Here is a 142,014-nt window from a genome sequence, read left to right as displayed (position 1 = left end):
GGAGTAGGGATTCTTCCATGGTGCGAGATAGGTCTTCTCTCCCCGGATAGCTACATTGAGGATGCCTCGCCAACCGTGCCCCGTGAAGGATATGGTGACTCCCTTGACATAAGAGAGGATCCGGTAATCTCGCGTGCCTAGGTTCTCGGTGTGCGGGTTGGCGTAGAAGTGACGAATGAGCTTGGGATAGAATGGCTCGGAAGGTTGAGGAGGTTGGACCACCCCGGTGCTTCAAATCTCGGCCCTACCTTGTAGGCCTTGAGGTCTTCCAGTACCACATCTCTCCCCTCCAAGATACTCTTAAAGCGAAAGTGGTCTTGGTACATCTCCTGTTTCTCTAGGTCTTGAAACCATAGTGCATCCAAAGCAGCTGGGGCAGCTTGTTCGGCCCGTGCACGCCTTGTTCTAGGAGCCATTTAGATTCCCTAACCTGCAACCAAGGAAGGCCAAGAATACAGAAACACATTAAGTCCATGCTTGGATATTAAGGCCTAAGAAGATATACAATGAAAGGAGATAAGGAATTAGGACCTAGACCTCGATTCCTACAACAGATTAACCAAATTACAGTAGAAATTTTCTAGAAAATTTGGTTGTGAATGGTCTAAGGAGTTAGGAAAAAGGGGAGTACATGGCCACTATGTAGATACAATCATAGAGGATAAATGTACATGGCCACATTATGCTTGGAGAAGCATTATATCATACAAGCATTTGGTTCAAACAAAATTGGACTGAATTGATAAATAATATACGAAGAAATCCAAAGAGGAAATTTTCAGAATTTGATTGGAAGTTGAATGACATAGTAAACAATATACATACATGGCCATAGTACACCTAACACATGAAGTTTATACTAAATACCTAGTTTAAGCAATATATGGAGCTAATTTGTAGTAAATCATGCTTGAATTTCTAAAAGGAAATTTCAGATGTGATTCTTGAAGTTCCAATTTGCAAGAAATAAATAAGTAATGGCTTGAGACAACCCCAAATTGTATACACCAAGCCTACCTAGCAAAATCGAACCTGATTTGGGCAAAAAGGAAATAGAATTTCGGTTAGGGTTTTGGGATTTCTCCAAAATCCAACCCAAACTCATGGTGAAGGTGCAAAATTGGGGGAAATACCTCAACTAGGTTGCATATGATGGGAAACGAATGGAGAATGGACAATAATCCATCTATTTAGCTAGGAGAAAACAAAAAAAACCCAAATCTTGTAAACCCGAAATCAATTTTGGGGTTTCTCCATAAGAGAAGTCGAAAGGAGAAAGAGGTAGATCGATAGAGAGGGAAGAGGGCATACCTGAACTCGATCGGATCTGTTGTGTGTGGATTGAGTGCCAAAAATCCACCTAGAAGGGAGAGGAGCAAGGAACGAGTGCGGTTTTGGGTTCTCCAGAGCGTAGGGGGTGTTTGGAAAAAGGAATTTGGGTTTTGAAAGAGAGTTTCGAGTTAGAAATTCTGTTTTTGACCATGCGGTTTTACACTCGGATGCACAATTTTGAAACCGATCGTGAATCCGCGGTTTCCCGAGACCAGACTTTGGTCCTGTGAATGTCGGATTTACACTCGGATGCAGCCTAGTAAAACCGCATGTAAATCCGACCCGGCGAAAAGGGTTTTTGACCTGTTTGCTTAACCAACTTGTTTCTAATGCTTATTACCCTCATTATTGCTTCCCTTACCCCTCGTGTAACCTATGTTTACCTTTGCAAATCGATTTTTGATTGGTTTGCTTAATATTGCTATTGTGCCTATAATCGTGGGTGTTGATCGTAACCGGTGTGAACCATGGTTAATACACGGTCAAATGCCAACCGTTCTCTGCTAGGGAAGAGGCCGGTGAGGCTTGAATACGGTTCTACCGGTAGCACCGCCAATTAATAATAATGCGGATGTCGCCGCGTTGTTGAGCAATGGGTTGCAATCCATGGAACGAGAGCATAGGGAGGCGCAACAAGAGCAGCGCCAATTTATGCAAAACATGACCGCTATGTTCCAAGCCTTTGTTAGGAAAGGCAGCCGCTCCTCCTCCGTGCAAGTCAATCCTCCCCACCCCCCTGTGGGTTCTGCTGTACCTAGTGTTCCTCCGGCTCAAGCCACTGCCGAATTCCTTTGACACAAGAGGTGCCAGCACCTATTCTACCTTCCACTTCGTGGCTCCTTCGGTCCAAGCGGTGGCTCCGGCTTGGGTGGATGCTAGGTTATCGGAAAGATTTCGTAAACATCGTCCTCCAACCTTCTACAAGATGGCCCATGATTCCTTTTTCCGCAACATTTATAAGGGATCTTGAGAGGATCTTTGAAGTGATACAAGGTGCAATGACACGGACAAGATCCGGTGTGCTACCTACCACCCGGGTGATTCGATGCGTGGTGGCTCTCCTCTAAAGACCATTTTTGGGCAACTCACCCGAGAGGCAACTTGGGCTCAATTCAAGGAAGTCTTCTTCAAAAATTTCTTCCCTCAAAACTTCCGTGATAGGAAGGAGTCTCGAGTTTATGAGCTTCTTTCAAGGATCCAAATCGGTCCTTGAGTACCAAGCAAGCTTTTGAGGAGTCTGCTTTACTTCGCCCGGTACACATGAAGGCCGAGAATGTGAAGGCTAGGAAGTTTGAGAAGGGGCTTAGACCTAGCATTAGTACTTCGTGGTGCTACACAAGTACCCTACTTATCTTGAGACGGTCCAGCCGCTAAGGTGATTGAGGACCAGCAGAGAGAGAATTACAGGGCCATTCAGTGGTAAAAGGCCCATGACCTCTCATGAACCTAGGGGATCCACAAAATTCCAAAAGAGAGGATCCTACACTACTACTTTTCCTGGTCCATCCCGGAGGTCGGATGCGGTGCAAGCACCGTGCCTACACCAACTCCTCACTATGGTTCCCGGACTCTCATATGTTACAATTGCAAGGAGTCCGGGCATATGGTTCGAGACTGTCCCTCATCCTCGGATGATAGGTCCTCCAGTGCAGTGCCAGCTACACAAAAGGCACCCCAAGCCAAGGCAGTTGTGCGTTCTCTTCTTCTGCTCCGGCCCATAGATCTCAAGGTCGGTGTATTCGTGACAAATGAAGAGGCCCGTGCCGATCCCGAGTGTTATTACAGGTAATGCACTCTACTCTTAAGATGTGCATATTATAGCTTTTGTTTCTATGATTGGTTGCCTGTTGCTTGTCGTGTCGTTCTTGTTTGCTCTCGCTTTGCTTATGCTTTATTTGATTCGGGGCATCACACTCTTTTGTGTCCCCTAGTTTTGCTAAGAAGATGTCCATTGAACCAAAGCTAATGGCCCGAACCGATAGTCGATACACCAACGGGTAGCAAGGTTGAACTTAACTCGGTTTGTGATCCTTGCTCGGTATGCGTGGGTGGTCACGGACTCAAGCGCTTAGTATCGCTGGATATGAAAGACTTTGATGTGATTTTGGGAATGGATTGGCTATCAACTCACAAAGCCGCCTAATCTGCTGAGAGAGGAAGGTTCTATTCAAACCACCAAGGTGAAGAGTTTGTGTTTATGGGTACTAGGCGGGAGAGACCCAAGAAGGCTATCATCTCCGCCTCCAAGAACAGTTATTGGCGAGAGGGATGTCAGTGTTATCTAGCATCCGTGATAGACACTAAGCCAAAGGCGTGCCTTTGGAAGAGTTGTACGTGGTGAAAGACTTTCCGGATGTCTTTCCCGAGGATCTAACGCGGTTGCCACCAGATCGCGAGACGAGTTCATGATAGATCTCATTCCCGGTGCAGCCCCAGATTCAAGGCACCTTACAGATGGCCCCAACGAGCTAAAGGAGCTACAAGAGCATTGAAGGACCTGTTGAAGAAGGGTTTCATTAGACCCAAGTGTATCTCCTTGGGGAGCACCGTGTTGTTTGTGAAAAAGAAGGACGGTAGTATGCGTCTGCATTGACTACCGTGAGCTCAACAAATTGACAATCAAGAACCGGTATCCTTTGCCTAGGATCGATGACCTATTCGATCAACTACAGGGTGCGAAGGTGTTCTCGAAAATTGATCTCCTGGTCGGGGTACCATCGATTGAAGATCGAAATAGTGATATCGGCAAGACAAAGATTCGGATCTCGCTATGGTCATTATGAGTTCTTGGTCATGTCCTTCGGCTGACCAATGCCCCGGCCGCCTTTATGGAGTTGATGAACCGGTGTTCCACGATGTTCTAGACAAGTATGTCATTGTCTTCATTGATGACATCTTGGTGTATTCCAAGAGCGAGGAGGAGCATGCGGACCATCTCCGCCTAGTATTGCAACGCCTAAGGGAGAAACGTTGTACGCCAAATTCAGAAGTGTGAGTTTTGGCTACAACAGTGGCATTTCAGGGACACCTTGTTTCCGGTAAGGGTATAGAGGTTGACCCTGGCAAGGTGAAGTCGATGTTGATCGGGCGATACCCAAGAATGTGGCGGACATTCGTAGTTTCCTGGGACTAGTCTATACAGGAGATTTATTGAGAACTTCTCAGGCTCTCCGCTCCTATGACACGACCGACCAAAGGGAGTGAAGTTCGAGTGGTCTCGATAGGCCGTGAAAAGAGCTTCCAAGAGCTCAAGCGAGGTGGTTTCCGCTCCAAGATTACCATTCCTAATGGTACTGGAGGGATGGTAGTCTACAATGATGCATCTAAAATGGGCTTGGGTTATGTTCTAATGCAAGATGGGAAGGTAGTGGCCTATGCTTCTCGGCAATTGAAGGACTATGAGAAGAACTACCCGACCCATGATTTGGAGCTTGCCATTGTGGTTTTCGCTCCGAAGATCCGGAGACATTATTTATATGGTGAGAAGAGCGAAATATACAAGGATCACAAGAGCCTCAAATACTTCTTTACACAAAAGGAGCTCAATATGAGGCAGCGACGGTGGTTGGAGTTGTTGAAAGATTATGATTGTACTATCCATTACCACCCGTGCAAGGCAAATGTAGTAGCGGATGCGCCGAGCCGAAATCTCGGTCCTTGTCACTCGGCATCACTAGCAGCCAGTGAGAAACTCATCGAGGAAGCTAGAAGGATGGACCGGAATTACCGGTTGATGGTGTTACCTTATCTCTATCACTTTATCAAGACAATCCACACTCGGTAGGGCGAATTCAATCAGCCCAGGCTTCGATGAGGAGATTCAAAAGGTAATTGAGGCTATCAAGGGGGACACGCATGGAACTGGATTTTACTTTAACAGAGAGTGGTGTTCTCATGTTCGACAACGGCTATGTGTTCCTAGTAACCCTCGATTGAGGAAGGAAGTGTTAGCCGAGGCCCATGACTCTCCCTATTCTATTCATCCGTAGTACGAAGATGTATAGAGATCAAGGAATATTACTTGGAGTGGAATGAAGAGGGATGTGGCTGAGTATGTGGCAAAATGTCTTACTTGTCGGCAGTGAAGGCGACGACAACGACCTCATGGCCTCTTACAATCATTGCCTTCCCGAGTGGAAGTGGGAGCATGTTACTATGGATTTTGTCACCGGGTTGCCCCGCACGCCTAGAGGTGTCGATACCATATGGGTTGTCGTTGATGATTGACAAAGACGGCTCACTTCATCCCCATGAAGATTACCTATTCGATGGACAAGCGGCTCGCTTGTACATTGATAATGTAGTTCGCCTACACGGAGTTCTGTCAACATCATCTCCGATCGGGATCCCGCATTTACATCTAAGTTCGGGGGTTTTCGAAGGCAATGGGTACACTGTTGAGTTTTAGTACAGCCTTCCACCCTCAAACCGACGGACGATCGGAGAGGACTATTCAGACATTGGAAGATATGCTCCGAGCTTGTGCCATTGATATGCAAGGCAGTCGACGAGCATCTCTCACTTATTGAGTTTGCTTACAATAACGCTTACCAGTGCTACTATAGGCATGGCACCGTTTGAGGCTCGAGATGGGAAGAAGTGTCGGACACCGTTATATTGGGACGAAGTAGGTGAACGGCGTATTCTTGGACCCGAGTTGATTCAGCAACATGCGAGAAGGTGGACTTGATTCGTGAGCGGATCAAGGCGGCTCACCCAGCGAAAGGGTTATGCAGACTTGAGACTAAGGACCTTGAGTTCACTATCGCGATAAAGTGTTCCTTAAGGTATCACCCTCCAAAGGGGTGATGCGTTTACAAGAAGGGCAAGCGAGTCCGAGATTTATAGGACCTTTGAGATCCTTGCACGGATTGGACCGGTGGCATATCGGTGTAGCACTCCCTCCCTCTTTAGAAGGTGTGCACGACGCTTCCACGTGTCCATGTTGAGGAAGTATGTCCATGATCCAAGCCATGTATTGACGCATGAACCACCGTAACTTACGGCCGACATGTCCTATAAAGGTCGCTGAAAAGATTTTGGACAAAGAAGGTTGTTCATCTTCGCAACCGCCCATTCATTATGTGAAGATAAAATGGTGCAACCATCCTGAAGAGGAAGCTTCTTGGGAGGCGGAGGTAGAGATGCGGCGAAATACCCTTTTCTTGCCTATCTACAAGGTACATCAAATTTCGAGGATGAAATTTCTTATAAGGTGGGGGGATGTTATACCCGCATCCCGGATATAATTAAATATCATTTCTTCTCGTGACGTGTAGATACCGCCGCCATGTATGCGGTGACCTGTTCTCCATGATGGTCAAACCTAGCTACAAAATCGTTGACCACAAGACGGGTTTGCCCTCGTGGAGGAAAGATTCCTCAACCGCCGCTGGGGAAAGTTCATTGACGGCGACTTCGTCCGATTACCCTCCAAGTACCAGCCCGGGAAGCGAGGAGTTCAGGAGAGAGCATCCCGACCGTCACCTCACTGGATATTTCGCTCGGTGATGAGCTTAGCATTGCCGTGGCGAAAGCTTGTTCGGGGTCATGGGTAATAAACCATGACAGGGGGAAAAGTAAGTTCTAGCCTCAAGACTTAACTAATGGGTTGACCCATTAAGCCTCATGACCCATTTGACTAGAGGTACCCAAATACCCATTTATTATAAATGAGTCCATGAGGGAGAGAGAGAGGACATTACTTCTCCTTCACCATCCTCTTCTACCCTAAATCGTGGAGGAGAGAAAGAGGAGAGAAAGAGGAGAGGAAGAGAAAGAGGAAGGAGAGAGAGGCTTGGAGGAAGGTGGAGACCCCATTTCTTGGGCCATAAATCGTGGAGCTCTCATCTTGGGGGTAGGTAAGCTTCTTCCTTCTTCTATTTTGGATTTTAAAAGGGGTTGGGTAATGGGAGAGATTGACCTAGATCTCTCTTGGAACCTAGGGAGTAGATGGAGCTTTAAAGCCAAGCTATGGTGGAGTTAGTTCACTCCATTATGAGCTCTAATGTGAGGGTTCTCATTGCCATTTGGGAGATTTAAGGTTGGACCCTAATGAGCTTAGGATGGAGTTTTCTAGAAGTCCTTGTGCTTTAAAACCACTTGAAATGGGGTCCTTGGAGGGGAATCCTTCGGATTTTGGACCGAAGGTGTGAGGGTTTACATGTGGTTTCGCACTGCAAGAAACCACTCCTGAAATTACCTTCCCGAGAAGGATTCTGTGGAAGGTCGGATTTACACTCGATTCGCTTTCAAACCACATCCGCATCCGACCTTGACAAAAATTGTCCCGAGCCCTCGTGAAGCTCGGATTTACACTGGATTCAGTTTTCCAAACCACATCTCGCATCCGACCTTGACTAAAACGTGCCCCGAACCCCCTGTTTCCTAGGATTTACATGTGGTTGCAGAATTTGGGCATGAAACCACTCCTCGCAACCACTTCTGCCTCTCGAAACCTTATACTTAAGTGTTTATGGGAGACCTTTGGGATCCGTTCCTTTCGCTCGCTTAACCTTATTCCCTCTTTGTATAGGTTAAAATATTCATTTTTGTGGCTTATTGCTTGATTGAGGCGACAAACCGATAAATCGGTGCTTGGCGATACGTAGTGAGTGGGTTGGTTGTTTGGGCTTGTTATTATTATTGCATTATATATTATGTAATCATTATAATTAATAAGCATGTTTGCGATATTGCATAATTTTATATCCGTTTGTTATAATGTTGATTGGTAATGTTGTACCTTGATGGGTCTCGTGTTAGGTGGGTGCGGTGCAATCCCGAACACTATATACATTTATGAAGAAATTTTGTTGAATGTCATGATGAATCGTATGCGCCGGCCAGGCCGGGTAACCGGCACTAAACCGGATGAAAAGTTGATGCGCCCGATTACCTCTCGGGACGATAGGACTTGCATGTAGTATATTGTGGCTAGGATTTCACACCCTTATGCTACGACCCTTACCAATAGGGGTTTAGGTGTTGGGTAATCGCACACCGGATTCCGTGGAGGTGGGAGAGGCCACCATGGTAGTATTGGTTATCGTGGTCCGCCACCGAGTGGTCTTGAGGCTTCGACGGCGTAGGTCCCACGTGACAATTGAGGTTTCATTGTGGCGATAAGTTAAGTGACCCACAAGTGTCTCCCGAGTTGTCACAAGAGCATATGCCATTGACTTAGTTTGTTTGTTAGGTGGAAAATGGACTTAACATGTGCATGCATCATTGGACTATGTGAATGCGTGTTTGTGCATCCCCATCCCCTCACCGCCTGGAGCTAACCCCTCGTGCGCACACTTTTAGATTATGGTGCGGTGACGGATATCTCGCGGACTTGGAGTTCAGCCCCTGGGATACGATGAGATCGGTGAAGAGGAACCGGGGCCGTGTTTGAGGAACATGGCGACGGTGTCCTTGCGATGATTGTGCCTACGGCCGTGAGGATATTCAGACTCGATCCCTTTTGATTACTTTTGAGGCTAAGGCCTATGGTGAAATACTTATCGTAATACCATTTTTGATAGTTATTAGATGGTCATTAGAAATGTAACTAATTACCGTATTTATCACCTAGCTTTGAACATCTTGTAACTATTCGATTTATACGCTTCCACAATACTACTGATCCTTGGAATGTAATATTCCTCTTTTCTCGCATTCTAATGTTATATTGTGTTAATATTGATATGATCATGCGTTGGGACACCGTGTCGCTGATCCGGCGGTTTAGTAGGAAGACACGCGTCGTCCTAGTCACCCTTTATATGATATCATATTCCTTGTCTGGAATAGGGGCGTGACACACATCCCTATTCATAATGAACAAGGGTGCACATTGTCTATACATCCTGGTTTATGTTGATGATATAGTTATTACCGGCTCTACTTTATCTCTGGTTCAACAGGTGATTCAAGACCTCCATAAGGAGTTTGCTCTACGTGACTTGGGCCAGTTGCATTATTTTTTGGGTGTAGAGGTTATCCCCCACTCACAAGGGATTATTTTGTCCCAACAAAAATACATCATCGATATGTTGGAAAGAACCGGTCTGGAAGGTGTCAAGCCAGTTCAAACACCAATGGCCACTACAGCTAGGCTATCTAAGCATGATGGAAATCCAATGGTTGATTGCACCTTGTATCGCAGCATAGTTGGGGCTCTTCAATATGCTACACTCACAAGGCCAGATATCTCTTTTTCAGTCAACAAAGTATGCCAGTTTCTTCAAACTCCTACAGAGATTCATTGGCAGGCTGTTAAAAGAATCCTACGCTATCTTAAGGCAACTGTGACCCACGGTCTCCTCATTTCTAAAAGTTCCACAACCGGTTTGATGGCCTTCTCTGATGCAGACTGGGCTGGTTGTGTTGATGATCGTAGGTCCACTGGGGGCTATGCAATCTTCATGGGTGCCAATTTAATTTCCTGGTCTGCCAGGAAACAACCAACCATAGCAAGATCCTCCACCGAATCTGAGTATAGAGCCTTAGCAAATGCAACAGCCGAAATCATTTGGATCACATCCTTACTTCAAGAACTGGGTATCTCCAACAATCCAAAACCAGTGCTATGGTGTGACAATTTGGGTGCAACATATTTAACAGCAAATCCATTATTTCATGCACGAACAAAGCATATTGAGGTGGATTTTCATTTTGTGCGCCATCTAGTGGCACAGGGTCACCTTGAGGTACGGTTCATTTCCACAAAGGACCAGCTGGCCGATATTCTCACAAAACCTCTGTCAACGGCTCGATTTGCCTTCCTTCGTGACAAGCTGAAGATTTGCAAACGCTCCTCTTCATCTTGAGGGGGGATGTTAGGATTACGTTGAAGTTTGAATTTGAATCTCCAACAGAATTTTTAAACTTTCAAAATTGTTTGAATTGTTCAAACTACGTGTAACTTCTCATCCCTATATTTTAGCTTGTTCTATTCTATCCCAACTCTACAACGGATAGAATCAAATTGTAACTTGATGTACATCAGTTTTTCAAATATAAAAACACCTCAAACTCATCGTTTGAGATAAGGAGAAATTCCAGAAATTATTCTATCTTCACACGTGGCATATGTGTTGTCAAGCTTAACAACATGTCCCATGTCCAAAATGATATTTGCCACGTGGTAATCCACCTGGCCTCAAATTTAATCCACAAGTAAATCCTACCATTCTCCAATAAAATTTCATCCCATAAAAAGCAGCTCAAAATTGATTAAGAAGTCAAGGATAGTTGCTAGCCCAGCTGGTCAGGGGCTAACTAGTGCGGTTGAGCCTAGCTCGTTAGAAGATCTCGGTTTTGAGACCCCCTATAACGGTATAACCTCATCTAAGTTGTATTTCCTGGATCCGGATCCTCTCCAATGAGGAGATCGTTCAACGAGTGCCCAATGAGGCATCGAACAGTTGGGCTATTTATCACACATCTCGATGTGTGCTCAAACAGTCCAACTGTTGGATGCTTATTGTGCGCTTATTGGGTGATGCCCTCATTGGAAAGGATCTGGATCCTATTCCCTTGCCCCTTGCCCTCCATTCCTTTTTAAACTACCCAAAAAAAAATCAAAAACAATAAAATTATATTATTAGCCTTCAAAGTACACAAAATTAATAGGGGAAAGTTTTCATACACGGCCGTATAAGCATGCACGGCCGTGTCCCTTCTCACAAAGAGTTGGAAAAGTCATAAACCCCCATCCATTAATTAATGCCTTGAAACTCCCACCCTCTCACATACACGGCTTACACAGCCGTGTATGAAAACTTTTTCCAAATTAATATAATACAATTGGGATGTGTCGTTAAGCTGAGTCACAAGTATTTAACATCTCAAAAGGAAAATTTAACAATACAAAAAAACAAGAAACCACCTAAAACTCCTTTAAAATAGGCTTAAAGAGGGAAACAGAGGGCCCTAACAAAAATGGGACAGATCGACCCCGCATCAACAAAAGTACCAAAAACAAGAAAATTACAACCGATAATAAATACAGAAATCAGCATCCAACCCACCACCTTACATGAGCTGTCCTAACTACATCTATACTAGTCTTCATTTAAAAAAACTGATTCAAAAAACTCAAAAAATAAAGCTATGTTTTCATACACGGCCGTGTAAGCATGCTACGGCCATTTGTGAAAATTTTTCTTTTTGAGTCATTCCTCCATGGTAACAGGATCTTTTCAAATGCTTAAGCGCTTGATGCCTTGTTCAACAGCCCTTCCAGATGCTTAATCAAAGCACATCCCATAATGTTGATAACCTCCAATATGCAATATATGAACTAATAGAAGTAATATCCAACATGCTCGTTTTATGGTGAAATTTAACAAGTGATATGGATCCTGATCCTCTACTGCCAAGCTGCCTAGCAGGACCCTACTGCCAAGACAAAATAAGGTCGTAAATTATCACTTTATCCCTGCCCCAAGTGCCTTACCCGAGTGGGGGTAAGGCGGTCATTTATCACCTTGCTGTGTCTTGACAATACGATCGCAGGACCCTACTGCCAAGACACAACAAGGCTGTAAATTACCACTTTATCCCTACCCAAGTGCCTTACCCGAGTGGGGATAAGGCAATCATTTACCGCATTGCTGTGTCTTGACAATAGGATCCTACCGGCAACTCGACAGTAGAGGATCCAAATTACTAATCCAAATATGTGGAATCAATGACATTGATTACAATTCCCTAACCTTGGTGACACTCATCAAGTCCCTTTACCTGGCTACATGTGATTACTTAAAAATATTATTTAAAAAAGGAGAAGGTAAAATTCTGGTGGGGCTTGGGGGCCAGTCTCAGGAAGACGCAGTAGGTCTTACTCTCCCTTGCTTGTGTTTCAAGTACGGCTCAGTTTTTTGACTCCAAACAAGTCTCAAAGTAAGGTGATGAAAAATGGTGGGAGGACGACGGGAGTGGGAGACAAATCTCGGGACAATTTTATTTGGTTTAAAATACGGAAAAGATGCAATACAAGGTGAGCCATAAAATTAAATTTAAGACCCTGAATTTGACATCTGATTAATGCATTGTTGTCCTCTTCAAAGATTTACAACAATGAAAAACCCAAAATATAGAACGTTGTTTTTAGAAATTTCTTGAGAGGTGAAGAAATGAGAACAATTTGGAAAAAATTTTACCGCTACACTTATAGCAGGAATGCTCCTGCTACAAGGCTAGCAGCCAAGGAATGGAATAATTCACTTTCCCTTTGGGTTCATAAATAGTCTCCTAGGTTTTAGTATTTTCTAAAATACCCCTTAAGAGAAATATATTGCAGTTGTTGACTCGTGTGAGACATCTTATTGACTTGGTGTTCTTTGTAAAAAGACAAGGCCAGAAGGGTACTAAGAAGGCATGATTTTGTCTTAAATCTTTGGGGAAGGGAAATTTTAGATTGAATATCATTTTTTTTTTTGGTAGGGAAAAAGGTCTTTGCCTAGGAGTGTCGCCTACACCAGCATTCTCATGAGTCTATCTCTTTTTTCACCATATGAAAAAACACCTCTACTCTCATGGTTTTTTGGCATTTTTGGGCTAGGGGCATTTGTATACTTTTTGGGTTAGGATTTCCTTATTTATTGTTCTTATCTCTTTGAGAGAGTAAAATGAGGTTTTTGTAATATTTCAGAGACATAGTGAAATTCGTTCTATTGCTCAACTGTGGATGTAGCTTCCAGATTAGAGGTGAACCACGTAAAATCTCTGTATTGTGCATTGTGTACTCTTTTCTATTTCGTTTTTCTTCTACAAATCGTCATTCTGGACGTTGTTTTTGTAACAGGGGAGAGATAGACACATGGGAGTGCTGCGTAGGCCACACTCTCCGACAGAAAACTGCTTCTCCTTTTTTTTATATACACACTAATTTAACCCCTTTCGTTTTCCAGAACAAGGATGGGCTACACAAAGAACGGAGATAGAATCAAATAAGATGAAAAGGATGAACATGCACTACCCTATATATAATTTCATGGATCATGCCTTTATAGCCACGAACCTCTACTACTGGTCAAAGGAGCAAACCATTTGAATTATGACTTCAAGATGTTAGTTTACAGAAAGAAAAAAAATTAGTTTGGAAAGCAACTTTCAACCTAAAGAGAACATTTTCCCATTAATTATATCAGCAGTTGTTTTCTGTGCCTTAATGTAGCTTGTGTACAGACACATGAGTCTATCATTTAGGAGGTAAGGTGGTCATTTCACCTACTCCCATGTGTTTGGACACGCCTCCGGCATAGAAAACATTTGACCTAATTATTTTTAAAAGAACCTTTTCTCATATATATTTAGCACAGGACCACACCACGCACCAGCAGACGCACTCTAATCGATCGAAGGCATCTCTCCCTCTCTCTCTCTCTCTTTGCAATGGCTGCTTCGCAAGATCATTCCTCACTTAACTGTGAACTGAGAATCATTGAAGCAAAAAACATTAAATCCATATCAACTGCTACGCTCTTTGTTAGATACTTTTTCTGCGCAGGAAACAATGAGACGATTCGGCTCAACAGTCGGGAGATCCCATGGACGAGTCATCCTTATTGGAACGAGTCCTTCTCGTTGGAGTGTTCCGCAACCAAAGATTGCTTGGAGGAACTCAAGAAACAAAGTGTGGTGTTCGAGCTTAGGTGGAGAGATAAAACACCAATTCTCGGGAAATTTCGAAGATCTAAGCTCTTGGGTATAGCAGAGATACGATGGAAAGAAGTGTTGGAATCGTCCGAGTTGGCAATTGACACATGGATTAACACGGTAGCCACGAGCAGTAATAATAGTCCTGTTCTTAAAGACCTCACCCCACCTTCACTGCATGTACAGATGAAGGTTCGAATCCCTGCAACGATGGAGACGGTGAAACAGAGGAGGTGTGTGTGTGGGTGTGGACAAGAATTCTGTGAATGTGATGATGATGACCTGTTTGCACTGGCTGCGTGGGCTACGTCGTCTGGCGCGTTGGAAGGAGAATAGTTCCCCTCCAACGACGTTAATCAAAAGAGAGTCCATCGATCACACCCCATGGATGGTGCAGCGAGATTGAATCGATGTATAGACCTCATCTCATGAACGGTGTGAGATCGATTTTGATGATTAAACCTCATTGGAGAAGATTTGGACTCCGGTAAAAGTGTACGTAGGCTTCTCTGTTCTTGGCATTGACTATTAATTTGGACTTTAACTAGCTCCATTGTGTTAAATTGATTCATCTCTCTCTCTTTCGCTCTATCTCTCTCGGATCGTGAACCTCTGCTGCTGTTTATCCGTGCAGTCATTTCGCTTTTGCCTATGTGAGACTGCATCCCTGCTACACGGAAAGCGGCAGAGGATCCGAATTGCTCTCTCTCTCTCTCTTTCTCTTAGTTTTCTTGAGAGGAAGAGACAAAAAGCTTAGTATATTGACTCGTCATCTTTGTTCAAATCAATTATTAGATATTGAGGCCTTTCCTCTTATGGGTGACCTTTTTTGAGCTAAATATTGTAGGATTCCTTTGGTATGAACTTGCACTAAAGTTGCTAATTGAATTTGGGTGACTTTATTTTCATTATACGCAGCGTTAAACGCAACGAATTAAGGTAAGCCGTTGATATTTTCTAAATCAATCGTTTTTTTTTAATATAATAAACTTATCCTTAACGTTAATTGGCTGTTACCTCCCATAGCCGGTTACTACCCTGAAGTCCGTCTATGGTCATCTGTGTTATCTCCGGCGAACTCCTCCTCCTCCTCCTCCTCCGATCGTAAACCCAGGTTAGGACAAACTTGCGACACCCCTTGGCCTTTGTTTTTCCCTGGAATCCCAACCACCGTTGCTATTTTTCCCGCAACTCCAAACCCCACCTGCAACACCCCTTGGCCTCTGTGGGTAGTTGAAGAAGAAAGAACATGCAGAGGAAGAACTTGTTCCAGAACCCAAACTACTGAAGTGGGTCTTTGCAGGATGACTCTTCCATTTCTTCTTCTTTCTAGTAGAAATCCGACAATGAGCAGCTTTTGATATCTTCAGGTGCTGCAGAAGCTCTAATGGGTGGGGTTGGGGTTCCAGGGAAAAACAGAGGTCAGGGGGTGTCGCAGGTGGGGTTTGGGGTTGTGGGAAAAATAGCAGCGGTGGCGGGTTGCGGGAAAACAGAGGAGGTGGAGCGGGTTTGCAGTCTGTAGGAGAGGGGGATTGAACACTCGGCGGGGGTAATGGGGAAGGTTGCAGCGGCGTTGGAGAGAGAGACAGAGATAAAAAGACAGGGAAAGAGAAACAGAGAGAGAGAGAGAGAGAGCTCGGATGGGAAGCAGGGTAGTAGTGCTCGGAGAGAGAAGGTTATGGGGTTGGCCGGAAAAGGGTTTCCCCCAACGAAGAAGGCCATTCGCTCTTTCAGAAGTTTTTAAGTTTTTTTTTTGTTTTTTTTTTTAAATTTGCTCCATTAACCGGTTAAGGAAACAGAGAGAGAGAGAGAGAGAGAGAGAGAGAGATGGGAAGCAGGGTAGTAGTGCTCGGAGAGAGAAGGTTATGGGGTTGGCCGGAAAAAGGGTTTCCCCCAACGAAGAAGACCATTCGCTTTTTCAGAAAGTTTTTTTTAAATCTGCTCCATTAACCGGTTAAGGAAACAGAGAGAGAGAGAGAGAGGATGGGAAGCAGGGTAGCAGTGCTCGGAGAGAGAAGGTTATGGAGTTCGCCGGAAAAAGGGTTTCCCCCAACGAAGAAGACCATTCGCTTTTTCATAAGTTTTTTTTTTTTTTTTTAAATCTGCTCCATTAACCGGTTCAGGAAAACTCTTAACCGGTTATGGGGTCAGCATCCTGAACGGTTAGGATCTTATAATACTTAATCAACGGTTCATATTAATCCGTTGCGTATATCGATCTGTTTACCCTCCGTGATGCAATCTTTTTCCCATTGAATTTTGGGAGAATGTTTTCAATGATCACCCTACCCCCTGCATAGGCTGCCCATGTGTCTGGACGTAAGTTGTGTTATGGCACAGAAAACAATGTCCCTTGAATTTTAAATCATTTTTAAAATTTTATATCTCTCCGGGTGAAGAATTTATTTATTTTTTGGAGGATTGGTCAATTTCTAACGATGGCCCAAAAACCATTAGGTTGGCATCCCACGAAGGTGGCTTTGGGGTGGTGAGGTGTGCAGAGGTAGGGGTTGGAATTCAAGATGGGCAATGCCAATTAGCACTGCAAATGCGGTGGGGAGGTCTTGAAAACAAGACCAACGCCCAAAGCCTGCTACGAGACAACCACTAACCAACCAACAGAGCAACTCAATTGTCTGCAGTTACACAGATTCTTTAAACAAAACAAAAAAACTGTCAAAAATAATCTTTCCTTAACTCAAATTTACATTGGCTCGCTTAATCATTCAAGTAACTTTATGAATTGAACCACTTTCATGTTTAAGATCCTTTAGTCAACTTATGACTAAGGTTATTTTTTCTTTCAAACATTAAAAAATAAAGCATCGAAATTAAAAGAAAATGAGTAGAAATAATGTCTTCTCTAGATCCCATCCTATATCGAGAATGGTTGTATAGACGTCATTGACACTCAGTTAGTTGGTGCATTGTCAATAGAATGTAGACTCCTAAGAGGTCATGGGTTCATTTGACTCTCATGTTTTCACCTTATGCAATAAGGCAATCCCTCCCCCCTACCCCTCCCCGATCCCCAACTTTAATTCCCTCTTTCTCTCATGTAATTGTAGTTAAAGTCTCATTAGAAAATTAGATAAGATAAATAAAATAAAATAAAAAAATAATAATCATTTCTATAAACTTTTAAAACCTCACTTTTAAACCCCTTGAAGTTTGTCCGGTTGACTTGTACACCCTTTACTTTTTAAAACCTTACTTTTAGACCTCATTAAAAAAATTATATAATATCAAAAGAGATACCAAAGCCATGATACATAGTTTTCATAAATGACAATATGTATCTTTTTATGTTAGGATTGTCATTGAGAGTTTTAGGTCCTTTTCACTCTCCATATATGAGGGGTTACAGACATTATCAAATAGTATCTTTTAATGAGAGATATGAATAAGATGCTTGGAAAGAATTTACTTTTAAAAAAAAAAAGATTCTTAGGTATTATGGATTCTTTATAGACTTACATCTAGGCTTTAGGGAGTTTGATTGGACCATGTGTAATTAAATTTGCTTGGAAGTATATAGGGATTGTCTAAATGGCACCTCTAGAGGTGTATTTAGAACTTATAATCTTCTTTTAATTGTCCCTAGTTTTATTCTCAAAGTTCTTTAATTCAAGGACAAAAAAGAGTTCTCAAAATAATTTGAAAAGTATTTATCATTATGTAATTATCAAAAGTTATCATAGTCTTGTACATTTGTTTACAAATAACAAAAATTTCGTGTACATTTTTTGAGTATACATGTGAAATAACGTGATTTATCTTCATTGGAAAAGAAAAATGTGTTATACTAAAAGACAAAAAAAATAAGGTTACAAATTATTTGACTTCTTAAGTGATGTCAATAAGAAAATCCCTTTGTTTCATATATGTACTAATGTGGAACTTATAATTTTCTTTTGCATGCCCCTTGTTTATTTAACTTTATATGTAAAATATATATGAAGGGACTGTCTAAAATATATATAAGATGAAACGACAAAAGTTATCCTCATTGAAATTATATATATTATACAAAATAGTAAAGTTACAAATTGTTTGACACCTGAAGAGATGTTGATAAGAAAATCCCTTCAAATAGAAAGAATCTCTATATATTGGATATAAAAAATTTTAAAGAAATATTTAAATAATGCACATACATGGAAGAAATGAAGAGGGATAAAAAAGTAAAAATTATTTGAGTTTCTTATTTAAGATGCTTGTGTGTGTGCTGCCAAGAAAATTTTAAAATAAAAAAAAAAATCCAAAATATAGAGAAAGGAAAAAAAACACCATTTCAAACTAAACAACAAACAAAATACATGAATCAAAATGAGTAAAATCTTTATCCTAATACAAAGGACACTAGATAAATATGTTGTCCGATAGGGATCCCACATGTCTAAATGTACTAATTCAAAACAAGAAGTAGTAATTATGGTTAACGAGAAAGGCAATCGAACTTGTTTAGCCAAAGGACAAATGGTGCATCTATACATATTGGAAAAAACAATATTAAGATTAAAATTTTTAACGGGGTAGCCGAAACAAAAGGTGAAGGTGGGATCGATTCGAGGAAGTAGAGTCCTCCATGTTGGTTACCTGTCGCAATAATGCTCTTCGATTGTTGGGCTAACACAGAAAGCACCAGAAAAAAGTACCGAACAATGGGAAGAGTTTGTAAATTTAGAAATAGAGAGTAAGTTAAAACGAAAGGCAGGAATATGGAGAACATGATTGAGAACAAAACCAAGAAATAAAGAAATACTACCAGTATGTGTAACAGGAACGGTGGAACCGTTAGGCAATGTGATAGGATGAGAATCGAAAACAATATACAAAGTGAAAAATAAGAATTTATCAAAAGAAATGTGATCAATAGCCCCAGAATCCAAGATCCAGGTGCTAACCGAATTGAAACAGAAATGCTTACTAGCAAGATTGATCAAGGGCTGGTTAATAGACGGGATGAGGCTAAGGAGCTGTTGAATCTGCAACGCCGGCATGGTAGATGAAGGAGATGCATTCTCGATACCCATGGAGGAAGAACCAGGATCAATGCTAGAGACCTAGACTGATGATACCATGATAAGAAAATAATACCAAGAGGATAAATGATGAGAAGATGCAATTGCATCGGTGTATCTTGTATTGAATCCTTAATAGATGATATATAGAAGTAGAGTCCTTAATCTATTCCTATATACAAGGAAAGAAATCCTAAGAAATAATTACAAGAATAATTACAAAGATAATGAGATCCTAGAAGATAATTACAAGGATAATATACAGCTTTCTAGATAAGATTTACAAGATACCATAAAGTGTCATGCTAAGGCCAATGACTTAAATAACTTTTAGTAATAAAAAAGGCAGAATGTTCTCTGTGCGGCAGCGCAGGCTGCACCCAGGCACATGGACCTGCCACTCAGAGGGCTGGGTGGTTATTATGTCCACCTCCATGTGCCTGAGGGGCACAGAGAACGATGTCATAATAAAAAAATACAATTAAACAAAAATGTTTTTATTGAGAATTTAAAAAAAAAAAAAATTCAACTTCTCGCTTAACCACCTTAGTGGCAACAAGGCACACCCCGAATAATAGGAAAGTAGAATTTAAAGTGATATAATTGATAGGTGGAGTGATGAGAATCAATTCTTATTTCACCCTTGGAGAGATGTGGGCTTGCAATGGGTTTTTCATGGCAACTGTTAACACTTGCTTCTCTGACAAGTCAACACCAACTCCCTCAACAGCCGTCCATTTGAAATCTCTAATCAAATTTGCAACAAAATATTCCAGATGTAGCATGGCTAACGTAAGTCCAGGGCAAATCCTCCTCCCTGCACCAAACGGCATCATCTTTATCTCCCTACTCCCTGTCATATCAAACACTACCCCTTGATCATGATCATCACCCAATAAAAACCTCTCTGGATTAAACTCCATTGGATCTTTCCAAACCTTTGGGTCCCACCCCATCTGTGCCACCATGAAATTAACCGTGGCATTCTTTGGTATGATATGGCCGTCCAACACAATATCTTCCGTGACAGCATGTGGCAACACGAAGTGTGCTGGTGGGTGTCGCCGTAGCCCTTCCAACACCACCGCCTTTAAGTATGGCATCTTCGCCAAATCCTCTTCTTTGATCTCTTCTTCTTCTTCACCTCTACCCACAAGTACTCCTTTAATTTCAGAATACAGCTTTTCTTGGATTTCTTGATGCTTCACCAGATTAGCCATTATCCATTGCAGAGCAGCAGATGTTGAGTCTGTTCCTGCATTTAGAAACTCTGAACAAAGAGTAACCATTTCTTGCTCGGTGAGCTTCCGTCTTCCCCCTTCATCACCATCATCATCTGGGATTTCAAGATTGAACATTGTATCGACATAGGAGGCGAAGAATTCATCATCTGGGTTCTGATTTTGTTTCTGGATCATCTTCTCCTTTCGTTCTTTTCGGGCTCTGATTAGAGGGATTATAATAGAATCCTCTCTGTGACGCATATCAAGCAGTTGCTCCCAATGTTTTCTAAAGAAAAATTTTCCCAATGTAGGGAAGAACGCAAGTACACTGAAGATGCGCAAAATGCCAATTAGTTTTCTCTCTATATCTTCAATCTCTCTAATGACCTTCTCATCAAGTTTATCCCCAAAGCACATGAAAACCAGTAAACAGAACATGACGTACTGCAAGTTATCCATTACACGCACAGGCTCGCCTGATTTGACATGGGAACTGAGCCTTGCCTTAAGTATCTGCAAAACCCATTTGCGGGCATGAGAAAAGCTTTTAACCCTAGAATGATGGAGGATCTCTGAGGTGAGGTTCCGGCGAAGGACTCGCCAAAGAGGACCATAGGCGGCAGAGTTGATGTTGTGTTGGTTACTAGTGATGATGCGGCCGGAATCGGTGGGTGGTGGGCGGTCGGCAAAGGCGGCACCGTTTTCAATTAGGGCTTGATGGGCGAGAGAGTGAGTTGTGATGAAGATGGCTGGTTGGGAGCTAATGTTGAGAGTGATGATGGGGCCATACTTGAGGTGGAGGTTGTGGATGGTTACTTCAATGTCGGAGAAGAATTTGAAAAGCCAGATTAAGTTACCGATTATAGGTACTTTAGGAGGGCCTGGTGGGAGGGAGAGCTTTGTTTGCTTGGATTTTCCATGGGAGGAGAGATGGAGGAAGTATTTGATTGCTGCGCAGAGACAGAGAGAAAGGAGGAGGATGAACCAGACCTCCATTAGGGCTCTGATCTAGACAAATGAAAAGAAGAGGAAAAAACGTGCGGGAATAGTGTTTGGTATGGAAGAAGACAAATGAGATCAACAACGCTTCAGTGATATAAATTGTTTTGAGATCTTTCACTGAATTAAGTTTTGCTACCCTTTTCATGCCTATAGTCTCCCTGCCCCAAGCCCAAGCATATTCTGATGTTGTGAATCTGGGGGAACGAAATTTTGCTGCTCCCCGGGTTGTAGGAACTTTCTTATTTCCCGGACTTGCACCCAAAGAAAGGGAATCTCAAAAGGTATTTAAAAAAAGGAAGCAGTTTACTGTATAGGAGTGTTGCCTATGCAAGCACTCCCATGTATCTATCTCTCTCCTCCTTAAAACAAGGGGACAGATGTGTCTTTTCATATGGAGAGGAGAAGGATAGACTCATGGGAGTGTTGGCGTAAGCCACACTCTCGGACAGAGATCTTTTTCCCTTAAAAAAAATACTAAAGTCTAGAAGGGTATTTCGTATTTGTGAAAAGGGGAAGTGAATTATTCCATTTCTCTAACTGTGAGCCCTAGGGTAGTAGGAAAGGTCCTCCAACCTGAAAACAGCAAAACATTTTCCAAAATCATCTTGGGGCATAAATAGTTGTTTTTCGAGAAAATGTCTAATGCAGCAATACAAACAAGGGTTTTTTTGAGCCATATGAAACTCGATCAACATGATTTATATTGTTATATGTATATGTACTCATTTAAACACCTATTACACATTTTGAAGTATTGTTATATCTATAATTGATTGGAATGGTCAACACATTAGTTATTTTTAAAATTGACACATAAACAAAATTGTCCTTTCAATAGTACTTTAATTAATGATGCAATGCAAATATAAAATGGCATAAGTAATAGTGGCATTTTTTGTAATAATTTGTGTTAAATGAACATGATGGAATGGTAATTTTGTAATTATTGATTGTAATGGTGAATGTGATAATGAGACTAAGGAACTTTGGTGTTGAAGTCAGATGTCATAATGGCATTAAGAAGGCACTTTGGTGTTAAAGTGAGATGTCATAATGGCATTTTCATAATTAAATTATATTAAAAAGTTTTTTTTTGGTGAAAATATTACAAAGTTGACACATGGGAAAAGGGTATCAATCGGTTCCATTCTCATTCCGATGTTTTGGTTAAGTTGGGAAGGAAATTACATTTTCTTGAAGATTCAGCCCCACAATGTCAAATCTAGTACCTTTCAATCCTTCTCACGCCACTCAACAAAAAAACTTATAGTAGGTAATTTTAAACAATTCAACAAATACACAATGTTGTAGGGTTTAGTATAGTTTATATTCGGTTCATGTCTGATTTATACGAGATACATTTCATTTGGTTTGGTTTAAATCGGTGATTTCAACTCTAAAACTGAAGCGTAATTGAACTGAATGAAATTTCACTTTCCAAAACCAGAATTAAACCAAAGTTTTTGGTTTGAGTTGGTTGATTATTAAAAGTCTAGATTCATTCTGGTTCTAAATTGACACCCTTACGTGGCCAACACTACTAATGTAGTTGTTCCTTTATGATGCAAACCAGAAATGATCATAACCTTTTCATAAATATTGGATGTAATCAGGGGTGTCAACCGGTCAGGCTCGGTCGGGTCTAACCAGGCTCCACCAATCTCAGGCCCGCACTGTGACTGCCCTTTTAGCTATGCGGGCTGGGCCTGGATGGGCTTGGTCGGTCTCGGGCTGTATCGGGCTACTAGAATCGGGCTGTGGGCATGTTTAACTCTAAACGGACCTTTCCCGGGCTCTAAGCGGTGCAGCCATAGATTCATCATAATGCTTTTATTTTTTCATGCGGATTTGTTTGCTTAATAAAGCAAGGAAATAAAACTCTATCGAGGTCCTTTAATCTAAAATATTTTAGAACAGCCTACAGAATCAAGCAACCTTCAACACTCTTAAACAAAACTGTTATAGCACTCCTCTCCACACTCAAAAACTTCGATGAAGCCATAAGCTCAAACCAATGAGATTAGGGGTCATCTTCTAAACAATTAAACCACAAAGTGGCAAACCCATTTGGCATTTGCCAAGGATACACCCTTCTCCCTTCCCACACTGCTAGTAGAGAAGCCCAATCAAATTAATTAATTAGAAGACTCACCCCTCCCTGTTTTGACTTGAAGATTGCATTACTGCTGATATTCAATTTTCATCTCTCATTTTGCAAAAACAAAATGGTTTCAATATTAATGTTTTGTGTACCTCACAGGTAAGGATTAGTTAACTCGGAATCGGTATAGAATTAGTCTCCTTTGATTCCAATTTGAATCTGCCAAGGCAGAAATCAAATGGTAATTAGAGACTATAGAGTGTAAATTCAGAACCACACGTTTAAAGGGTCCTGCTAGGTTGGCCTGTAACCGTACAATTTAGGTCGGGCCTGGAATCGGTTGATCTAGTAGGGCAACCATCAGGCTAAGACCTCACACCAGGACCACCCGATTATTAAACGTGTCATGCTTAAGCCCGACACATTTAATAATTGATCCGAACTGGGCTTTATCCGGGCAGTCTCGATCTGTCCTGCGGGGTGGGCCTGAAAATGACACCCCTAGGTGTAAATGTGTAATGCTAGAGATGATAGTGATATTTTTGCAATTTTGAATGTTCATTGAGATGTCATAATGGTATAATTGTCAGATATATAATAGAAGTGATTCTGATTTTGATCTATTTCTATTCCAGAATCCATTCCCATTTTTTGCCAAATGTCACTCTACTCCCATAGATCACTCACGCAGAGCTGGATCAGGAAAAATTAATCCCACCTCATAATAACTATTGCAAAGCGGAATTGTTACCAAACAAAGCCTAATGAATAAGAAAAATCTGAGAGTTGGAGGAGAGTTAAATATTATGATTTAGGATCCCATTAGACATATGGAGGACTGATATGGAAGCAAGTTCTCTTGAGATTTGTATAATTTTAGGGCGAATTTTCCTAAGGTTCTGAATTGTTAATTTTTCTTCAACCAAAAAAAAAAAAAAAGAATTGTTAATTTTTCATCCCAATTTTCTGGGCTTGGGTTTAGATTTTCAGCCAGTGAGTTGGGCTTTCGCCAAAATGGTCCAAGTGTAGGTACTGAGGTGGGTTCGTAGGCACTTAGGCTTTCAATGCGTTGAATTCAGATCAGGGTTTTAGTAATTGATATCGGATCCGCCGGATCAAATGATTTGTATCGATATTGGTAGAGACCAATACCAATTTCTAGATGATCGCATATCAGTGGATCAGTACTGGTCAAGGACTAAAAATATAAAAAAAAAAAATCAATCTTTGAAGAAAATGGAGGGAAATCTATCTGATTCAGACCGATACGAGCCAATCTGGATCAATCAGATCGATATCGACTGAGACTGATGCGGATTACTAAAACCCTGATTCAGATTGGATCTCAGATTCAAATCATATCAAGAGTCATCACTTCCGAAACTCAAGGAAAAAGTTGGCAATTTGATCCGATCCAATATTTAGATAGATCACTAAATGGGCAATCCGGATTCAAACATTATATGGATTTGGTTATTTTCCACGTATATTACTGGGCTTCAAGGAAATAGAAACAAGATGCAGAAAAGCCCATAAAATATAGAAAATAATCAATAAGGGTAATAATAAATAGGGGAAAGTTTTCATACACGGTCGTGTAAATCGTTTCTGTGAGAGGGTGGGAGTTTCAAGGCATTAATTAATAGGTGGGGAATTACGACTTTTCCAACTATTTGTGAGAGACCCTCTCACATACACGGCTTACACAGCCGTGCATGAAAACTTTTTCCTAATAAATAAAGGGAAGCAGTTTTCTGTACGGGAGTGTGGCCTACCCCAACACTCCCATGTGTCTATCTCTCTCCTCCTTAAAATCAGGGGGCAGAGGTGTCTTTTTACATGGGAAAGAGAGAGATAGACTCATGGGAGTGCTGGCGTAGGCCACACTCCCGGACAGAGAAATTAAGGAGTTTGCTGTTAGTTAGCAAAACCAATACAAATTTGCCGTATCAGACTGGATCAGACTGTTTTTGCAATTCTGTCCCTAAAATTTGTCGTACCCTCTCTTGTTCTGGTACCACCTATACGCATGGTTCTAAGTATCGATATCGTATCGCTCGTATCAAACGATACGCACCGGTTTTGCTAGTCACTGATACCGATACTGTATCAGTAGCACAGTACAGACAAGGGGTAAAATGGCCAGAAAACTCATTTTTTAAAGAAAATTCAGGAGTAATTTTATTCGATACAGCCGATCTGACCGATACCGTCTCGGTATCATATCAGTTTTACATGTTACCGATACCCATTTCGATACCGTACACTAAAACCATGCCTATACGGATTGGATCCGATCCCTATTCGTAAGACTATTTTCTGGATTTATGATAGTTTTGTTTCTACTATCTTTTAGTCGATAGAAAAAAGAAAAAAAAAAAAACAAACAAACAAATCTTTTGAAGAAAAAGGAAAAGAAAAAAAAAATATCTGCTGATTTTAATTGTCGGTTCGATCGGGTTTTAGTCAGGTTGAATCGATTTATGTATTTGGAAAAATTGTAATCTTCAACCGTTTACCCAAAAAAAAATTTGTTGGTTCGGTCGGGTTTTAGTCAGGTTGAATCGATTTTGGTCTAGGAATGATTGACTTCAGTTTTTTGTCGGTTTCAATTTCGGTACAGGTTTAGTTTATTTTGATTTTTCAATATCAATTAAATACCGATTTAGATTGCTTTGATTTTAAGCGTGAACCACAATGAAATCTTACATTCATAACCTGTCGTGAACAAAGATTTGATAAAAATATTTTAAATCACCTTCTCCAGATCAAACAAGTATATAACTAGGTTCAGGAATAGGGAAATTGATTTGATATGTTCATATTGTAGAAAGAACAAAGAGGAATAAAATGTGAGGATAAGAAATCATTTGTCATGGAATAACTACAAAGATCAAACCATCTCAATTCCTGAGTTTGCTTGATTCTTAAATTTATTATAGAAGAGAGATGCCAACTTCATTTTCCAGAGCAGTCATACACATTTCATGACTATAAACTGGGTAGCATACATGCATGCCATTTCTGAATGAACAGAGTAGCATACATACATGCCATTTCTATGAATTTCACAAAACTACTTATCACATAAACTTAACCCTTTTACCAAATTTTCACTATTATTGAACTTCAAAGCATGTAAAGCTTCCACATGTGTACACCATAGCTCTTACAGAGAGAGGGAAGAGAGTTGGATAGGCAGAATTGAGAGAAACAGTTTTGTGGTCATCAAAACCTTTCAAGGGTACGTAAACAAAATTCTATGCTCAAATAATCTCAAATAATGATATCTCAGCTCTCTTTTCATGGCCTTCAAGCCATCTCTTAGGCTAAATAAATAAGATTGCCAAGAGAGGACAAAGAAAAGAAGAAGCAGAAATATTAACCTTCAGGTGGTTATGGCGACTAGATAAGAACTTTTAATTCCTTTGAACGTCTTCAATGCGGGTTATCTGACCCGCCAGGTGAGTTATGTTAGTATCCTCTCTCTCTCTGGATCTGAATTGGCTCACCGATCTCGATTTCTACTGTTACTAATTATTATTGTTTGAATCAAAATCGGATCAACCGAATCAGTTCTGAATGGACCTATCCTTGCTCTTCTTTTTTTTTTTGTAATCTACCTAGAATCAGACCAATTCATGGGCTGATTCCCGAGCCAATTCTATATTCACCATAAAATAATTTAGAACCAATTGGATTGGACTGATTCATGCCGATTGGATTAGATTTGGATCGGAATCAGCTATTAACAATTCCATCTCCGATTACAATTTTTTAAACCCTAGTTCAATTCTATACCAAGTTTGAGATGGTTGCAAATCCTAACTGTCTCCCATTAATTATGGTTATCACATCTTCTCTAAACAGAATCGGAAAAGGCTTGGTTTGGTCATTTCCATGGTTTAGAGAGGAAAGAGGAATGGTTTGGTCATTTCCATGGCTGGCTCAGTGGGGGTAGTGGTCCGGTTGTAACTATACACTGTCGACATATAATGGAATCTTCATTCCCAACCAATAAGGACACATGAGGAGGCATTGGATGTCAAAAAGAGCATAAAGTGACAGGAACAGAGAAAATGTGAGAAGAATGTATATCTCAACAGTGTATAAATCTTTTTTCTCTATACTCAAATATATTGTAATCTGCACGTGGCCCTACACCTAGGTTGGCATGGTTCAAAAATTCGGAATCAGGATCCAGATTTGTCCAAACCTATTCAACCTCGATGAAAATTGGTTAGAATCAACCCCAAATTATTCTAACCCTAATAACACAATGGAATCGACTGATGCATATAGGCTAAAACCAAAATCAGCCTTGATTGAGTCGGATCCTGATGCTGATCTGAACCGACAATCTGACGGATTCAATCCCGATTTTTAGAAGACTAAGGTGGAAAGTATCAATTAGGGAATTATTTGATTAGAACTTAAAACATGAGAAAAGAAAGTGTCAAGAGAAGAGAGAGATAGAAACAAAGCAAGAGCAGCTAACAGATGTAACTTTACATTTTGCCCTTCATTCAGTTGAAACGTTCATTATGAAATTAGGACTTAGGAGCAAATAAAAGAGGTGGAGATGCATTAGACACTTAAAACAGAAAAAAACCCCATTAAATATTTAATCCTTAAATGTGAAAGGAAATAGTTAAAAAAACGATTTGGAATGAATCGTGGGCTTTAAGTTTACACACTGTGACTCACGGTAGTATTCTCTCTCTTCTTTTCTTCTTCTCTGTGCGTTTGTTTTTCTGTACAAGCGTCTCTCTTTCTCTTTCTCGTTTTAATGGCGTCAGCCCGTACAGTATCAAGCCGTATGTCTACGCTACTATGACCTTATAAATGGAAACGCGTCTCCTCTCTTTCTTCATATTTACATGTTTCACCAACTCATCTGAAATCCCACACACAAAATAAGATTAAATGAGGTGAAAATGGAATTGAATTTCCATCATCACTACCACCTCGTGCTAACGATCTTCACCACCTCGAATGCCCAAAAGAACTGGTAATATCTCTTGGTTATAAGGTTCTCAGTCATTTCGGATCGATAACTGATGTGGGTTTTAGGATTTTGAGATTGGTTTATCGATTTTGAGTTTTTGTTGCTTCTCTCTATCTGTCCCTGTTTTTGTTGTTCTGAATGCTGAGTAAGTTCAAGGTAACAGCGCTAAAAAGATAAAGAGAACATGAAGGAAGACGAAGAGCTTGAAATGTTGTTGGATGAGATCGAGTTGAATCTTCATTACCTCCATCAACAACACAGTCATCACGTACATGTACATGGTGACCATGGTCATGGCTCTACTGCTGCCCAGAGAATTCATGGCGTGTGTGGGGATGACCTATCGTTTTACCATAACCATATGTTCGTCTCCCATCCTATTGGAATCTCTCTGCATTCTGAAGGCTCAGCGTCGAGCTCTCTCTCCGGTGGGCTCTCTTCCTCTGACGATGGATTGGCAACTCCGCCTGAAATTACATCCCAGACACCACACGGAGATGTCCATTACTCAAATCGACTATGGTTGGAGTCAAAGTTGCCTGGTTCTACTGCTGGGAGGAACTCTGGTGAAAACTTGATGAATGAACTGGGTTTAGCTGAATATCTCCGAGGAATGGGTATCAGCGGCGCAGACAAGGATTCAGCAATCGAAACGTTCAAGGTAGAGAACCCCCATAGGCTTCATTTCGATGATCATTCGCCCATTAGCACTATACATAGCCGTCTCGGAAAGAATGGTTGCCTTGAAGATTATAGAAAAGAATTTTTAAATTATGGAGGGCTTCAATGCTCTGCTCGTGCAGGACCCACGAGTATCGACGAAGAAACGAGATCTGAATTGTTCAGATTGCAGAGGGAGGTTAAAATGGGAAGTTTATCAAGGTCGAATCTCTCTTCTGGTCGACATGAAGGTCTGTTTTCTGGGCCACTTCACTGTTCGGACCTACTGAATTTTCCATGGCGGCAAGTGGAACAGGATGCAAGCAATGAAACCTCGTGTAATTTTTTGCTAGAAGCTGATTCAGCTCTTGGTATGAATCCATACGACAGGGGTATTCACTTGCTGAACGTAGCCCCTTCTGTGACTAAGGATTTCTCTACTGATGCTTTCCTCTACTCACAAAGAAATGCAGTGAATTCAATCCGAAACAGGGTTGTGTTGAATTCACGAAGTCCTTCTCAGTTGACAGACCCAAAGATGCGTTTAGATGCAGAAAGTTTGTCCTCGTATAGCCTCCCAAATTTTAGGGAAACAGCACCAGCACTCCCAAACAGTTGGGTCACTAAATACCTTCCTTCAGTCAGAAGTAGTCCAAATATTGAGGCTTTTAATTTTGAAGATAGCTTAATTATACAAGGAAAAGGGTTGCGTTACATGATCAACAATGGAGCTGATCGATCAAGGGGACACAAAAACATTTACTGCAATGACATTAGTACTGGACAGCCACGAGAAAAGAGTTCCAACTCGGATAGTCAATCCCATTTTGGGGAGATTCCTGATTTCAAGTGCGAAAATGGTCGTAATTTAAGGATTTGTTGTCCTGTTCTGCCACCAAAATTCAATTCTCTGATGGAAGTCCAAGGATACATTTATTTTATAGCAAAGGATCAGCATGGTTGTCGGTTCTTACAACGGAAATTTGATGAGGGGACAGCTGAAGATGTGGAAATGATATTTAATGAGATCATTGAGCATGTTGTTGAACTGATGATGAACCCATTTGGGAATTACCTTATCCAAAAGTTGTTGGATGTGTGCACTGAAGAACAGAGAACGGATATTCTGTTCATGGTTACACAAGAACCAGGGAAACTTGTCAAAATCTCTTTAAATACTCATGGGTAAGAGTACTTCACATGTCGCTTAATGCTTTTCCCTTTACTCATGTAGCTTTTTTAGTTACTTTTGCATCAACCCTTCAACTGCTAATGTCCCCTAATTGAAATGTTTTTGTATCAGCACCCGGGTGGTTCAGAAGTTGATCGAGACTCTCAAAACAAAACAGCAGATTTTGATGGTTATTTTGGCCCTTGAACCTGGTTTCCTTGATCTCATCAATGATCTGAATGGAAACCATGTCGTCCAGCGTTGCTTGCAATGTCTTAGCAATGAAGATAATAAGGTATTGATTCCTCTTATTCAGTATTGACAAAACTTAGTATGAAGTCCAAAAACTCTTCAATATTCACTTGTTTAGTTCATAACAGGTACTGTATGTGGTTCATTTAGCTCTCACATGGCAAGTGATAGATTGCTTATTAGGTTGGTCTATGATGATGTCTTCATGTGAATAATTATTTCGGATCTTCTCCAAAAGAACTTTTGATAAAGTACTCTTACCTGTCTGCTTAGTTATTTTATGTGTCTCTCAAAGTGTACTTGATATCCTATTCAACTTCTCTACGGAAGCTACATCTATATCAGTTTCTAATTCTTAGCCAATTACTTATAACAACGCTAACAATGCTAGGCAGTTGTTTTAGGCAGATTTGTTGGTAAATATCCTAAATTATTATTTTTTTAACATTTTCCCTTATTCATCATTCTCATGGCCTCTACTTATGTAGTATTTCATTATATTCAAGCCATCTTGTTTTTTTTTTTTTTTACGAAATCATTTATTTAGTTATCATGAGTATTTACACATCCATTTTTCCTGTATGGAGATTTGTTTCTTTGGTGCAATATACTGTACTAAAGTACTGTATTGATATGTCATATTTATTTTCTTATCCTTGCTCCACTAATCTGATTTTGGACCTCATTGAAATTACATGGAACCAACCTTTCAACGTCATACCACTTAAGGTTCTTAAAGTTGGCATGACACATGGCTGTTTTTCAAAGCTGCGGTTGTTGATGTTCTTTTTTTTGGTTATGTTTACTTTCGGAATGGAAGCTTCTTTAGGTTTTCCTGGAATGGTAGTTTTGTCATCCTTGAAGTTATTATACTTCACTTCTTATGGGTATTGAGAATGCTTGAATTTATAACATAAAACATGGTTAGTATGAAATTCTGTTTTCACAGATTAACTATAAACTGTGAAAGCTGAATCAAAAAGGTAACAGACTAGATTAACTGAAATAACAGCTACCAGGGTTACATCAGGGCAGTTATCTTCCCTTTATACTTTTATTTATTGTATCCTGATTTCTGGTGTCTCTATGCCTTAAACTATAGTGAAATTGTGAACTGGGATTTATATGGTTGACCCTAACAGCTACCAGGGTTGCATCAGGGCAGTTATCTTCCCTTTATACTTTTATTTATTGTATTCTGTTTTCTGGTGTCTCTATGCCTTAAACTATAGTGAAATTGTGAACTGGGATTTATATGGTTGACCCCAATAAGTTGCGATAAGGCTTATTTGAGTTCTGTCGAGTATTTCTAATTCTAGGACTTCTTAGGGTGTGATATGATTCACTGCTGTTTTTATAAATACAGTTTATATTGTAGAAAGACTGATTTCTACTCATGATAAAAACTAAAACATTTACTTCTAGCTCTAGTATCTTTGCAATTTGCAAACATCTTGAAAAATAAAGGGACAAATAACATGACCTAACAAATAAAATTCAATAATTATGGCATTTTTCGCTAGGTTATTGGATGATTGTTCCATGACACAAGCGTTAATTTTGCCCATATTTTTTTTTTCTGAATTTCAATATCTTCTCAGCTTATTCAGGAGTTGCAGAAAATTCAGTTTTTTTTCCCTTCAAAGAGAGATTCAGGGAAAATTTCAATCACCTGATGATCTCATTTTACTGGGGAGTTTTCATTAAGCTTTCCTGAGTTGATAAGGCCTGCAGTTCTTTATTACCCAGACAATCTGTTTTGACTCTTCAATTACCACCATTTAATCATTCAAGTGCTTTCATACCCCCTCATTCCTCCTCCCCTCATGCCTCCCCAATAGAAATAAAGAAAAAAAATAATGACTGCATCCATGTACTTGTAAAATAGGAATTTGATGTAGCAGACGGTGCTCCTATAAAGAATATAAAAAAATGGCATGTCCTAGATAATCAACTGCAGCTTCACTTACTACCTTAATTCCAAATGGCATGTCCTAGATAATCATCGTATGACCTTCCTTGGCTACTTGATCTTGTATAGACCTATAACCTAGGTGGTAGCTACTTGCTAGATCCTCAAGTGTATGGGAAGTTGTGTATGGTGACTTAGAGGCATGCTCCTGTCCTGTGTATGTGTAGCAGACGTTGGATGGTTCACTATACCCTTCTTTAACCATTTTGTGCCCCAGAATAAAGAGGGTAGAAATCCTCCTTTGATAGATCTCTACTCCCATAAATACAAATTCTTGCTTCTGTCTCCTGATCTTAGTTTCTTATTTCTTAATGCAAGCTTCTATTTTGATGTAGTCATGATTTGGTTTTCTCTTAGACAGGAATGGATTTCTTCAGTCATGAAAGTGTACATCTAGAGCCACATAATCTCCATCTAAATACATGTTTTTTAAAATTCCAAAGACCCAGTCAACAAATTCAATTGAGAACCAAGATGATTCATAGAAGCCTCTAAAGCAGAGGCTCTATCTACAATATGAGTATCACTAGCTTCCATTTATGATGGCCAAATCAAATAACGGTATGGCCGCATTCTGTGGTATATATCACAAGGATCAAAGTCTACCAAAATGGTTATCAACATACTAAAAACAATTTGTGTGTTAACATAGTAAGGTTTCTTCTAATAATGCACTCTTGTTTCCAATGCAATATGTTGTAATAACATTTTAACATAATTATGACGAATCCTTTGTCAACAATAGTTGTAGGCTCAAAATATCAAAATTGGAGTAAATTGCTTGAAGGCTGTATTCTAGCATGAATTTCTATAAGCTAACACACGAAGTCTGTGGCTTACCTAATAATGCCTACTGACTGTGAGGGAGGTTAAAGCACCACACCTTATACAAACAATGGTGCTTCTCCTCACTTGAGAATTGAAACATCTTCATGCAAGGTATTATTCTCATATATGGGTTAATGTTGGAAAATTTCTGTGGATGCATGTGTAATTGTATATCCTACAGTCCTGCTCCCCATGAACACATGAAAATTTAAGGGAAACAACCCAAATTCATTACTAAAACGCACATAGGTGCACAAAGCAAAGAAGAGAAGTGCTTGTGTATCAGTGTATGTTTGTAGTACCGCGGGGGTATTATTGTCAGACCATGCGGTAGTTTCAATTTTAACTTGTTAGTTGTTTCTAGTCTCGATTATTTGGGCTATTTAGACTTCATCTACCACAAGGACAGAAGAGTCTTCTAGTCCTTGCGGTATTGTAATTTGGTATATATATTAATATATATGTATATATGGGGAGAAGACTGCTGATAATCACATAGACAGTTCTCCTTCTTGCAGCAGTCTCTCCCCCTCGTTCTTTCTCACTTCTTCTTCCTCTTCTCTTTTCCACATTGTTAGGCCTGGTTTCCTTCTTCTGATACTGTTTCATGGTATCAGAGCAGGATTAATCATTGATTGCAATCTTCTTCAATACTGTTCTGAGAGGTTCTATTTTAGATTTCTCTCCTGTGGTGTGCAGCCACCTTTTGCTGAAACTTTCTACAATGAAGACCTAGTTTATATCAATGAAAAACTAGTGTTCTCTTCGGTTATGCTATCTACATGAAGAATATTGGTACATGAAGCTTTTTCATGGAGCTTTTTGTCTATCTACATCAGAGATATTCTTATCCTGGTGGTACCAATTTCATGGTGTTTTTGTTAACTGAGTCGACTCCCCCTGGTTCTTTCAATCTGGCCTCAAATTTATGTGAAGTTGTAGGGATTTATTGGCCCCTGAGGTATGCACGCTCTATCCTAATTTCAGACTGACAGAGTTGGCTATCTATTGAAGAAGCACATCATCCCTACTGTTGGTGGTACCCAGTTTTTAGGGAATTTTTTGCAGAACTGATTTCTGAAATTATTCTGAATCTGACCATCAGATGATCAGATTCAGTTGCTTTTCTAGGACCATATTCCCCTCCCTTGGAAGGTCCTTCGACCTTGTTTTGGAGGTGTTACAACCGCTTATCTCAATAGCTCAAGCTGTTAAGTAAGGGCCACAACAATGTACATCAACACATTACAATAACCCCCTAACACGTGCAGGCCCACACACACACACACAGCTTTGCACGTGACACCATCACATGGCATCAGGGGGGGCACAACAACATATAACACAAACCCCTCGCACTTTCCAGGGATCAAAGACCCAACCTCCTATCTCTGATACCATGTTGCAATCGCTTATCCCAAAAGCTCGAACTGTTAAGTGCCACAACAATGTACATCAACACATTACAACAAGAGGCAATCCATCTCTTGGATTGGCTGTAAGTTTTAATTACCCAAAATCTGAGTGTTTCAAGTTCCAATATGAATTTTTTGCTTGTTAATTGCTGGAATCCTATTATATTGTTGTCATATTTTCGGTTTTCATCCCCAATTGCTTTACCATATATCTCCAGGCTTGGGCATCAATACAACAATGTCTACATTAAGTTTTAGTGCCCTACTACTTGCTGGCCAGAGTTATGTCTTGCTTATTTTATCGATTCTACATTGTGCTATTGCCGCTGTGCATGATGACTGATCTTAAAGTTTCCATGGACAATGTTAATGTTCAGATTATTACTATCAAACTCCATGGAGTTTCTAATTACCTGTTATGAGCTCAGTCAATTAAGGTTTATATTGATGCTAAAGGGAAGATTGAGTATCTCAGATCCAAACCGCCCTCTTCTGATCCCGTCCGCACCACCCTCTTCTGATCCCGAAGACTATGAGTGGATGCATGAGAATGATATATGGTTGTGGAATAGTATGGACCCCTCTCTTGCAGCAAATGTCATGTTCCACAGCACTGCCAAAGAGGGTTGGGATGACTTCAAGAAAAACTTCTCCCAGGAGAAGAACATGTCCCATATTTATGATTTGTATGATAAAATTTTTTAACTTCAAGTAGGGGGACAACTCTTTGAATGAGTACTTCAGTGTTTTAAGGAAATGTGGGAGGAGCTCAATATTCATCAACCCTTACTACTGATCTGAAACAGTTGAAGATTCAGTGAGCTGAATTTCAAGATGCAAAGTTTATGGCAGGATTAAATTTTGATTATCAGTCTGTTAAGAGCCAGTTGCTTGTTGGGGATAATGGGCCTTCCCTGAATGAGACCTTCTCTCATCTTCAGCGTATTGTTACTCCTTCCAAATCCAACATCTCACCCTCTCCTAAGGAAGGTTTGGCATTTGTTGTTGGTCATGGCCGAGGTTCTACCTTTCCTGGGAGAGGTCGTGGTCGTGGCTCTTTTGGTCAGGATTCCATGATTACTTATTTTATAATTTTTTTTTTTTCCGTATCCCTTATATAACTTTGATTTCTTATTATCTACCCACTCCATTCCTAAAACTCATCATGAGGTTTTATCTCATCCTAGGTGGAAAGTGACTATGGAAACAGAGATTGATACCTCGATTTCTTGCCAGATATTGACCCTGGTGGGTTTACCTCTAGGTAAGGATCTTGTGTTGTGTCCCTGGGTGTACACCATTAAGTACAATCCAGATGGCTCAGTTGAATGACAGGCCCATTTAGTTGTAAAGAAGTATACTCAGACCTATGGTGTGGATTATTTTGAGATTTTCTCTTGTTGCTCGTCTTAATTCGGTTTGTATACTTTTTTCCTTAGTTGTGAATTTAGACAGACCTCTCTATCAGTTGGATATGAAAAATGCATTCTTGTATAGTGATCTACATGACAAGGTGTATATAGAGCAACCTCCAAGGTATGTCGCTCAAGGGGGAATGCTCACAGAGTTTGTAAGTTACATAAGGTAATTTATAGTTTAAAATAATCACCTACAGCCTGGTTCGACAAATTCAGTTTGATTGTCACTCTGTACGGATTCTCACAATGTTATTTTGATCACTCTAGGAAAGGGGCTTATTTACTAACCTCATCATCATATTGATTTGGTCGGATATTCTAATGCAGATTGGGCTGGTGCTAATAGTGATAAGATCTACCATAGGTTATTGTACATTCATTGGTAGTAATCTTGTCACATGGAGGAGCAAGAAGCAAATTTGTGGCTAGAGTATAGGGTTGTGGCTCATACTGCAGCCGAGTTGATGTGGCTGAAATTATTACTTCAAAAGTTTGGGTTTCTAGTTACTAAACCAATGAAAATGTCTTGTGATAATCAAGCTGCTATCTATATTTCTAGTAACCTGGTGTTTCATGAAAGGACCAAACACGTTGAAGTTAGTTGTCACTTTGTGAGGAATGCAGTGATGAAGAAGTTGATTGATACTCCTTTTGTTTCTTTTGCAAATCAGTCGGGTGATATGTTTACCAAGCCTTTATTTAGTCCTGCTTCCAAAAGGAATGTTCCAAGCTGGGCATGGGTGATTTATATGCTCAAGCTTGAGGGGGAGTGTTAAGATATGTGTATGTTTGTAGTACCACAGGGGTATTATTGTCAGACCCTTCGGTAGTCAGTTTCAGTTTTAATTTGTTAATTGTTTCCAGTCTCAGTTGTTGAGATTATTTAGACTTCTACTACCGCAAGGACAAAAGAGTTTTCTAGTCCTTCTGGTATTGTAATTTGGTGATATATTATTATTATATTGTTAGAGTGTACCATGAGGGGGGAGTGAGAGTCCTTGTTATGTTATGTCTATTGAGTTAGTTAGAGTTGGTTTATGTTTAGTCTAATTAAGTCATGGTTGGTCTTTGTTATTTACTTTGGTTGTAATTTGACTCTAAGTAGGATTTTTAGCTTAATATAAGTAGTGCACCTAGGCCATGATGGGGGAATTCTGAATCCTATCATAGCTCTAGGATTCTCACCCTTTTCTCCTATTGTGATCACTTTGTCTCTCTTTGTGCTCTTTTTGTTCCTTCTTCTTCTTCTTCTCAGGTTCTGGTTGTTGAGATCAGGTTTCGTCACAATAATGGGGTAAAAACTGCCAATAGTCATATAGACTGTTCTCCTTCTTGCAATAGTCTCTCCCCCTCTTTCTTTCTCACATCTTCCTCTTCTCTTTTCCACATTTTTAGCCCTGGTTTCCTTCTTCTGATATTGTTTATGGTAATTTCATGTTTAAATGCTTGAGGATTTTTCAAACTAGAAGTATAAGAAGCTACAACAGACAAAGGCATGTAAAAAGGAACATTCCATAAAGACGTAATAAACTGGCTAAGGAAGAACTAGCAAATCTTAGTGGTTATGGAAGGAGTACAACTAAATAAATTCTTTAATGAAGTATCAAAAGCTATTCCGAGAATTTGTCTAGATCCTTGACTTGATAATGAACTGGACATATGCAAGGAGATTAGAGATGCTCACCAGCAAAGCATTAGATATTATTAGATATTAGTGGATATCTCTGGGATGATGTTCATTTTGTACGGTGATATTTCTTTTTTCCTCTCTCTGGGATGACGTTCATTTTGTATGGTGATATTTCTTTTTCTTCGTTTTTTTTTTCCTTTCTCTCGGGATGACATTCATTTTGTATGGTGATATTTCTTTTTCATTCTCCTTTTTCCTTCTTATGTCCTTGTTCACCCACTTGAGGAGAGGAGGGGAAGTGTTAGAATAACATGTAAGAGTATTCTGGGAATGCTTATGTAATGTGTATAGAATGGTAATTAGTATTATGTATGAGGTATAACTGTACTTTCTAGTCTTTTATATGAGTAATATAAAAGGGGGTGAGGCAGTCGTGGACTGACCTAATCTTCTCCTCTTCTTCTTCTTCCACATCACTGCTATTGCTCACCTTCCCAAAGCAAATGAAGTCAATGTGTTATTGCCAAACAGTTGAGCTATCACTAGCAATTTAGTTTGATCCTTCTTTTGCAATTTGTACTGTTAGAAAAAACTAAATTTCTAGTGATTGCAAAACTGCTAGTGAAGTCACTGTGTTATTTCCCTCAATTGCCTAAATTGCTGGGCTATATAACACATTGACTTCATTTGCCCAGCTATGAAAATTGTATAGAAGGGGGCAAGGCAGTCGTGGCCCGACCATTTGCCTTAAGTTGCTAGCTCAACTGCTAGTGTAATTGCCAAGAACTTGACAGCTCAACTGCTAGTGAAGTCAATGTGTTATTGCCAGCAATTTAGTTCAATCAAGTTCTGGGCAAAGGTTCAACTCATGGTAATTAAGTGGGGATGAAGACCCTGAAACTTTACTAATGTCAAATGGGATAATTTATATGCTGTGTATTGTCATCCGGGGGGTGCTAGGGGACAGGTGTTGGGCATGCCACAGATCTGATGAAGTGCAATGGAGAAAAGGTGAAAGAAAATCTTCCTTTTAGCCTCTTGGATTATTTGTCACTATACTGTTTATGTAATTAATTCTTAAATTGTATAGCAATCTAGTTGATATGGGAGAGTTACTTTAAAAAGGAAGGAATTTGTAATGAAATAGAAGGGAAGTAGTTTGAAAAGAATCTCATTTTAGAATAAAAATGTCTGTGCCTCATTCTTAATTTTTAGAATATAATTTTCTTTTTAGGAAAAAAATATATAATGTACTTTTTTAATTGTTTATTTTTGGCAGTTCATTTTCAAATCTGCTGCAAAATATTCTGTCAATATAGCAACCCATCGGCATGGATGTTGTGTTTTACAACGATGCATTGCTCATTCGACTGGAGAACATCGAGAAAAATTGGTTGCAGAAATTTCCACCAATGGATTTCTTCTCGCCCAAGATGCTTTTGGGTAATCCTATGAAAGAAATCATTGTGGATTCTTAACGATTGTTGTTTAATGATCAATATAACCTGGTAGTCTCCATTATGCATTTTTTTAGGCATAAATACTGTTATTTTAGATTAATAAAAAAAAATGATGCAGTATTCTAACCAGAATTTTTTTTCTGTATATTCTGATTCCAAATTCATTATTACAATGGGGAATGAAATGTAAGACCAAAATTTTTTCTGTATATTCTTAAATATTTTCTTTTTCTGTGTATGATTTATGTTTCATATAAATGATGAAAATACAGCTAAGGAATAGTTTCAAGGAAAATAAAATTAATGGGATCCTTTTTTATTAATTCTCTGATATGTTTAATAAAGATACATTGAACGGCCGAAGGCTGTCGGTTTGGGAGTAGACTTTTAGAGTTTTCTATGTGGATAATATTTATACAACAAGAAGCAAGCTTATAGGTTGATTTTTGGTACCTCAAACATCATTAAGCATTAGGAAGAGCCGATGAACAGGCATGAAGGACCAATAAGTCACATGGCCTTCCCCTTTGGAAGCCCATAGAATGGCATTAAACTCCCCCCTCCCCTCTCATCTAGTCCACTTTCTAAAGATATAAGGACCTTGAAGTACCGTCACCGTCCATAAGAAGCTGCTAGTGGAGCATAAAATGCTTTGCTCCTCTCTCCTTGTCATTCTAGAACAAGTATAATCCTTTATAAGCAGGGTTGCATGGACTTCTTCTAATGGAAGGAGTGTTTACATCAAACATGTTGAGGTGTGGACGTGTGGTTACTGATGAATGTGTAATATTTCCCTTGGCAGTGTGGCAATTCATTCTGTGCTTGTTATTTATGTTTGTGGTGAATGAATTACTCACATTTTCTTATCTTTACCTTATTGAAACCCAAAATGGTCTTTACCAAATTATTTGAGTATCTTAGCACCATGTGATGTGAGAAAAGAACCCTTCGAATCTTTTATTTTCAAAGGGTTCAGATTCATTTCAAGCCAAGGCTTAAGGAGAACGCCTAAAGCCTCATGCAAGTGTGAAGCTTATGAGGCATATAAATTGAACAATGAAAGTCTGGGACAAATGTGTTTTATACATTAATTGAATGTTATAATCATGACATTGAGACTAAGTAAACTATTTCTTTTATTTTTAATTGAATTTGTTTGAGATAGCACTTCAGTTGTCATTTATTTCCTTCTGAAATTATCTATTTAGATCTTTGATTTATATTTACTTCATTATTTGTCTTCTTTTAGCTTGATTTCATGTTTATACCTTTTATGAATACATCATATATTGTCGATATTATTTATTTTCAGTACACGCTTGTGAGGCTTATACTCCTTGTGTTGAGCCTTATGCCTAGAACTTTTGCTACATCAAACTCCTATTGCCATGAACTTTTGAAAATGATAATACCTTAGCTACCATCACCACCACATGCTATTATTTCTTCACAACTGTTGGAGGTGTAGGTGGATTGTCTTGTTATATCACACACATAGGATGGATCAGGTAGCATCCACGTACGGGCGTTCTACATGTTCACCACCTGACTCTCTTTATGTGTGGCAAGTTTAAACATTGTAGCAGTGTATCACCTCATCACATGGCTCCAAGAGACTTCTCAACCCCCCCCCCTCCAAAAAAATTTTTTTTTTTTTGAAAAGGTCTGATGGTTGTTTTGATAGGGAAAATGCTTAATAAAATATAAAATTACAGGTCAACAGAGATGGTTATTTCTTGAAAAAGGATTTCAACTGGATGTATTGACTTTGGAATATGATGAGGCTGTAAAGGGTTTTTAAACAACTAGGGAAAGATGAGTACATCTTTAATCACGTATATACTATTATTTGTGAAGGGGTTGTCCGAGCACATGTGAAGGAGGTCCTGTTTGTATCAAACAAAAAGAGGTCCCATGAGGTATGGTGTTTGCTGATGGTGTAGTTTTGACTGGAAAGACAATTACAGTGTTAGTAGGAGCAGAACTGAGGCCATAGTTAGGAATGATGAACAAGAGATACCTTAATGGGAACATTTTTGTAATCTTGTTTTAGAAATTTGAATATAACAGCATAATACTTTGCTAGTTTTCATTCCATATGGTCTATGTAAATCCATATGTGTTCTTTGTTTTATCAAATAAATGCCTCCCGTTATCACCAAAGATTTCTTCTCCATTTTTCACTCTAATGTTGCAAATGTATGAGAGATTTTGTTGGTTGGTTTAAGTAGTTAAAACTGCAAAAAGCATTGACATATTTTTGTCATGTAATTTGATGTTTCTAAGTTTCTTGAAGTAGTGATCAAATTCATACCCTCTTTGTTATTCTCATTTTTTATGGTGTAGCTAGTTGCTTTCTGACTTGAATTTTCCTTTTCTTTTTTCTTTCCCCACTGTTACAGAAATTATGTTGTCCAATTTATCTTAGAGCTAAAGATCCCCACTGCCACAGCCAACTTGATTTCTCAGTTTGAAGGGAACTACGTGCACCTCTCAACACAAAAGTTTAGCAGCAATGTGGTTGAAAAGTGTCTCAAAGAATTTGGGGAGGAGAACAGATCAAGGATTGTCCATGAGCTGCTCTCATATTCTCACTTTGAACAGTTGTTACAAGACCCTTTTGCAAACTATGTCATTCAATCTGCTCTTGGAGTGACTAAGGTGGGTTCCACTTCTGATGCTTTCATACTTGAGGTACTAGAGTGAGATAGAGATGGATTTAATCTCGCTATTTCATTCTAATTTTTCGTTTCGAACCCAGGGTCCTCTTCGTGCTTCATTGGTTGAAGCAATCCGTCCCAATGCAGCAGTTTTACGCACAAGCCCATATTGCAAGCGAATTTTATCACGCACACTTTTAAAGAAATGATGTACATTCTTGTCATGGTAAGGGATGTTGTCGTTCTTCCCTATCAGTACTACTCTATATATATAGCTTATTTAGAAACTCCAACTGTTAGAAAATGTTGTTGTCAATTCTTTACAGGACTACATGGATATGGCTTCCTAGACTTCTGTAGAGTGTAGATGATAAGCAATTTTGCATCCAGTTGCATAAATGTCGATGAGGGAAATGTATTATTCTGTCATCATTTTGATTAGATTTTGAATATTCTAATCCTTTAAATATGGAATAGCTGTTGTATGACATAGTATTGTGTATAACAGTGTTCCCACCCTTCATTTCTTCTGTTACCTTGCTTGTGTAGTTTTCGGTTTCTTCTCTTTTTTGTGGGAAATCAAAGGTATGGTTAACTAGTTAGTGAGTGAAACCTCAGCCCAACTCTGTTCTTAATTTGTTCTGCATGCAGGAAGCCCTAGACATTATTGATTCTGCCCCCGCCCCCTCGGCACGGGTGTTTATACTGAATATTAAAATAGTTTTGAAGTGCTTCAGGATGTAGAAATAATTATGATAATGTTGGTCTTTTTACCACTTCAGGACATCCTATGAACTCATTTATGATTTGAGGTCCAACAATCCCAAATCACCAATTCAAACAATTGCAAGAATCAATTCTGGTGTCGTAGCCTCAAGATATCACAAATACATTCCTTTTTCTTGATTGACCACATAGTCATTTTCTTTGGCTGTGATTTCTTGCTGGTGTTTGTACTGAAGCACTGTAGTATCATTGTCACTTTGAAGAACAGCTTTAGTCATCATTCTAGAACGAAAAATCTTGAGGTCTCAATTATCAAATGGGAGAGATAAAGGGATTGAAATGTTCTACGATAAACTATTTTGCATAAAGAAACTCTTGGTTACAAGGCAGTGTTATGGCCTGATGATAATTGGTCTGGGAATTGTTAAAGTAATCAGAATCGGTCGCTGCTGATTCCGATTTGAATCGGGAAAATTAGACTATATTTTTGCAAAAAATATTCAGAAGTAATTGCCCACAAAAACCTCTAAAATCACTGGTTCAGATCAGCCAGAATCGGGGTCAGCTGTGGCTGATTCCAGATTTGGGACCCTCATCTCTCGGTTGTCTTGAGCTCAGGGGATTGAAACCCAGAATCATGCAGTAGATTTCTAACATCAGAGATTGAATCATATCCTGGAGCTTTAGTGGACTTCATTTCACCGTCAAAATAAGTACAGAAGGTGTACATTGCTGCAAGACCATTATCTGTTCGATCTAATGTCTTGTTGGATTTGTTGACTACTGGAATGGGATCTATCCCCTGGTGGAAATAAATCCTCCTAATAAAAATTGTTCTGAGTTCGGTTAAATTGAATGACATTCGATATCCAGGAAATGCATTTTGGATCAAGTATCTGATCTTTACTGAGGGTGGACCTTGGTGCAACGGTAAGGTTATTCCATTGTACTTGGTCACGGGATTGAGTCTCTGGAAACAGTCTCTCCATGAAATAGGGGTAAGGTGGCAAGGCTACTAACATTATGACCCTCCCTAGACCCCGCAGTGGCGGGAGCTTCGTGCATTGGATACGCCCTTTTTATCTGATCTTTACTGTTCCTCATCCATAGCCAGATAAAAAACAAGTGGGAAAAAAACTAGGGCAGTGCCATGGATGAGGGTAACATTGTAAATATACAAGGATCGAGTTTTCCTTCACCCACAGTGAATACAGACCTCATTCTCTTAATCCAAGAGTTCTGGTGGTTGAATGGGACTTCTAGGATGGTGCCAGTGGCTTTTCGCACTTCGTACTAAATGGAATAATGACCCCTCCCTCCAATTGCTAAAAAACTTTCCCTAAACATGAAGTATTTGATTTTGCCCGCATCTGAATAATATTGGAAAGATGGCGTTTCACTCGTTAATTAGTTTTTTGGAGGTGTGGGGCATGGTATAAAAAGTCTGGATTAGATCAGATGAGGCCAATCCCGATTCTAACTCATCCAATCCTTGTCTAAAATCAAGGGTTAGGGCAATTTGGGGCCAATTCTTACCGATTTCGACAGTTTCCGATCCAGTCCAAATTAGAATCGGCCAATACTGATCCAGTTCACGATTCCATGTTTTTAAACCCTGGGTAGGTGAAAGGCCAACTTAAACTCAGTACTGAATAATGGCTGGCTAGGGCACAAAAACAAACAAGCAGAGATAAGCCCCATGGAGGGTCAGGTGTGCACCAGAACCAAGCCGAAAAACTACTAAGACGTGCTAGCGCATTTTTGCAAAGGATTGTAACCTTCGGTGTGGGTGGATTGTGGGCTACTCTATTATAGAACATAAAAGCTCAACAAAGACTACAAAACACGGTTCCACATCCCAAAACTAGTGTTAGCGCAGAATCTGGCTGATTCTGCCGATTCTTGCCAATCTGGATCGGAATCAGATGGAACCGATCTGGCTGAATCCGATCCGGACCCAATTCCAAGTTCTGATTCCTTGCTATAAAAGGATTGACAGAATATAGAAAGGGTTGGTGTCCCGAACACAAAGAAGCCTCTTAAGACTCCCATCCAAAGATCTATAGAGACATGTACCATTAATCACGGGAGTACATGCATGCCTGTTTCTTTATCTAAGAACTACGATTAACAGAAAAAGACAGAGAATGCAATGTCTACACAATAAAGTAGGCAGCAACCAATTAAGGATCAATATAAGGATTTAAAACTGCATTCCTTTATTCCAAACCGTCCATGCAACAAAGAGGGTCTTAACAAACAACCAGGGCATAGCAAATTATGGGACAGAAGCTTCTAAAGATATATTCTGCACTAATATGGAGAAGTATCGTCCTTGAATACGCTTAAGACTTTCCATGCCCTATCAAGGCAAGAAGCATTGATTCATAGTCCCCAGAGGTGTCATTGCTTATGGCCCTATCGAGAGGAACGCTGTTCCTGCGGTAGTACTCCTCCTTTATCTGTTGCATGTCCACCTCAGCCCGGGTAGCAACAACTCTAGTGAGAGCCCACTCATCTGTTCCCATCTTGTTGATCGCAAGCCTAAGAACCTTCTCAAAATATTTCTCCGGAAGGGTCAAGCACTGCACGGTAGTTCTCAGAAGTGCAAGGAAGTCATCCTTGGGATCAGTTTTCAGATCCTATAAACAGGAGCTTCAAGGTTAGTATACTAGCAGACGACAAAGCAGTACTCAGCCTACTCAAAAGGGAGTGGAAGGGGGAAACACCTAACAATCGGAGATCAAATTTTGCTTATGACATTGACTATAAATAGTTAGAAAAACAACATAGCCATGTAAATGGCCAATTCTATTTGTAGTTGCCACCTTTAAGTGGCTCTAGCATAGAGGATCTCCTATACCAAAAAACAACACAGAAGCATTACTGTAATTTTATGTCTCTTCATTTTTATTGCTATTCTGATCTTGTAAGGACATTTCAATACAGTTGGTTTAAATTAGATAACAGCCAAACCTTGTTGATAGCATTGCCAAATTCGTTATTGTAGTGGTTGAAAGTCGCATTGAGTTGTGCTTTGCTCCTTGTGGTCAGAATCCTGATAATCTCTTCATCATTGTAAGCCTTGTCTGTGATCTTCTCACGGAGTATCTTAGCCTCATGTTTTGCCAGTGTCATGTTCACTTCTGGTCCCTCATAACGATATGAGCTCACAAGAGGTACTAAAAGCTGGGATCAGATTACAGTCAGTCATTTAACCAGATGGTACAATCTCTGTGAAAATATGTCAAGGGGGGAAAAATCCTTCGTAGAAGTGACTAGCTAATTCTCCTACTTGGGAGTGAAAAAGGGACATTTAATTCAAGTAAAAGTAGAAAATCAGGGTAAAAAAATTTAACAGACAATGAACGGTCTTTAATTAAACATTCATGCATAATAGTTTTCCCTAATAATGATCAATACAATATAATTTGCACCAGAAAAAAGCATTATTCTATAAATCAAGATGTCACTGTTGCATGGAAATTTAGAGTATCAGTATGTGAGATAATATTAGCTTATATTTCAGTATCAGCATCATGCACAAAGTTAAAACCCAAAATTCATTATCTTTTAACTTTGGCAGAGATTATGATACGCATTGATCCTTCAGAAAGAAATTCTAGTTTTCAAACATTTCTGACAAAAGAAATCCAGGGATACAGTACAGCTAGAAGGATACACCCCATATGATTGCTTCCTTACAAAATGTAAATTAAATTACTCCAGTCAAAGATTTAAAAGGGGGGGGGGGGGGCATGTTAATTGAGAAAGAGAATTTCTCTCCAATCAAGACCAAATATATACCATATTTAGAGGTACATGTAACCTGAGGATAAAAAAAAAGGTGCTAAAACAATTAAAACAATCAGGAAGCTCCTAGAGTAAACATCAAACTATAATGGCCAAGGGGAGGGCAGCTATACCTTGCGGAAGTCCCCACTTGTGTGATGTGCAACATCTTCTTCAAGGGATTTCTTAAAACGACCATGATAGGCTTGCCTCACCAAAAACAGTTCATGCGAGGACCTTGTACAAGCTATTTCCATAATGACCTGATTACTTGAAGTCCACTTCTTGGTAGCTTCATTAGCTAAAAAGGCATCACGGTGAGCAGGATCTAGTGTCCACAGCAGTACTACTCTCTGTGCAAAATACATATATTGTGGGAAGTCAGATGTATTAGCACAAAAACTGATCAATCCGACCTTCCAATAACAGGGTAAGGCCCGGTTTCTGAATACTACGATATCAAGCATTATGTCATTTAACCAATTAAAAAATCCCCCAATTTTTCCAATAGTAATTCTTTATTGACACAATTGTGATGCCATTAAAAATGCTGGATTGGGAGCAATTTTCATATTAAGAACTGACCTCAAAATCACTTGAGAGTTCTCTGTCCAGTTCTTTGAGGAGATCTACTCCAAAAGTTTCAGCATAAGTTTGTTGGATCAATTTGCGCTGCGCTGCATTTCTATGAGCCAATATGGATATGATTAACCCCTCATTTGTTCCCCATCCTGTTTGAGATTGATCAAGGATTGCACATCATCAGTCAATCTAAAACAATGAAAGCAGTACCATACAGGGAAAGCAACACATGTTCCACTAAATCAATACGATACGCAAAGTGCCACAATTTTGCAACAAGTTTCATCAGAGAGAACAAAATATTCGACAGGATAAACAAAAAAAACATGTCTAACAAGATATCAAAAACTGTGGCCCGAGTTCTGCAACTGTAGTATCCATGATATCCTCTGAAACAGATTAGATCGAGAAAGCGAAAACTAATCCACTAAAAATTTAAAATATATATTTGAATACACAGAGCAGCGATCCCCTCCCCATATTGATTATGCAAAATGGGATCATAAACTCCACTAACATCCAAGCAAACACTTGGTTTCCCTGATACCCTACCCTGCCTGTTACTCTGATTCATATGGCCATGCCTAGTTACATATCCAATCTAACCCTCTGATCATGATCTACGAAAGCACAACTAGATCAAGATCTGATTGACATGAACACAACTTTATAAAATTGCAAATAAAAAAAAACACATGCAGCAGATCTTCACCACCATGGACGAAATCCTAACGATCATACTAAGGATACTAGATCAACATCTAAATCAAAACACAAACAGACTTCTAATGTCAAATGTGTCGACACATTATACATTTTCACTGAAAAAATGAAAGAATTACGATCAATCAAAGATTAAAAGATCCACAACCAAAAAGCCAATTTTGCATTTCTTCTTTCAAAGATCTACACAAAAATATCAATCTCTACACATTGAAGAAGTTAGAACAGAAAAAGAAATCAAGAGACCTGCAAAAGCTTTCCTAAGCTGCTCGCTATCTTGGGATGGAGAGGGAACCGATGCAGGGATCTGAAGAGTCGACATTGTTTTCTGCTCTCAACTGTGTTTGTGCAGAATCGAGTACTCCGAAACGATAAAAGATATAAGAGCAAGGCAGATAGGTGGGTCACCTATAAAACGTGAGGACATCAGTGTCAGAAATTTCCTCCGCATTTTCCTACTCTGTCCTTTCGCCCATTGATCATACGCGTCCCGACATGCATGGCGCTGACGTGGCATTCCTCACTTTCCCTTTTTTTTTTCTTTTTTTTTTTGGTAGAATTGTAGAATCACTTTCCTTTTAAAGGCCATTCACGCTCTGCTCGCCACATATTGCGCCAAAACGTGTGATCTGTTAGGTATGGGTTTAAAATTTTTTTAAAAAAAATCTTACGTAAGAGATAGGGATACAAATTATAAAAACAGAAAACGACTCCACTGGGGATCGAACCCAGAATTTCTGGTTCCGTAGACCAGCGCCTTATCCATTGGGCCATGGAGTCGTGATATTTTTAGCAATTAAGTCATAATTTTCATAAATGAAAATATCTAGATGATTAATCTTCCTTCAAAGTAGAAAGATTTATAAATTCCGAATTAGACTTTGAGACCATTTAGGATCAAACCAAGAAAAAATTCCGTAATCACAAATTCAACCTAGTTTTGAAGGGGAAATAGTGTAGATCATAATCATTACATTGGACTGATCCCAACATGACTTGTCCAATATCGCGAGTCCTGTTCTATTGTCCTAATACTTAAAATCATGTCTAGATCAAAAAGTCTGAGTTAGTTAAAATTATTTTCTTTAGTTCTTACATTTTTCTTTCTTTCTTTTAAAGGACTCAGTATTTAAGCACGATCATGTATGTATACGGCCGTGCCTTTCAACCATTGCTCCACTATCCAATGGTTGAAGTCACGACGGTGTATACACTAGGATCTTTATTGTATAACTAGTTTAAAACTTTATTAAGTATAATAATTAAATATTTCAAAATGAATTTTCATTTTTATACTCAATCCCAAGAAATTTGGTTGAAAAATTAACTAAAAATAACAAAATTATGGTACTGAAGATCCCATTTGCCATTTTCACAAAGGCTGGTGAGGTGACTGAAAACTCTTTTTCTAAGGTTAGTAAAAACCCTTTGTGTATTTATGGAAGTTAAACCATACTTTATGTATTTTTTGATAAGAAAACTAATGTTGTGTTTGGTATACATTCTTGGAATGCATTCTATGCTTATTTCGCATTCTCAAATGATAAAAACAACTAATTTTATCATTCGAATGCGAAATCGATTTAGAATGCATACCAAACACTGCCTAAATCTCTGTTGTGTATGTGTAGACCTTCGATTAGGTATCGTATTTTATATGCAACACAAACCTTTGATTTGGTACCTAGCTATATGTATATTTATGTGCTCTTGATATGTTCCTACTTACAAGTTATAACAGGGCTCCTTTCTTAGTTTTATGGTGGATGCCTGGTTTATTAGTTCTTTCTCAATGATTTTTTTTTTTTTTTTTTTTTTTTGGGTGGAGAAAAAAAGATTCATAGAACATGGAAATGTCTGAAGTTGGAGCCAGCCCATCTTGGCCTTGAGCCTGGTGGGATGGGCTGGGCTTGGGCTGAGAATATCCTGTTCCAATCTTGGGCCATACCAGGCTGGGGCTGGGTTTTTTCCTATCCAATTGCGTTCCCAAATCTATTACAAACCAACATGAAGACAACGAGGCATTGGCTAACCGGTTTCCAGTGGTTTTGGTTTCAATAAACACTTTGCTCACATTCGTTGCCCATATTTTAAAATTTTATCCAAAACCTTCACCGTTATACTATAATTTTAGGTAGAAGGTTCTCCACTCGCCAGTGCGGGGGCGATCTCCGAATAATTATCACCTCCAATTCCTTCAATTCCGCTAACAGGAGGGAGTGGACCCCATCTTGGGCAGTGTTTTCGGACAGGGTAGGTTGTAGGGTGGTCATTTCTGCCCCCATGTGAGGAATTGGAGGAATTGGAAGGGGCAGTGAATTGAAGGGGACAACGATTCGGGGATCTCCTATACTAAATTAATCATGGTGTGGGAAACGGTTTCATCAATAGAGATCCATATGGTCATGGAGAAGAAAGAAAGTGGACCTACATGATCAGGATGCATGTGAGATGAATTTCAAGTATCATTATTGATATTTTTATTGGGAGACGATCACTGCCAAGGCTGCATGGCCCCTGCACCAACGCAGGGCTTCCAACAAGAGTAGGAATTTTTCATTTCACGAGGGGTGGCTTGGTCATTCCACCCTTCCTGTGTCTAAGCAGAGGCACCATGCAACTTTGGTAGTCTTCTTTTTTTTTTTTTTTTTTTTCCCGATAAGAGATCGTCTTGTGGCCCTTGCAGCAACGTAGTCCAATGGGAGCTCACACATGGACATTAATATGAATGAGATTTTTTTTTTATTTCACAAGGGTAGGGTGATAATTTTACATGCTACTGTGTCTAGGCATAGACAACCATTCCGTGTTGTTTTTTCACCTACATACCTAAAACCCAGCCAAGTTCAACCCATATGGACCGGCCATATCAGAATTGGCAATATCCAAGCCTGCCCTAGATCACAAAGTCCTAACTCCTAAGTCTTGCTCTAAGGTCACAAAAACTTATCAAAACAACTTAATGTATTCAATTTAAACGTGTTTTTAGACAATCATGAATCTCATTGAGGGAGTTTACCACACAAAAAAATCCCATTGAGGGTTTAAAAAAATATTAAAAAAAAAATTACTTTTCCTTAAAAAGTATTAAAACTTGTTTTACCTATAGCTAATTGGTGCTGCAATGCTTTAAAGGCTGAGTTTTTGACCTTTTTCTTGAGATGAAGATTTCTGAAGTTTCTCTTGATTTTTTTTTCTTGGTTGAAAATTTGGATATGGCTGCATAATGGATGTCATGGATACTATTTCCACCAATCGATGAAGCTATGTTTGAAAAGCAAGAAAATAAAAGGCAAAATTAAAAAATTTTCAAAATAAAAAAGAAAGTGATAAATATTAATTAACTTATAATTAATGTTAGTGATGTAGTTCTCTGTCCGGAAATGTGGCGTACGTCAGCACTTTCATGTGTCTATTTCTCTTTTTTTCAAAACAAAAGGGCAAATGTATCTTTTCACATGAAAAGGAGAGAGATAGACTCATGGGAGTACTGGCATAGGCCACACTCCCGGACAGAGAACTTTCTCCCTTAATGGTATTATTTATTATTATTTTTGTTTTATGTTTTCCTTTTTCTTGCCAATTAGTCAAATTTTAAAGTCCAACTAATTCACCATTAATTGGATTTTTCATTTAATTTAATCAAATCTTCAAAAATAAGTGAACACATTCGGACATGACATCATTGTCAAAGATCCCATCCGTGACTTGACCATATATAGTAAAATCCAAACGGCTCTAATCATTGGAACTTGACATTTATAGCGATGGCGATGGGGGCCGAGCATACAACAGGCCCATGGGCCCCACTTTTTTTTTTTGGCTCCATATAGTTTCTTCATTGTTCTTGGTATTCCACTTTTCCAGCAAAGCAATAAGCATCTAATTTTATTTTTTTTTGGTTACCTAATTTATATTTAAATCAACTATTAAGAACGAAATGTGGCATGGATCATGTATGGTGTTTACATGATGTGAGCATGGTAGATGTTCTTGATCAACATATGAATTTCAATGCATGAAATATAATTGACATCATGCATGTACAAGCATGAATTTTCCATTTTTTGCTTCTGGTTGCAAGGAAACAAAGGAAAGAGAAGTGAAATTAAATCAATATAACAAGTTTTAAATATTATCAATCTTACCTTATGATGGTGTAATTAATTTCTAATTTTAAAATATAGTGAATTAAATTTTAGGTAATTTTGTAATGAAATTTAAGTTAACAATTAAAATAAAATTTACATCTAAAAAATATATATTTACTACATGAGAAAAAGATCCATGCTTGGTGGTTCCCTCTACCCCCTTTCATAACACATCGTAAAATGATGCTCTTGTCTCCCAATGGATATTTAGGCACGTTTCCCCATTGGCCCAGACACTGATAAAGAGACCATACAACCAACGATCTAGTGCCCTTACTAAATATAGTGAAATTTAAATATGCGTTATGAAATCATAATTACAAAATTACCTATTTCTTTTCAAAAGTTATTTCATTTTCTTTCAATTCTTTTTACTTACAGCCCAATCGGAGGCATAGAAAACAGTAACACTAAGGCCTGCCCTTAGCACTATTGCTAATCGAAGGAAGTGATTCAGAACATACAAGTTTATTTTTCATTGACTGGTATAGAGTTTGATGTGACTCTAATGGCTCTAATTTGCATTCATTTAAGTTGATGGATCGAAAGGACGATGAAACAAATTCGGGGAGGGGAAAGGTGTGGGTGTTGGACCCACTCACCCACTAACCTCTATAGCTTCTGGAATTTAGGAAGTAGAAGATATAATCAGTTCGAATTTTTATCCTATCCTATTACTGTATGGTGCAATGTTGCATCGTGCGGTGGCTACAAAGGCCATGTGCACCATGTGGATCCCACTATGCCACATGGCCTCTGCAGCGCCGCATGATGCAGCACTGCACCATACAGTAAAATAGAGGATAACGATTCTAATCAAATCTAAGCTCTAACCGATTAGACCACTGGTCGGACTGGGGTCTGACCACAGGTCAACCCAAGAGTCGATTCAACACACCACGAGTACTCTTGTTACCACTTTTATGCAAGTTGACAAGTGGAAAATAATGCAATTTCGTGAACATAAAGTCTAAATGACTGGACTTATATCTTTTTTCTTTTTGCACCAACTTTTTTTTTTTTGTAAGATTCTACACCAACTTGACAAGTGGTAAATGAAGCGGCTGCTCAATACATTCCCATAAGCTCATTGCTTGTGAATTTATCATTTTTTTTGGGGGCAGGGGGGTGTAGAAGTAAGATCATTTATTAAAGCGTGAAAAACTCACGATGTCGAAGTTACATAACTCCATCAACCAGGGAATGAAAATGATGTTAAGAAAACAACGCCCAGAAGTGGGGATTTGCAGAAGAAATATGAAAAACAGAAACAAACAAGCACACACAAACACACAGGATTTATGTGATTCACCCTCAAGATGGAAAGCTACACACGGTCGAGCAATAGAACAAATTTCAGTATTCTCTAAAAATGTTACAAACCCTCATACCAACCCTCTCAGAGATAAGAACATTATATAGAGAAGCCCTAACCCGAGAAAGTATATAAATGCCCTTGAACCCAGGGTTGAACCAAAACATAACATATATCCCAAAAACTACCGTTTCGAAGGTCTCGATGAGCCCAACACAACTCACAGCCTTTGGCGGTGTTGTACTCCATTTTTCGGCAATCTGAGATCGTTTCGAGGCCGAAATGGCCCTCTGAAGATCTCAACCGCACATTCTAGACCAAAATCAGGCTTCACCAATAACAAATGGGTCATTCAGTCCTACACGCTTAGGATGAAGCCCTCCGATCCAGAAAGTCAGCAACATTGTTTTGTTTTTTTGGAAGAACAGCAACATTGTTAATCTCCCTTAAAATATAACAAAAACTTACTGCTCTCAAAGAAAGCGGTCAAATGTTTGATGTCTTGGACAATGCTGATAACTGCCGTGGACACCGACTGATGGTTGTGATGAATACAAATCAATGCGTATGAGTAATAACCCGATTTGGTAGTTTGTTAGGGGAAAAAAGAGTGATGTTTCTTTAATGCCTCTATTTTATTAAAAATATAGTGGAATAGTTTTTGTTAGAGATGGAGTGGAAATATAAAAATTTCAATGGTAAATTAAAAATCATAATAGGATTGTTTGGAATTATAGTTGATAGTGATACGAAGACATGTGCAACCCACAACATAGAGAATATACAAGAAAAAAAGAATCAATATATTATTGTTGAAAAGTGAAGAAAATTTAGATATCATACTTAGGATACTTTTGATTTAATTATATAACTATTCTTAATTATGAGTAAAAATCTTGTTTAATTTTTTGTTTTAATTTTACAATGGACTTGAGCAAATGATTTTGAAAATATTCTTTGTGTGGTTTCAGAATTTGTTAAGGATTCAAGTGTCAATTTCGTTGGTATCCAAATTTAAGTTATTGGAACCCCACCTAATCAATTTTATGGTGATTTCAAGGATAAATAGAATTTATCATTTGGCATTTAAAAAAAAGGAAAGTTTCCACTTATTTGATGGACTTTTTTTTTTTTTTAGTATAATACTTATTTGATGGATTGGCATTGATGAAATAATTGGTTGTTCTATTTTTTGACATTTTCAATAATTTTTTATGTAAATATTTGGTTTCAATACAGTATTTCTGATGCTGATATGATATCGATCCGGATCAGTCCATATCAGTTTGGATCAGATAGATTTGTCTCTGAATATTAATAAATATTGATTTTTATTTACATATTTTACAATTGGTTACATCAACAGATTGGTATTAGATCGACTAGAAATTAATAATAGCAGAGTCCGATACCAATTGAGAGAACCATGCAATGTGAACGTGAGAGATTCCATTATCCACTCACAATGTGTTGATCCCCTACCCGTTCATTAATCATAGCTTATAGAGAATTTTTAAAAAAAAAATATATATATATATATATGTGTGTGAAAGATAGAGTTATGGGATAAGCTAAACTGGAGACGAAACATGCACCACGTATAGTAAAGTCACAACAAGACAAATAAATAGACCAATGGTTTTGACTTTTGATTAATCGTTAACCATGATTTTGGTAATGCACTAATGCATCAATTGAGAAACATGCCATAAAATTGAATGGTTAAGAATACAAATTAAAGTAGCGTGAAACTTCAAGATTATCCACTTCACCTAACATATTTAGCAAGTTGGACAAAGACAACAAAAAAAATTAAAAATAAAAAACACATTTAGCTATTTGCATGAACAAACAGTCCAATCCAATAAAACTGTTAATTGTATGCAATTATATATTAAATGCATCTTAAAATAAGGATGGGAATTGTAAATCGAAACCGTTTAAATCATAATTGATGAATTATTTATTAATCAGTTGGATTTTATTATTTATTATTAAGAAATTAAACTGTTAATTAAATGGTTTGATTGTGATTTAAAAAATGAAGACGTTTAAACTATTTTAGTATTCATCAAGAAAGCCTTAATCTAAAATAATAATAATAAAAAAGAGGGTTAAAAATTTACAAAAAATTGTAATGCTTGTTTTCAAGCTGAAATTTGGTTGCTAAGGTGAACAATGTGTCTTCTGTCAGATGGATTCAATCACATCCATGCCAATTGGTAAGAAAAATGATGTTTTCACACTAATTAAATGTCACTAAAAATATTTACGTTTATATTTATATTTTATTAATGTTATTAGACCCAAAAAAATTATTTATTTGGTCAAATGATTAAAAAAATAATAGAATATTTACAGATTCTATAAATAAATGACAGTGTGATCTATACACCATCATGGTGTATTGGTATCTTTCATGCCAAATTAGGGTGCACGAAAGAGAGAGTTTCACATTCTTTTTACAAGTTTACCAAAAAAAAAACATTCTATTTACAAGAAAGATCCACAAGGTTATAGAAGAGAGATAGAATCTACAGAGGGAGATAGTGCATGAAATACAAATGTAGAAAACTGCTTAATACAATAATAAATAAACAGATGAATACTAAATAATTGTAAAAACGAAAAAACTTGAAGCAGAGAGATATCTTGTCTTGACTTTTGGCTATTTATCAATTGAAAAAAACTTTCCCACGCTATCATAATGCAATTTTTCAACAATATTAATTTTTTTTTAATTATTTCCTTTATTCTACTCTTAATATTAATATATGATTCATGTGAATGATACATTTTCCTTTTTGGTAAAGTATGATACAATTTTTAAGATAGCCAATGGTGTGATGTAGAGATTCCTTCCCACTCTCTCCCTTAACAATTATAATAATAAATATTTTGGTCGGTGTTTTCGTGCACACAGGGCCAATGAGAGCACGTGTATTAGCATCATGGGGTGGAATTTTCATCTTTTATGAGGGCGGGGCAATCATTTTGCCCCCCTCTGTGTCTAGGTGTAGATTGTACACTCCCAACTTTCTTCTTGAATAATTTAAGGGAATGAGTTGTGTAAGACCACTTTCGAAAATCGAAAGCCTCATATGAGGGTGGGTTTGGGTTTACTCGCATTCAAGAGTTTCAAAACTATACATAATAGAATCCGACTCCCCCCAGGAAACCCGGTGCCTAAGAGGACATCCAATGACTGAGCTGTGTCGCATGCATTCTGGTGTGTCCGTTGGATGCCCCAAGGCACTCCCTGCCCGCTGGGCTCCCTATAGAGGAGGTCGATGCGGCCGTACATGAAAAGCTTTGGTCATATTTTAAAATATTTTAAAAATGAAATCAAGAAAGCTGATTAACGCAAAGGACGGCACTATGTGACGCCATGCGCGCTCTCCACCACTGGTTTAAATAACAAGCGCCCCCTAACACATGTGCAACGGTTGCTAAGTCGAAGTTGACGTGGACCAATAAAATTTAAGGAACTGATCGGATCTCATCTCCTTCTGTCGTCCACGAATTTCGATTTACGACGCCCCACTACTCTTTCTACTGCCACTGTTTTTTATCTCATTCGCCACGTGGCCAAGGCATGACCCTCCATATTAAATATATTAAAAGAATTAAAAAATAATTAAATTAAAAAAAATACCTCGTTCGCCGGTTCAAGACGACCAGAGGATCCAGAACCTACGAGTGATCTCCGACAATTTTAGGGTAAGCGGCTTGCAGCTTTCATTTTCAGGGTGTCTCTGATTGCTCTTCAGCTCTGTTACTGGTTTTTTCTCCAACTCGTGCTGTGGATTCTCTGTTATAAGTATCTTGCTTTCAAAGTTGTATTTGGGAACTGTTGCACTTAGTGGCGAAGCAGAGGTAGCTCAGTTAATCGAATTTCCTGCTACTTGAGGGGTTTCAATCAAGATCTGTAATTGGATACACTGAAGGAAAAGATCATCCCTTCTATTTCGGTGAGAAATATGAGATTAGATCAAACGGCTATGTTTATATTGAGGGCTGGTTAAAGGATCTCGAAGTGATGTTAGACTGGAGCACCTGTGAGGTAGGAATTTTATTTGTTTAATCTATCTTCAATTTTCACTATCTATTGTGGTTTAGTTTTAGGTTTAATGGCTTCTGAAGCGATAGTATTCTTTTTTATTCTTGCTCTGATTGTGCCTTATGGATGGCTTGATTTGGAAGAAGATCGTCTTTTACGACTATGACACTTACCTCAGCAAAAATACCTTACATGTGAACCAGTAATCCGTGAAAATAGCTTACATGTGAAGTAGTTGTTTGTTAATTTGTTGTTGATTCCTGGCCGTCGTATACATGTTCTCAGCCTGTCGGTCCATGAATAGAAATAAACGCCAATCTGCCACTACATATAACTTAGTTAGGTGGTTAGTAGTAACTGTAAAGATGCATTTTTTTTTTTATTATCGTGCTACAACCTATTGTGCTTATGAAAAATGGAAACCCATAACTGCTTACTAGCCAACATTATATCGATTACTGTCCTGTCCTGTCCTGCCTTGCCTTGCAACAAACACAGGATCTGCAGTTGGGGTTCTTTAGTATCATACAAAACCTAAGTGGCAGTTTGCCTTTTCATATGTTGAATTTGTGTAGAGGGAGAGAGAGAGAGAAAAAACTAAATTCATCCATTAATCATGATAACGTGCACCAATTAAAAAGGTTGCATAATAAAGTGCGGAAAATGGTTTATGGCCTTATCATTTTTATGAATCACATATAATCTGCTGAACAGTTATAATGATTAAGGATAAAAGGGTCTATGATGAGAGGGGTCCAGTCAGAGTTATCAAACTTAACCCTGACCTGAACCCACCCCAACACAAGAGAAGAATGATAGTCAGTGTAAAGGTGCCTTAAGTCGGTGATGGAGATTCTTATTTTCTTTCGTTTTCTTCCTTGGGAGGTTTCTATTAGAGTCGTCTTTTAGAGGTTGGGTTGGCTTGTTCTGCTAATTTCAAGAAGGATTGATTAGTCTTTCTCTTTTTTCCCTCTTCAGGGGAGTGGAGTTGGTCTTGCTTCCAGGATTTTGTTGTATCTATAATCTGTCCCTCTCTAATAAATTTTTTTTTTTTTTTTTTGTTGCTGATCTCAAAAGGAGAAAGAACCTTGCTAAGGTACTCTTTTATCATGGATCTTAATTAATCAAACTCCTTGTCTAAACATACATCAATTTAAAAAAAGCTATTGCAACTTTGAAAACACACTAAATAATGGACTATGTAATCCTAAATTGACTAGGAAAACAACTGGAAAAAATACAAATTTTGTTGGTCAAAGGTAGCTTAGAGAGAGTTTAGTCCTTCTTCTTTGGGATCTCTTTAGTTTAGCGGGTGTTTGGTTAACACTGGCTGTCGATCAGGAATGAGGTCGTTGATCTCCAACTCAATCTCAGGTTCAGCCGCCTCATTCAATATGGAGGGCTCTTTCAATCTCATCTGATCAACATTGAAGATGGGGTGGTAGGCAGTTCTAGTTTGAAAGCATTCTCCCCGACCTTCTCTTTTATGTTTCCAGATCATTGTGCTGTTGTCGTCACGGTCTATAGATCCCTATCACCATCAGTGATAGTCTTTGTGTATTGTCGGTTGATGTCCCTCCAATTGACCATACCTATTCCGGTTCTAGTTATGAGATGCTTTTTTTCTGGCCATTCAATGGCAATTCTGCCACCTCCTTTGACATTGTTAAATCTTCCCCTCTGAGACAATGACAGCCACATATTTCTCCATTGAAGAATGGGGTATTGACAGTAACAGAGCAGAACTGCTTTGGCGGTGTGTATGTTTGGTGGGCATATGGACCATTTTTGGGTTGAGGAACAATTGAATAAATATGATAGAGATATGGTCACTATCTTATCAGCTAGGTGGGTAGTTACCTCAGAAGTGGTCCACGGAATACCTTTTGATTACTTCATTAGACAATGGAATGAGCCCACCATCCTCAGATCCAACTTGAGTAGGTTTGATGCAGTTAAGAATTTCCAATTGGTCCAATCGTGCCTGAGAAAACATTTTCTTGGCTATGGTTGGGTTCTTTGAACCTCGGGCTTTTTATTTTTGGGTTTATTGATGTTATGTCCTCTTTTATAAGCCCATGTTGGGGTCTAAATTCTGTATATGGGATTTTGTTTATAGATAAGATTGTGTGCATCCCATGTGCTATAAAGTAACTAAGTAAGTTTAGTCTCAGATTCTTGAAAGAGTCCTTTTTAGTTAAGTATTTTATGTCTTATTGTTAGTCAGCAGTTTATGTTGTTTTGAGTCTTCTGTAGCAAGTATTTGATTAGTTTAAGTTAGTTTTTGCTTAGGTAATTTGAAAGGATAGTTGTTTATTTGGTTTAGGAGTCCTAACGTTAGTTTATTTGGTCTTTATAAATAGAGTTGTAATCCTCACGAATTTATGTAATTTAGAATGAAAATTTAGTTTGATGCAGCTAATAGTGAGGTTGTTGCCTCTCTCTCTATCACCTTCTCTCTCCTCACTCTTTCCCACAACTTCTTTCCCCTTATCCTTGCGATTCCCTTCTTCCCTATCCTTGTGACCCCATTGGTAGTAGTCTCTTTACTTTAATCTTAAAAAGAATAACCCACCACCAGAAGATCCTCTTATGGTGATGTTTTCATCGAATTTTCAGTTTCTTCCTACTTTGATGGTGCTAGATGTTGTGTATATATTTGTTCCAAATGTGTCATCATAGTTGGTCAATCACAGATGGAAGAGCAGAAGGTTGTCCTTGATTGGAAGGGAACTCATTACGTTAAAATCCTCCCATCTACTATATACTATTGTCTTGAAATGGTTGCAATGTGGTAGCTCTTTAAATCTGGTTGAAGCGACACCAATGGTGTAGCCACAAGAGTAATTGATTGATAGTCCGATTGAAGATGTAGAGCCCTAAGAATAGATTCCAATTGGAGAGACACAACTTGGTCTTGTTCTTAAGGAGATTGAGACAATTGATTTTCTTCTTCTTCTATAGATACTGGACGTTCAGAGTGGATTATGGATTGTTTCTGATTTTTATGAGTAGCGATGGATCACCCATCAAATCAATCAAGTGTTCAGCGATGCCAATCGAGTGGTGATGATCCTCCCGTTCTATAAAACTCGAGGATGAGTTTTTTCAAATAAAGGAGAACTAATGCAGTAAAAATTGTCTAATTGGGCCAATCGGGCCTCAGAAGACTTTATTTTGGCCCCTGGTTGGGTTGTATAGACGACCTTGGACTTCATATTTTTGGGTTTATTGATATAATGGGCGTCTTTATGAGCCCATATTTGGGGTCTTAATTTTTTATATGGGACTTAATATATAGATAAGATTGTATGGGTATCATGTGCTGTTAATTGAGTTAGTTTAGTCTAGAAAGAGCCCTTTTTAGTTTAAATATTTTATGTCTTATTGTCAGTATTTTATGTAATTTGGAGTCTTCTATAGCAAGTATTTGATCAGTTTATGTTAGTTTTTGTTTTGGTAACTTTAGGGATAGTTGTTAGTTTTGGCTTAGGAGTGCTGAAAGTAGTTTATTTGGTCTTTATAAATAGGGTTGAAATCCTACACGAATGTATGAAATTTTGGAATGGAAAATTAGTTTGATTTATTTAATATTGAAGTTGTTGCCTCTCTCTCTTCCCCATGACTCCTTCCTTCCTCTCTTCCTTGCGACTCCCTTTTTTCCTTATCCTTGTGGCTCCATTGCTAGCAGTCTCTTTCCTTCTATCTTAAAAGAACACCCACCAGCAGCAGATCCTCTGATTGATTTGCGTTAAGGTTTCTCCTCCTCCTAATGTTATTGAATATCGATTGACAGTTATAAATAACTTCACTTGAACATTGAAAGTAAGGAGAATCAATGTGTGATCAGGGTCAAGGGCAAGGGATAAGTATATCAGTTCATTCTTACACCAGAGTATGAAGCATGAAGAGTTTTACGAGGAGAAATAACAATTTTGTTAAGAGGATGAAATAAAGCTTAATACTCAGATCCTTTGTAAGGACAAATACAAATGTGGCTACTTCCAGGTAGTAATGGACTAGCATGCATGGACTGCCTGCATATCTAGAGTGAGATAAGTCTTTCAAGGCTAAGATTGAGTGAATGAAGGCTAGCCATGGATATCTTTATTTTGGTGAAAATCGAGGATTGAACTTGCTCGTACAAGGTTTAATGAATTCTAGCTCTGAACCTGTAAGTTTTGAAATTGAAAGTCTGTGTGATTAATCTCATGTCAAATAAGCTTATTTGGGTGCAGAAATGTTTCAAAATTAGTTGATGTGACACACTTTGCCCTAAGAGAATAATATGTTTTGACTTTCTATTGATGTTGTAGAGAGTTAAATGGTGTTCCCCAACCATGTCAACCATGAACCATGTCTTTAATTGAGGAAACTTGTTAATCTTACACACCAATGTTGTCCCCCATCTTTATACCCGATTTCCTTATACAAAGCTGTTGTAGTAAATCATCTAATAATCTTTGAGTTCTACTTGAAAGTGGATTTGGTACTAGGTGGTCAACACCTTAGCATTTTGTGATGCACTAGTACAGCATGTGGTTATTTTTACTTAGTTTTCTCTCTTCCCTAATCATTTTCTGTTGATTTGAATTGCTTCTGTGGTATTTACATTGATTGATTCGTTCTTAAGCATTCACTCTGACGACGAGAGCTTTTCTGAAATTATGCATATGAGTCTTTCGCCTTGATCCAATTATTTATTTTAGAGTATTTTGAGTGTTTTATGTTTTCATGTAATACCGTAATTTAATAGCTAATTGGTTTTACAGCTTGAAGGCATTGTTTGGGATGAGTTTAGTGAGAATGATGATCATATAGTACCTCATCCTGGTGGTGAAGAAGTAACAGGTCAAGTTGATTGCCATAAGAGGCCACGATGTGAAGTATCATATCCATTTACAAGCAATTCAAATAGCCAATACGCTGCCAAAGATGCCCTCCATAGGAAAGATGAAACAAGTTTTGCAACTGTGAAGGATCAGAAGGCTCCAATGCTTGAAAATGGTTCATGGTCTTGTACTACTGATGGAGTTTTTCCAGCCTCATGTGATCCTGACTCCATTAAGGGAATGCCAGGTTTAACTGCTGTTGATACTAAGCTACCTGGTTACTGCTTCAATAGTAACCACATAGATTCTACTAGCAATGAGTTTTGCACAGATGATCCGATTCTTGGTTATAGAAGTGCTGCAGTAGGCAGCAGCTTGTGCCACTTTCCACTTGGTGATATTTCTTCAACAGGCAGTGACCTTGAGTTTTTTGCAAATGAACATGAGGACAAAGAGAACAGTGATCTTCTGTATTTTGGGTGGCCAGATATTGGCAATTTTGAGGATGTTTACAAAATGTTTAGGTATTCATCGAACATATTTCTTATGTTTATTAAGCTTGATTCAATTTGCCAAGATTTCATTTTTAGATTCAGTTCCTCTTTAAAATTTTGAGTTACTGATCATGTTAAAAACATGCTTATCTCATGTATCACCTGATATTTAATTACCCCCCCCCCCGGGCGGTCCCAATAATGGTAATTGTAGTAGTAATTGTCTTTATGCCAATGATAAAATTATAATAAGGATTGATCTTTCCTTCATGGCCATGGCTCTATGTGGCCCTAAATATTATTATTATTATAACAAAAATGATGACGATGATATAATTTTATTTTTTCTTAACATCATGGACTTTTCCGGAAAAGTTTTCCTTTCTAATATGTAGGCCTTTTATATGTTCTTTACTTGATTTTGTAGAAGCTGCGATTCCACATTCGGACAGGGGAATACCAGTCATGACGATGAATTTTCATGTTTTTCTTCTTCCTCTCATGCCATTGATGGTTCTGAAGATGCCTTGAAATCAGGCCTTAAATCTTCTTCATCGGATTCAAATGAATTGAGAAGTATATCAAAACATCATGAGTCCGATAATAGATTTAGGGTTGACACTATAACTCCTTTGATCAATGATTCAGAAGAAAATAGTGCCCCCAATGACTATAAGATCGATTCTCGGGTACTAGATGGTGGTGAACCTGCTACTTTGGGTCACACAGCATATGTTGGTTGGTCTGATGCAAATGTTCAAAATAGATGGCAATCTTCGTCCATTGAACAGGCGAGTAGAATTCCACGCAATATCATGGTTCAATTAAGTTTTCCCAGTGATTTTGTTCCTTGATTTGGTTATCTTTAATTTTTCATTCTCTTTTCTGTTTACCTTGAATTGTACTTGAAACCAGGAAATCCTTTCAATTTTCTTGTAGGGAAATGTGATCATTGGAGAGGTTCTGGCGAAAATACCATCTGTTTCCCGTACTAATAATGGAAGTGCAATGATGGTATGTCATGAAGCTGTTATGTTAATTTTCATGATTTTGATGCACTCTATAATTCAACTTCATGAGTTTTATTGGGTAATAAACTTGCAATAGCTTTAAGTAAAGAATCAGAACCTCTTGAATTCAGATATTAACTATTTGTTTACAAGGGAGTCATGCTCTTTTAGCTCCATCTTTTCAATACTTTTGTCACTTTGACCACTCTATATGGAAGTAATGTCAGCCCTTGCTTCAGAAGCTGAGGCATTTAGTATTCTCTACCAAGCGGGCAAAATCCACCTTCCCCAACTTGATATATGTGATTTTTGAAGATCATCAATGAGATAGTTATTTGGAAATCAATTCTACTACCTTTTATTTTTTAGTATTGCATCCCAATATCTTCTTACCTTCCACTTCTTCAAAATTAAATTCTCATTGTCTTGTGACAGATCAATTTGCATAATCAGCAGTTGAAGCACCACAATCAATCTGAAGGAAAAGGAAAAACTCAATCCTCAGAATTCAATAGTGATGGTCCTTCCCATGGTCTTGGTTCTTTTCAACAATTTGCAAATTCGAAGCTTCCCCCTTCTATGCCCTCATCCCTGCATGCTTTTTCTGCTCTAGACATTCCACAACAACAGCAAAACTTAGGACGTAATTTCTCAAGTTACTCGCACATACAATTGCCTTATGTGCAACTAAAGCATAAAAATCCTTCTCATCAAGTTCCTGTTACACCAACATCCAGTATCAAGACAGAAAACAATCGTCATCCTTCTGTTTCTTCAAAATCTTCTTCTATTGCATCGAATCATGCTCAGCCCATGGAACAGTCTCCTGATTCTTCACTCAAAGCTTCAGCTATGAAATCAGAGAAAAGAGTGAGAAAACCTTTTCAACAGCAGCAGCTACATGCCAAATTAACTGGTGATTCTCAACAGGAGGACTTAGGGATGAGGGCTGCATGTACAAATCAAGTTTCCAACCAGAAACACGCAGCTCAAATTCGAGATGAAGTTGGAGCTCATAGTGAATTTGAAGGAAAAGGCATTGAACTTCCAGCAGAGGATTCTTCAACTGAACAGCAAAGCTCTTGCATGAGCTCTGCACTTTCAGATGTAGTATCACTGGAAAAAACTAGTTTTGGGCAGCTTCAATACATCATGGAACAGGTATAATCATTTCCTGCCAGTTATATTGTTTCATCTTAAGGGTTCATCATTTTCATGCTTGAATGTGTGGGTAAGCATGCGTTTTCTGTGTCTGTAAATGTGGCAAGCATGCATGCATTTCTGTGTGTATTTTTTTTTGCTTATCTCAAGTGGTATGAGCATGTCCCAAAACACACTGTTCATAAATCTTATACACCACTCCGTGATCATGTGTATAACATGGATTGGGTCTAATCCTCTTAGGGTCATAACAGTCATCTTTATTCAAACTCTACTGTTTTGGTCAAATTAACATGGTCATGCAAAGGTTATCATATGCAAGGAAGTACATATGTTACAGTTGGTAATAGTCCTATGGGGGTTGTTGCAGTGGGAGGACAAGAACTTTCCTGTATAAGTGCAACTGCTGTCAATTCTAAATTTTATGATTTCCGTACTCCACATAGAGCAGCTAGATGGGCCAGTATGCTCTATTCAATGTTTTCAATGACTGCATGTGCTTTTGTATATCAGGGAGAAAAGAAATCATGGTGACTTTAGAAAAGATGGTAGTGACGGGTGAGTATAGAATTAGAAATTAGTAAATGCAGGACAAAATGATCATGGTGTGCGGATGCAGTGAAAATAAACGCTTAGTGGTTTCACCTTTATTCCTTCTTTCAAAAAAAAATATATATAATTTGTTACTGACTGAGCTGCACTTAAATTCAGCTGGATGTTAGGACGAAGCTGTGCATAAGAGATAGTCTCTACCGCTTGGCTAGGAGTGCTGAACAAAGACATAATATTGGAAGTTTAAACGGTTGCGGCAGAAACTGCAGTGTTAAAACTGGAGTATTGAAGACTGAAGAAGCAGATAAGTATGGCCACTTACATGATGCTTTCTTTACATACTTTTTCATTATATGAGTAATTGACTCTCTAAAAGATGCTCTTATTTTCTCTTTTGGTGCATAATACTTTTTCTGCATTGAAGGTATCAATTGCATTTCTCACATGATCATTTTATGCTAATTTTAGCATTGGTATGATGACATCCCAACAGAAAACAGCCTTACTATACCATATGATCCTTCTTCCCCCGCACCCCGACCCCAAAGAGAGCTGTGCGGCAAGCCCCAGTTGGAAAAATGTATTATACGCATATGCTTGCATATAAGAGATTAGTTGGTTAACTTATTTATTTTGCTATTACAAGGTTAGACATATTATTTATTGTCGGAGTCATAAGCCAGTTTATTGAAACTTACCAAAGAGGGCTCACTGGAAGGCAGCCTGAGGGTTTTGAGGTATCTTAAGGTGCTCTAAGGAAGGGCTTCATTTATAGACCTGAGGTTGAGTATAAAGCTATGGCTTATACTGTGACTGGGTTAATATGGTTGAGATCACTTCTTCAGGAGCTTGGGCTTCCGGTTAGTAAATCTATAGACATGTTTTGTGATAATCATGCTGCCATCTACATTGCTAGTAAGCTAGTTTTGCATGGGAGGACCAAACTTATTGAAGTTGATTGTCATGTTATGCGGGATTTAGTAACGAGGAAACTGATTTCTACTTTGTTTGCTCATTCCGGGAGTCAGTCAGGTGATATGTTCACTAAAGCTTTGTTTCATCCTGCGTTCCTTGGTGGATGTTTCAAGCCCTGGTGATGTTTATGCTCCAGCTTGAGGGGGGAATGTTAAAGTTCTTTATATGTACCACTGGGGTATTCTTGTCCTGTAGTTTCGTTCTACAGGACCTATGTGTCATTACACATAAGGTCTGTCCTTTATTGTAATTGTGGTTATCTTTTTTATTACGAGTAAAGATGATTGCTCATGGTTAGAAGACTCAGTCTAACCGTGAGCCTGTTTCCTCCATATGGTTCCTTTCTTCCCTTCTCTTTTCTTCTTGTATTCGCAGGTGTTGGTTTCAGTTCCTGGTTTAGTTACACAATATTCTTTGCACATTCCTACTTCTTATAATTTAAGTAATATCTATCTCAGTTAATAAAATATTATTATTATTTTTACTTTCAGAACTTCTCTGTGTTTATTTTAATTCTGTTATTTTTTGTGCAGTTGCACACGATTTGTGGATATAGAAACTGATACGAATCCTATAGATCGGTCGATGGCGCATTTACTTTTCCACAGGCCCTCAGAAGTTTCTACAAGGGAAATTAATGGCGTATTGTCCCAAGAGTCACATGCTATGGTATGAATCTCAAACGCCAGGCCCTAACTTCTGAGTTCTGTATTTTACTCTTTTGTTAATACTTGCATTTGGCTAAGCACCAACTTCTGAGTTCTATATTTACTCTTTTGTTTCATTCATTCATCTGGCTAAGCATTTGGCATGGAACTTAATGAACAGCTTCAGGGGTCTATTTCAATTCAACCTACGATGACAGAGGAACTGGTGTCATCTGAAGAAATTGCATGTGGTGCAGAGACAGAGCTGCATACTGATCTGTAGGGAGAGGTTGTGAGCTTCAGCTGCAGCTCAAAGGACACTTCCTTGTATTGTGCATTGCTGGGTTTTGTATATAAATAATATTATGGAGAGGAACCAGCAAGCATGCCAGGTTCGATGCCATCTTCTGGGAATGTCATCTTATGTCATATAGCTTTAAAGCCCATCTTAGTTTGTGCTTTAATTTAACCATTCACATGTTTAAGCTATTTATCTTTTCACCTGTTCTGCTATGTTAACTACATCTCTTGTAATATATTATCCATTTCCGACTAAAAGAATAGGAGAAAAAATGGCTATGAGTTGGCATTATTTATGCTTTTAATTTTCTTAGTCCACATCTACTGTGACCTTTTGAACAATCTCTAGGTCCCTTTCCCACAGAAACTTCCTGTCCTTGGCCAGGAAGAGGGATGGCGATGGGTTGCTGATCCATAATACCCATTGGATAGGGTGGCAGGTTGGTCACATACTCAGTGATTCTTTCACATCAAGTCTTCCTCACCACCATCATGTATCAAATATGTCCAGATTAACACCTGAATTGAAGTTTTAGATTTTTTATTTCGAAAAGATATCCAGAAAAGCAGGAATCTCTTGGCCCTTTTTCATCTTCTTTCTTCTTCTTTTTTTTTTGATTGGGGGTGGGGGTACCAAAGATCAAATTGCTGTATGAGGCAAGGATAATATTACTTAAAACGTGAAGCTCTGCTAAGCCTAATGAGGACATGGCCCTCAAGTAGTCGATTTTCCAGGCTTGGAAAGTTGCAAGAACCATAATATCTTCTTGAATAGTTATTTTCATTTGCCATGTCAACCTGGCTCAATTCCACGATTTTTGTCTGCATCAATTGATTAAAGGTGTTTGTGTTACCTAGTCCCATCAATTGATATGGGGCATAATTTTGCTTAAAATCCTCATTGATGGGCGTTGCATGGGCATTCTTCTCCTTCCAATTTATGCTGTGGTACTTGTAGTATGTTTCTAGGGAAATGCTAGCTCAATGTGCCATTATCCCACTGCACGGCTGAGATCCCGCCCATGCATGAGCTAAGGTGCACGTTAGGAAAGAAACACTATTCTTCCTATCTTGCATTATTCTGAATATTTCTGCTACCTTTATTGAGCCACCTCTTGTATGGAGATACTTCAGGACAACAGATAATGTTAGATTGTTAGCCACTATTTGTATTTTTACTGCAGTGATTATGTGGTGGAGTATATGCATTTTAGTTGTTGTGATGAGTGCTGTCAAGAACGCAGTTATATAGTAGAGCAGTTTATGAAGATTAGTGGCTTAAATTCTTTCTCGGTTTATCTGCATTATTGTATTTGTTTAGAATCTTTAATGAGGATATTTACTGCATGTAGGCTCCACCTAGTTACAAGTAAAGGAAATTTAAAAATAGAAACTTCAATAATCATGCTTGTGTCACTACTCCAAAATCTTACCGCATATGCTAATTAAACTTTTTGAGCGGATGCTTTGTTTTCCTATTCAAATTTAAGTACACTTTGAAAAGTGAAGCTAGATTTAGGAAGTTTTTTAGTTAAACAATCACATTATAAGTACTGATTAAAATTGTATCCATTTTATATTTTAATTTTAGTTTAATTTCCCTTCCCTTCCCTTCCCTTCCCTTCTTTCCAATCTTCTGGTAGGAACAAAATAGTATAATTGGAAAATTTGTTCATGTATAGGTTTTTTTTTTTTTTTTGGGTCGTTTCTTCACTGTTTAATTAAGTAACTCAAGGAGATAATTGGGAGTGGGGTTGGCATACCTCTGGTAACCCCTCGTTTCCTATTTCTCTTATTCTCTCAGTTTCCCCTCTTCTGATTTTGTTACTGTTTCATAGGATTTGCAATTCAACTGATGGCAAAGGAACTCATTCAAGATGTAGAGATCTCTTGGATTGAAGACCTCTTGGGAGTTGGGACTAAATGAATTTTTGTTGATATTAGCAATCAAGTGTCAGGTTTTAAGTCTCTGCCTGGGTCTAGTTTACTCAACTGGCTTCTGTCTATAGTCTCGGTCGTAACATGCATTGATGTCTGCTGAGGATGTCAACTAGTTGAATTCAGTTAGATAAGTGATGCTGAACTTTGTCTATTGTACTGTTAATGGAACTGGCAGTTTTTGTCCGTAAAATTCTTCTTGTTAAACTCACTGTTTTGAATGTAAAGTTTGATGTTTTTTTTTTTTATTATTATGATTCTCTTTTACCCTTTTTCTTCTGGTTGAGATGGATAGATTTTGTTAATTTTAATTAACTCTCTGCTCTAAACCTCAAACCATTCCTTTCTTTGGACCCCTCTCTAGATTAGCCTGTCTTTCCTTGGACCACTTTAGTTTGTTAATTGAAGATTCATTTTGAAAGAGGGAGAAAACCACTACATCAATGAAAGCTGCAAGGAAGATCAAAAGTAAAATCATGTTGATATAGTAAATTGAAACGGCAATTAATGCTTATCCAGACTGCGATCTTCTGGGAATTTGAGATCTTGAGTCTTATCTTCCTTCATCCATATTCTGGTGGCAGGTGGCTGGGGTCGGTGGTGAAGTCTCGATCACAGCACCCGGACCACTAACACACCGGCACCACATACCACTCCGGATATACCAGTTCATCACCACCTGCCGCTGCAGCAATGCCTTCCACGCCCAAAACCCAGCCTAGTGGCAACACAGATAGTGGCCTCACCAACAGCAGTTTCATCTCTTTCAGCTCAAGCTACCTACCAAATAAGCTCGACCCACACCTATGGTTCTAGCTCTAATTGCTACACTTGCTTTTCCACCACCGGTAATAAATAGTAATAGCTCTACCAGCTCCAATTCCAGTGAGTTATACGCCTACTACATTGCCTCCCCTGGTGCTGGCGCCGGTGAACTCTCCTGCGTCTTCTCCAGTAGTGGTTCCCTACTTCCCCATCGGCGCTCATGTCAGCACCATTTGCGGAGGAGGTACCTGCACCGGAGCTGAGCAAGAAGAAGCCAAAGCAGTTGAAAGCACTAAGCATATGTGTGGTTAATTCTCTTCATGTGAAATTACGTCATGGCCCTTATGTCAAAAGTGAATACATTTTTGGGAAAATATCACGTACCTCCCCTGAAGTATGACTTATGTACACTTTCACCAGTGAGTTTTGGGAAATTCCACGTACCTCCCTTGCTTTTCAAACTAAGTAACAAAAACACCCACTTCGTCAATTGTAGACGTTAAACGTTAGACTTTTGATTTAAATGACCAAATTGCCCTCATCTTCTTCCCCAAATCGTTTCTCCAAAACATGAAACCAGAGGGCCGGCCGCCAAACAGTGTTGATCTCAGGTAGCATTTCACTAGGATTTTGTCCAAAGATAAAACGAAATCCACAAACCTTAATTGAAAATACAAATATGCAGCACCTGCAGATTTGCAGATCTCTCCTTAGTCCTAAGAGTAGACGAGGCTGGTAAGAATCTTAAGTCGCCGTTATCGCTTAAGGAAAGAGTTAGGGTTCTAGATGCGCATGCAAATATCGAACCATGAGTATCTTTCAAGAAAACACAATTGTAGAAGAGAAACTGCAGAAAAGAATGGAGTAAAAAGTATACCTGATGCTTAGCCTGCAAGACGGCCCAAACCTGAAAACTGAAAAGGGAATCAGCTTTACGGAAACTCGGAAAGAACACAAATCAAAAATTTTAGAGCTCAGAGAACCAGTGAAAGGAAACAAATAAGAACGAAGCGTACGATCCTTCTCTAGTTCCCCAAATTTCAAAGTTCAAATTGAGCTTCGCTCTCCTTCTCTCTGCTTGTCTTCACTTCAGTCGTCGTATGGTCATGGACGACGAATTGTGTGATGGACAAACCACAGATCGTTTTCTTACAAAATTGAAAATCCGAAACTCACAGTTGGCTTCACTCTCCAAAACCCTAATTTTGTCCGCCTGAAACCCTTCTCCTCTTCTTTCATTCCTCGATTTCAACCTCTGTCGAAGGCCCAAGCTCGCGAATTGAAAAACGGTGAGGGTTTGGGAGATGGAGCGAACAGGTTGCTAGAAAATTTGGGGAAGTCGGAGAGATCTGTGAGATGGGTGGTGAGGCACCATGGCCGTGGCTGGCGCCGATAAGCAACGATCAAAGGGGATTTTCCCCTGTTTTCCTTTCTGGTTCCTTATTTCACGTTTAGGATTGAAGGGTTTCAAATCCTAAACAATTTGGGGAAGAAGATGAGGGCAATTTGGTCATTTAAATCAAAATTCTAATGTTTAATGCCTACAATTAATGGAGTGGGTGTTTTTGTTATTTAGTTTGAAAAGCAGGGGAGGTACATGAAAATTTCCAAACTTTATAGGTGAAAGTGTACATAAGTCATACCTCAGGGGAGGTACATGATATTTTCCCTAAATTTTTTTTTTGGGGTGGGGGGTGGTTAAAGAAAGTGAATCAGTTGTGCCGAGGAAATTTTTTTTTGGGTAGAAGCATCGAGGGAAAGATAAAGTACTCTATTTGTAACATCCTTGCTTAATATTAAAGTAACATCCTTGGTTAATATTAAAGGATGAGAATTACAAAATCAAGTTGCGGAGCGGTACCTTTGCACCCAGACACAGGGCATGCGACATGACCACCATGCTCCTGTGGAAAGGTGGAATTTCCTGTCTTAAACCCATTCATGGTTTATAATCGTTTTAAACTTGTTTTGTTGTTTGTTTTCCAAACATACACGAAAAATGGCTAACAACAAGCTTTCCTGTTTAAAACGCGTTCTCTTTTTTTTAGCGCTTTTTATGTAGTACTTATTGTTGTCCGACTCGCTTAATTGAACATGTCTTTTTCTTGAACTTGATCGATCTGATTTTTTCGCCGACATAAAGATGATTCAAAGGGTTATATTTCTCATGATATAACCTTCAACTCAAGGTCAATGCACAGACCTTGAAATATAGCTACAAACCGATGCATCCACTGAGAAGAGATTTTAAAACGATGATTCCCAACTCCAACTAAACATGCATCACTCCATGAGTGTATTGATTGCGTTAACAACAATGAGTAACACCATAGCCAAGCCAAATTGCTCAACAAGACTTTGGACATCATAGTGTATGAATTGAGAATTGAAATATACACGTTTAAAACCCGTACTGTGTTAACTATGGTCTGGACGTAAAAGCCGCGCACCGCATGTGACTATATAGTGTCATCTTTCCCTTATAAAACTGTTTTAATTTAATTCCACTTTCCTTCTTGTTATCTTATTTCGATTGCAACCACTCTTAATTTCCCTTGCAGCCTTTAGTGTAGGCAATTCAACCAATGCCAAAATCTGTTCCTTACTTCCTCAATTTTACTGTTGGTGTTCATGAAGGGTGAAATAGAGTTAGTCTTTTTAAGGTATGGGGGAGGAACTCCAACAAAATATGGTGGCTAGAACATAGAAATACTTCCTGGTCTTCTATCTGTCACCATTATTAATTTTTGGGCAAATTACATGATTTGTCAATTCTTGGTTGTAATTTACAAAATTATCCAACTAATGTTTACTTCCATAAAATCAATCAAAAATCAAAACAAGTATTAATATTACGAAAAGAACCAAACCACTTAACCGTTCAACCAATTCTTTGTATTTACAAAAGTCATTTCCAAGTTACAACTCAGATGTTGATTTTATCTCATTCAAGTCTACCCATTCCATATTTCCAAAGAAGGAAGATGCAGAGATTGGTGAAGTCATTGGTGATTGCTGAGGATAAAGTAGTCACCTGGAATTATAGAGGATGAAGTAGACGTCTGAAATTACAGAGAACAGGGAAGTCACTGGAAACAAAATCCAAAAAAAAAAAAAAAAACATTTTAAATCTTTAACTATGAAACCTTGAATCTTAAAAACTATGAAATCTGAAACCCTATACCTATAATGGATCCTCGGTGAAGATACTCTAACTCAAGAAAGTCCATTAACACAAAGAAGCATGAAATCAGTAAATCTCATGGTGAAATCCTTCGGTTAAGAAGAATCAATGCCGGAAAACTGAGAACAATATAGTAAACATGAAAAGCATGTTTTTGGATTGAAGATGTCGTCGGGTAGAGATTTGCCGGAGAATGAGTCAACAGGAGAATAGGAAAAAACCCAGCTTTCCTTGTGAAACCGGTCAAAACAAATACATACTCATGATTTGTGTTCGAACTCAAATTCTGCTTTCGATTTGTCAAAAAAAATCAATGAAACATGAACTTCCTATCTCGTTTTCTACAAACTCATGTATCGACTAAAGAGGCCAACCCCACCGATCCAGATCTGATCCCTGAAACACATACGGGTAAGGGTGGTGTTGGCAAAGGAAAGGGAATAGGATGAGGAGAGATTACTGGTAATGATTGAGTAGGTCCTATAGCTTGAGGGGCAACAAGCGGTAACGTCGGAATCGGAGAGGCTTTTAGCGTGGCTGCCGGAGGAGGAGGTGGAGATTAAGTGAGCAACTTTGGCTTTGATAGGGCTGCTGGCCGGCTGCTGCTGCTGATGGACTAGTCGTCGGAGAACCTGTCGGAGATACAGCCAACAGTATAGTAATGCAAGTACCATAATGCGATCCATGAAAGATACGACAATTTGGATCCTCTACTGCCGAGCTGCCCGGCAAGACCGTGCTGCCTAGACACGGCAAGGCGTGTAATGACTATCTTACCCCTGCCCAAGTACCTTGTCCGAGTAGGGGTAAGGTGATCATTGCACGCCTCACCATGTCTGTGTTACTGGTGAAGCTTGATTTGATCCAGAAAATGCGGTTGAGACCTTCGGAGGGCCGTTTCGGCCTCGAAACAACCTCAGAATGCCAAAAAATGGCGAGGCTCTGGGCCAAAGGCATAGAATTGTGTTGGGCTCGTCGAGATCTTCGAAATGAGTACTTTTGAGCCATGTGTTATGTTTTGGTCCGGCTCAAGTTTTTCAACAATTTTTGGGCTAGGAGCATTTGTGTACTTTCCAAGGTTAGGGTTTTCTTATATGTTATTCTTATCTCTTTGAAACAGGGTTATGAGGGTTTGTAACATTTTCAAAGAAAATAGCGAAACATGTTCTACTGCTCTGCCGTGGACGTAGCTTCCATCTTGGAGGTGAACCATGTAAATCTCTGTATTGTGCGTTGTGTGTGCTCTCTCTATTTTCGTTTTTCTTCTACAAATCACCATTCTAGGCATTATTTTCTTAACAGTCTGAACAGCACAGTCCTGCCAAGCAGCTCGGCAATAGAGGATCTGAAGATACGATCATACGAAGGCATGGGTACGTACGACACACTATTTTGGGTATTCTCGTAATACCAAAACTTGTTTTGACTAATTATGTTGAAATAAACATTAGTAGGATAAATTAGTAAAATGAAACCCAAAACTGTCTAATCACGTAGTTTCCCTTAATTTTTGTCAATCTCCGAACTTGCTCTAGTTAGAGGACAAGGAATGTTACGTAAACGGCTCACACAGCCGTTGAGATGGAATCCAATCTGTGGGAATATTCCATCTGAACGGCTGTGAGTCGTAAATGCACACGTACGTGAATATTCACCCCCCTCCTCTAGTTAGCTGTAGCCATAATTCCTTTTTGGGGAAAAGAAGTGTACCTGATTGTGTGGCCCACATGACTCCTACACCTAACACAGGAAACGACTACGCTGCCCCATGGGGAAAAGAAGTGTACCTGATTGCAGGTTCATGGATTCACTTGGTCATGCTAAATTGTCATTTCCTGGCTCACAAATTTTGGTCTTAATTTGGATCAATGCTACACAAATTTAGAATGTAAAAAACATGACTTAGGCCCTATTGACTGTGATAGTGATTGAATTTGGATATCACATTTCATCATTGAATGTTCTAGCTTATATGCATTAAAGAGCTCCTTAAGTTAGGCAGTCACTTGTCCCATTGTTTTCCTCTTCAGCGGTAGTTGTCTTCCCCTGCAAATTTTCTATACTTTCTTTGTGAGTTGCAGGCTTCAAGCAGAGGAAATAGCACATTTGTTTTGCATATATCAAGCTGATTCCACACCATAGGTACTATTTGTTCATTTATAGTTGTCAACACATATAGTAAGGTAAGGGCCATTACCCGCTTCCACCGAGAGGGAGTCAGTACCCATACCCTTACCGTATGCAGTATTGGCAAGGGAACCCGTTACTCAGCTCTATTGCAAAGAAGACTTCATCACCTAATTTGATCACCCATACAATGATCACCTAATTAGTATACAGCAAGTTATTCAATCGGTCGGTTAAAGATGTTGGATAAGTGTTTCCTTGCACTACACCAACTCCCTCCACCCCCCTCCCCCCCCAAAAAAAAAGATGTAGAAACTAATCCTAGTGAGAATAAATATTTACCTTTAACACATTGGCAATGGAACCCTAGTATAAGCTTAATATAAAAAATGAATAAGCATTGAAACCTCAATCAAATAGCTGTGGCAGCAGCCCCGCCTTCCTGCAATTTCTGAGGAATATTGAGGAATGGACTTGAATTATTCACCGAAAGTGAGTCCACTGCTTGATTGTAAGCAGCATCATGAATACCGAGAGCAGCACGACCAGAGGGATCAGGGTTTTTGGACCACGCAGCATCCCATTCTAGTGCTTTAGCAGTACTGCATGCAACACTAGGACCTCCTGGAACTGTTGACCTTGCAGCATTCTGTTCAGAAGGATTAATTTAGTCACACAAAAAAATTGCAGGCCTTAACTGACAAAAATGAAAAAGAAAAAAGAAAGAAGTGGTCCTATACGAAGTTGCATCTCCTGTCAAAAGATTTTAGTTTCACGAAAAAATGAAAGAGAAGTATGGCAGGAAGCACATCATCCAGACCTTGGGGAAGAACTTCTCAAAGATAGTCCTGTAGTAGTATGCCTCTTTCGTTGTGGGTGTATTTTCTGGATAAATGAAGCTTGCCTGAGTCAATATTGCATCTGAGATCTGGCCATAAGGATAGGAAAACCATTTGGATAATTAGTTCAGGAAAGGATTTGTGTGGCAACATAAATGAGTTACCACTTGCTACAGCTCAGTTCTTATCTACAATTTGAAAATATCAAGGCAGTGAAGTACATGTCTGTTTGCATGATCCTTCAAACCATCAATCCAGCTATATCCAACTCCATCACTGAACTGCTCCTTCTGCCTGTACAATATGTGCTGAAATCGAAGAAATGATAGTTGGAAGTTGGAAGAACATTAGAACTACCGAAAATGGCAATGAAGACAGATAAGTCATGACAAACCTTTGGCAGATATGGGTTCTGATCATCATCAAATGCATTGCGTAGAACCCACTTCTCAATGCGACCAATATCAGGTCTCACCTGTAATTATTTTGTAAGCATTGGGGTTTATTAGGTAGGTAATCCATAAATTCATATTTGCTTTTTACAATCATAATTTAGATATGAACTTAACAATTATTGAGATATACAGCATACAAACAAATTTGCAACATTTTCGGTCAAACTATGAGTATTAGCTAAATGAGTTTTCTTAAACACTTCGCTTTCATAGCAAGCTAGGTAGGTCATACCATAGTTTAAGAAGTGGGATGTACCAGCAGGTCAAACTAAGGGTTGAACAACTGGCCTCTTTCTGGTTGTCGGTTCCCTGTTTTCTTCTTCGTTCTGATGAAAACTGGACACAGAGGCCCGGAAAAACATAACTGCATACTTTCATCTTTGTTCTTACCTTCAGCATGCACTTAATATGGATATAGACACGTGGACAATAGTTGGCATATATCCATGAACAAGAAAACATAAATAAGAACTATGATGGACCTTTGACAGATATAAGGGCCTAGGGAACTCATAAAGGAACACAAGTCAAGACATACAAGTGCAGGACTTGAAAGGCTTCAAGACCTTTTAATCCTTGAGGCCATATTTCTAAGGTCAGTAAGCTCAAGCTTCTATCCTTATAGGTGGGCAGCCTTGTGTTGGGCAACCTTTAAATATATAGAAAAATATGAGTTATAGATGACAGATTAAAACGAGTTTCCGTGCATCCATAAACACTCAATGACCTCTAATCAAAGAACATGCTTGGGGTGATTTTGCAGCTAAGCAAGGACAAAAATAACATAACAAGAACAGTTAAGGATAACATCTTTACCATTTTCCACTGTGGATCAATGTCCATGGCAACATTTATAAAATCCTTATCCAAAAATGGAACACGAGCCTCCACACCCCATGCTGAAGTAGATTTGTTTGCCCTTAGGCAATCATACAGATGAAGAGCTTTAATCTGACAAAATGAAAAACAACCACTACTTTACAACACAAATGTAGGAAGCATGATAAGTAGAAAACTGTCACTGCATGGAGCAGACTCAGGCCAGCCCTAACTTCACACACATCCCTAACACCTTGTTCGGGTTATGGTTCTCGTAAAATCATACATTTAATACACAGGCACAACAAACTGGACCATAGAGATGAGATGGGCCAGAAACTAATCAGATTGCCAAGCTATGGGATGGCCTACCTATTTAAAATATGCCAGATCAGCCTCTATGTGACATAAATAGGTGGGCAATCAAGGAAATTCTTGTCATGAAAGTAACATGTAAAACAGTAAAAGACATCTTACCAATAGCTACCTACATATTTACATTGCGGCAACCCAAATACAAATTTGGCATCAGGACACAGCCCAGACCCAACCCAACCCATCCAACCAGCTTAAACCTTGTGCCAGGCAAGCTAAATTTTGGGCACAGCTGGCCAGGTCGAATTTGCTGCCATAAGCATAGCATATATAAGCAATCTGATAATATGTATAATATCCATAGACTCAGATACTTGGAATATTTCTCACCAACCAGAAACTAGACCATAATGCTTATGAATATAACTTAATATGCAAAAACAGGCACAGGAAAAAAGCATTTCTTGGCATGCAATACCTTTCGACATGTTTCCTGATGAAACACCTCCTTGTTAGGTGCCTTATGGAAATACAAGTAACCACCAAAAATTTCATCAGAACCTTCTCCAGAAAGAACCATCTTTACACCCAAAGATTTTATTTTCCTAGACATTAGAAACATTGGAGTGCTGGCTCTGATAGTTGTCACATCATAAGTTTCAATATGGTAAATGACTTCCTCGACTGCATCTATGCCTTCCTGATATGACAAAGAAACAAAAACCTTCAACATCCTGCGTTATGAAGACAAACCCAATCTGTTTTTCTTCTTATTTCCGACATTAGTTAGAGAAGATACTACCTGAACTGTGAAGTAGAACTCATGGTGGTGAGTACCAAGATAATCTGCAACCTCCCTTGCAGCCTTAAGATCCGGAGAACCCTGAACCAAAAAAAAAAATACATTGGAAAAATAAGCAAGTTTAAAGTGTAAATTAACCAGATATATACTACCAGAAAATAGATAGATTAAAATAAAACCTCTAGCGTACAACTATCAACAAAGTATTGTGGACTTTATTCTGTGAGGAGATGCATACTTGAGAAAAGCAAAACCCTTATGCAAGTAACCAATGAGCTAGAAGCAAATTAATTCTTGTCCAGCATCGACCATAGAAACAACAGTCTGATCCAACATTTTGGGTAGAGATGCATGGGGTGGAAAAGGAAAACGGAGGAGAAATGTGTCATGAATGTGTAACATTGAGAGATGTATATAGGAGCTGAATGTGATTCTCAACTTTTGAGCACCTGACAGAGCATCCATATTTAAGACAGCAATGCCCACTAGTGGTTGTCCCTAGAGTTTGAAATCAGATTATTGGCATCAGTAAGTCTGCCTACAGCAGATACAAAGCATACCCGAAGAACTGGATCCCAACAGAGTTCTACACATTTCACAGATTGGTCATCTTTTAAGGCAGTGAAGACCCATTATCAATTGTTTTGAGACTTAGAAATTGAGTTGAGTAATCAGCAAGTCTTCCCAATGAATGATATGTTGGATAAACAATATAACCCTTAGGAGTACAATGCAATACCAGAAAATTGAATCATTTTCATTACATGGTATAAACCGTCCAAATTTACAAATCAAAACATCACAAAACCAATTACTATCAAACAAGAGCATAATATGAATAATAACAAAGGAAATTGGTTGGAGGGTCCTCCCATTCCCCCACCCACCCTTTTTTTTTTTGGGGCGGGGGGGTTGTTTCTGTGATACACTGATACTCCGAACAAGATAGATCTTTACTTCATTTAAAGAACAAACACACAAACAGACAAATAATACAAGTTTGTTAAAATTATTTTCAACTTGCCAAGTACCATCGTACACATTGTAAACCATAAACACAGTGAATTTGTTGAAGCACTTCTGGAAAATGGATAGGTTAATGACCTTCAAACCAATGCAAAAGGTATGTAACTTTGATCCCCATTGCCTAGCAACTTTGGATTCTGCCAAGTAACGGGAAGCCACAGCAGCAACAAGTGACGAGTCAAGTCCTCCAGATAAAAGTACACCAAATGGCACATCTGTCATAAGTCTCTTTACTACAGCCTGCATGAATTAAAACTTAAATGTGAAAAAATCCAAGATATCGAGATAGCGGAAAGTGGCAAGTAATAATGTTTACTTTTAAATAAACAACTTGGACTTCGTCATCTTAATAGAGGCACACCAAAAGAGAGTTAATTAGTTAAGCCCCCAAAATCTTCGTCGTCTAAATAATAGCAAAAAAATCTAATTTTTTTTACCAGGAATTTGTTTGATGGCTGTTATAATATCTGAGCAAAGAACTACTACATTATGTAAGATAACTGCAAGAATAGAGAACCGAAAAGGAAGTGCTAAAGAAGAACTTATTCTAGGTTACATGAGCACTAAGAAATCTGTGTCAGCTTATATGTGTTTCTTCATGACGAAGTTTCCCAGAAAAAACTAGACAACATATACGCACCCTCCTAAATGTATATTCATGCCCCCATTATCTACAAGAAATGAAAATTCTACTAAATATTTTGCAAATTCTTTTACTTTATCAGCAATTATTATCTACAGCTTTGCCATGTTATCTGAGTGTTTATATCAAAATGACAAGTTGGGTTCAAGCACACTTTTTGTGAAACCCGGTCAAATTTCCGAATAAATTTGAACTTTTGGAACCTGTGTGATTTCAGGTTCTGGTTCAATAGTTGGCCATGCTAGCCTCTAAGTTGTGGGCCGTCTTGATTAAGAAATTCAGACCTATCTCATGACTCGTCTTTAAAGGCATTTCGATCAGCCAACTACCGTGGCCTTAAATGAGTCTGAGGTGTCTAACGGAAGACAACACATAAGCTTGGCATGCTGGATTGATGGCTATGCAGAGCCTTTCCTTAAATTAAAACATTGCAAGTATTATTTTAAATGAATTTATACATATTGTGTGTACAACCAAATAGAAATTCAGGGGTATTTTAGTAAAATTGATCATGTGGGACCCACTTTCCCAGTAGGCAATGCTGTCCCCGATAGTTACCCGTACTCGGATGACCTTTAATGTCGCCCGGCATCGAATTATGGATAGAATAGTGTATTAAATACAAATTTCAGATATATAAACTGTTATAGAAATTGATTTAAATCTAATTTCAGTCAAAAAGACTGAAATGCCCTTTAGTGCTTAAATGCCATTACCAGATATATATATATATAACCTTCTCTTTACTATTACAATCACAACAAACTAAAGGGGTTGAGAGAAACGAATTCTCTCTTGGAAGAACCAGAAAGCAAGAAGGAAAAATAGAGAAGAAAGGAAAAGACGAAGAAGAACCCTACAACCTACCTTCTACTTCTGAAATTGAACTTAGAGACTCTATTAGAAGGCTGTTGTACCTTGTTTCCTGCTCCTATATTAAGGTAAGCCTTGAATACTTGCTGTCTCCCTCTTTATTTCACTTCTTCTCCATCTCTAGTTCATCTATTAGGAAATTCTACTATTAAAGCTTGAAGACCAAGCATGGGATTTAGAGATTGAGCATGTTTGGACTAATTGGAAACAATTTCTGTCCTTATGAGACCTGAAATTCAGTAATTCATCAAGTCTGCAGGCTGTATTGCTGTTTTTAATAGTATTTCATAAACCCTAATCTAGTTAATTAGGTTTAATTCTTGAAATTATCAAAATTAGGAAGTTGTTTATGAAATTGAACCCCTATGTAGGTAGACCCACCTTAATATGGTGTTGAAACACCAAGATTTACCCTTGCATGTAAGGATCTGCCCAAAAATAGGAAAAACCCGAAATTCGGACACACTCCCGGATGGAGTTGCAGGCCCAGAGGAGGTCGACCGGCTCCTTTGGAGTTTGCATCCGGCTGGTCATTTTCGAAGCCCTTGATGCCCTGTTATGTTGGGGTTTGCCCTGACACTTCATGGACCTAATAAACACTGCTTTGTCATGATATTTAGGTCTGTTTCTCTACTGTCTTTGTGTGCTTTGCTGATCTATTGGAGAACTCCCTAGTTGAACTAGACTCCAATACAGGTAAGGGGATTCGACCTTAATTTCCTGCGTGTTTATCACATTAATTTCAACTTTGTGCTGAATGCCATGCTCATGCATCATTTCCTTTATACCTAGAGCATGTAGTTTTCTAGCTTTTATTTAATGCATTAGACTGCATGTAAAATAGGTTGCACAAAGACATACTGCATTGCATTTGCATTGATTATTTATATGATGTGAATTTATGATGATGGAATTCCATAATTTATAACTTAGATCATGCTTACCTCATCATGTTTAGACTGCACTGGGCTAGGTTGATATTCATTACCCAGTACTGCGCCCCTTACCAACAGGGGGAAAGGTGTTGGACAACCCGTGGCAGAGACCGATGTGTTAGTTCCGGGATGCCATCTTCTGTCCCATGTTAGCAGGTCCCTCATTCCGCTGTGGGAATAAACAGGCAGGGTTGGTCATTTGGGGGTCTGTCGGGGGTCTGATGTGTTAGTTCCGGAACTGGCGGGTCCTCACCGTGGTAGAATGGTTTCTCTCGGATGACCGAAGGGTTAGTTCCGGGACCGAGGTTAGCATCTACCACTAGTAGTAGTACTTATACCCATAAGACTTAGTATCTGTGCTAGGAACATGTTAGTTTAGCACATGCATCATGGATTTATTGTGTTTGTATGCTTGTACCCCCTTACTGGGCTCAGTTGAGAGCTCACCCCTGTGGATATCCTAATTTTTCAGGTGATTTAGTTACTTCTAATGTTGGATTTGCGGCGCTGGAGTTTGAAGTGCACGATACTTCGTGCGCACGTGATGATTGCATAATCTCCTGATCCTGGCCTGATAGTCCAGGCTACCTCCCCACTCTTTTATGCTTTATAAATGCTTTATATAGTTATAGTATAGTTTCTTGTATACTTTTACTCTGTGGTACCTTTGCGAACTGTATAGTTGTATCACAAGCCTTATCCTTTATATAAATGAAATATCACTTAGACTTCTCTTACTAATGATGTTATCTCTATTAATTAAATTGTTTCCGCTGCCTTTGATTACTGTGTCTGTGAGCAATGATTGTAAATAGGGTACTGCACTTGTGATCCTTGGGGATTGGTTGGATGTCAGAGACATCCCACCACACTTGACCCTTAATAACCGGGCCGGGTGTGAGTGTGTGACACTTTTTATCAAGAGCAAATACTCATCTCTCTTATCCACAATTAAGAAGCCACTACAAAGAATCTAGAGGATGAAAGTCCCAGTATTTGGAACCATATTTAACAAATAAAAGGTTTTCCTTCTGGAACCACCTACAGTATACATGCAGATATTAAGAAATTACTTCAAACACTAAAGTCACTATTCTTTGTTCACCACAATGATGAAAACATAAAAAGAAAAATCATCGGATAGACAAACAATTAAAAGAAAAACACAGAATTTTAGCTCCTAATAGCAAACAACAGAGATTACAAGATGGAAATAAAGTTCAGTGCTTGCCTTCTCAAAGGCCTGACGTAAAACTAAAGGATCATAAGGAGTTGACGGTATGCACTCTGAATTCCATGGTGGATTATACCACCTCCTGAGCGCACCTGCATACAGCTGGACATTCTCAGATCAAAATGAATAGCAAATGGATCAAAAACCATCACTTGGAACATCAACCCCCTGGGGGGTGATCATGACGATAATAGTAAATCAGAACAAATTTTAACTGCTCTTTTCAGAATGTTATGACTGACATGGAACAGATTCATAATATTTCTTATTTTTCAAAATCTCGATGATTATTAAAGAGAGAATACTTCCTAAGGGACAAAGGATGGTTTCATTTCATGCAATTGTAGAGGTTAATTCAGCAAATGATGGTTGCATGATTGCATGAGGAATCTAGGAGGGACCGTCACAATATACACATCACCTTCATCTAATTAGGTCCCTAGCGTCACAAATGCAACTCATATTCCAATGGGCTCCAGTATGTGCAAATGGTATTCCTGATGGACTGGCAAAAGAAGGGGTTGTTCACCTTAGTATCTGTCTTGGAGATGATTTTCCTTGTGAAGTGTGCTGATGGTTGGAGTTGATTTTCCTTTGCAGGACACATGGAGAAAATAAATAAATAAATATCCCCAAAATTTCCATTGCTAGAAAAAGCCCCAAGATCAGCTTTGTAAACATGTTTTATCCAGTTGTTTTCAGTTTAAGGAAGTGCAATCTAACTCACTTGTTTGTTAATTGGCCAACATACAAGCTCAATGATGATCTGGAACCACAGATTAAATGTCACAAGAGCTTTCCATGCAAAAATGTGAAAAGTTTTATTTTTTTTTATTTTTTTTTATTTTTTATTTTTTATTTTTTTTTTGGGGGGGAGGGGGGTCTTGTACATTGTTTGGCAGTTAAGAAAAACATAAGCCTTTTAACTTTAGAATGTGTTCAATCCTGCAACCAAATCTTACTTTCGGAATAACTTAAGATAGTTAGGTCAGCAGAACAGGTAGCATACCACTTTTGCTAGAATATATATGCCCTGGAAGGAAGGAGATGAAACGTTCACAATCATCACTCAAAGCTTTCATTTCTGATGCAAACCAAATTGATCCTGGCAAAGACAGCTGCTCTATTAAGTACACATATTTCAATCTATTAAGACATATATATCATTAAACAGAAAACTGTCGTGGAACAAACTATTAATTCATATAGCATTGCACATAGGGAAATGTAAACAATGGATCAAGTACACCAAATTTAAGGGTAAGCCGAAAATGCTGAGGAACTATCATCTAGTATAAGGAGAATAAAGATTTGGAAAGATTGAACATCAACAAGCAGTAGATCTCAATATTCTAACAGGTCTACTTGGAGATCTTCCCCAATTAGTCATATAGGTTACACAGAATCGGAGCTAGAAGAAAGGATAGGAAAAATCATATCATAAAAGTACTCTGTTGGGCTAACTATTTGAAGTAAATTTCATATTGTAAAATAACATAAAGAAATTTATATGCTCCCGGGAAACATATTACTCTATTCGATTGATCAGGAACAATCCAAAAAAGCCAGACCAGTACGGTATCTCTTTGAATCCTGGATATGGTGATACCTCCGATTGTACCAACCTACATATGTCTCTCCCCCATCAATCGGTACTAGTTATTGTCATTTGGATTCCTCTCTTCCAGGTGTTATCCATCAAATTGGGGGAGGGGGGTTAAACCATCTTGCTCCTAGGCCTTCTTTTTCTTTATAAATATGCGACTGGTCAACCATTTATATGACCTGAGTAATGCATGCCCAAGCATTCCTTGAGTTAGAACCATTGTTGGAAAACCAGTTCTTGACTCAGGCAAGATGCCTGAGTCGAGTCAAAAACAAAAAATAAAAAACCTGGTCAATAGCATAGTTGTAAAGGGGTCTCCTAGGCAACCATTCCAGTGCCTAGATTTTTTCTGTCCAATGCCTAGGGTCACCTAGACACCGTGACAACTATGGTTAATAGTCTGGAGGACTCACCCAATGTTAAAAAGTGAGAAGACTCAGTCCAAGTCTCTCGAATTGCTTGTGACACGATATTTTTACCCAAGTCGACCAAAACTCACCGAATTTAGTCATTTTCCCTCCACCTCATTTCTTGTCCTTAGACAATAGTTATGGTTTATAACCATTTGTATGTAACTATGTATGTATGTATTATAACTCTCATCTTTCCCGTCAACTGAACAACCAATATTCATAGATTTGTTATTCTTCGACTTTTACGATACTAACTAGGTTCGACTCACCCAAGTTACCAAGTTTTGTTATTGGCGAGTCGAGTCAGAAAATATGATTTCCCAACAAAGGTTTAAAACTCAAGAATCCATAAATAATGACATATCAATGCGTGTAAAATAAGCTAGTGGTTTGAATTTATTCATCAAAATCTAGCTTTGGAGGGAACTCTCAATGTTCCATGATGCAATAGTAGCATGTAATGGACAACAAGATGGCAAAGCTCAATAGGTACCTATTAGTGAAAATTGTCCTTGGACATCAAATAAGCATAAGATTCCCACAAAATAGCTCAAATTGAAAATATAACATATATCCACGTTTGAATATTGTAGATACGATATGGGCACAACATAACCAAATAATGGTCAACCTGTGGCCATTCCACCCATGGTATACCAGATCTCGCCGAGATCTCAAAAAAAAAACTCGGTTTCATGAAGTCTCGAGACGAGATGGTAGGCGATACAAGATTTGTGCAAGATCTCGATCGAGAACTTGGTATCTCGCCATCGCGGTATATATCGATCTCGATTCAACTAGGTCGAAAACCAAGCTATAGAAAGGCACCCTCTCGGCGAGATTTTGACCTCAACTCGAAATCTCGACTCTATCTCGCCTCACTCACCTTGCTATGAAGGAAAAACACTTGGAGGTGAGGGTTTTAGTGCTTTTTTTTTTTGGTAAATCTCACCTCAAATGAAGATTAAAGCTTGGAGATTCAAGATTGAAGCTTCAACATCAAGAGAGGGTTTTGGTGCTTTTTTTCATAGATTCATGATCAATATTTGTTTGTTGATTGTGTAGTATTTATATGTGATACAATGTCCACCGACATTCATTTCAATACTAGCTACTCTCAAATGGTAGGACTTGTTGCACACTTACACATGTATTTGTTTAATTTATGTCTCTTTCCAAGTTTCTAACAATTATTAACAAACCGTCAAACCATCATCATGTATGATTATGAATATGATGACTAATGCTTAAATGGTTTATGGTTTGATGTTTTTTAATTCCTAATGCTTAATTGAGTTGTGTTACACCTTTATTTTAATTATGTATTCTAAATATTGTGTGGAATAGCCTAGGGTCACCTACGCCGTAGACTACCAACCTAGGGTTCGAAGCCAAAGTACCATTTTGGGTTTGAATTTGTAAAAACTAATGTTTCCATTGTGTTTAGAAGGCCTAAAATAGGGTGGGTGTCAAGTTTCAGGACCTATCTTGGCCATATGGCCACCAAAACCCACCACCGAGTCAAGACAGGAAAAAATGCACCAACTCGCAAAGATCTTGCCAGAACTCGGTTTCGTGGCTTGGCGAAACCAGGGGCGAAACCGAGACCTAAAACCTTGATTCCACCAACCATGATGAACATACTTGTCAGGGCAACAACCAGGTGACAAGGCATGTCTTATGCCCTAGGTAACCAGCCACCTTATGTTTCAAGGCATCCTTACCTTAGATATGAAATATTCCTTGGCACCATGACAACTATGATAATGGTAAAAGTGCCCGAAGCATAGGGTTATAGTGTAACATGTTAGGCATTTAGACACTTAGTTCATCCTTATGAACCTATCTAAACCCCAAATACCATTTTGGCTCCCTAAAAAAAGTTATAAAATGGCCAAAACAAGATACTCGATCTTTTATATACTTAGAAAGGAGGTCAGCATCATTTGAAGTACTTTTCAAATCAAGGTTTTAGAAAAACGGAATTGATTCGGTAGACTCAGCCGATTGATCGGAATCGGCCATGGCCGATCCTGATTCCGACCATTCTAGAGTTTTTGGGCCAATTCCGATTCAAGGACCAATTTGACCCCCAATTCTGAGTTTAAAATCCTTGTTTCAAATCAACCATATACAAAAATTCCAACCACATAGATTTAAAGATATTTGCAAAAATTTCTTGTTTCCCAATCTGCTAAAACTTATTTCTAAGAGAATACACTTATCTTGCTGTACATACTTACTGCATTTTAACAACTTCTTCCTTTTTATTTTCAAATTCCATAAGATCTGATTCTTTTATTATCTCAGTCACCAAACTCCTACAAATCAGTTCAGGGGACACCATTTTTCCTGTCCCACATATTTCTTTTCATGATTTTTAAACCCCAAAGGTCCCAATCCTTGAAACTAGAAATACTAGATGCAATTCCCTCTGTATCTCTCTCAATACTTAGGCATTATCTTCCACATGGCATGTGAGGTGGGGCTCAAATTTTAGTGACAGGTATGCCCATCCTCCTCTGCTCATGTGCCAAGTTTGAGTCCAGACAGACTCTTACCACAAGTGTATCCTAATGCACGAGGCTCCCGCTAGTGCAGGATCTGGGAGGGGAAAATGTATGCAGCCTTTCCCCCGCTTCACAGAGAGGCTGTTTCCGTAGACTCTTACCACAAGTCAACATAAAATAAAGAATAGTCCATTCTTTTGATTGGTTGGGATAAGTACATTTGGAATTATTCTGAACGCAATTTCATGGGCCCTAGACCCTAAACTTGGGGCAACTTAATGTATGAAACCATCAGATTCACGCAGACCTTACAACTATGTGCACCTATCACAAATGCACCATAAAAGAAAACAACCGATAACAGTTACTTTTATTGAAGAAAGTCTAAAGTGGCATCAATGAACCCTAACACACACTCCTACAAAAGTAACCTCTAAAACATTTTCTAGGAAACAAATCAAAACTCTGGAACAAAGTAGACCAAGTTACATCACATACCATCAAGACCCCAACCCATGTATAGGGGGGTTATACCAATTGGATCTCTAGCAGCAATGAAACTGTTGTCACGGGTATTAAGAAGGACAAAGGAGAACATTCCATCCAACATGCCAACAAAATCCTCTCCATATTCTTCATACTGTCACAGGTGAAAGATAGATGAACTGACTAATTAAAACTGCATGTCAATTCTTCAGTCAATGTATGATCAAATTAGGCTCATGTATTCATGGGCTTATAACTTGCTATAAGAGCAAGAAGCAAGCATCTATCCTTCTTTACTCCTTTTTTGTTTTTAAAAAAATATTCACTTTCATATTGAAAAAAATCTGATGAACAAGAACACAGTTACTTACAAGATGAGCAATAACTTCACAGTCACTTCCTGTTCTAAATTCATGAGACTTCAGCTTTGCTCTCAAATCCATATGGTTGTAGATCTCTCCATTCACCTAATGGCATAAGCATCCGGAAAGAGAAAAAAACTATATAAATTAACCATGACGGTAAGTGACATGAGACAAGCCACTAATTAGATTTGGACTAAAATATCGAAGTAAAATGTTAGGAATCCAAAAACCCTTGAGCACTGATCAATGCATTTGTTTATAGATGTCTACAATAATAGGATAACAATAGAAACTAACGGAACTTCTAAAAAAAAAATCCTATATCCAGAGCATAGAAATATCTGCATTTAAGAGGCTTAGAGCTTGGATTGTCAAATGCTGACGCACAGTAGCCTGTCAGAAGGTGATTTCCCAAATTCATGATATGGTATTTGAGAAATCCAGATTAGAGATGCAAATTGGGTACTGGCATAAAATCATTTTGAAAATATTCCAACCCCATCGATCCCCATTGTCAATACTCAATCCTTACTACCTTTCTCATCCACCATTAAAACCATAAATCCATTAAAACCCTAATTTCCCTCGTCTCCATTAAATTTCCAAAACCCTAAAAATCCACCTAGACAATTCCAGCCATCAAAAACCCTCCATACTTTGGCCGAGTGTTCATCTCCACCCTAGGAGAACTCGATACAAAGCCCCCACCTTAATTCCCCCTATAAACCCCAGAATCCCTCACTTCCCTCTTTTCAAAAACCTGAAACCCTAACTTTCTGTTTTTTTACTTTTCACACTTCCACTCATCCAGTCATTCACTGGACCAATACTGATAGACTTCCCCACACCTGCCTATCAAAACCAACCTTTCAAACCTTAACCTAACCCTAACCCTAACCCTAACCCTAAAATTGAGCTAAAACCTCAATTCTGCCCCCATTGAATCAGAAGCTTAACAGATCCTGGTTGTTTGGCTCCTAGTAGGTCTCCGACCTATCTAGGACTACATTAGATATGAAACTTAGTCATGCCCAAAAATGGTAAGAAAAGAACGGCAGTCTCAATTCTAGCAGTTATTTTTGAGGTGGCAATAGCTAGACTGCTCAATAAACATAATCAAATGGTACGCTACCTGTACAGTTCAAAGGAACCATACCATGTCCAGCATTTCACCTTTAAACAATATTACTTGTATCCTCACCATACCCAGGTAACAGAGATCAACTGAGTATATAGGACAACTCAAGACTATCATAAAAAAAAAGTTAATAAATTGAGTGAAGCCTCACCCAACTACTTGGCCAGCTACATGAATCCTGGTCTTCCGTTTCCACCTTATAAGCTCCAAGTAATAATTTTTCAGGATTCATGCATATATTACTTGGCTGTCTTATGTCCGCTGACAATATGACAAACCTCCCTTGCTAGGGCTGGAGCAGTATTGCTAAAAACACACACTGGTCGAGTTGCCCTCATCAAGAACAAGTTGAGAATCAAAATCTGAATTCGGGTGCAAACAATTACATTCACACTTAGGGATGATTCCTTTAGGGATGCTCTTTGGTGATAATAGAGAACGGAAAATAACCCCCACTGATATACGTCATCTGGAAAAAATGCAGGAACAAAATAAGGACTAAAAGTGATACCGTCACAATGATTGTCTTGTCTTCGTTGTAAAGTGGTTGATCTCCAGAAGCGGGATCAACAATAGCCAACCGCTGGTGAGCAAGATAACAATCTTCATGACAATGTAAGCCACTCCAGTCAGGACCTCTGTGGCGCAATCTGCATTTGTGGCACAATGGAAACACATTGAAAATAAAATCAGGCCTCTTATCCTATTCGCCTATTCTTCAAAACCGATATATCAACAGGTTCCGACGAAACCATTAAGGACCACCATTTTCAATCTCGTCGAGTAGTCACAGACGAAATAAATTTATAACTTCAATTAACAAAAATGGTGTTTTCTTTCCAAACCAACGGCAAGTCGATGATACTAACCCGCACCAACTATTTTCAATGATTTAAGTAGAGAAAATAAGTTTGAGTGCTAAAGAAGCAGAACAAATAACGGTCGCGGTGACTCGAGTTGCACAGAGCAAAACGTAAAATTTCGAATCCAAAAACTATAGCAATAACTTCAAGGAGAAACAATGGCTACCTTCGAGATAGTTCAATTATTCGGGCTCGTTTGGCTTGAGAGTTGTCGGAGCAACCGAAGACGGCGAGTATTCCACACATGGCGTCTCTCTCTCTCTAACAGAAAAACAGTTTTTTTTTTGGTAAAACTAACAGAGAAACAGTGGGAGTAGTTCCTTTGTATTTGGGGCCAGAAGAGCGAGTCGGAGCAAATGAAGGTGGAGGATTCAACTCTTTATCGCAACCATCGGATCCTAAAACAATCTGACACGTTTTCAAAAGATTCTGCCTCGTTTTGGTTTTCAAGTGGGAAAGATTCTGCTTTCTAGGGTTACGTGCATACGTGTTTATGCCTTCCGGATTCCGGAATCTCGCAAGCACACGTAATTAAAAAATACGCCGCCAGCAACTGTACAGTTACTAAGATCATTGGATTTGAAAAAATTTAAAGATTGGGAAAAAGATCTCTGTCCGGGAGTGTGGCCTACGCCAACACTCCCATGAGTCTCTCTCTTCTTCTCTTGTGAAAAGATATCTCTACCCCCTTGTTTTAAGAAGGAGAGAGATAGACACAAGTGAGTGCTGATGTAGGCCACATTTCGGACAGAAAACCGCTTCCCTTAAAGATTATTTAAAATTGGATTGAGTTCGTCCCTAGGGCAAGTCAGGAGGGCATCCAGCCTTTGGGCTGTGTCACACACATTTTGATGGTTGATCGAATGCACATTAGAGTGTGACACAACCCAGCCCTTGGATGCCCCTGGGAATTAGGCTCCCTTGGGAGGAGTCAAATCCTGGTGCATATCCAATCCGTTGGGCGGGGTGGGGCGCTCATCAAAAAGAACCGGATCCTTCATTTTATTTGATTTTATAGAAGTACCCAAAAGAAATTTGACTATTTCAAAACTATCCAAATCAGTGTGCCTTTCTCTTTCTACATAACATTTTATTTTAACTTTTTACATTTTTGCCTCAATCATATTCTTCTTTCTTATTCTTCTCTAAACACGAGCACACCCTCGCCCTCATCTTCTTCTTTCTTTTTCTTCTATAACCCTTGCAATCCCGCGCCACCCCTTGTTCTTCCTCCCTCCCCACCCCTGTTCTTCTTATCTCACTTCTTGAGACCATCCACAATAAGAATTAAGACATAATAAACAGGTTGACATGGTTCAAGATAACTTAAATACACAAGGTTTATTACGATTTTGGAGTGGTGGATCGAAGAGCGAAGAGCCAGTCTACCAAATCAATCTTTCCTTTGATTCAGAGTTTTTCATTGTCTCTGAATGTGTGGATTCCACAATTGTGGAGGACGTTGTAGAGGTGGTGAAGTTTTTACAAGTGTCTTTATTATGCACGCGAAAGAGAAATTAGAATCATAAGGAAAGAGAGAAAATAGGGTAGAGAGACAAGTAATAAAATAGGATAAAAGAGATAGAATAATATATTTCGCTTAATGGAAGCTTGGCTTATTGGCTCTACCTAAGGGTGTCAATTTGGGACTGGAATTGGGAACCGTCCCAATACCATCCCACTAAAATCCGGTATCGGACCGTCCCATTAGTAAATGTGACGGTACTGGTATTTGATTTTAGTACCGAATGATAAATGGGACGGGACGGTTCTGGGACGGGATTCCCAACGGTACCAGTATTGAAATACCAACTAGGTACCGAAACTACTAGTACCGTTTAAAAAGAAAGAGAATATAAGATCTTTTTTTTTTTTAAATAAAAATAAAGGGTATAAGAATTACGACTCATTAGGGTTTCACTAATTGTCTTTTGAATACGAAGAGGAACAACAGGTCAACAGTCGTAGCTTGAAGTCTCTCCTCACAGAACTTGCTACAGTGCTACTTCCTCCTCCCTTCTCCCTCCTCCCTCCTCCCTCGACCAACTACATCTACCAGATTCTTCATTTTTGCACTTCGTACCATAATACCATGTGACATGTGTGATAAATAGAGTTTTGTTTGGAAAAATCAAAGAGGAAACACAACGGGATTCTTCCATTTTGTAGGACTTCTCTAGATTTAAAAAAATGAGAAACTTATTACATGTGATCTTAGGGAGTTTGAAGAAGTAAAACTATGATTTCATAACTTAAATTATTTTACAAAAAATAGTAGACAACTTAGATTTTATGATGGTGAAAAAATTCCACAACACTAATAAACCCACCTTGTTAGAAACAATAAAACTTTTTCTCCCTTTTTCTACAGTGCCTAGAACCGTTTAAGAACCGGTACTGTCCCATCCCGCTAGTAATCGGGACTGGGATCTAAGTTTGATCCCGTTAACTAAATGGGACGGTACTGGGATTGGCACTTTTGGTACCGGTACTGGTACCATTCCGTCCCAAATACCGGGAACCGTCCCAATTGACACCCTTAGCTCTACCGAGGAAGCAGTTGTTTCCTATTTAAAGTAGGAAAAATTTCTTAGGCTTTCTTGGCATAGTTTAGATTTATATTTATGAATAATCAATTATGATAATAGGTTATGGGTTATAAACAATAATCATTTGGTTACTACTAGACATAATAGATAATATAATGAAAAATAGGTTTGGTATGCTTAAGTGAAGAATATATTATGTATTCTGGTGGGGACGGGATGAGATTGGAGAGAGAGAGAAGGACTAAAGAGAGACTTTGTTCTAATTTTTGTTAATGTTATCAATTTACCCTCACTTAAATAGCAATTGTGCATATGTTCATTAATGGTACCCGCATAAACAATCATTAACAATTTATGTTGATAAATCATAAATAAATTTCTTATATTGATTTATTTTAATGAAAAATAGGGATCATAAATCATACCAAACGCATCTATTTATGTTTATGTGTCAAATAAACATAAATTTAAACTATACCAAAGAGAGCCTTAGATCCACTAGATAAGAAAATAAATTATAAGACAAGTAGGCTTCAAATTTGTTTACATCTACTACTTTATATTTTGAAAAGATTACTTAATCCCCAAAGTTGGTTAGTACTCATGTCGAGCAATAAGAAAATAAAAACAAACTACAAAAATTGCTCCAAATGCACTGATCGTGTCAAATTGCTAAGCTGGATAATCTCGTAGAGAATTGAGTTTGTGCCATTATAAAAGAAAGAAAGTATTTTAAATCGCAAAGGGGGAAAAGATTAAGGTCATATCATTAAGTGAGTTTGGGGATCGTCTCTAAATCTTCAGCCACACCCCGAGAGAGCGGATGAATGGGAAGAAGGAAATTAAGATTCGATGTGTATTTATATCGTCGGTATCTATATTGATATGGATCAGGAATATCAATAAAAAAAAATGATGTCTGCTTGAATTTATGCCTGCAACGGCCAATCCTTGTCGTAGCAATATCAGTATTGACAGTGATCGATATGGTCATCATTACCAATATCTATAACCTTGGATAAGGGTTGACACAGACTCGTGCCACCCCTCCATACAACTATCCAACACTCAAACCCAGTTCAGGCCCAACTAGCCGAGCTAGTGACAGGTTTCGGGCCAAAAACATTAAAGGGAGAGGGTTCTCAGAGCAAGCAGCATAAAGAAACCACAAATGAAGAAGAAAGAAATAGAGAAAGAGGATGCTAGTGTACCCTTCCATGACAGCTCACAGAACCTTTAATCATCATAAAACTTAAGGAACGCCATCTCCTTGCAAGGGATTAAGTATTAAAAAAAAAAATTTGTAATTTGCTCCGTTTGGTTACATAATTTCTGGGTAGCAACATAGTCCTTCAAATATTCCTAATTATGTAATTTTATTATTCAGGGTACCTTTTCGAATAATACATCTTTTTGGGCAACCTTTTGGTAAAGTTCACCCACTCAATGGTACCACAAAACCTACCCGCCAGAAGAATGGGGGCACCTGCCCTATAATCGCCTTGCATTGCAACAGTATACCTAACCAATTAGAACAAAAATTATCTTATTTGAAGGTTCATTTGAAGGTAATCTAGAAGGTTACAAACAGAATTTTTAATTTTACGTTTTTACCTCCAATCCAATATAATGAAGGGGCACTATAATAAAGGCTCTAATGATGTGATTTTGATCCAAATTCCGTCTATCCTTCTACCTTGCTCCGGCTCCCTCTCCACCTTTCATTCGATCCCTCATGGCAACGGCAGCCTGATGACCCTCACCAACTCAACCTCTTTAGCACCGCTCTCCCCATCTAGTTCTTTCCCTCTATGGACCAGCCTCACAACATTTACCAGCTCACCCTCTCATGGTCTTGCCTGAGAATGCAGAGCGCCACCTTCTCCCTCTCCCCCACCCTCTTTACATATCTCCTACCCTCCCTCGCCCTTTGCGTTCCCCCCCCCCCCCTTCCCTCTCAAGACCGCACTTAATCTCCATTTCTCACATTCCCCGTTCTTGCTAGCTAGCTTTCTCCACCTGAAGTAATACATAATATTTGTGCTCAAACTCTATTGCAGCCATCACCTACCTTCTATCAGAAACAAGAATGAAATAACTGCTTCGCTTAGCCCAGCCACCTTAGAAAAAGTGAGTTCCCTATGCCATTTGCAAATCTATCAGATGGAATGCACCAGGGCAGTTAACAAAACCAAAGATAACATACTATAAATCTCCAGTAATGTGTTCCGTGAACAAAAGTGGCAACACATTACCGCACAAATTTTCGCTTCAACCTCTAATAAAAACATGAACATGCAATTCCAAAAAACTGGAACCGTCTCCACTATTTTCAATGTGGTGATGTGACCGAAAAAATGACGATGAAAGATTTAGGGGTGAAGGAAATGCAGAGGGCAGAATGGAGGAGATGCAGACAGAGGGCAAGGCAGGGGAAATGTAGAGGCGGGGTGGGAGAGAGTGAGGGAGAACCAGAGCCAGAGAAGAGAGGGAGAAGGGGAGCTGAAGCTGTAGCTCGCCAAACAATGGCCTTAAGTGGTCGGAGGACAGGGGACGGTGTTGAATGTGAAATTACAACCTCACTTAAAAAAGCGGGTGACAAAATTGGCCTAGGGCAAAAAAGAAAATAAATCAATACAGATCTACTGTTTTTTAGAGGGGGGTGTTGTCAAAGACACCAAATGTCTGTGATAGCAGCAACTGCCATTGAGCTTGGCTTGGGAAAGGAAATAGTGCACACCACCACACAATAAACATGTAATGGCAGCAACTGCCCTTGAGCATGGCCAGGATCAAAAAGTCCCACCAAAGCTTCAAATCCAAGAGGTGATCTTCCTATTCCATTTAAGCCCAATGGTTTCAGTTTGTACATACATGTCTACGTCAACCTCAAAAAACATATCTTCCGTTATCATTAAACAACAAAAAATTGGGGAGAAGAGGGGGGGGGACTGGAATAAATTAGCCCCAACATTACTTCAAGATTTTAGATCCACAAACATAACAAACAATTTCATTCTCCCACAATGTAGAACCTGATGAATTGACTCACGTTTTTGAAGGCATGCTGTACCGGCATTTAAGTTGATAAGATCATGTGGCATCTCAGTGGACAGAAAACCTGAAATATTTACTTATTAGTCAACTATATCCTGTAGTAACAGATGTATAGGTACAGCATATCTCAGAAAGCAACACAAATAGAAGAATGTTAATGCAGATACTTCTGGAAACAGCCTCTCTGTGAAAGCAGAGATAAAGACTGCATACATTATGACCCTCCCCAGACCCCGAAGTAGGGGGAGCCTCATGCACTGGGTACGCCCTTTTTTTTAATGCAGATAATTAAAATTATTAATGTTCACAAACATGAATGAGAAGGGTTAAAAACTTAAAATAAATAGCCACATTAATTCACAAGCAGATAAACACCTTGAGCTACTACCATGCATCCACGACAATCTTTGAAGCTAAACAGTGTTTCAATTGTGAAACCCAAATATAACAGAAACGCTTGATAGACTATCCATTTATATAGCTCTCTTTTTAATTAGTTGATTGTGGCCACAAAAACACAATTTACTTTAATGCATTTTTTTTTTTAATGAGAAAAGAAAAAATATAATAGCTGATTAAAGAGAAACCATATACAAAGACTTAGTTAGACAAGCCGACTTAGCAAGGTTGTTAGCTATAGCACGACAAAAAGGGTCACCCTTAGAAGTATAGTGAATATCAGGGCCTAGGTTATGTATATACAAAAGATCTTTTAGTAACGACCACGGCCAAGGATTAGAAGTTGGAGGTGGAAGAAGATCAGCAATCTGTTGATTTGAGCACCACACTTCTTGAATCTTCAGCCCCAAATTCCTTGAGAGATCAAGCCCATTCTAATACTAATCACCTCCGGATTAACTTTAATGCAGTGCAACTAGGTTTTTATGACATTTCCTAAGTTCCACAGAGAAATTGAACATAACTGTATTAGATTTTCATAACGAGATCAAAGCGATGAGTGTAACAAGTATCAGTTGTCATTAATCAATCAAGGATGTTTTGACAAGTATAGAAATTGAACATAACTGTATGGACAAGAAGAACCTTTTAACCTTCCCGCCTTGATAACTATGAAGACGGTATTGGAGCTGCCTCCAGAACAGTCCGAGACTATTAATGGCATGATCAGGGTTTTCTCGTACCAAAAACATTTGGCTACAGTTTCTGTTTCTAATCAATCTATTCACTGCATGGTTCCATTGAAATCCTCGAAAATCTCTATGGTGATTAAATTAGTTTATGGTACTGATCAGCCGAAAGAGGCCCTTCGCAAGAGCTTGAGAACTCTGGAGTTCCTAACAGAAGCCCTAGGCTGGCTCTAGGCAATTATGTCTTACTTGTCCTGCATTGAGAAAACTGGAGATCATGACATTCAATCCCCCTTCCCTGAGGAGCCATGAAATCCAATTTTGTTGCCTGAGAACAGTAAAGGATCTGAGAGAATCTTTGGTAAACTATATAATGCTCTTACAAATTTGGACTATATTCATCATGTCTCTGCCTCAAAGGCTAGCTGTGAACCCCAGGTATCTCCAATAATTCTTCACTCATTATTGATGACTTGGGCAGGTTAAAAGGTTCTTCTTGTCCATTACATTTCTTTGATTATAGGTAACCTTTTGGAGTTTCAAGTGCTGTCTATTTAGCACCACAAGGAGTTCTTCTATTCACCTTGCTGGTAAGTTCATAGCATAATTAAGTAGAACACGAACTTGGGCTAAATTGAGTACAGGAGATCCTGCAGCCAAAGTTCAGGAAGTGAGGGCTGCAATGCACCTCCCAAACGTACCCAAAATCCAGTGATTCCATCTTTCTCAAAAACTTTCTCCGCTAGTGCATGGTTGAGAAAGTCCTAAGTCCTACATCCACTGATTGGCCCCAAGAATACCATTTAATACTTCTCATCTTCAAAATGCACCATAAGAAAAAAGTGATTACAATTTCCAAAATAACCCTCATGTGCCTCGGAAACACCTTACCTTATTAGTATAACCTATGCTGGTCACAAGAGTTAGTAGTCTAAAATATTTTGGATGAGACGAGCCAATTTTCTTCGGGCTAAGTGCAGTACCCCTTTCCAAAAGTTCCTCCTCGAAGATAGTCAATTTCTCATAAGGTCACAAGGTCTTCTTAAACCACTAAATAACAATTATAAGAAAAGATTTTGAACCCAAACCTAGCTCCTGGCTTGATCTGCCATTGATACCTCATCAAATAGCATCTCCAAGTCTCCACCAAAACCAGTTGCTCTTGGAAATGGTTCCCTGCTCCAGTCTAATACCTTGATACATCTATAGTAGAGGGAACAATTGAAACTGTCACCAAAATCCACAGATGATCCTATCAGTAGCTAGCATATTCTCTAAATCTAAACCAACACACACATTACAACCTTGACTTTATGATTTTGTCTTCTAACTGATTGTTATTGTCGTCCCATTACTTGACTCAGTAACACCTTGGTTTTTCTAGCATCAAATAATTTCTTCCCTCCTTTCAATTCTCCATAGTCCATACCCAATCTTCAACTAAAAAGCCTTCCCCTCTCTTCTTCCAAAAGAATATTCTCTCTTCCAAGAGGCAAAAGAGAGGAAACATAAGGACTTAAGTTTCTTCAATAGGACAAAACCTTCTAATTCCTTCTTCAAACCAGTGCTTTGACGTTCTAAAGATTCTTCAGGAGCTTTAATCCTTCAACCATTCATGACTCACCTCCCACACTAGTCGTTAAGCTTTCCTAGGAAAGGGACACAAAGCTAAATTGGTGGTGGGCCCTATGTAACCCATTTAGAATGTATACGATTATATAATGATTAGAAGTAAGTCAGTGAAGGGAAATTCTTTTCCTAGCCATTCAATACCAAGAGCCCAGAAAACCTTATGGACACAAGAGAAGTTTGTATATTGGTCCATATAAAGCTTGCAATTTACAATAGGAGATCTTTGAGTCGTGTAAATGAGAGATTATCTATCATTACATTAAATAATTGCAATTGCTTTAAACCTTTTTTGAGTACATTTTGCATAAAAAATGAATTAAGTAGAAAACATGAATGACCAAATGAAATTAATAGTGTAAAAGTGGTACATTTGTTGGAGGTGAGAATTGTATAATGGATACTGAAAACAGGTGGAAAATCATTCTTTTACTTAGGTTTGTTAATTATCATTACATATTTCCTTCATGCAAAAACGAAAACTAAAGAATTTGATTTTTACAAAAGGTCACATTTTGGTTCAAGAAACCTCTTCCATAATAAGGACACAACCAATTTTCATAACCTTGTAACAGACCATATCAACACAAACTCTGAAAAAATAAAAAAAATAACCTAACAACAATCATTGATCATCTCTAAATACTAAATACATAAAATCAATGATGAGTTGAAAAAAGTGTTTGAGATAGAGAAAAACCACGCTATTGAATCTTCTTTTCCTTGTTTATAGATCTGGGAATCTTGCTTAAGATGTTGTCATCAATTTTCCTGTAATGTGATGAAAGGACTTCGTGTGTTTTACTCAGCTTGTCATCGACATGATCCTGGTACTTGTCGTACAAAGCAGGAACAGTGAGAGATATAAGAATACCTGTGGCAAAATCCATGAAAGTGGATCAAAACATAAATGATTCAGAGGAATCACTGCGGGATACGCTAAAAGCGTAGAAGCAGCAGTTGAAAACTTACCAATATAGACAAGACTGAGGAAGCTGAAGAGGCTTCCAAAATAAGATATTAGCCATAGACCAAAAATTACCTGAAAATCAAATCCCAGTTGCAGACAGAACAAACCAAATCATTTTCACTAGACAGACGTTTATAAATCCTAATTTCAGATAAGAAATTTTAATATAAAGAAAATGAAAAAAAAAACAGGCCTCAGCGAGACCTGAAAAAAGGTTCTTACTTTATTTCTTTCTGATCAATACCTGAAGGAAAAGTCTCACATCTCCCCCAAGAGAGATATCATGGGCAACTTTCAGGATGCGGTTTATCCACAATCTTGCTACATCCGCAGCTCTCTCAACAAAATCCTCAGAAACTTCTAGATTGGGAAGAGGAGGTAGAGGCCTGTATCACGATACCATTAAGTTCAGGACCTCATCAAGCATTAAATTGAATACTTTTACGATTAAAGAGGAAAATTTTGAAAATGGAAGCAACGAAATGTATCTGAAAATATCAAAGGCAGTACCTATTGAGAAGAGATGCGGATTTCGCCCAGAAGAATAAGATTAAAATCAGAAGTAATAGCACATTAGCGACAAGAGATAACGGACTGTATCCAGCCCATTCGAAAAGGAACCAAAAGGCAGTCGCTGTTACTAGCAGAAAAGCCCCTGCAGTCCATCGTTTCCACAATAGCGCGTCGGCAACTGCGAAACCATTACACTATCAATACCCAATCTAGCAAATTTTCGTGATAGAATGAAGAGGAAGAAAAGAAGTAATGCCCGATATACTGACAGCAGTTAGCACTGGATTTAATCATTCAAAGAAGAAAAAGCAAATTTATGAACACGCGCGTGCGAGAGAGAGAGAGGTGCGTACTTATACTACCGCCGAGAGCTTGATGAACCGATTTCCGACGAGGTGGTGATGAAACTTGCTCTCCGACAGATTGACGGTCTGAATCATCGTCTCCCATGGTCGTTACACGTTAGGGTTTCGTAGGAATGAATCCACAAAAAAAATGGAGACGAAGCCCAGCAGAGGGATCTTGATGCGTAAATCCAACTTACTAGGAATTTTCAGAGTTTGGATCCGGTCCCCATCAGGGGACGCATGGGGTCAAATCTAGACCCTCCATGGGGCATGGGCCCTACACACCAGAGGTGGATCATACACCCTATGGAGGGTTCAGATCTATCCCCGTGATCCGAACTCGACTTTTCTTACATGAATATCAGACTGTGTTGTACCTTTTACTCAAACACCTTCCCCAATTTTTATTTGTGAGTTTGATGGGTCACTCACTTATGACCCAAAAATTGAAAAAGACATAAACCAAATCTGAAATGACATAAAAGCTCCTACACCCCCTTATTTGATAGAATTGATGGGAGAATCTCACCACTGAATATCTTTCTCTTTTTTAAACAAATATTTTGCATAGTCTCACATTAGTCCATGGAGATCCAACTCTATGTTTTTTCATTGTAGACTTGGATGGTGCATCTTAGACTTTTGGAAGTGAAGAAGCAACATTTGAATGGTGAAAACTTGTTTGAGTTCACTTCCTAACTAATGTTGCTATCTATAAGTGATGACATTTTATAAAAAAAAAAATTTATTGTATTAGAATTGAATTGAGAGTTGCATCAATCTTCGGGAACTAGGGAACTGGCCGGGTAGGGAACTCGAGGAGATAATTTTTCCCAACTCAATAGCTATCTGAACCAAAATACATTATTTGTGCCTAAATTTACATGACTAGAGGATGGTTCGAGAATCCTTCAATCAAGGCATAAAGAATTACCTATTTGTGGCATCCAAGCTCCTAAAGAGAAATTATTCATTTCACATATGTAGATTACAACAAAATCAGGGAACACACACAAGCGAATCAAATCCTACCTAATGGAGAAATAGTTGGAAAGATGCTAAAACCCTAAACATTTCATTACAAAACCACTAAACCAAAAAAGGATGGATTGTTTGGCAAAAGCATTTTTGAGCCTATCAAAAGTGGAATTGGTGCTTGTGGAAATTATTGAGTAATCGAAGATGAAAACGAAGACCCGACTTTTTGTGAACAATGTGGAGGCGAATTTGTCGATTCTCTAGAATGAAGATATCAAATGGAATACATCAAACTGACATATTTATTAAGTCATGTATGATATTTGTACCATCTTCTTAGTTATATCACGAATCTTTTAGATAAACCTATTAAAGAATTAAAAGACCTAATATACTGTAATGTGTAATTTGATCGAAATTATTATTTTACAAAATGAGAAATTGCCATCCCATTCAATCAGAAAACAGTTAAGAATTCAAGTATGTGGCTTTTGGGTAATATTTTATGCCATCTTTGGATCTTTAGGATCTGAACTACCAATAGAATCACCTAACCTGTATTGAACAGGGTACATATATCCATCTAAAGGAGACTGGTAAAAGAAAAGAAAAGAATAGAAATTTTATTTTTCAAGGTGTTTGGTTGCACCAGAAAAACGAAAGATATTGGACATGACAGATAGAAACAATTCGTATTAGGTGAGAATGATTGCTGTCTTAACTTTAGTACCATTGAGGGCTTCTGTCGAACAGTTTGTGCGTTCCCATACAAGCGGCACACACAGAAGAAACGGAGTTGCAATTCCAAGAGTACTACAGAAAAGTCCACAGAATAAAGTATTCAAGAATCTGAAAGCGTAAAAAATACATATCAGTGCACCGGCAAGGGCAGGGATCACGATGTGCCGCACACATTTCTAGGCATGCAATGAGATATGTGCGGTATAACTCAACCATTGGATGCCCCCTGGCAGTATTCTGGACGCATGCCTCCTTAGAGATGAGCTAAATTTCCATTGAATGGATCGTGCACCGCATTTGAGAGAATAAAAATATGATCGCCACATATAATGCTCCGAACGGTGGTTTATGTTCTCAATAGTTTAATACTTAAATTGCAATTGATGAGACTATTATACTACTCAATTCATAAACACAACTTTTCCATAGTTCTTTAATCTTAAGGGTAAGGACTAAATGTTGGATAACAAATTAATTAAATAAAAAAATTGAAAAAAAAAAAACGAATAGAGTAAAAAATCGAAGAGAGAAGACGGGTGAGTGTTTTCATTTTTTACTATTTTAATGACAAAACTAGTAAAAAAATAGAAGAAGAATGGTAGGTTAAAGAGATTAGCAGGTTACTAGATGAAAAGAAAGGGTAATCTGAGTATTTAAAAATATGAGGGTAGAAGGAGATGTAAAAGTTTAAAAGAAGAGTAGTTTCAGAAAAGAAGTTTAAGGTAGGGTAGTTTTAGTAAATATAGACTAAGTGTAGGGTAATGATAGTAATTGCCCTAAATAAAAAAATAGTAATAAAAAATTTTGATTTATTGACAATAACCTATTGGTTGACTTATTTTAAAAAACCAATCTATAATCAAAAAATTTGAAATACAACCAAAGAAAACCTTAAGAAATATATGTCTGGCAAGATGGTCAGTGATTGGTATGTAGGTGAAAACCCATGTTCAGACTTTGAGCTTTGGGGATTTTGTTCAACTTGAGATGCAAATCATTGATCCTTATTTGGCCACCAACACTCCATCAAGGCATACCCATCTCATCTCTCATCTCTCATCTCCTATGCGAAAGTCCGGCTTGGTCCGGTGTTTGGTTTACCCCATGTATGCATACATGTAAAAGATCCTCCTTTTGTTTTTAGGGTTTTCGGTTTCCTATCAACCTACTATTGGTCTAGTCTTAATTTTTTATCAGATTCGAACTAGTTTTTGGTTTCAGTCAATCGACTGATTTCAATTTCTACTAGTTCCATGAAACTTCAATCCAAAACCATACCAATAAGGATTCGATTCGAGCCAAATTACTCAAGTTTCAATCATTCCAATTTGGTTGGATTTGGAAGCCAGGAAAAAAATAATTTGAGAAGGGAAAGAGACACATAAATCAATTTTTCTTTTTCACATGACACATTAGCCATGTTTATGTTTACCCATTTTTGTTTGTCGGGCCTTGTGGAATTGGAAAAAAATCCTATCAAATTCCCCAATGGTACAGTGCAGTGTGGTGTAGTTCCGAGTAGAGAGGTCGACATCTGGCAGGCGTGACATCCGATGGTGCCGAGCTATAGAAAAAAAAAATCTGGGTCAATGAGCTCGAACTGTTGGATGTTGCGCTTGCCAGATGTCAACATCTCCATCCCGAACTACACTACACTAGACTTAAAATCCTCTGCAGTACCAGCGAGACGGCGGTGCACATCCGACGGCACAGCCGAGGCCATGTGTGCCACCTTTTACCACATGGGAATATTCCATAACCTTTTACCATTTGATTAGACAAATTAATGAGGACCCATCAATGTAACTGAGTGTGCAACCGAGCTGGGCTGGGTTTTAAAAAACCTCAATCCAACCCTAGGTCTCCTTAGCTCAACCCAAGCCCAACCCGACCTTGATTGACACCGATTGGATCAAGGACTGAGTTGCCCCTGATTGACTTTCGAAGCCCCTATTTTTGTCATTTCAAAGGTAGGCAATGTCGGGCTACCCCCCTCCCTCTCCCCTTTTTTTAATTGTATATATGATATTATTATATATATTTGTATATTTATATATATATATAGGGTCGGGCCAGGTTGGTCTCGCCCGCAACCAAAAAAGCCCAGCCCAAGCCCTGTCGAGACGGGCTTTGGCAAGCTTAGGCTCACCACGCTCACTTCTAGGGTCTACTTGTAAGCCCCATAATAACCAGGGAGGTCTATGTAAATGTTCAAATAATAGGAGTTGTTTTGTAATTGGTTCAAACACAAGGGGCCCCCAATAGCTCACGGTTCGTGGTGTTGTGGGATCATATACGAGCCCTGAGGGATTTAATTGGCCGTAGGCCGGATACCTCTTGTTCCAAAAAAAAGTCCTTTTTTTTATTTTGGATTCGAACTAGCTTTCGGTTTCAATCAATGCATTCGGTCAATCACTTAATCCAACTGATTTCAATGTCTACTAGTTACATTATACTTCAACCCAAACCAAAAACCAAATTGATAAAGATTCGATTCAGGCCAAATTATCCGATCTAGTTGGTGTCAAACTTTGGCCATTTTTGGAAGCCCAATAAAGAAAAAAATAAATTGAATTTGAAAAGAGAGAGACACATAAATCAATCATGGGATCATATCTGTTGCGTGTGAAAACCTCCGTCGCCCGGTTCGCCCACGGATGAGCCTGTAAAAAATCGAGTGAGCGCAAGAGAGTCGGTGTGACTCCGACCTAGGACTCTCCGACGCACAAGTCAGGTCTCCAGTGCAACAGCGTAACAACTAGTAAAAAGTGAGATGAGCGTTTGAGCTCCATACCTGAGTATTTATAGAGGGAGATGAGGTAGTTAGAGGAGTCCTAGTATGGTAGGAGTTCTTCTCTTGGAAGGCTCTACCCCGTTGAGCGGAGTGGAGAGTCATTTTTGGGGTCGGACTCCCGTTAAGGTAAGAGTCTATATCTAAGTGTGATTCTGTATCGCGATAGGATTGTGGCTCAATTCTTATCTCGCGATTATTGGATTGTGCTGACGTGGCTCCGTAATTCCCGGTGAGCTGTTACGATGGCTTTTGTGGAGGGCTCGGCCTCCATGGTCAGCCTCCGAGCTCGACCACAGTGGTCGGCCTCGGTCTCGGCTGACAGCGGTGAGGTCGGTTGGAGTCGATGGCTGATTTGGGTGGCACCCCGCGGTGCGGGTGCTCGGCACAATTGGCGTGGGAGCTGCCTCCAGGCATATATGTGCTCGGCCAGGCCTCGTGCTCGGCCTGTGGCTGACCTGGATGGGCTCGGCTCATGGCTCAGCAGGGCTAGTGTTCGACCACCGTGGTGATTGGCCTCGGGCGGCCATGGCCTCGGTGCTCATCCTCGGACAGCCGTGGCCTCTGTGCTCGGCCTTGGGCGGTCTTGGCCTCAGTGCTCGGCCTTGGGTGGCCGTGGCCTCAGTGCTCGACGTCGGGCGATCGTGTCCTCAGGGATCGGCCTCGTGATCGGCATATGTGGTGTGGGAGTTGCCCCTAGACACGTGTGTGAGCTCGGCTCAGGGCTCGGCAGGCCTGATGCTCGGTCACGGAGCCCGACCAAGTTGGAGATGGGGGAGATTACCCTCTTTGTCGGTGCTCAATTTAGCGCCACGCACAGGGTGCACGGCCCAATTCTCGGAGGGCTAAATGTTCGATCGCGGTGCTCGACCAAGTGGGGGATTGAGGTGGTGCCCTTTCCCCACATGACCGGTTTGGTGCGGCACTAAACAGCACAGCTCGGTCCTCAAGGCTCGGCTAGGTGGTCCTCGGCCGTATGGCCGATTAGGGAGGGCTCGGCTCAGAGCTCAGTGGAGTGAGTGTTCGGCCATGGTGCTCAGCTCGACACTCTCCTTAGGCAGTCCTTGGTCGTATGGCCGATTAGGGAGGGCTCGGCTCAGAGCTCGGTGGGCCTAGTGCTCGACCACAATGCTCGGCCGTGTTGGTGATCAAGGTGATGGCCTTCTCCTTCGGAGGTTGGTTTCATGCCGCACTGTTTGGCTCTGCTCGGTCCTCGGACTGGACTGGGGCTTGACTAGGCATTCGTGCTTAATGACGATTGCCCTTTCGACCATGCTTGGTGTGCTCGACGACTGCGATGCTCACCCCTGGTGCTCGATTTGGAGTCCCTTGGCTCGTTCGGCCGGGTCGGTTCGATCCTCGAGTTCAACTTAGTTTGGTCGACTCGGTTCGGCACTGCACCATTTGTGCTCGGCTCGGCCCTCGGGTTCATTCTCAAACCGTCCATGTGTCACTCTTTGTCGAATGGGGATTCTATGACTCATCAATATCATTTATAGATGGCCGCCACCACTTTTTGGATGGGTTGCAATCAATTGCGACAAATCTTTTCGAGGAGGCCTATGCCGATATGGTGCTATTGGGCAAAACGATAGGGGGAAGGCATTATTTGCAATTGTTGGTGCCTCAAATGGAAGGGATATAGTCTATGCAGAATTGTTGGCAATTAGGTGCTTAGTTAGTAAGTTCGGGAACGGCAATTGAATGGGAACAGATACGTACAGTAATTAAATAGACTAGACGGTAATAATACTTTTCAAAAATCCGGCTTAATAAAACGCATACGATAATAATATGATACGAGTTTAATACGTGTTTAATATGACATAGACGGCAATAATACTTTTAAAAAAAGGGGCATATATTCATTATGTAACATGAGTGAATTAGATATTTAGTTAATTGACATGATTCATGAATAATGTTTCTCCAGAAAATGACATCCATACTAGCATTCAATTTTTGTGAAATTAGCAGAACATAATCTCTTTGTTGTTTGTTTGATCTCATCCCATGTCATACACTCATACCCGGCCAGGAGGCCATGGTAAGCTATGGTGTATATCTCTGTACTCTTCACATTTGATTTAGTGAAATATATTTCAACATTTTCATATATACAAACAAACATAGCATATATTAGCCATTGGGTAAAGAAAAACTGCAATAAAGGGCCATTACCCAGTGCTGATCCCTCAATATTCGAACTCGGGCATTGAAGAAGAAGAGTGTTTTGGTGTCAAATTGGAGATTTAAGACTTCACTAGAAACTCTGGGTCAATCGACACTCACACTAGCCCTGAGCCTGAAGCTTCCTTTTCCTTGTCTTCTTCTTCCTCTCAAAAGTCTCACCTTTGCGCAAACCCTCAATAAAATAACTCCCTTCTCTCTCTCTCTCTCTCTCTCTCTCTCTGTTCAGTGGGGGGAAGAAAGAAAGCAAAATTAAATCTAACATCTCCTTTATCTTCCGCTCTTGATCCTCCATTTTCAATCTTCGTCTCTGTTTCTCAATGTCCTCTGATCTTTTTCTTTTAGATGGTTCTTTCTTTCGTAATTCAAGCTCTGATATCGTCACCTCCGATGTCGATTTGCAGTCACTATCCGAACCCCTTTTCTCTTTCACTGACCCATCATCTTCGTCTACTGAAATCTTTCATGTCTTCTCTAACCAACCAAACGATCATCTTCAATTTTCAACCGAAACCGAACTATGCTCCTTTGGTGATCAAACAGCCATTAATCTCTTATCTTGTTCACCAAAAGAACAGCAGCTTTACTAGCTTCTGTTACCTGGAACTAATGATCATTCGCTGCGCTTGCACCTTTGTAAGGTTCTCTCTCTAAGGTCTGAACATTTCAGTATTTTGCTTGTCTCTGGTCTCTACATCTCCTCCTTGCCTACATTGGTTTTCTTCTTCACAACCGAATAGAAGAGAACCGTGAGGTCCGTGAGGCCTTCAAGATTGAGAAGCATAGCCGTTGCCATTGCCGTCATCGTCTAGACTTTGACGATCGCCGATGGGGGGGCAGCGGCTAGGGTTCGACGCAAATCGCATAATGGAGAAAGGGAAAGTGAAATATCGTTTCTCTTTGGGTTTTTTTTTTAATTTTAAATATTAGGGTTAAAAAGTATAATACCGTATGATACCCGAACTATACGAGTATAATACGCGGTTGTTTAAAAATGCCTTTTTTTGTAAAAATATGGTAAAGTGCGAGGACGAAAGTATTTTTCATCTAAACATTCAGGTACGCATATAATACGCGTACTTATTAACTAGGGTTAGGTGTGGTCTTGCGAAGGCTCGTTCCCTAAACCTTGACAGTGTACAGATCAGATCTGATTTGTTGGTAGCAGTGCAGATAATCAAGGGCCATGTTCGGATCCCGTGGTACTCTTAGAGTTTAGTTGATGATATTTTGGACTTGAGAACATCTCTTCGACAATGTGAGTATTATGTATCAGGTTCGCGAGGTCAACTCATGTGCTGATTTCCTGGTTGGGTTTCTCCACTCGTGTCAGGAACTTCACTTGTGTATAGATAGCCTCCAGAAGCACTCTCCAAATTAGTAGGGGATGATGCCAATGAGAAGAAATTCTTTCGTTTGTAACCTTTTGTAAGTAATTTTATATATATAAAAAACTCCTTTGGGTGGATCATATCATTTTTCCCTTTGTCACATAGCGTTTGACACTATTAATCATGTTTACGTTTATCCGTTTTTGCTTGGTTGACCGTCCTTATGGAATTGTGGATATTTTGGTGGGACCGATTAAAGAGTTTGGGTCCCATATAAGGGTGTCATAATGGAACCGGAACCGATCATTTATGATAGAACGAACCGTACAATAGAATTTTTTAAATTTTTTTTTGGGGATAATAACTGCAAAAAAATGTTTCGATTTTGATTTTATAGGTTCTTTTTCGGTTTGGTTTTTATTTGCTCCACAAAAACTGCAGTTTTAAATCGAATAAGAAACCAAAAAAAATGATTAAAAGCCGATACCTTTAACTCGAATACTAGCAAAAACATCAATTGGATTAATTAATAATATATAATTAATTTAATAAACAATAATTATTGCATCATACTTGAAACATAAGTAAAATTTCTTGGGTTAACGTTAAAATGGATTAACAAAACCCTATTTTCTATTAGAAGAAATAGTTTGTTTATCATGTCAGAGTGAAGAAATAAAAAAAAAAAACAAGAATAGAAAGAAAAGAGGACGGGTGAAATGGGACTTTGATGAGTAAGGGAGATTGAAAAAGAATGGGGGAACACAAGAATATAAAGACCTTGCAAACTGAGATTTTCTTTATTACTATTTCTCAAAACCAACAGTCCAAGTGTTCAACACTATACAAACTGCATGTAAACCGGTTATAAATTAGATAACGAAAACCGAATAGAAATTAGTAAAACTAGATCATATGTAAAACGATTTTGATTTTGTTTGATTATTATCTGGTTCGATGTTGATTTCACTTTTTCAAAAAATAAAACGTATCGCAATTGAACCGAATAACCAGAACCGCACCGATTGATACCATTCCCAACATATGCTCCACGTCCTGGTCTCCGTTCTCTGAGTACCGACTGGAGTCAGATTACCCTAGTGAATGTTCAGTACAATTTACCGAGTTGTTGGTGGGCAAATTGGTCGGATACACTTCCATGGAGGAAACAGCGTCTCGTGCTCACCTGAAGCGACCTCTTTCAGATGACGACGAGCCGAACAAACAGCCCATGTAATTTTTCCTCCATCTCTGCAAATGGGAACTCCCTCCCCCACCCCCCTTTTTGGTGTTCTTCCATTTGCACATCAGATATTATCGAACTTCACCTCATTCGTGTTTTCGTATGGTTTCTAGGGTTTTTTATTTAGAGGAATTTCGATCTATAACTGTTATATTTTAAGTTTTAACCCCTAATTTAATAACCTGTTTCTCGCGTTCATTCTCAGCAAACGGATTCGCCGAGACAAATTAATGTCTCCGTTCCGGATTGCCTGATTTTTCATTTTGTCTGAAGTGCATTTATGGCTATTTTCTTCTCCCTCCGCCAAATCCAAACGCCCTTTTGGGTTTGTTTCTTTGGTTTGTATCTGCTTAGCTTGTAATATTTGACTTGACAGGCAAAAGAAAGTTAGGTTCCCCAAGGGTAAGAAGGTGAAGGTCGGAGATGAAGTTGCAAACGTGAGCAAAGATGAGGAAGTTCCTGGCGAGGGGAAAACTGCTCGGCTTGCTGCCAAGGAACGCGCAAAGCGGCGGAATCAGATAACTGCTGAACTTTTTAGCGAAGAAGGCTCTGCGGGCTTTACTGATGTATTGGCTGCGGAAGTGCATTATGAGGTTACTCCTCCTTTTCCCCCTTTCTATTGTCCTTGGATATTTCTTTGCTCTCTAGAATGTTTTATTTGCTTCTTAAATTCTGTTCTGTTATTTGAGCATAGCCTGAAGCCCTGAACATTCCAAAACAAGTTTGTTGCATCTATTTGTGTCCGTCTACCTTACAGAAGTGATCACACCATAAGATGCAATTTCTCCCCTCTGGGAACCATAATTCAACCAATTGCTAGCCTCAATTAAATTAGTTCTGTACTTCCGTAGCAAACTGTCTCAAGTTCATTGCTAATGTACAAGATGGGCTTTCAAGAATGAAAGAAACCATTGGGACCTCGTTGGGGAAAAGGCTTTTAGATACTGATTAAAAACTCTACTAAACAATGTTAAACTTCTAAAGCATTTGGAAATTGAATATAATATTGGAGACATCTTAAAATTATGAGACATTACATGTAATGTCATAGAAAACATGTCTGCCTTATTCGTAAATTATTGGGACACCTAGTACATTCTCTCCCCCCACCCTTTTCTCCTGAGATGTCAGTTTTATGTCATCTCAGACTGCTTTATGATGACAGGAACCTTCCTAAAACTTGTAAGGTATGTATTATAACACCAAACACTTTGAGGCAAGGGGCGTGTTCTTAGTGGTAAGGGCATAGACATCTGCTTCAAGCTCAGTCTTGATATATGGAAACAGGTTTATGGCTAAAATAGTGAGAGGTGCAAGCTTGAGTGATGGTCACATGTTTTAGTCAAGGTTAAGCCTCTCTACAGCTTAGAAATGGTTATGTTTTTACTTTCTTCAGAGAATTTGCTTGTTGATAAATTCCAGAGAGCTTCTCGTTGCCAGTTTTGTTGGTTAAAAGAAATGAAACTTTACCAAGAAGGGCCGATATGACCTACAGAAGTAACACATTGTTTTTCATCTTGCCCTGATTTACTTCTTTATTTTGTTTTGACTAGTCTGTTGGCACTGTTTTTTTGGTCGGAATCTGTTGGCATATTTGACTTGTCTAATGCTGACTCCACACCCACAAGCTGCTTATCCATGGCTAGCTTGTGTCTTGAACATTTGTCTTTTTGGTCAGAGTGTAGAAACTTTTAATCCCATTTTGTTTTTAGTGATTTCCTGGAGAAGAATGTTTATGGGAAATATGAATTGCCAATTAATATATATATATATATATATATATATATATGTATATATATATAATTGCCTATTTAGTGGATCAAGTATCAACAACAGCTTGAAGTTAAGCTGTAGCCATTACTGAGGGATTAATGTTGGCAGGAAAATGCTAATTTTGATGACGATGGGATTCAAATAGAACCTTTTAATCTGAAGCACGAGAGGGAAGAAGGCTATTTTGATGCTGATGGAAACTTTGTTGAATATGTCAATGATAAGGAAACTAAGGTATCACATCAGCTCATCTATAATCTTTTGATTGCAGAGGATGCCTGTTTCTCATGTTATTCTTTATGGATGCAGGACGCATGGCTAGATAGTGTTGAGGTTGATACCAAATTTGCTTATAAGTGTTCTGAGATAACAAATAATGAAGAGGATACTCATGACCTCTCAGCTGAGGACATTGGAAAAATTAAGAGGCGTATTGCTGATCTCCTTGAATCAGGGGAAACGGTAAGTTTTATGGTCCATTTCCATTTTCCTGTTGTACTATTAGAAAGGCTCAGAATTTTGTTTGTTAAATTCCTTTTATCTCCAATGTTGGTTCTTGATCAAATGTAAAATATTGTGTTTCCTGATTTTCTCCATCTTAGGGTAATTTTTAACTCTCTGGAAACTAAAATTTTGGAATTTGGATGTAAAAGAAGCTGGCTAAGCTGGTACAATCTAAATTCGTTGATACTATATTTCTTTATCAAATCACTAATTTTTATTTTTGCATTGGCAGTTTGAACATCTTTATCAAAATAATTGATGCATTGAGTTGTCTGTTAAGAGAAGCTGGAAGACACATATCTCATTTGTTAAGTTTTGGATAAAAATGTCAGACATTTCCTTCTGTTTTCAGTTCAGATTTCTTTCACTTTTGAAATGTCATGCGGAGATTTACAACAATTCAAATAGTGCTTTGAGCACCAAATTTAACATTTTTTTATATTACTATTATTATGCATTGCATTAACTAATAAAGAGGTGATGCTAGATCAAAATTTTCGGCTACAGGAGCAGCACTAGTCTTTGTACTGTTCTTTGGGTCATGTCTCATATACAGAGTTTGCTAGCCTTCACTGAATGGGTTCCTTTGACAGATTTGTTTGTTTCCCTCAATTGGGAAATAAAAACCTGATTGTGTGAATGCAAAAATGTATTTTACTGTAGAGGGTCTGATGCAGTTGTTGCATTAGATATTAATCCCATATGGAGGCTTATGTGCCAGCTTGGGAGGCTCATAAGGTGTTGGTGGCAGTCCGTTAGGCTTAATTGACCTTTGGGTAGTTATATTATATATTATATGTTGCGCCTTTTATTTTTTTGAGTTTTGTTGTAATGGGTCTAATTTATAAGCCCGTAAAGTGGGGATAAATTAGTACACAGGATTAGTAGTTAAGTGTTTGAGTTGGATTAGAATGCTTAATAGCTAGATAGAGTTGTGTTTTGAGTTTGTTAACTTTATTGAGTGTATATATGTACCCCATCAATTAAAAATGATTTGAGTTTCCAAGAACGAAATTCTTGTTATGCTTAATATCTTTGCTTTGATCTGTTTTCATTCTACCCTTCACTCGAGTAGTTTTTTCTTTGCCAAATTGCCCGAGGCTTACGCTTTTTTCAATCCAATCGTAGATGTTATGCCAGTCATACCTGTGTTTTTCTTTTCTCTTAGCCTTTGTTTGGCAAGCTGCTGTAAGTTTTCAATGAGATCTCTTTAGTCCTACAAGCATTCATGATTTATTCGAAAAAAAAAAAAATTTATAACAATTGATAAGATTAGATAAGTCTTACATTATATTATGAACCCTCGATTGGAACATTGAAACTGTTGGATAGCAGCAATAAGTCTGGATCACCTCATTTCCCCATTCTAACCTTCTACTTCCAGTAAACAAGGACCTATTAGGGTCCCCCACAATATCTTTATCTAATTGTGGGTATGTATTGGTAACGAAAGAATCTTATTACAACATGATTTTTTTTCAGAGTTTTGGTGTTGTTGAGCAATGCATATGAGATTGGTATCCCAAACCTGATTTCTTTTCTTCTCTTCTCTTCTTCTTCCCAAGAAAGATTGATCTCATCTCTTTTTCTTCCCCTAACAACGCAGTGTCACAATTGCTTCCTCTATCTCAAATCTGGTTACAATTTAATTATTAGGTCTACTTGCATATAAAATCCATGATCTGGATTTTCAGATTGCATTAGGGTCTTGATACTTGGGATCATTTTTTTGGAAAGTAGAATATACGAGAGAAAGTGAGGTTATTTGGCCAAGGATAGGGTTATGGAGCTTAAAAGGAGATACTTTGAAATCATTTACTGATGAAGTGGTCAAACAAAAAAAGTGGGATTTTAAGGGAGACACTAATACGATGTGGAATGAGATAATTACATGTATTAAGGAGATGACTACTTGTATTAAGAAGGTTGCTAAAGTTGTCCTAGGTGAATCGAAAGGAAAATGTCATTCCTCTAGAGAGACTTGGAGGTGGGATGATGAGGTTCAAGCAGCCATTAAGACTAAAAAGCTAGTTTTAAGACTTGGCAAAGGAGTAAGGACTAAGGATGTAGAAGATCTACAAAGGTATAAATTTGCTAGAAATGAAGCTAAGAAGATTGTTGGAAAAGCAAGGCGAAGAAATACGAAAGGAAAATGTCATTTCTCTAGAGAGACTTGGTGGTGGGATGATGAGGTTCAAGCAGCCATTAAGACTAAGAAAGCTAGTTTTAAGACTTGGCAAAGGAGTAAGGACTAAGGATGTAAAAGATTTACAAAGGTATAAATTTGCCAGAAATGAAGCTAAGAAGATTGTGGGAAAAGCAAGGGCGAAAAAATACGAAGATCTTTATAACAATCTGAGCACAAAGGGAAGGGAAAAAGCTATCTATAAGATAGCTAAAGTGAGAGAAAAGAAGAGAAGAGATCTCAATCACGTTAGATGTATTAAAAGTGAAGATGGAAAAGTACTAATAAGGAATGAGGACATAAGATAACTAAAGTGAGGGAACAGAAGAGAAGAGATCTCAACCATGTTAGATGTATTAAAAGTGAAGATGGTAAAGTACTGATAAGGAATGAGGACATTAAAAAGAGATGGGAAGGTAATTTTAACAGCCTACTAAATGAAGACACTTCGAATAATAGTGTTCCTAAAGACTACATTACCCATCAAGACACCACATGTCGTAGATATATACGGAAAATTAAGGTGTCTTAAGTAAAAGAAGCTCTAAGGAGGATGAAAGTAGGCAAGGCACAAGGCCCAAATGAGGTCCCAAATTATAAGGGAGCACAACAATTTGATCATGTAGAAATACAAATGATTGTAACCTTTTTTTTATAAGAAGGCAAGTAGAAGGCAAATTGTTTGGTTGCGTTCAATTTTATTAGATGTAATAATAATCTCATAATAATTCTTGTTTCCTTTGATTGCCCTTCAACCAGATTTAAGATTCTAATCTTCAAGATGCAATGGCTAGATCTTCTAATTATTACTTATTCTGTTTAGTTGTTTCCTCATAATAGTTCTTGTTTCCTTTGGTTGTGAAGATCGTGGCCTATAAGCCTAGGAATAGAATGTATCGTATATGCTTATGTTGAATTTTATTATGGGTTGCGGGAGTTGATTTTGATCTCCTCTTAGGTTTTACAAGCTTTAAGGAGATTGAAAGGGACTTCTAGTGACAGGAAAGGAAGAATGTCAGAAGATATAAAGCTAATGTTTGACCAACTTACTGAAGACGCTATGAATCTTCTGGAGAACGGTGATTACAGTTAAGTGTGTTTTTCCAGAAAAAGCATAAACAGAAAATTGAGCTGCCACCATGCTTCCTGGTTCTTGCATTTAGTAGATAACTTTCTGCCTCTTAACTTCTATCAATCTCTAAATCCATTGCCATATAACATTGGTTTATTGGTTCCATTTTGTTCTACAGATGTGTACCATGAAAAAAAGGAGGTCTTTGAGCGAGAGGCAGGTCAGTGTGATGCTTTTGTCCCCCACCCCCATCCTTCTCCTTAAATGTCTGAACAATGGCATAATCTTCCAGCTTGAACTTTATAAGCATATTGACATGGTATTGTTAGTTTATTGATATTTGTTTGCTTCTGATTAACCTGAGTTTCAACTTGTTATGCTGATGATGCATCCTATGTGAATCTTCTTTTTCTTGTCATGGATTTGGTGGTTATTATCTGCAGCATGTCATAATATAGACCCACTTTTGCTGGAGTGGCACCTAAATGACCGGAGTTAAGATGGACCAAAATTGTAAATACTGAGAAAGATAAGATCTATATCTTTTGAAACTGGAGGTAGGGGTATGGATCAGAGGGACTTTTGGAAAGGCCTGCTAAGGGATGCATAGTTGAAATGAGTAATGGCACATGGGCATGCCCCCCCCCCCCCCCCCAAAAAAAAATAAAAAAATGTTGCCTTTGGTTCCAGTATCCTTGCATCTCATAATACTCTTAAACATCCATAGGGGCCCCTTATTTCACTATTTCTCTACGCTAAGCACTGTCCTAAATATCAACTCACATCTTAATTCTTTCATCAACCATAAAAAACTAGCCCAAATTTTACGTAAATTCTAATTTTCCCTTTGTTGTATACCTTCCATAGTTAAAACAGTAATTTCTCTCTCTCTCTCTTAACCTTGGGTTTGTTGTATTTCAACCCTTCCCTTGGAGACAACCTCCTTGTAGAACCTCTAGGTTCTACTTCACTGATCTGATTGTGTTACGTGCATATATATATACACACACATATACCCACTTATTTTTATTGATGTGGATAGTTTCATCACTATTAACAGTGTACATGTTCTGATCTTCCTTTCAGAAGGATATGAGAGGTTAGCTCGTGCAAGGGATGGTACATCCGTTAGTGCTCGTAATGGCAATTCTGATTCCATAACTGGGCAGGACATGTTCTCCAATGGACTGGACTCTGAAAGGGCCACCTCACAGCTTCCTGAAATGGCCTCAGGTTCTACCGCACAACTTTCATCCAGCGATGCTGCTGATTCATTTGACATGTTTGCGGAAGATGAAGAGAATGGTTCTTGTAATCTGTCTGCTGATGCGAATGGTTTGGGTTCTGGTTGTGCACCAGAACCATTCTCTCAACCTGCATCAGGAAGCTTAAACCAAGATCCAGAAAGTAAGATTATAGCTGTAATTTCCTGAAGCTACATTTTGAATTAAGAGGCACTATATCGGATCACCTGCTTAGTTATAATCTATATTTGTTGAATCTACAGGTGGAGGTCCGCAAACTGATTATATCTATGATGAGTCATCTGGGTGAGCAATTTTGTGTTGTTTTACCTTTCACCTTTGATGAGGGATTAGTTGTAATTAATCTTGGGCATTTAATGAAATTGTTTGTGTGTATGTTTTCCGGGTTTTCCCATGCTTCTTTAACTTGGGATCCGAGGATTGATTTTTCAGGATTTGATCTGCATTTCTGATCTCAATATACTGGGATTCTCAACTCACTGGATCCACTTTCCCCTTTTTTCAGTTATTACTACAGCAGCAGTTTGGGCTACTATTATGACCCTACATCTGAACTGTATTGCTGTGCAACATCCGGAAGCTGGTAAGCTATGCATCTTCCTTTGCTATGAAAGTGGTTACAGTTGACACTTATGTATTGTACTTTTAGAATTTTTTGGGTAGAATATTAGATTTTTGAAGTTTAGACATTACCTAGTGGTTATTATGATGTTACTTTTTTATAGTTCTTTTGCTCTGTTCTGTTATTCATTGCTTCAAGTGGATGGAATCTCCTGCTTAGGTGCTTTTGTTGATATTATGTGCACGGATACACTGGAGAGAAAATAGGAAAAAAAATAGAAAATATAAATAAGAGATAAAATATGGAACAGATAGGGTTGGCTTTATGGACGAAGCCTGGCGTCGTGGCGTAATTTGGAGGTCGTCAATGCTCTTCTCAAGATAACTTGAAGAGATAATTTAGGATTTTCATTCTTGGGATTCCATTACGTATAATGATATTTAAAAGAAGTATTACATTTAGATAACTACTACACAACATCCACCATTCATACGTACTATAAGTAATCCCACGTACATGCAACTACTAAGGCTTTGTATGGCAACGTTCTAAAATACCAATATGGTATTTTTCTGTTTTTCATTTTTAACAGAAATGGGCTGAAAACTGTATGGTATCATTGGTCTGGTTTTTTTTTTTTTTTTAAATGAACCGGACTCTGGGCACAGTTTTGAGCCTCGATTGAGAAACACCAAATTGGTGTTTTTCACCTTGAGAATCAATTTTATGAAAAGGGGGAGAAACAAGTCGCGATACTTAAGTCACGAGGGGTACTTGTGGGTTTTGCCTCACAAAATATAAAACCCATCAAACTAACCCTAGCTATTCACGAAACCGTGTTCTTCTCTTTTGCCATTGAAGCCAGCGACTGGGAGAGTTTGTGGTTGAATCGACCCAAGCAGCATCCATATTTCCCATATGGGCCTACAATCATTTTTCCTTGGCTTTTTTTCTAATATATTGATCCTTAATCACATAATGCTTTTTTCTGTATACCCACCATTATCTAGTGGCTAGTTGCAATGAATTCGCCACTTGATACTCTTTTCACACCCTTTTCTGGAGACTCAGCTTTATATTTAATTCAGAAATGCTTGCCATGACATGCATGTAATGTTTCTTCGAAGTAAAAATGATTTTGCATTTGCTTATGGAATGTCTCATTAGTTTTCAAATTGGGACTAAGAAAGAAAACAAGGGAAGAAAGATATTCTCCAGTTTCTATTTCACACACATAAATGTATTAGAAGCTACCATCGTGATCCACGTTGTAATATTGCAATTGATTTTTACTATTGTTATTAAGGTTGAGAGATTCAGTAGTGCTAGACACTGGACATGACTATTACATCTAGACTCTTTAGCAGTGAATTTTCCCGTTTCAAAATTGTGCCATACTTGGGTCCATTTTCTTAAGCATGTATGAAATGTGATTGTTTAGTTACTAGCTAAATCAATAAGCTCCCTTGATTTTTTATTTTTTTTTTTTTAATTTTTAGAAGGAAGCTCTCCAAGCTCCATGAGAACTAACTGCCTGCGTTTATTTCTCACGAATGGAATTTGTCATATTTGCTCCTTGAAGTCCATATTATGCTTAGCCTTTTATTTATTCAATTATCTGTTGCAGGTACTCATTTAATGAACAGACTGGAACTTATGATGAAATCCAGAATGAGACCACATCCATCTGAGATATAGGTGAGATCTCAAATTTTGCTACTACCTGTGAGGAGTTTGTATAGATCTTTAGATAATTACATGGTCGTAACTTGTAATGCTTGAGAACTTGTCAAGGTCTTTTCTAGTGCTATTTTCTCCGAGATGGTGGATTGTTTTTTATTGTAGTCTATAGTTGCTCACTTAAAAATCTGGAAGTGCAATCTTGTGATTCTAAGCGAACCATTCATATTTTCTCTCACCACTTCTTCTCAAGTCATTTTCGGCTGAACCCACCCCTTGGTCTATTAATTCATCTAGTATGCTTCATAAACTCTTCCTCACTGGCACATTCAATGCCACATAGCCTATCAAATCTCAAAACACATTTTTTCAACTATTCTCTTACTCTCTACCAGAGACACCGAGGGATCACCTTAAATGTTTTCATTTCTTATTTGTGTTTATGTTAAGTCGATCCAAAGCCTTTTTAAGGCAATCATTCCTTTAATCCAGATTGAACTTAGTTTATAGTCTTTAAAATCATTATAGTAATATTACCCCAATAATGGATTAAAGAGTCGCAGCTGTGCCCAATTTGAATTGGATTGAACTGAATTGTCAAATCTGATGATTGAATTTGGAATTTGGATGTTAGAGATACTAGGTTTTGGCACGTCTTTTGGATGTTTTGAAATTATATGAGGTTTAGAATGTTAACATTTTTTAAAAGGTCCAATTTAGAATAATAGATTTCAATATTAATTAATTTTAATTGAAGGGGAGAAACTAATTCTGCCAATCCAAACTGTTGGATACCTAAGAGAGGGTTTAAATAGGCCATATGTTAAATTCAGATCCTAATTCAATCAAATACCCTTCCGTGTAACCATGCACACTTACTGGTACTCTGACCACTACTGGTTCTCTCCCAAAACTGTTTATGTGGTCAGCCCACCAGGAAACCTCTTCCCTAAATTAAAATTTTTAAATAAAGTATTATATGTTTAAATTAGTAATTATATAAATGTAATTAAAATATTATTTACTTATCAACTTTTATATATTTCTATGATTGATTAATGTGAATTATATCTATCAGTACTGACTGTAGGAATAGCATAAATTATTATCGATGGATCTCTTGGGATGCCATTTGTTAGTTGACACATGATTCTTATTGCCTTTTTTCTTATTTTGGGTGCTGCTATTGCCTCTCTTTTTTGAGACTGCAAAATGCAAGAAAATTATTAAATAATTATAGGGAAAAGGAAACGCTTGATGCCGTCGTGCGGATTCCTTTACATACCCCCTCACAAACAACCGGGCCCCACTCTGTCTATTAAAAACCCTCCATTTGATGGTTCGAAAGCAACCCTTCCCATTCACCCCAAATTGCACACAGGTGTCGGAAGAAACCCTCGCCCATATTTATATTAAAGTTCCAGAATGAAATCCCATCAAACAAATCTCAAATAGATTAAATATGAATAATCAACAACAAAGTTTTGTGTAGAAAGAAGGTACAGTTTTTCAAATCTTCTCCCCAGTTTAGCATGTAGTTCTAAATATTAAGTAGCAGAGCAACCAGTTGGTTTATCATTGCCATTAAATCATGCAGCTTAATCTTACAAAAAGCTGGACTTCTGTCGATATTCTCTGTTACATAGATGATGTTTATTGATTGAGCTTTTTATCTACCATTGGGACATGTGACCATTACTGTGGTGTTTCGGTAGCTTCTCGACCATCAAGAATGGCCATTGCCATAGCGTTTGGCCGTCTTTGTATCATCAGTGTGTTCTATGTAAGCAAACCTACTGCTGCACCATCAAATCCTCACCGGACAAGCATGATCGTTCTCATCCATCTGTTCATATGATATCTGCTCTTTCATTCTCAAAGGTCAGTGAACCCAACCATCAAGTTTGGAAAGGTAAACATTGTTTGTTCCAACATGATTCATCCCATTGGAACCTATTTCTGATTTCCATCATACCATTGAAAACCCCATCTGTTTTAATACTCTCGGAACATCCATTTTTTGGTTCTTATATACATCAAATTTGTTGGTAGTCTTTCAAACATATTATTTTATCCTAAGACATTTTTTCACTCATTTTTTTTGCCATGTACAAGTCATTGCATGGACTGAAATTTATTAGTTTCAACAATGTTCTACATGCCCCAAATATGAGTGCCAAGTGAGCTGCCATGCCACTATGTGAACCATTTGACTTCAAGCATTAAAAACACCCAGTGGGATTTACCCCCAGTAAGATGCACTATGGATGTCATAACCAATCATGGTTGAGTACCATCCTGGTCTCACTAGTATCAATATTCTTAAGAACATGTCATCATATAGCAATGGCAATGAGAAACTATATGGAGATCCTCCTTGCAATGTATTTTAATGTGTTGGTGGTACTTAAATATTTTATGGGAGAGGGATTGCTGTCAGGCTTCGTGGTACTTGCACTAGCACGGATGCCAATGAGAGCGCTCATGGGCATCCAATAAGGTTGGGATTTTTCATTATATGGAGATAGGAGTGGTCATTTCAGCCTTGTGTCTGGGTGCAAGTGTCATGCAGCCTAGGAGCCTTCTTTGTTCCCTAGTTTATTATACCATTCAAACCAATAATGGAATTTTTGTTCCGACTGGCAGTTCTTAAATCATGGACACCCTACCATCGTATGATAAATCTTGGCACTACCTTAATCCACCTGGCTACGCTTGCCCTTTACTTTTTCTAAAAGATTTAATAAAAACTCATTTTTCATATTCATCCTTGTTTAATTGGTTTTGTTATTGACGTTGGAACATTATATTTTGAAGAAAAGTTATTTTTCTCCAAAATTTATTTTGGGAACAAGACGATACAATTAAATGAAGGTTGCAGGGACGCCATCTTTCATCATTCAGACAATCGTTTAGATGAGAAAGGTACCTTTTGACTGTATGAACAGCAATGTGACACCATTACACAAAAACAGCGAAAGCACACCAAACCCGGTGAAACTTTCTCAAGCTCCTTCAGGTCCTTCAATTTGTATTGGTTTTTCTTGTCTTCGTTTTAATCATGAGAGGTAAATGATTAAACTTAGAAATGAAATTTAATAGGTGGCAATCCAAACCATTCCTTAACTCATGCCTCTTCAGATCCATGTAGCCGACCTCATTTAGTCGGGATAAGGTTATGGTTGTTATTGTTGTATATTAATTCATATCTCGATTGATTTTTAAAATTATAATTACAATTCATTGGGTGAAGGGCCGTGCACCTCGAGATCCTGGAGAATCTCTTGGAGCTTTTCAAGAGGGAATTCTGAACCCCTTCTCGAAATAAGTACTCCTCGAATAGAAATGATGTTTTTCCATTTTTCCTCAGGGAAAAGCTGGCCCATCCGATCTACTATTCGCTCTTTGAAACTAAGGTGGGTGGCGATCGGCTCTGAGCTCTTCGGCGGAGGATACCGCTCTGGCATGATATATTTGAAGCCGCCACGCTATGCGCTCTATTTCCTGATTTTTCCGGATTCCCACCCTCCCCATTTGGACAACTTCTCCACCAACTTCTTGTGATGCGGGTTGATCTTCCTACATTGGTGGCGCAAGAATAAAATTGTGGAACTATATGATTTTTCAAAGAAAAGCATAATTACTGTTTTTTTTAAAAAGTATAATAGGATTCTTAATTACTCCATTGGATCTCTTGAGAAGCATATGTTATTAATACCCATGGTTTTAGTGTACGGTATTGGAACGGGTATCATTAACCTACAAAAATGATATGGTATTGGCCTGGACCGACTGTATTGGATAAAATTATCCCTGAATTTCTTTTGAAAAATGAGTTTTTCAACCATTTTACTCCTGATTTTATCGCATAATAAATTTTTTAATTTTTTTTAAAGTATAATAGGATTCTTAATTACTCCATTGCATCTCTTCAGAAATATATGATACCAATTACCTAAATCCCGGATCACTCACAATATTACACCAAATACCGAAGCCAAACAGGTACCCTCCGTTGTCAAGAGCTACCTTATTACTTGGCTTTCCTAGCTTTGATACTAAGTTTATTCGAACCTGCGAGAATTATCTAATTTTTATTCTGACAGGTTCAACCTGCGAGAAGAGAAAACTAGGGAATCAGATCCTCCCGTGCTGGTGCCTCTCCAGAGTGGATCCGACGGCTTTCTGGCATATGATGTGCATCGTGGCACACATCCCGGTGCACATCATGCCAATTTCATTGATTTTTTATTATTTTAACCTAACTAAAATAAGAGGGGACGCCCAAAAAAAAAAAAATACAAAAAAACTAAAGGCATAGTGGCTGATGCAAAAGAGGAGTTTTGAAATCAAGTATAATCAGAAACGAGGGTCTATTGACTTCAATTCCAACCTGCCTACTATGCCTATTAAGATCCAATTTTTCGAATTTATCATCAATTCCACTCGCTAAGGACTTTTACCACACCTCCAATTAAGGGTGCAAGTTTTCTCAGTGAGCCGAAAACCCACTCTAAGCTTTTCAGGGTCACGGTTTTCAGCCCATATGGTGCCAAAGGTTAAGATTCCTAGACCCAAACTAGGGCCTGGACCAAGGTTTAAAGTATTGGGCCAGGCAGGGAACTAGAGGGGACAAAGATCCAATGTGGGCCTTGGATTTTAATCCTCACAAATTCCCTAAAACTGTGTAATGCAACAGTTCTGGGTGGAGATGTCAACACATGATAGCTTGGACATCCTCCAACAATCCGAGCTTATTGGTTTATTGGTGAGGCTTGGGGAAGGGGAAGAGAAGGGTCATTGGTATAAGAATCATTTCAGGTCCAAATTATATGCCACATCATCATTTAACAATCAGTTCCTAACAGTCGACTAATTTTGTAAATTTTTTTTAAAAAGGGGGTGTACAAACCAGTTTTTCAAAACTTTGTACATGTCTGTATGTTTCGGTGTAAAGTTTTACTTAAAAAAATTAACATGCAAAAGTTTACATGTTTAAAAGTGTTCCAATGTTTGTTTTTTAATCTAAAAAACATTATAAAACTTTTCAAACATATAAAATTTTACATTTATGAAATAAAATATTAAAAATTTACAAAAAATAATTAATTAATTAATTAAATTGGCTAGCTTCTACATTTGCCTGGCCTACTTTAAGTATTGACCTTCCAATGTTTGTTTTTTAACCCAAAAAAACATTTTAACTTTTCAACATATAAAATTTTACATTTACGAAATAAAATTTACAGAAAATATTTAGTTAATTAATTAAACTGGCTAGCTTCTACATTTGCCTGGCCTACTTTAACCATTGACCTTTTGAAATCGTAGAGAATAACTCACCATCTATTAGCAGGCTAACAAATACTTGCACTCCACCGGTGATCCGTTGACAGTGAAAGAATGGTGGAACAGCAATACTGACAACCAAAATTTTCTTTGCAAAGAAACACCAACATTCTCGCCTCAAGCAACTAGATTGTCAAGAAAATGTAATAGAACCCACGAAGCAACCTGATTAGCTGGTAGAATTCAGAAATATTTAAAGCATATGCAACAACATTTTGGATTCATTTAAGAATTATTTATGTTAATTCGTGTCATAAAATGTTGGATGATTCACACAGAAGTGTTAAGAGTTACTCCAGGGCTGTACATAATTTAGTTTTTTCAATTTAGTTTTCAAGGTTGCACAACATAAAGTGAGGTAAGAGGAACTAAAGCTCCAACTGATCTGCATAAGATAAAATGCAGGCATACCAGCACAGATCTATTTGGGTGCAGACTGCAACCAGACATACAAATCAGACCAACGCCGATCAGCACCAAAATCAGTACCAGATGACCAGCAACTAGAAATGCGATAGACAGCAGCATTAAGTGGATATCGGCTACCACTTCACAGGTACAGCCACAACTTCATGCTATCAACACTGATACCAATATTACCCGCTACAGCTTCACAGCTACAGCCACAACTTCATGCTATCACATCTCAGTACATGATGCAACACAAGTCAATATCCTACTAACTAGACATTAAATGACTTGAAGTCAAACCAAGAACCCTACACAAAATAAGCAACCATGCATCTGTTACCCTGTTGACCACGTTATAATGGAAGGGTCAAGCTCAGCACATAGGCCTCATTCTCAAGTCAGCAACAACATTTGAATATCAGGTCCAGGACACTCGCATCATCACAGCTACAACTACTCCTTTCAGGGCCCAAAACTTAACCACCATTGAAGCCATGGAGTGGGGTCAGGTAAAATGGCAGAATCCGGATGGATATAAGGCTAAAACAAAGAAAATTGAATCATGAATCTTACCAATAATTGGATCATCACAGCAAATTGATTAACATTTTAGGAGGTGAGAACCACCAGATTACTACTGTTTGGAACGAGCATCAAAACGAACATCATCCATCAAGTACAAAACAGCATCAACAGCTACAATATCATCATCTCGCCAATCAGCCACATTAATTCTTTTCACGAACGTAACTATAAAATCCCAATATTCAATTCATCCAAGTCAGAACTCCTATGACTGGGATAAGAAGAGATAATAAAAGAGTGCATGCTTTAGAAGAAGAGAACGAAAACAAACTACGAGAGTTGACAATATTATGAAAGCTCTAGTAAACACCGTCAGAATCTTCTCAAACCTACAAATTACTGAAGTCATCAAAGTGCCAATTATTTTGGCTAAATCTAAGGATTCATCAAGTCAACAAAATAGTTAACCTTCAAATGAAGCCCAGGGCTATCAAAACTAGCATCTAGTACTTTGGCTAGAACAAGCAAGACCACAAAGCTCTTTTCCGGTAGCAGTACAGCTACAGATGGTACATTCACTGATATTCAGTGCCAGAACAAGCCATGCTACTCCATCATTCCTGCAAGACAAATCAAAATCACTTGATTTAAGTGATCAGTCCAGGTTCAAAAGAAAATAATGAATATAACAGGTGCAAGAACTCACATCAGCATCTGAATTAAGTGGAGACGGGCTCCGAGAAGCAGCAGCTCGATCCCGGGGGGAAGCACTTCTAGGGGATGAAGAACGCTCATCTTGGCTGCGTCTATCAGGACTTCCATCCCTAGATGGAGGCGTTTTCCTTGGAGATGGACTACGTTTAGGACTAGGACTACGTCACAAGATAAATATAGATTGTTTCAAACATAGGTTGTAATTCAAAATAATTGGACCACTACGAGCCCAAATAAGCAAAATACAAACCTCTCATAAGACCGGTTGCGGCTTCTCCGTCTCTCATCATCATACCTGCCTCTGCCACGACCTCGGTGGTAATCAGGACTTACACTGCGACTCCTGGTTTGACGACGATAATCCCTCTCATTGTGACGATACCTGTCACGATCATATCTACCCCTACTTCTACTGCGACTTCTCTTCCTGTAATCCCCATCTCTGTAATCATCTCGGTACCTGAAATCATTTATAATCAGCTTGTGGAAGTTATATTAGAGTTGAAGTTGCCAACCTATATTCTACAAGGAGTTCATCAAGATCACAGAATTGTATTTTAGCGCACAAGTCTCCAAAGTAAAAAATACCAAGCGATATAGGAAAAAATTACGGAAATTTATTGGTATAAGCTATAATTGATAATCAAATAAAAATTGAGATACAATATGTTCCCAGCCCACTTCTCTATGCCTCTGGAAATCATATTAAGAATTCCCTCAGGAATCCGAGACCATTTTATAAAATTCAAATTAATAAATCATAACAGCACTCCAACCACAAGTATTTAAATAAAACAAATAAAATGGCAGTACAGCTACAGAATTAAAATAATTGGACTAAACATTTCTCCTACAATCGTTTCTCAGGTATCAGGAAACCAATCAATTTCACAATACAATTGCATTCCTGCAACAGTACTCTACAAAAGGAAACATCAAATTGCACTCCAAGTGCAGCATAAAGAATGCATGTATTTGACACTTACTGGTATAAGTCCGAAGTCATTCCTGATTTCAACGACTATTTACTGATGTCAGCAAAACTTGTGACACCAAATTCAAACATTCCCATCCTAACTGGAGTACCATTAGAACAATAGTCTACTAAAAACAACTAAACAACTAAACAACTTGCATCTACTATTTATTAGATTATTCATAACTAGTGAATGCTTCACTGCACCTTTTTTTCAGTAGTGTCTGTATCATTGCCCGTTCAACACAACAAAACAACACATATGCATACAACACTGTTTGTTTATGCTAGTATTGACATAACACAAAAGCAGATTATTAGCTAACGTTCTAAACACGAAAGCAGGTTATTAGCTAACGTTCTAATCAACAGCATACCTTCTAAAATTATTTGAGAGCCTAAAAAGTAGCATGAAGAAATTCTAATAGCATAAAAAATAAATAAACCAGGGAAGGAGTATTAATCAGCTTCAGATTATCATAATTACTTGCTGCTTCACTTAGCAGTTCAAATGCTAGTTGGGACTTAGGAATACAATACAATTTATCCGTACATCTTAATACTTAAACAGAAACCAAAAGAGAAGTCTTTGTGTCCAACATAAGGCCTATGGAAGGGGCCTATTCAGCTTTAACTGCATAACCTTGCATTCACACACTGCAAACCCAAATTTCCAATGTACCTTTCAGAAGCAATGGAAACAAGTAGAAATAAAATCAACTAATAATACAACAATTTCACTTCCATTCCCATCATAGTAATTGCTTTTGACCAGTTACAACAATGACATAATTACCACATATGCAACATATTTTATTGAACGCACATGCATCTATGTTGTGTTTACATCAGAAACATCCATCAGAAACATTACAAACAGATAATTGCCATGTTTCCATGGTTCATAAAAGGAAAAACCAAACAACAAAAAAACCAGCATACCATAGTATTCCACTATCAGACTGCAACTGACATGACCCAGCATTTGTTACAAGCATCCCTTACCTTGGGCGGGGACTACGGCTTCTTGACCTGCCTCTTGACTTTGGAAGTGCTTCCACTATCCTTCCTTTCTGTCTGTAAATAGAAAGCAAACAACTCAGACTCACAGTTACAACCAGTGTTGAAGAAAAGGAAAGAAAGAGGAATATAAGTATTAACCAAACAACAACAAAAAAAAACAATGCCAGGAACTGGTCAAGAATATTAACTTGGGTTGGTTAGAAAATAATGAAATTAAAGGATCTAGAGAGAAATTATTGAAATCGTCGCAGGTTCAACAAGCATGAGGAATCAGTATTTAAGGAGAACATGAACTTATATGGAAGCAACCGGAAGACAATTCATGAAGCCCACACTTAGTAGGTCGGGTTAGGCTTAGTCAAATAGAATGCAGGATACATTTACTTCAAAGAAGAAGACCATACTTTTGTAAAATGAAATTCCAAAGCCAACAAATTCAACTCTTTTTAGAGAGAAAGATAGACAGACCAATCAATCATAAGCAACAACAATCTTTCAACATGCCAAACTATATTTTACCTTTTTGAGACCACATGCAACAACAGAACAGTTACCAAAAGTGATGATGTAATACGCATAAAATGACCCATATCAACCAAACAAACAAGATGAGCAAATATTATCTTAAACAAGAGGGGTCCATTCTCCTATGTGAGAAAAGAAATAAATACAGATACTCCCAAAACAAGAAAAGTATATCATCACAAACAGTGTAGATTGTTAGGGTTTAGTGTTTAGGCACAAGGTTGCTATAAAGCAATACACCTTACATATCAAGTTTGGAATAAACAGTTTGCTGCCTCCGACTAGTATTTACTATGGTTTTTAGGTTAGATGGCTTCTATCCAATGTCGCCCACCACAGCCTGACTCCTTACCCAAGTAACTTATATAAGAACATATATTAGGGTTATAGAATATACCCAACATACATGCCCACTTACATTGGTTCAGCGTTTGGCCCATATTTTGCAAATTGAACCATAATCTCTCTGCCATCGACATTCCTTCCTGCAATAGAAGACATCACAAAAATCAGATGATAAATTGGCTAATTAATTAAGCAGAAAACGTATCCAAAGTATGCACTTGAAAACAAAAACCGGCTTCGGAATAACTATACCTACCGTCGAGCTTTTCCACTGCTTTCTGTGCCTCGTCCGCATACTTATACCGAACAAACGCAAACCCTCGTGACTCCCCAGTCCTGATAAATTAAAACGAAAAGAAACTCAACAGATATACAATGTGGTCTCAAGAACACGACAAAATTCGACGATAAAGCGTTCTAGTGTCTCCAAACCTTCTGTCTCTCGGGATAAAGATGTCGACGACCTTTCCATATTTATCGAACAGAGGGAAGAGATCATCTGCACTGGTTCCTGGTAAAGAACAATCAAACGTAAATAAAACACCAGAATATATCAACGAGAACCTCAAGAAATATGAGATACTTACGGAAGGTTATGTTGAGAACGAGAAGAGAGTATGTATCTCTGATATCTGGAGGACCAGATCTCCCAAAATGTGACATTTCTGCAACTAAACAAACGAACACAGAACAGTGAAGATAAGGGTTAGCCTGTTAGGGTAGCGATTTGAGGCAAATGAAATTGAAAGATTTTAATATTTTAATACAAAGAGAACCTTCCAGAGGAGGTGTTTCCTATAAAATAAACCCTTAAAACCCTCTATATTACTACTTCGACCCTTTGTTCTTCAGATTTTTTTATTTTAAATTTTTTTTTGGGGGGGCGGCCAATTGCGTTCTCGGCCAGGAAAATAATCCTATTCAAATCCCTAAAACTGTGTAATGCGACAGTTTGAAGTGGAGATATCGATACGTGATAGTTCAGACATCCAACAGTGCCGATCTCAGCAAAAAAAAAAAGAAAAAAAAAAATGAAAATCAATGAGCTCAAACCGTTAGATGTCTGAGCTACCACATGTCGAAATTTTCACCCCAAATTGCCGCACTACACAATTTAGGGAATTTTGGGAGGATTAAAATCCGAACTTCTAGAATCTAGACTTCGGTGCTTATTGATAGAGTTATCTTCTTATGCACAATGAACATGGGAGATTTTAAGACGTTGGCATTACCATTTAAACCAACGGATATACAACACACTAAGTAAGGGCATCAATTTTGGATTAGAACTGAAAACCGTTAGTGAACCTGTTAGCAACCAGAATTGACCAACCCGATGGTTTATCGGCTTGATTCTGAATCTATCAATTATAAGTTCTTAGTCCAATTATGGATTTTCCACCTATGAATTTATTTGTTTCCTACCGGTTCCAAAACCCTGTAATTATTCTTATCAAAAAAAAAAAAAAATCCCTGTAATTATGAGGATACTCCCATTAATGCAAGGTCTCAAAGGGACAAATATAGGCAGGCTTACCCTCGCTTCGTAGAGAAACTATTTCCATATTTCGAATCCACGAACTGATGGTTGCAATAGCGCAATTTAGCCATTGCACTAAGGTTCACCCACTATTATTCCTTAAATTTCATATAGATTAATTCTGTTTTCTATAATTCAACCCTTGACAATAGTTCATTTTATTAATATGATAACCTAAACATGAGAACCATATATGTAGGATCTATTAAATCACTATGATAACCTAAACTTGAGAACCATTTCGTTAGGTATGCATTTTTTGAATGCATTTTTGGTCGATTTTGCATTCTCGGATGATAAAAATAGTTGTTTTTTTTATCTGAGAATGCAAAATCAACCTATAATACATTCAAACATTACATGCCAAACGCAACCTAAGTTTTCCTTTACCCATGGTGAATCTCTTCATTGTTAATGATTTGACCTTGCGGAGTTGCGGTTGAACTATCTGAAGGATGAATGTTACTGTTAACTCCCACCTCCCACCTCTGCTGTGTGAGGTGAAAAATTTCCTGCCCCATCTCAATTAAGTCAGACCAAATGGTTGAGGAGATTCTTGATCCTTCTTGAAATAGTTGGTTCTCACACTTAAGTCCATGGTATGGTTTGTTGATCATTCTCCGTCTCAACTTATGTACATAACATCGTTTTGACTATGGTTGGGAGAGGGTTTTCCACACAAACTTGAAGTCCACACCAATGGTTGCCTTGAAAAAGATATCATCCTCTTAGGATCTAAATATTCAAAATAAATAAGAGAATAATAAAAAAAAGGGTAAAGTACACGTACCCCCTATAATGCACTCAATATTCCTCGTACCCCCGTAAGCGATTCAATATTCCACGTATCACCCCTGCTTTACACCCCAAATGCCAGATAGGTCCAATCTATTAAATACCACCGTTAGATGCCAAAATTTTGACCATTTTACCCTTTGCTCCATTTTCTTAAATCTGAAAAGACTTAACTACCCTCACTTATTTGTTGTCCTAAACTAATTGAAAATGACCATTTTACCCTTTGTTTTATTTTTATAAATGAAAAGACCTAATTGCCCTCATTTATGTATTACCCTAATCTAATTTGAAAAGACTATTTTACCCCTAAATATTAATTCCTAAAAACCCCAAAATGCCCTCATCTTCCCCAAATCATAATCTTCTTTTACATACCCCCACCGCCACCACCATCATCTTCCCGCCTATTTCTGAGGATGAGGACGGTGTAAAACAAATAAACTGCACAAACAAACCAAAATGGTATGCAAGAAATCAAAACGAAGGGGAAAACTTCACCTCCTAAGAGCCTGGTTGCATTCAATGGAAGAGCCTGGTTGCATTCAATGGAAAGGCTCTCAAGCTCCTTAAACTTATGCCCAAGAGCAGTATCAAGATCCCACGACTTCTCTTCCCACACATTCCTTGAAGCCTCTGCCTCCGCAATATCCCTCTCCACAGCCTGCAACCCCCTTTTCATCCTCTCCACATCCCTAGCATTCACAGTCTGCAGATCAATACTCGTCTTCAACTCCTCATTCTCCTCACAAATCCTCTGATTCTCCTTAACCTTTGTCTCCAACTCTTTCTCCTTCTCCTTCAAAGCCGTCTCCACCAGCAAAATCCCGTTCGAGATCTCCTCAATACTAGTATGAAATTTCTGAACATCCTTCTCCAACAGTGACTTATCTTTCTCTCGCTCTACACTCGCGGACGGCGCCGTCCTCAGTGCTTCAATCTCGGCCGTGAGATTCACGACCTCTCCCTCCATTAACCTAACCTTCTCGGCAGCGGCATTCTTCTCCTGCTCCATCTTCTCAGTGAATTCGTGGTCCAGGTCATCGATGGCATCGTCTTCACCACGGATATAGAGCGAGTAGCTGTCGAGCGCATAGAGAAGGAGCTTGTTGTCACCGAGAAAATTGCTAGTGTTGGAGTCTAAAGAGGAGACATGATCGCTGTAGAGAGCGATCTGGACAAGCCAGTGGATGACGGCGAGGAGGGAGAGCCAAGTATGAGGGGTACCGGGGGCTTTGAGGGCGGATTTGTTAAGTTTGATAGGGCAATTTAGGTGTTTTAGTAGGAGAGGGAGGTCTTCTTCGAGTTTGTTAAGATCGGGCCAACCGAGACGGTGGCAGAGGAAACGGAGGGTTTCGGTAATATCTTTGGCGGAGGGAGAAGGGGAAGGAGTGGAAGGAAAGATAAGTGTTGATGGTACGGATGGCGTTGGATTGGTACGAGTGATCGTTGACGGGAATGGAGGAGGTGGCGCGGCCGATGCCGGATGAGGAGAAGGGTGGCTGCTGCAGAAGCTTGCGTCAAAGTCTCTGCTATCGCGGTGATTGGTGGTGGCTGTGAACTGTCGAGGGTCGACAGAGGGTCGCTCAGGTATGGAATCTTTCGGCCTTCGTCTTCCCCCTCTCATCTCTCTCCCTTTCTCTCGCTCTCTCTTCATCTATCTCACTTCATCTCTCTCTCACTCTCAGGTATGGAGTCCTGCTCGCAAAGCCCCTGTTCTTACTTCCCGCCTTTTTCATGCATTCCCATTTCCAAAAATTTAATTTCGTACAAATAAAAATTAGGAAAAATTAGGACGAGGATGAGGACGGTGTATGATGATGGTGGCGGTGGTGGCGGTGGCGGTGGCGGTGGTGGTGGTGGTGGTGGTGGTGGTGGTGGGTATGTAAAAGAAGATGATGATTTGGGGAAGATGAGGGCATTTTGGGGTTTGTAGGAATAAATATTTAGGGGTAAAATAGCCTTTTCAAATTAGGTTAGGGTAATACATAAATGAGGGCAATTAGGTCTTTTCATTTATAAAAATAAAACAAAAGGTAAAATGATCATTTTCAATTAGTTTTAAGCAACAAATAAGTGAGGATAATTAAATCTTTTCAATTTTAAAAAAATCGAGCAGAATAAACTGGTCAAAATTTTGGCATCTAACCATGGTATTTAACGGATTGGACCTATCTGACATTTGGGGTGTAAATCAGGGATGATATGTAGAATATTGAAGGGTGGTACGTGAAATATTGAGCCGTTTAGGAGGTATAAGGAATATTGGATGCATTAGAAGGGACACGTGTACTTTACCCTAAAAAAAATATATAATTCCCGATAACACTCCTTGCGCCCTCTCACACTGGAGCACTGAAATGATCACCCCCACTCCTTCCCTCATGTTTTCCCATTTGGACCATTGGATAAGCCTTTTTTCGCAACTTGAAATCCATTGGATATTCATATGCATACACTACTACATTTTTTTCAGTTAACTCTCTTGATTGTAGACCCCACAGAAAGCAAAATCATTCTCGAGGAGGCAAGATTCACAAGAACCCTGAAGTCCCGACTCCTGTGCTCCCAGCATAAAGGCTTAGCGGTGGTTGCTTGTGTTCTCTCTCATATTCCTTCCCTCGCATTTCTGTTGCTCTACGCTGCAAAGAAGTAACTTCCTTGGGATAAGAAAGAGTACGTACCAGAAGAAGGCAAGAAACCCTAGCTTTATCTCTGGTCGCCACTAATGGCGACGGCCAAACCGAAAGGTCCGGCTTCCAATTCTGATAAGCCTGATGGGAAGGTTTGGCTCTATCTGGTTTTGCTCACACTGCAATATGGAGCTCAACCTTTGCTTTCGAAACGGTTTATCAGGTAATTGCCTTTTTCTGGTGCTGTTTTGGTCGATTAGGACAAGCTAATCAGTAAATACGGTAACTATATTGGGCTACTCCTTTAATGCGGTTTTGCTGTGGTTTCTATTTTTTGTTATTTTTCACATTTTGATAGTTGTTAGTATTTGCAACTGGAATGGATAGTTAGGGTTAATTGTGAATTGGATGATACATTTGAGCATTTTTACATAATGATTCTTCTGCTGGGATTAATGGTCACACAGAAGAGTAATAAAATAATGAATCTGTCTGGTATACATAGTGTTTTCGAGAGAAATGATGATTGTTAGCTACTCATCCAGGTTGACTGGGCAACTGGTATGAGTGTGACTGCAGTCATAAGCCTATGAACGGCAATGTATCTAGTAGCTTCATGTATTGGTAATAAAAAAAAAAAAGAAAAAAAAGGCAGTCCTCTAGTAGCTTAATGTATTGGTGGCTAGCACACAGTTAACATGGGATAAAGTATCTGCACTGAACATCTTGTTATACTGGATGTTGGGATCAGTGAATTCTTGATGGATGAGTTGGCTGAACAGGGGTGGTTAGTGATTAATATACGTCGATTTGTGTCCCTTGTATGGTAATTATATACTATTCGAAGTGAAGGATTTCAATGTTTTTTCAAAGTATTTCACATACTCAATTTGAAAGAATAGGTTCCAACAGCCTCTTAGGGAGAGGAATTCCTGCTGGTGGGTGGAGTATCTGATTTGCTTGCCTTTTCCTTTACAAATCAAGAACCCCTTACTTGGAGTTATATTAATCCACTTCTAACCTAATTCTAATATTACATTTGACTTCAAATTTGCACCTGTGTCCTTCCCTCTTCAAGAACCATCACTTGCTCTGTCACTCCATACTCTGTGCTTCATGTAGTCAAAATTGGTGTACTTTATGTTGTAAGATACTTCTATTCATCAATTTTCTATATTTTGAAGATGGGCTATTTACGGATATATGACCCTTAACAAATTTATTCTATTGATTTATTGTCTTAGTTAATACATGCTGCAGGAGAGAAGTTATTGTGACTTCATCTGTTCTTGCATGCGAGGCCGCAAAGGTGACTTAACTTCAGGGTTTTTTATTTGTTTTTTTTTTCTTTTCTTCCCCCCGCTTTTCTTATTCCTCCAAATTATGAACAGCATCAACATTCAAATGAATAATCTATACTATGTTACATAGGTTATCGGTGCACTAATTCTCCTAGCTAAAGAGGGCACTTTGTTGAGAATGTACAAAGAATGGACTTTGGTTGGTTCATTGACGGCATCTGGCCTTCCAGCTGCTATCTACGCACTGCAGAATAGTCTGTTGCAGATTTCTTACAAGAATCTTGATTCCCTCACATTCTCAATGCTCAACCAGACAAAGCTATTCTTCACAGCTTTCTTTACGTATCTGATATTGAGGTATGTGCTTGTCAATTCAGTCTAAAACTTGTTCTCTTGATTTTTATTCACCTTAATAAGATAGATGGTCATGTTGTTATCTTCTTTGTGCAATCAATGTTCCATCTATTGGATTTGGTAAGTTAGAAGCTGACCAAAGCCGATGATGCGAATTTTTGTAACAAAATTGGTCTGACTTCTGACATGAAATTTTTATCTCGTGGATATGAGGATCCTTACCCCATGGCATTAGCAACTGTCTCCCAAATCAAGTGATTAACTGGGTTGTTAGGAATATCTGATAAATGATTTGTGCTGCAGACCACTCAAGTGTATTATAGACAGCCTTAATCCGCAGATTACTTGTTAGACTGCTATGGTGAAATGCATAGTTCACCAGATGTTGGAAGTTGACCTTACCATTTTCTTGTTCTGACCATGCATCAACATGATGGAAAATGTTCGAGTTACAGTCAATCCAAGAGATGGGACATCTATACTTCCTAGATTGATTGTGCTTACTTGTTAGGGCGGCCCATAGCCTGCTATCATTTCCTAAATAGTATTGGACACTCAACAGGACTTGTCTGACTTGATTTTTCTGTTTCATGAATTGACATACTTCTTCATGGAATTGTCTTTTTGCTGAAGGAAATATTGAGTATTTAAGTGTTTCTGGAAGCCAGGCATTTAGAATAAAATATTGTGGGTTATTGAAGTATATCTTCGCGAATAAAGCTTGTGTTGTGCATATCAGAAGTTTTGGTTTCTTCTCTATTTCCCTTTCTATTTTTAAGTCTATTTTCCCCCTTTCATAGAAATGAAAAAGTAAATTTCACTTCATATTTTGAACTCTATATTTAGGGCTTTTCCCAGAAGTAATATTAAAATACTAATATTGCAAATCATCACTGAAAGAATTCAAATTTTAAAATTGATATCTATGATAGTGTATTTACTAATGTACCCTTTTTCCAAAGAAGACAGATGAGCCCTTCATTTCCATCTTCACTTTCTCCTTGCCATTTCCTCCTATTCCTTCTCCTTATTCTTCCTCCTCTCCCCCCCCCCCCCCCATCATCACTGAAAGAATTGAAATGTTAAAATTGATATCTATGATAGTGTATTTACTAATGTACCCTTTTTCCAAAGAAGACAGATGAGCCCTTCATTTCCATCTTCACTTTCTCCTTGCCATTTCCTCCTATTCCTCCTCCTTATTCTTCCTCCCCCCCCCCCCCCCAACGTCCCTGGGTAACTAGAGAGCCTTAAATATGAATCTAAGAACACTAGCAACCGTGGCAAAAATCAGCTAAACATCAACTTGATAAATCATCCAGGAGAAAACATACTAAATGGGGAAAACAGAGAAAGAAAAGGATACTTAAACAAATCACATTCCAATCATTGTTGGCAGCTTTGGTCAGTAGCTATTTACTGATTGCTGATGTGTCAAGCAAACCCTACCAATTCCCACCCCCACCCAGGGGGGGGGGAGAGGAAAAGACACAGCACCAGAACCTATCATCAAGGATTATTACAGCATCTTGTCATTCCATCTCTTCAAACTCAAACTGAAAAGGGAACTGTAACTACAATTTTTAATTTTGCGGACTCCTACTGCGGTGGCTTCTCCCCCAAGTTTGCCCTGCACATAACGTCAAGGAGTAACGATCACCTAAACCTACAGAGCTTTTGAATTCACCAGTCAAAATGACAATGATAGCTGCAAGATTTTGAACCAGAGTATTCTGCCAGATTGAATTAACAACGAGGCCTTTTCTTTTCTACATGTATCAGTTCGTTTCTCTATTGCCTCAACCCAAAACATAACTGAACTTTTGATACTCTTGCAAGCACCTTGAACACTCAATTTAGTAGTGTGTACAACAATGTTGAGTGATGAAAAGAGGTCAAGAGTTGGGAGCGGATCAGATATCTGCTATTGTGCCGGGAGGAGTGTTGAGACACAACTGCAATGTTGAAACACAAATGGAAAAGTATGGTCTGAAAATTAGCTGGTAAACTGGGGACATTTGGTCCTTAAAATTATATTAATTGTACAGCTACATTGCTTTTGCTAAAAACCCTAATCTTTATTGTATTATTAACTTAAATGTAGAAATTGTTGTAATGTTGTTTTTTCCATATGCTCTCTTTCTGCACTAGCCAAAACCTCAAAAGTATCTTAAAAACTTTATTATGTGAAGCATACTAAATGAAGTGTCTGTTTATACATATTTCTCTCTTAGGGTGAGAGTCTATGGGGAGCATGTCTTTCTAATGTATGAGGCATGCTGATATACCTCATACTTTAAGAAGCTTGATATTCAATAAACCTTCTACCAAAATATATATATATTCAATAGCCTCTTAAACTGTACTGAAGCCTTCTCTTTGGGGCTAACTTTTATTAGCCTTCATTGTTTTCTTAGAATTTAGAATACTATCGTATCTAAACTCTAAAAGCAAGAATTCATTAAGCACTTAAAAGTTAGTACTTATCGTATATTTTTTTACAAAGCAGGGATAAGAGAGTTAAACAGGTAAGAAGTTATTTTGTTAGGTGCCATATATATCCTGATACAAGGCCTTTTAACTGGTTATGGTGGCAGGTAAGTTCAGAGAATTATGAAGGTCTCTGACAATCCCTTGTCTGTATTTTTCTGGGTTCATCTGCAGGCAGAAGCAGTCAGTCCAACAACTTGGCGCTCTTTTCTTATTGATAGTTGCTGCTGTTCTCTTAAGCATTGGTGAAGGCTCTAGCAGTGGATCCAGTGGCAATAACCATGATCAGATTTTGTTTCATGGAATTGTCCCTGTCTTGGTTGCTTCTGTACTCTCAGGCCTAGCTTCAGCCCTTTGCCAGTGGGCTTCTCAGGTTTGTTAGACTCATTCCAATGGATTATTTCTCTAGACTTATTTTTTGCACCCCCCTCCCCTCTTTCTGGATATATTTAGACTTGATTAGTTTTCTTTCTTTCCACTTCTATTTTCTTGTAAACAGGTGAAGAAACACATTTCATACTTAATGACCGTAGAAATGTCAATTATTGGTAGTCTTTGTATGTTGGCAAGTACCTACAAGTCTCCTGATGGAGAAGCTATCAGACGACATGGGTTTTTTCATGGCTGGACTCTATTAACTCTGGTAATGGTCTTTATCATTTATTGGTACTTCTGTTTAAGGGAAGTAAGGAATTAGGCCATAAGGAGGAATCCTGGTACATGTTGCTCATAAGTCACTGGACTGCTGCCCTTTGGTGTGTGTGTGTTGGGGGGGGGGGGGGGGGGAGGGAAGAAACATATCTAACCTCAATGGCAGGATGATGACAATCCCTTACTCCTTTTGCTTCAATTGTGATCCCCACCCCCACCCCCCAAAAAAAATTATCATATCGGGAACCATTATTCTAAAGTCTGGCTTTTCAAATGATAAGTAGAGTGGACTGCAAATTTTTCCTGTTTTGCCTGTTAACCTGCTTTTCCCAACTCTCTTTTGGAGGGTAAGTGGGACTTTCCCTCACCTTTTATCTGCCTATTAAGGGTGAGTATATAATTTATATATGAATATGTGTGTGCTTATAATATATATACCTGTATGTATATGATGTAAGTAACCTCGGCCCATTCCTAATCCTGCCCCCAAAAAACTTAAATGCCCGAAGCAACTAGCCAAAATCCCCCACGAAACCTGTATTCCCCATTCCCCAAAGAAACTTGGTGAATATTGATTTTTACAGGTGAATATTTGTATGGAACTTTATGGATTGTTTATTTGGTTACTTTATGGCCGTTATTACATTTTATAGTGGAATAATGTTGTATTCTGTAATTATTGGTATATGATTACACTATTAAGAAAATAGATGGACATATTATCAAAACATAGATTTTCACACCTCAGCTGTTTACCCGCTAGGTAGAGGTGGTTATTTATGTTGCAAAATTGTTTGATCTCTTGTGTTGATGACTAGAAGACTGAATGTTCGTAGAGGAAATTCGCTTGTTTTAACTGGAGGTACTTGGGATCTGCAATCCAACCTATGCATGGAATACTCTTGCGAGCCAACAAGATGGATGTAGGCAAAATCTGTGGAACATTGTACCTAGTCTTTTTACCCCAACCAGAAGGTAAAAGTGGAGGATAAAAAGTGAAGAGAAAGAATGAAGAAGACAAGATAGTGGTGAATAGTTCCATTCCGAGGCACTAGATGACATCATATGCTAGTCTAAGTTGTTTAACCAATTCTATTTATGAGAGTCAAAAATAATTTGCATTCATCTTTAATCAATTCTTTTCTGGTGTTGCAATATCTTTAAATACTTTTAATTCATCCAGCTTTGTTTTCTTCCATGGATTTAATAATCTGTTTTCTGTTGTAGATACCAGTTCTATCCAATGCTGTTGGTGGGATCCTTGTTGGACTTGTTACAAGCCATGCAGGTGGTGTCAAAAAGGTATATGGAACTGTAAACTAATCATTTTATCTACAGGACTATTGGACTGTTTCAAAACATTGAAGACAATATTGATAAAACCCAGCACAAAAAAGAGACGTTTTACTCTCCCATCTGGACATGAATCTTCCTCTCTGTGAATGAGGGGAAAATAAATGACATGTTATATTCTGATTATACAATTACTGTTCAAGCTGGTTTCACTTTCGATCTCTTATGTGTGCAGGGGTTTGTGATTGTTTCGGCACTATTAGTGACGGCCTTGCTCCAATTTATTTTTGATGGAAAGCCTCCTTCACTGTACTGCCTTGTGTCTCTGCCACTTGTGATTACTAGCATTTCAATTTACCAGAAATATCCTTTTAAGGTCAAGAGGAAGGAAGCTTAGATGCTCAACCCTCTCCATGTCAGGTTGGGAGTATTATTTTTTTCCTTGGTCTGATCTGAGTGAGTTACGTCTTGCGTCTGGCCAAGTTTTGATTGAAGGGTGTAGCTATTGAAATCTGAAACTGTGTACTTCTATCCATTACATACGGAAAGTGGAAATACATTTACACCGTCTTTACTTAATTGTTGCTGCTTCTCCCGGATTGATTGCAGGGAAACAACAGAGAAAAATAAAATTTGTCAGGAAGCGTGGCCTATGCAAGCACTTCAATCTCTCTCTCTCTCCTCCCAATGTAAAAAGACATTTCTTTTTTCTTTTTTTTTTTGTTGGTAATTGGAAACTTTATTTCAAAGCATGATAAGCGGTTACATCGACTTCCTGATTACATAAATTCAGGAGCCAAGGGGTGGACATAGGCCAATCCATCTTGCTTATCAAAGATAGGGCCTTCTGAACTAGGTCATCAGCGACATGATTCGCTTGCCTAGGAATCCAAGTAATGGTTGAGTTCAGTTGGCGTCGCAGTGCTTGAATATCCTGTAGGATATTGACTACGGCCAGCGGCGGGTCCATGGTGACGGTTCTCAGTGACTCCACCAGTTGAAGGCTATCAGTCTCAATTTGTATATTTGTAAAACCCATGCTCAGACCAGCTTGCAAACCTGCACGAAGTGCCAAACTCTCGCCAACCAAGACATCAGTAAACGCTTCCGGTATTGATAGTGTCACACCCTAAACCACTCCCTGGGAGGATCGGGCGGGTGACCCGGATGTCGAACCACATCCGCCAAACCCCAAGGATCTAGAAGCAGTATTTACATGTCACAAACCACATAATGAGGGTAAAAGATAATAAATAAATATCAGAGGCAACGGAAGGTAAAAGAGAAACTACCCACAAGATAGATTATATTAATTACAGTACGATCCCAAGTACCTATGTTATATCATATACATATCCATTTATCTTCAAAAGGTACATAGTCACGGTAATCACACTTTCTGAAGAGAGAAATTCAAATAATAGTATAATCCTCGTAGATCAACATGAGGAAGATCTACAGTCCATCAATAGCTTCATCGTCTATTAGTAAATCGATACTTGCAAAATCACCTAAAAGAAACAATCCAGGAGGGATGAGCTCCACCGAGCCCAGCAAATGAATATAAGATCATACAAGTAGGTACAACCAACACAATCATCAACCTACATGTTGGATTCAATTTTATTACTCTAGTCCACCTAACATCACAACTAAGTTACTAGGTGTATGCTACTTTCAATGACTCGGGCGACAACCTCCGTCGCTTCTCCTTCGTCTTCGATTGCCACCTCAATCACTGCGGGTGGAACCCGCGCTGGGTAGTGAGCACCAACTCCTCCCTTGGCGGACCCCTAGTTAACCATAGCAAACTGACCCGGCTTCTGCTATCCTCGGCATTCAGGATGCCATGATCACCCAACACCTACACCCCTGTTGGGAAGGGCTGTAGCATAAGGGTATGTTTACCTAGCCCAATGGTCTACATGATCAGTATGAGTTTAGTGGTATCGACCGTATCCCATTCTACGGGCTATTACAAACCTCATTTCCAGTATGAAATGCACGGTGCTCTCGCAGCCCATACTACGGTTCACCATGCCTTTCATTGCCAAGTCGTCTATTACAGCATCTAAACTAGCAGTTCACATAGCATGCATTTGATTCGTCAATTATTAAATCAACATGTTCACAACCACAGTCCATAACTACGTCTGTT

At 38.7% G+C, this 142,014-nt stretch overlaps 11 protein-coding genes and 1 non-coding gene across 21 annotated transcripts; 5 read left to right on the top strand and 7 right to left on the bottom strand.

Moving 5' to 3' along the window:
- The first annotated feature begins 13,719 nt into the window (after positions 1–13,719).
- Positions 13,720–14,319, top strand: LOC122667342. Its single transcript, XM_043863604.1, has one exon. It carries the CDS (start codon positions 13,720–13,722, stop codon positions 14,317–14,319), a length of 600 nt encoding a protein of 199 aa, XP_043719539.1.
- A 5,319-nt stretch (positions 14,320–19,638) lies between these two features.
- Positions 19,639–21,259, bottom strand: LOC122666868 (cytochrome P450 89A2-like). The gene has a single exon (XM_043862964.1). The coding sequence runs from the start codon at positions 21,224–21,226 to the stop codon at positions 19,640–19,642; it is 1,587 nt and encodes a 528-aa protein (XP_043718899.1). The 5' UTR covers positions 21,227–21,259; the 3' UTR covers position 19,639.
- A 6,778-nt stretch (positions 21,260–28,037) lies between these two features.
- On the top strand, positions 28,038–42,336 carry LOC122666816. The gene is made up of 6 exons (XM_043862892.1): positions 28,038–28,344; positions 28,492–30,186; positions 30,305–30,467; positions 38,967–39,130; positions 41,550–41,808; positions 41,909–42,336. The coding sequence occupies exons 2-6, from the start codon at positions 28,526–28,528 to the stop codon at positions 42,014–42,016; spliced, it is 2,355 nt and encodes a 784-aa protein (XP_043718827.1). The 5' UTR covers positions 28,038–28,344; positions 28,492–28,525; the 3' UTR covers positions 42,017–42,336.
- A 2,400-nt stretch (positions 42,337–44,736) lies between these two features.
- Positions 44,737–48,037, bottom strand: LOC122669469 (annexin D2-like). The gene is made up of 5 exons (XM_043866239.1): positions 47,877–48,037; positions 46,911–47,056; positions 46,460–46,678; positions 45,510–45,722; positions 44,737–45,175 (listed from the first exon to the last, which is right to left on the bottom strand). Exons 1-5 carry the CDS (start codon positions 47,950–47,952, stop codon positions 44,879–44,881), a joined length of 951 nt encoding a protein of 316 aa, XP_043722174.1. The 5' UTR covers positions 47,953–48,037; the 3' UTR covers positions 44,737–44,878.
- A 300-nt stretch (positions 48,038–48,337) lies between these two features.
- On the bottom strand, positions 48,338–48,410 carry TRNAR-ACG. Its single transcript has one exon. It is a non-coding gene; the product is annotated as a tRNA-Arg (tRNA).
- Positions 48,411–56,696: 8,286 nt separating this feature from the next.
- On the top strand, positions 56,697–67,323 carry LOC122668045 (protein LNK1). 3 transcript variants are annotated; one of them, XM_043864579.1, is made up of 8 exons: positions 56,697–56,816; positions 56,971–57,159; positions 61,929–62,512; positions 62,910–63,273; positions 63,928–64,653; positions 65,365–65,513; positions 66,714–66,849; positions 67,009–67,323. In XM_043864579.1, the coding sequence occupies exons 2-8, from the start codon at positions 57,136–57,138 to the stop codon at positions 67,108–67,110; spliced, it is 2,085 nt and encodes a 694-aa protein (XP_043720514.1). In that variant the 5' UTR covers positions 56,697–56,816; positions 56,971–57,135; the 3' UTR covers positions 67,111–67,323. The 3 variants fall into 3 exon arrangements, with proteins under 3 accessions (XP_043720514.1, XP_043720515.1, XP_043720513.1); XM_043864580.1 differs by having other exon boundaries at positions 56,968–57,159; XM_043864578.1 differs by having other exon boundaries at positions 56,750–57,159.
- Positions 67,324–75,488: 8,165 nt separating this feature from the next.
- On the bottom strand, positions 75,489–107,534 carry LOC122667175 (asparagine synthetase [glutamine-hydrolyzing] 2-like). 2 transcript variants are annotated; one of them, XM_043863401.1, is made up of 15 exons: positions 107,510–107,534; positions 90,630–90,712; positions 90,112–90,250; positions 88,469–88,564; positions 88,110–88,251; positions 84,092–84,187; positions 83,080–83,174; positions 79,476–79,637; positions 78,372–78,452; positions 78,048–78,269; positions 77,252–77,386; positions 76,375–76,455; positions 76,202–76,288; positions 75,962–76,069; positions 75,489–75,790 (listed from the first exon to the last, which is right to left on the bottom strand). In XM_043863401.1, the coding sequence occupies exons 2-15, from the start codon at positions 90,707–90,709 to the stop codon at positions 75,554–75,556; spliced, it is 1,761 nt and encodes a 586-aa protein (XP_043719336.1). In that variant the 5' UTR covers positions 90,710–90,712; positions 107,510–107,534; the 3' UTR covers positions 75,489–75,553. The 2 variants fall into 2 exon arrangements, with proteins under 2 accessions (XP_043719336.1, XP_043719335.1); XM_043863400.1 differs by lacking the exon at positions 107,510–107,534 and having other exon boundaries at positions 90,630–90,732.
- LOC122667180 (reticulon-like protein B11) lies at positions 95,958–100,772 on the bottom strand. Of its 2 annotated transcripts, none has more exons than XM_043863407.1 (6): positions 100,623–100,772; positions 100,267–100,447; positions 100,001–100,142; positions 99,759–99,828; positions 99,487–99,660; positions 95,958–96,133 (listed from the first exon to the last, which is right to left on the bottom strand). In XM_043863407.1, the coding sequence occupies exons 1-5, from the start codon at positions 100,717–100,719 to the stop codon at positions 99,491–99,493; spliced, it is 660 nt and encodes a 219-aa protein (XP_043719342.1). In that variant the 5' UTR covers positions 100,720–100,772; the 3' UTR covers positions 95,958–96,133; positions 99,487–99,490. The 2 variants fall into 2 exon arrangements, with proteins under 2 accessions (XP_043719342.1, XP_043719343.1); XM_043863408.1 differs by having other exon boundaries at positions 100,267–100,452; positions 100,628–100,772.
- Positions 107,535–109,767: 2,233 nt separating the features above from the next.
- Positions 109,768–120,901, top strand: LOC122667176 (CD2 antigen cytoplasmic tail-binding protein 2). 2 transcript variants are annotated; one of them, XM_043863402.1, is made up of 11 exons: positions 109,768–109,880; positions 110,267–110,484; positions 111,770–111,897; positions 111,973–112,125; positions 115,311–115,440; positions 115,603–115,644; positions 116,511–116,831; positions 116,932–116,974; positions 117,195–117,272; positions 118,879–118,962; positions 120,614–120,901. In XM_043863402.1, exons 1-10 carry the CDS (start codon positions 109,807–109,809, stop codon positions 118,940–118,942), a joined length of 1,251 nt encoding a protein of 416 aa, XP_043719337.1. In that variant the 5' UTR covers positions 109,768–109,806; the 3' UTR covers positions 118,943–118,962; positions 120,614–120,901. The 2 variants fall into 2 exon arrangements, with proteins under 2 accessions (XP_043719337.1, XP_043719338.1); XM_043863403.1 differs by lacking the exon at positions 120,614–120,901 and having other exon boundaries at positions 110,267–110,483; positions 111,772–111,897; positions 118,879–119,090.
- A 3,883-nt stretch (positions 120,902–124,784) lies between these two features.
- Positions 124,785–129,559, bottom strand: LOC122667178 (serine/arginine-rich splicing factor SC35-like). Of its 4 annotated transcripts, none has more exons than XR_006333766.1 (9): positions 129,387–129,559; positions 129,232–129,310; positions 129,056–129,135; positions 128,873–128,939; positions 127,912–127,983; positions 126,181–126,390; positions 125,923–126,070; positions 125,685–125,836; positions 124,785–125,441 (listed from the first exon to the last, which is right to left on the bottom strand). XR_006333766.1 is itself a non-coding variant. In XM_043863406.1 (8 exons), exons 1-8 carry the CDS (start codon positions 129,460–129,462, stop codon positions 125,831–125,833), a joined length of 756 nt encoding a protein of 251 aa, XP_043719341.1. In that variant the 5' UTR covers positions 129,463–129,558; the 3' UTR covers positions 125,538–125,830. The 4 variants fall into 4 exon arrangements, 1 of the variants encoding a protein (XP_043719341.1); XR_006333767.1 differs by having other exon boundaries at positions 125,923–125,986; XR_006333765.1 differs by having other exon boundaries at positions 125,923–126,088; positions 129,387–129,558.
- Positions 129,560–130,672: 1,113 nt separating this feature from the next.
- Positions 130,673–132,791, bottom strand: LOC122667341 (kinetochore protein NDC80 homolog). Its single transcript, XM_043863601.1, has 3 exons — positions 131,636–132,791; positions 131,513–131,578; positions 130,673–130,677 (listed from the first exon to the last, which is right to left on the bottom strand). Exons 1-3 carry the CDS (start codon positions 132,789–132,791, stop codon positions 130,673–130,675), a joined length of 1,227 nt encoding a protein of 408 aa, XP_043719536.1.
- Positions 132,792–133,742: 951 nt separating this feature from the next.
- On the top strand, positions 133,743–140,300 carry LOC122667177 (UDP-N-acetylglucosamine transporter ROCK1). Of its 2 annotated transcripts, none has more exons than XM_043863405.1 (7): positions 133,743–133,990; positions 135,028–135,067; positions 135,199–135,425; positions 138,087–138,285; positions 138,412–138,555; positions 139,791–139,865; positions 140,092–140,300. In XM_043863405.1, the coding sequence occupies exons 1-7, from the start codon at positions 133,863–133,865 to the stop codon at positions 140,251–140,253; spliced, it is 975 nt and encodes a 324-aa protein (XP_043719340.1). In that variant the 5' UTR covers positions 133,743–133,862; the 3' UTR covers positions 140,254–140,300. The 2 variants fall into 2 exon arrangements, with proteins under 2 accessions (XP_043719340.1, XP_043719339.1); XM_043863404.1 differs by having other exon boundaries at positions 133,744–133,990; positions 135,028–135,076.
- The last annotated feature ends 1,714 nt before the right edge of the window (positions 140,301–142,014 follow it).

This window comes from Telopea speciosissima, chromosome 7 (genome assembly GCF_018873765.1).
Source record: "Telopea speciosissima isolate NSW1024214 ecotype Mountain lineage chromosome 7, Tspe_v1, whole genome shotgun sequence".
Taxonomy (NCBI): domain Eukaryota; kingdom Viridiplantae; phylum Streptophyta; class Magnoliopsida; order Proteales; family Proteaceae; genus Telopea; species Telopea speciosissima.
Note: the sequence above shows the minus strand (reverse complement) of the source record. Positions and strands in the feature narration are given on the sequence as shown.

Bases quoted from the DNA above. Each gene is read 5' to 3' on its own strand.
- LOC122667342 (XM_043863604.1), top strand. From the start codon at position 13,720: ATGGCTGCTTCGCAAGATCATTCCTCACTTAACTGTGAACTGAGAATC.
- LOC122666868 (XM_043862964.1), bottom strand. From the start codon at position 21,226: ATGGAGGTCTGGTTCATCCTCCTCCTTTCTCTCTGTCTCTGCGCAGCA.
- LOC122666816 (XM_043862892.1), top strand. From the start codon at position 28,526: ATGAAGGAAGACGAAGAGCTTGAAATGTTGTTGGATGAGATCGAGTTG. The intron at 30,468-38,966 runs GTATTGATTCCT...TATTTTTGGCAG, and splicing joins TTAGCAATGAAGATAATAAG to TTCATTTTCAAATCTGCTGC. The intron at 39,131-41,549 runs GTAATCCTATGA...CCACTGTTACAG, and splicing joins CTCGCCCAAGATGCTTTTGG to AAATTATGTTGTCCAATTTA.
- LOC122669469 (XM_043866239.1), bottom strand. From the start codon at position 47,952: ATGTCGACTCTTCAGATCCCTGCATCGGTTCCCTCTCCATCCCAAGAT. The intron at 47,057-47,876 runs GTCTCTTGATTT...AATCTCAAACAG, and splicing joins GCTTAGGAAAGCTTTTGCAG to GATGGGGAACAAATGAGGGG. The intron at 45,176-45,509 runs GTTTGGCTGTTA...TCCTGTTTATAG, and splicing joins TTGGCAATGCTATCAACAAG to GATCTGAAAACTGATCCCAA.
- LOC122668045 (XM_043864579.1), top strand. From the start codon at position 57,136: ATGTTAGACTGGAGCACCTGTGAG. The intron at 57,160-61,928 runs GTAGGAATTTTA...TTGGTTTTACAG, and splicing joins TAGACTGGAGCACCTGTGAG to CTTGAAGGCATTGTTTGGGA. The intron at 62,513-62,909 runs GTATTCATCGAA...TTGATTTTGTAG, and splicing joins GATGTTTACAAAATGTTTAG to AAGCTGCGATTCCACATTCG.
- LOC122667175 (XM_043863401.1), bottom strand. From the start codon at position 90,709: ATGTGTGGAATACTCGCCGTCTTCGGTTGCTCCGACAACTCTCAAGCC. The intron at 90,251-90,629 runs GTAGCCATTGTT...CCACAAATGCAG, and splicing joins ATAATTGAACTATCTCGAAG to ATTGCGCCACAGAGGTCCTG. The intron at 88,565-90,111 runs GTATCACTTTTA...TTATGCCATTAG, and splicing joins ACAAGACAATCATTGTGACG to GTGAATGGAGAGATCTACAA.
- LOC122667180 (XM_043863407.1), bottom strand. From the start codon at position 100,719: ATGGGAGACGATGATTCAGACCGTCAATCTGTCGGAGAGCAAGTTTCA. The intron at 100,143-100,266 runs GTACTGCCTTTG...ATCGTGATACAG, and splicing joins TCCGCATCTCTTCTCAATAG to GCCTCTACCTCCTCTTCCCA. The intron at 99,829-100,000 runs GTATTGATCAGA...TTTGATTTTCAG, and splicing joins ATGTGAGACTTTTCCTTCAG to GTAATTTTTGGTCTATGGCT.
- LOC122667176 (XM_043863402.1), top strand. From the start codon at position 109,807: ATGGAGGAAACAGCGTCTCGTGCTCACCTGAAGCGACCTCTTTCAGAT. The intron at 115,441-115,602 runs GTTAAGTGTGTT...TTTGTTCTACAG, and splicing joins TCTGGAGAACGGTGATTACA to ATGTGTACCATGAAAAAAAG. The intron at 115,645-116,510 runs GTCAGTGTGATG...TCTTCCTTTCAG, and splicing joins GGTCTTTGAGCGAGAGGCAG to AAGGATATGAGAGGTTAGCT.
- LOC122667178 (XM_043863406.1), bottom strand. From the start codon at position 129,462: ATGTCACATTTTGGGAGATCTGGTCCTCCAGATATCAGAGATACATAC. The intron at 129,136-129,231 runs GTTTGGAGACAC...TTAATTTATCAG, and splicing joins TTTATCCCGAGAGACAGAAG to GACTGGGGAGTCACGAGGGT. The intron at 128,940-129,055 runs GTAGGTATAGTT...CTTCTATTGCAG, and splicing joins AGCAGTGGAAAAGCTCGACG to GAAGGAATGTCGATGGCAGA.
- LOC122667341 (XM_043863601.1), bottom strand. From the start codon at position 132,791: ATGAAGAGAGAGCGAGAGAAAGGGAGAGAGATGAGAGGGGGAAGACGA. The intron at 131,579-131,635 runs GTGAAGTTTTCC...TTGTTTGTGCAG, and splicing joins TGCAACCAGGCTCTTAGGAG to TTTATTTGTTTTACACCGTC.
- LOC122667177 (XM_043863404.1), top strand. From the start codon at position 133,863: ATGGCGACGGCCAAACCGAAAGGTCCGGCTTCCAATTCTGATAAGCCT. The intron at 138,286-138,411 runs GTTTGTTAGACT...TCTTGTAAACAG, and splicing joins TTTGCCAGTGGGCTTCTCAG to GTGAAGAAACACATTTCATA. The intron at 139,866-140,091 runs GTATATGGAACT...TTATGTGTGCAG, and splicing joins ATGCAGGTGGTGTCAAAAAG to GGGTTTGTGATTGTTTCGGC.